At 41.5% G+C, this 144179-nt stretch overlaps 2 protein-coding genes across 2 annotated transcripts; both read right to left on the bottom strand.

Moving 5' to 3' along the window:
- Nucleotides 1–90531: 90531 nt before the first annotated feature.
- On the bottom strand, nt 90532–91539 carry MAGEB17 (MAGE family member B17). The gene has a single exon (XM_041002566.1). It carries the CDS (start codon nt 91537–91539, stop codon nt 90532–90534), a length of 1008 nt encoding a protein of 335 aa, XP_040858500.1.
- Nucleotides 91540–103895: 12356 nt separating this feature from the next.
- On the bottom strand, nt 103896–142995 carry GRPR (gastrin releasing peptide receptor). The gene is made up of 4 exons (XM_041001238.1): nt 142991–142995; nt 134588–135014; nt 106049–106400; nt 103896–104303 (listed from the first exon to the last, which is right to left on the bottom strand). Exons 2-4 carry the CDS (start codon nt 134998–135000, stop codon nt 103908–103910), a joined length of 1161 nt encoding a protein of 386 aa, XP_040857172.1. The 5' UTR covers nt 135001–135014; nt 142991–142995; the 3' UTR covers nt 103896–103907.
- Between the last annotated feature and the right edge of the window lie 1184 nt (nt 142996–144179).

Here is a 144179-nt window from a genome sequence, read left to right as displayed (position 1 = left end):
CAGTAATGAACACACTTGCTTGTAAGAAGTTTCACAATCATGCCAACCAGTTAAGAATGTTCTTTTTTCTCTCAACTACCTCTCTTAATGCTTCATTCAGTACCCTTGAAAGGCCAGAGACACTAGTTAGCAAGTTAGAGGTGACATTAGCAATCTGAAGACAAGAAGGAGAAAAGCCACCGGAGCCCCCTTTCTGACTGTGTGTGTCCTGTTGGCAATGTAACATTGAGTGAGGAGCCCAATTGGAAAGTAAGTTTGGAGCACTGACTTCTCTAGATAAATGGGCATCTCTAGTATTGCACAGGGACTGCTTGTATTGCCCGTGAGCAACTTGACGCTCATGAAGTCGCATCCAGGGCCAACGGAAAAATTATGCCACACTAAGCAAATTTACAGAGTGAGTGAAGGATTTCTCAATTTTGATCTTATTGGCCTCTACCCAGCAGATGCTGCCAGTCCCTCTCCTCCAGCCAGAGCAGGCAAAAACATCTCCAGCCATTGCCAACTATTCTTAGGGGAGTGCGGGCGGTGGCGCAAAGCTTACTCTTGGGAGCCACTGGACTCACGAGAGACAAAAACACGCCTCACTGCGTACTGTGCTGCTCGTTGCTCTGGTGAAAGCCCTACCTTCGCTCTCCTCCTGCCTGCTGATGCTGCTCCTTCACTTCCCAGGTGTGTCTGACCTGCTCGCCCCTCCCCAGCCACACCCATCACCCCCAAAGTTCTTCTAGTGATATCCTTGGAACCTCAGATTTTCTTTTGCTTTATTTTGAACAAGTCAGTTCTCTGTATTGAGAGGGCTTCTAAGAGCTTGAGGGTATGTGTGTGTAACAGAGAGAGACACAGAGGTGGGGATGTGGGATGCATGTGGTATTATCTTCAATTCACAGCACCTCCCCAATTAGTTTCCCCCAAGGGAGAGCCATAGCTGTTGGAAAGCAGTCATGCCAATGCACAAGGAGAAGGCACTGCAAAGTGCCAGTAGGCAATCCTCTTCCTCCAACAACCTCCTGCCTGCCCGCAGATACACAGAGAAAGTACAGGAGATAGGAGACTCATGCTTTGCTCATGGAGATGCTCATTGTCTATAAATGCCATTCATAAATAACACTTTCACCTCTTAATAATGAAATGGGTTTGTCAGACATGAAGGGATAAAGACTTCCTTAAGTACAAATCAATGACTTAAAGTAGCCTGTCAAATGAACTCTCAGATACACTATCATGTGCTGATGTACAGCACACAGATTTTATGACTCCACCTGATTTTGTTTTCTCCCACTAAGAAGACAAATGAGAGGCTTCAACAAGAAGGAAGCAGTAAAAATGATGAGTGTTTTTTCAATGAGGATTTTGTGATTGTTTTTAAACTTTTTTTTTTGAGAAATTGGGAGATGGTTATAGTTGCCCTTGTTGCTTTATTAGAAATTTATTTTGGGGGGCTGCTCTGGCCTAGTAGTTAAAGTGACCACTTGCAATGCCCGGATTGTAATGGGTACTGGTTCATGGCATGGATCCTCTTCTAATCAAGCTCCCCACTACTGACCTGGGAAAAGATGGCCTAAGTAGGTGGGCCCTGTGTGCCATGTGGGAGATGTGATGAAGCTCCTGCCTCCTGGCTTTGGCTTGGCCCAGCCTGGTGGTTGTGACTATCTGGGAAGTGAATCAGCAAACTGAAGTGTTTCTCTCTCTCACTTTCAAATACATAAATAAATCATAGTTTTTTTCTAAAGAAATGTCCGTATTGATAACATAAGCATCACAGAAAAATATATTGGTAAAACTGTAATAAAAACAGGAGAATATTCTGTTTTCTGGCTTCCATCTAAGGAATATACTGATTTCATTTTATCTTCTGATAGTATGAGTCACCCAGGCCTTTAAAATGTCAGAGTTTGCTGTGTAATTTTCATAGATGTTTTCCTGCTTTGATTCTTTGTCCTTTGAGGTGAAACCTGGAACAACTGTCTTTCAAACTTCAGGATAGTACACTGTGCTCAAGTTAATTTCAAATATCTTCAGTCGTAAGTCTTTCCACTTTAATCATATGATCAATCCTTTTTCTTATAACATAGGATGTTAACCATCATAAGAATGGTGTTTACTTCCTGTCTACTCATCCTGACAATGGCAGGATAACTGTACTGCATGTATATGTATGAAGGTTATTGCTGTATAACTTGTCTGCTTCGTTCTTACTTTCCCAGTCTGAAGTATAAACAGTAGTTCAGAGTCTTTTCCTACAATGTGATAGATGGGTTTATACTTCCCCGGAAGTCTAATCTAGCCCCTGTCCTTTATCCCCAAATCTCTTCAGACATGAAAGAAAATATTTCTATTAATCAAAAAATACCCTCAATAAAATGTAAGAGACAAACTCATTAACTGCCACACATATAATGAATGTAGGAGTAGGGTCCAGTGTCCATGAAGAACCTCCTTAAATCAATTTAAAAAAGACAAACAGCCCAGTGAGGAATTGGTAGCAAACACATACAGGCTTTTACAGAATAAAAAACACAAATGGCTACTAAACTTAAAGAGATTCCCAGCCTCCTTGATAATCAGACAGATACAAATTAAGAATAGTGTATTATTTTTATTTTACACATCATAAATGTGATAAAACTATGTGACTATACATATATTTGTGAGAGTGGACATATTTTACATTATGTTTCTTCAGAAAGGAAGAATTATGGAATTTGAAAAGAAGCTAGTATAGTTGTAACTTAATTTTAATATTCTAGGATTTTATTAATGAGTTCATTTGTGATTACCATTTTTCAAAATTGGTAATAGATACATATAGATACAAAGCTATGTTTAGATCAGATTTTGGTGAATTATAAATGAAAATAAGAGATCTATTTGCTGAGCATTGCCATGAGGTGGAAGGTTATTTCTCTCTGTTAAAAAAGGAAAGAAAATATTTAAGAAAGTTACTTCATGGTAAGGGTTAAAACTTTTCTTAAGAGCAATTTCAAAGTTTTGAATTGATAGAGGGCTTATAGGCCAAGGGAGTTTGTATTAGGATGGGGAAGCTTATGCTGAAAAAACAAAAAACAAACAAACAAACAAAAAAGCAAAACAAAATCTCACAGCCCCAAATCTGAGTAGTGTGTAAGGCTTCAGCAAAGCTTTATTCCTGGTTCCTAGTGTACCTACTGTGGACCTACTCAGGGACCAAGGTGTGTGGAGGTTTTGTCATTTGTACCTGCATCGTCCTAGCACTCTGACTCCTTCTTTCTCACAGGAAGGTGAGAAAGCCCTGAGACTCTCAAACCTGAAATTCGATGCTTCTATGAGAAAATGATCCAGGTGATTTATGTGCATAGCCCTTGGTCATGACTAGCTTTATGACCTTGACCAACTGCAGGGACTATAATTCACCAGTGTGCCCAGAAGGAGAGAAGAATTGTTTATGTAAGTACTAGAAGTCTTTACGACAGAGCTGTTTCCAACAGGGACACAGTGGCAAGGCCTTCGTGTACAGATGACAGACGGACGAGGGGCAGGAAGCCCTTCTCTGCTCTTGCGGATGCTGATCTCTCTCACAGAGGGCCCCGGAGAGCACGCTTTCACTGTGTGCTTCGTGGAGTTTTCAGCATTGGGTGTCTGCAACATGACTGGAAGAGAATACTAGGCATTGAATTACACTGGATGAACTTCTTGCCTTGACCTCTAGAAGCAAGAAGCAGAACAGAACCATCATTATGACTGCTGTGTGACCCGTTCACATTATGGACATGTGAAACTGTTAAACAACTGCTCCGTTCGGAACTTTACAAATCTTCTACATGCCAGGGTTTGCTCTGACTCACATTACTCGCATGTTGTCCAGGACCAAATGTTAACTGAAAGCAACATTCAAATTCACCTGGGTGTGTATGGAATCCCTGGAACTTTCAGGAAGCTAAAACACAGGGGTGCTGGGACTTCAGTCTGTAATCAGAGCACTGTGATCTTGCCCATTTTCTGTTTTTCCAAGAACCTTCTGACATTTTAGATATTGTGATACTCTCTCCTTTAAGCATTCTTGAAGGCGAACTCAAGTGATAGAGTATTCTGGCACCAGGCTGCAGCCATCTGAATCTCCTTGGGGAAAATTCTTATTTGAACTCTCTTTAAATGGACTGATGCCAAAGCCTTATTCATTAGTTCCCTCCCTGCCACTTTGGCACCTGGCTCCTGAGCAGAGCACAAGCTGTGCTGTCATGTGGGTCTACTCAGATCACAGCTGAATGGAGTCCCTGGTATTGATGACCTCATGTGAGTCTTCTCCAAAGGCTCAACTCTATTTGGAAAGACAATGACTGCACATGGCTCTGGCTATACCTCATTGTTCAAAATTCTATCCCGTGGCTTTGCCCAGCTGCCTGGAACTTGCAAGGTGGCTTCTCTACAGTTTGGATGCTCATCTGCACTCTCTTGATCTTGCTGTGTAGTCTCTTACTTCAAAGTAACAACCTCATGCAAATGTATTCTGCAGCCTCTGGTGAGCCCTCTCAAGCATCAGCAGTTGTAGAATATTTGCAAAATCCGAAGTGATCTGGCCGCTGTCACTTACTTCATCTCTTGCTTCTGTCTCTCTTACTCAGCTCCCCTTATTTGGAGACCCTCCCTGGACTGACATCCAGCCACCAGATCCAGCCTCTGCTCTTGGCATGTTGTTTCTTGTATCTGGAACCCCCTGCTTTAGCTTTCTGTAGGGTTCCATTCCATCTTTTTAGAAAGTCAGGAAGATCTTTTCAGACTCCACCTTCTCAAATGTAACCTTGTCCTGTTACTTCTGCTCCCCTTCTCTTATTTATTTTTTGTCCTGTTTACTCAGACTGAGAAATAAATTGGGCAAGAGAAGAGATTTTGCCATACCTAAAACAGTGTCTGGTACACACTAGATGCTCAGCAAATGAATGTTGAAGAAATAATCAAATGAAGAGAGACATATATTCAGCTAAGGAAGGCGACAAAACCTTCTTGTTACCTGAGAAAGACTTCAAAAAAGCAGCAGATTATCAGGAGCTGCCAGAATTGACTATAAAGCAAATGGGTGAGCTAGGAAGGGGGAAGATAATTCAAATGTATGAAGGCTTGACTGTCCCCCAGACCAAGGAAGCAGAGCTTTTTGTTAAAGGAAAGCTTACAGGTTGAAATAACTCCTTATTAGGCTTCCCTTGTTTGCCAAATCTCTCAGTGTATTTTTCTAGTACAAAATGACCATTGACAGATGAGTGGATGAAGAAAATGTAGCATATATATATATATGTAATGTAATGCAGTTTGGTCATCTAAAAAGAATGAAACTGTCATTTGAAGTATCATGTGTGGAACAGGAGGGTATTATGTTAGGTGAATTAAGTCACATAAAGACAAACACCTTGTGTTTTCATTTACACATGGAAGGTAGGAAGTAGATGTTGAAGAAGTAGAAAATGGATTAGTGGTTTCCAGCGTGTTGGAAGGATTAGGGTAAGGAGAGAGGATGGTTAGCAGGCATAGGGTGTACTAGATAAGGGTAATAATAGCTCCTAATATTCTGTAGCCAAACCATGGTTGACAATAGTTAATTGGATATTTCCAAATGGCTAGCAGAGAGGATTTTTTCTGTCCCTAACACAAGGAAACAGTATGTCCGAAGTGATAAATATGCCAGTTAATGTTGTCTAACCATTATGCATTGTATCCATGTGTGGATGCGTCACACTATCCCTCATAAATACAGATATGTTAAAATATATTCCTACATAAAAACAATGTTGATGATGTATATATGTCTGTGGTGCATGGCTGTTCTTGGATTGAACATTAATTTTGATTATGAATTTGGTCTTTCCTTTCAAATAACTCTATCCATATAACCTGGAAATTGATTTTGTAATAGAAGTCTATGTTAAAAAATGTGGATGGAGAAACTTAGATCAATACCAAGCGATTCTTTCTTGTCTTATGTTAGGAGGGTGTCCATGTGTGTTTATTGAAGAGGCCTATATTGAGAATGAGGAGAGTAAAATGTGAATCAGGCCCATAAAGTAATGCAGAAGGAAGCATACTTTCTTAGAGACAAAAGTTGCAATTTTATAAAAACGAAACCTTCCACTTTAAAATATCAGATACGTTTCCACACAGAACAGTCGGTGTGCAGGTCTATTATAGTTTATTACCAGGTTCTCAGAACTCATAAAGTGACCTGATAAGGTCAGACAGGGGATCAAAGTAATTATTAAAATAATTTCCACACACATTAGGTATCTTTTTGGAGATTTTTTTGTGTTTTGTTTGTAAAGAAATATTTTTGTTTGGCTTCTCTGCCCATCCATTTAAACATGTTTTTAAATCGATATGTTTGTATGTTAGAACAATTAAAATATGCAGTGTAGTAAAATGAAAAGCCAATTTCCGTTTTCTCAAAATTATTTAATTTGAGAGACAGAGGATTTTTAGTATGATGATTCACTCTCTAAATGCTGACAACAGCTGGCCTCTGGCTAGACTGAATAAAGTCCACCTTAATGTATCTACACACCCAGACACATGGTGTAAAACTTGGTCAAGAGAGATGTCCCACCTGTTCTGCTTTCCATCCTCTGACATGGCACTCAATGTTCTTTAAGCAGGTTCCAAATAGTGCCACAGACAACTTTTTGGTAAGCTTGCTTTAAATGGACCTCAGGCCAAAACACTTGTGAGGGATTCCTTGTTAGCCTAAACTTAAGGGCTCCTCTTGTGGGTGTTTCTTTCTGAAATATGAAGATTCCCATTGTCTTATTTGTTCATTTTGAAACTAACTGGAGCTATACAATTCAAAATTTTTCTCTTCTATTTTGTTTTTAATCTTATGGTGCAATTCCATAGGCACTGGGATTTCCCCTCCGCCCTCCCCAAATCTCTGCCTCCACACTGATTTCCCCCATATATAATATAGTCCTTCATGAACAGTCATAAGTCCATCATTCTGCTACTTAAGTGTGTCCTGACATTGCTGGTACAGACTGTTATTTAAGTGTACCCTGACATTAATGCTACAGACAATAGCAGACAATCCATCATCCTGTTGTTAAGATATATCCAACAGTCTCCTTGGGAGTCCATTTTTGTTTTGGAAGCAAATACCATATGTTCTCTCTGATACAAGGCTACTGTTATGCAAATTGTGAGATCAATAATCCTTTCATTACTGTTTATGCTGCAACCCATAGGCTTTGGTGTTTTGGTTTTTTACTTCCATTTTTTAAAAATAGTTTCTTTCCTCTTATTGGATTCTTTACTGACTTACAGATAATGCAGTAGCACCATTTTCTCTAAAGAAACTTTTGTATTTTTGTTTTAATTCTTCAGCAACACATTAGTTATTTGGTAGCATGGTATGTACATTTTTTAAACTTTATTCCTTTGATGATTTTGTTTTATGTTTTTTCTTTTTAAGTGAATGCATACTAACTGCATTATAGAGATTTGCATATCCAGATGTGAAGATATGATGCCGTATGCATCTCTGCTTCCGATATTTTTTAATATGTTAAAAATAAGGAGAGCTAGTTTAGGCGTAAGGAAATCACCAAAAGATAAAGTTGAATAGTTTTCAGAAAAGATAGTTGAGTTGGGAAAAATGAGTGAATTGAATTTTCACAGAAGCATAATGTCCTTACTTTGCATATGTATTAGATATACACACACACTCCTCTACATTCAAAGGGAAAGATGTATCAGACAGTGCAGACAATCAAAGGATAATAAGTTAGTCTGAAAATGATAGAGACAGTAAATGAAAAAAATGCACTTAAATTCATTTTAAAGAGACTACTTGTATGAATGGGAATAATATATTGAGAGAAGCTTAATTAACTTTGAAAGCTTTACAGTAGCAGAGAGGTTTAATCAATGTTTTGGCATACTGAGAGTCGACTGAGGAAGACTTCTCTATGAAAATTTCTTGGTAAATCATAGTGTGTCATTAACAAATAAATGAAATATCAAGGAAAAGAATCATGTAATAATTGAGATTTTCAGTACAATTTATTGAGTAGCACTATGGGAAGGCTCTGGGAGAAATATTATCTCTCTCTGAAAGCAAATAGGTCTTGTCCCTTCAGAAGAACTCTGGAAATGGAGTTCCTGCCCTCAGACTACTCTAAATGGAAGAAGACATGAGATGAGCAAAAAGCCAACCAAAACATTGTAGTGATTGCATTTAATTTTAAGTTACTTGTATTGATTGCAAAGGTAGCATATAACGCTGTAAATGTGGACATTAAAAGACAATTCCCTGGAAAACCATATGGATTTAATCTCCTTTTTAATTTTTTAACCTTTAAAAAAGATTTATTTTTATTGGAACAGGAGGTTTACAGAGAGAAGGAAAAAGAGAGAGAAAGATCTTTCATCCACTCCCCAAGTGGCTGCAATGGCCAGAGCTGAGCAGATCCTGTAGATTGTTAAATAAGACCAGGATGTTTTGCTTTCTAATAGATGGTGGGACGGGGGCGGGGGTGGGGAGGAAGAACCACAGGAGTTAATACTAGCGACAGATCCTTTTCTGAGCCGCTTATCTCCAGGACTCATTGCTTTGAAATGTTTCTCCAAGTTTGAAACCCTAGAGAGGTTGCTATGACATTGAAGATGCAATGTGAATGTTTGACGTGGGAAATGCCAGGGGTGATTGAGTGTCTGCCTGTCCCTCACCATTTTTTCCTTACACAAAGGCTTCTGGCCATGTTGAATGGTTAGCATACTTCAAGGATAACTGCATACTAGTTTTAAAACTGTTTTCTTTATTTATTTGATGAGGAAGTGAGTATAGAAGAAAAAACAGAAATCTTCAACAACCAGGCTTGGGTCAAGCTGAGGCTTGGAGTCAGGAGTTCCATCTGGATTTTCTCCATGGGTGACAGGAATTCAACTCCTGCTGCTTTCCAGAGTTCTCGCTAGCAAGGAGTTGCATTGAGAGCAAAGCTAGGGTTTGATCCCAGGCACTCTGATGTGAAGCAGGTGTCCCTACTGGTATCTTAGCTTTGTACCAAATGCTCGTCTCTGTAGTATATTTCCATTCCACTTTCTTCTTTTTTTAAGATTTATTTTATTTTTATTGCTAAGTCAAAGAGAGAGGAGGAGAGACAGAGGAAGATCTTCAATCTGATGGTTCACTTCCCAAATGGCCACAACAGCTGGAGCTGAGCCAATCCAAAGCCAGGAGCCAGGAGACTCTTCCCGGTCTCCCACGCGGGTGCAGGGTCCCAAGGCTTTGGGCCGTCCTTAACTGCTTTCCCAGGCCACAGGCAGGGAGCTGGATGGGAAGCAGGGCCGCCAGGATTAGAACTGGCGCCCATATGGGATCCCAGTGAGTGCAAGTTAAGGACTTTAGCTGCTAGGCCACTGCGCCAGGCCCTCATTCCACTTTCCATGAACTTCTTGGAACCCTCTAGTATATTAGACACAACTGCATTGTAAATTGTCACCTCAATATCTGTTGGTAATATTAATAATATGGTAATATTTCTATTTCAAATAATACATTATTACCTGAATTATTATTTATATTAAGCTTGCCTTCCAGAAATAGATATTCTGATTATATTTGGGCCTCAACTGTAATTTCATCATAATCCTAACAGGTGGGCAGATTAGACCAGAATTCCGATCTTTTCATTTTAGGTTCTGATTAATTTTTCTTCTCTGTGTTAAAATTTTGAAAAACATATTACGTGGCTCTGATACAGTCATCTTTCTTGACAACTGTATGGTCTGTTGACAACTCGTTATACTGAGGCTGCAGTTTGGTGGTCTAACATTTACTTTGCCTGAATTTGAGTGGGACGGATAAACAGAGATTGAAATAACGTGCCAGGAGATTGTTGATAGGTGTCATATTTCTGGCTCAGTCTTCAATTTAAATCACATATTTTGAAAAAAGTTGCAACTTGGGGTGGGATGAGCAATTTGGACTCTACAAGAGTTTCCATCAGCTGGGTATCCTGACAGGCTGACAGGCTACATTGCATGCAGATGTCATTGATGCGTATTCTGACATTGGATTGAGTTTTCTAACCACAGTATAATCTTACTTTAATCCTTAGATGTCTTCCTAGAATTTGTTGTGTCAAAAATATTTGTACCATGGATAATTTATTATTGACTGAAGCAGATGTGCATGCATGATAATTTCTCCTAAAAATGAAAGCGGAAAAATTCACTGTGTTAGAATGTTTTCTTTTAGCAGTTCTGCCTTTCAAATGGTCAATGCAGTATAGACCAGCTCAGGCAGCACGAGGGGACCTCAGGAGTTAAAGACTCACAAAAAGGAGTATCCAAAGTTGCTCTGCTCTTTACTCTGCTGTTACTACAAGTTCTCATTCACTCAAAATTCTCTGGAGTATGCAAAATATTATACTGACTGTGCCAGTGGTTTCAGAAGGAAAGCTAACCACAAGGGCAAGCAGGCCTTCAGGGATTTTATTTACTTTTTCACTTCACAGTAATGGGCCGAACCTTTAATCACACTCAGGCTCGGTATCATGGAGGCCTTCATACACATCACCCATCACCCTACCATATGCTGGGCTAGTTTTCCCTGAGCCTGAGAAGTGTGCCTTAATTCTTCTGTTTTATTCACAATACATGCTCAAATTGGATCACTCTTTATCTTGAACAAGTGAGAATTTTACTCAAGTTATGGCCAGACTAATATAAGCCTATACATTTACATTTTTGTTTTTCTAGACCTGATATCAAAATTTCTTGAAGCCTCCTGTAAGCAGAAAACATGTTAATAAAAATGTTTACTAAAATTGTTTCCTTCTGTTTTGTTGGATCTCTGACTGAATTATTACTAATTTAATCTGGTAGCTGATGTATGAATCATTTTGGCTGTCACAGAGCACTAAGTAAGCTTTCATTTTGACTCATTTTTGATATTATGAGTTAATTACATAATAAACTCACCACTACACTTTTGTTCAATCATTTAAACTTAAAAAATTAAACTAAATCTAGTAAATTAATTCTATTAAAAATGAAATATTATTTGCAATTAAAGAAAAACATGACTTTAAAGAACAGAGAAGGTAAAAGCAATCCTAGTCATTAATCTCAGATATCAATTGGATATCGTTTCAACATGTTGAAATAAAGAATGATTTCTTTCTAGAGTCCCAGCAAGTTTTATCTATGGCTGTGAAGTTTTAACTAGGGAGAGTGATAGTGATAGCAAGGGCTGCCCTTCATTCATGAGATCATGTTTTATAAAGGAATGGGAATGTGCAACATGAATCAGAGTTGACCATGCTTACCCTGAGCCTCAGGGAGCCTGAGGACAGTACTCCGACATGTTGTCCTGCAGGATGTATCTTTGTATTTGAAAGGCACACACACAGAATCCCTACATCGGCTTTCTTACTCCTCAAATGCTTGCAATAGCCATAGCTGGGACAGACTGCAGCCAGTAACCTGGAACTCAATCTGGGTCTTCCATGGAGATGACAGGGCCCCAGGCACCAAACCATGCTTTGCTGTATCCCAGGATTCAGGTCAGCAGGAAGCTGAAATAGGGCATAGAGCCAGGAGCCTGACACGGGATTCAGTGATCCCAGGGTGGATCTTATCTGCTGCTCCAGACTGCCACCCCAGAGGGCATTTCTTTTCTTTTCTTTTTTAAAAAATTTTTAAATAGTAAAAATGCCATGGACTTTTCTCTCTAAGCATTAATAATTATATATCTAATGTCTGTTATTTTAAAAATAAAGATATGTCAAAATTACCTGCAATTAAAATACATTTAATTAACATTTTTGTAACACATTTGAAAAACAGTGCTTGAAAAGATGCTATATTATTGAGCCATTCTGCATTCTGTGTCTATGGATTCATGCACCTGTCACAGTAGTTCATGACCCTTGGGTCTGTGATTACAGCTGTGGAACCAGAGCTAGGATCCATTAGTGGTTATCTCACTTCATGAAGAGCTCTTCTAATGATTTTTGTCATTCTCTAAGTCTTTGTTTCTATTGCACGAATAGGTGAGATTACTTATGGTCATATTTAACTCTTTCCCTAGTATTTCACAAGTTATAGTTGCTTACTTTTATTGAAAAACTTACTTCTGCAGTTTGGATTCAGCATATTACATTTTATTACTATTATTTTTTATTAATTATATTGCATTATGTGACACAGTTTCATAGGCTCTGGGATTTCCCCAACCCCTCCCCTGGCCCTCCCCCCATGGTGGATTCCTCCACCTTGTTGCAGTATTACATTTCAAATTCAGTCAAGATTCTTTCATTGCAGGTGTATACCAAGCATAGAGTCCAGCATCTTATTGTCCAGATAAATTCAATGGTTTCTTGGGGAGACCATCTCTGGTCTGAAGGCAGAGCTGGCAGAATATCATCCCGATCAATTTAAAGCTACAACATAACATCAACAATTTACAACATTATGGAATTAATTGACATGGTATTGAGTAATCAATATGTTAAAAAAAATGCAAGTTCTTAACCACATCCTGTGACTACTTCATTGACATTTCAATTTTAGTTTATACACAGAACTGGCGGCTATACACCTTAAAATGGTTATAGGATACTATTCAGCTGTCTCGTGTCTGTTTTCATTTTAGTATTTAGCACATATTACATTTTAAAATATTTATTTGCATCTATTTAAAAGGCAGGGAGGGAGGGAGAGAGAGAAGGTGAGAGGCCATCCATGCCCTGATTCACTCATCCAAATGCCCACAGCAGCCAAGTTTTAACAGTTAGGAAGACCCGAAGTGGAACAACTTAAATTCTGACACAGATATTCCTCAGCTATTGATACTGTTGAGATTTGTATTCCTAGCTTACTAATGGAACTCTTTTACTTTGGATATAGATTTATCATATCTTAACATGCGTTTTCGTGAAATGGAAAACAAATAGGAAATAAATTGATTAAAATCTTCACAAAAACTTATTCCACTTAAGGTCCCACTTTCAACACCGCTCCTTCTCAGAGTCATCCATGTTGCCCAGGCAACGCTGTTCTGTCACAGACATTGGGGGTCAAAGCATCATCGAAGATGTGCTCCACAAGTGCCTCTCACCTCCTAAGCTCTGGAAATACGTTTTGCTACCTGAAGGTGCTCAGCAAACATTTTAAGCAGCACAGAGGATCCAGCTTCCTCCCAAATTTGTCTTTAAATGGTTTGTTGACTGAAATGACAAAGAATTATGTTAGCCCAACCATGCCCCTAGGAATAACCCAAGCCCTGTCACCATAGGCAGGGAGTGACAACTTGTAACATGGCTTCCAGTCATCTCCACCTCCTGCATTTGCGTCCTTGTATAATAACCCTCTCCTCCAAGTATGGCTTGGACTTAGTCACTTGCTTCTAATGAATGGGATCATACTTCTGAGATTTGCTTATAAAGGAATATGACATCTTTATTTAAGATTTATTTATTTTGATTAGAAAGGCAGATACACAGAGAGGAGGAGAGACAGAGAGGGAGATCTGCCTTCCATTGATTCACTCCCAAAGTGGCCACGATGGCCAGAGCTGCACCGATCCAAACCCAGGAGCCAGGAACCTCTTTGGGTCTCCCATGCAGGTGCAGGGTCCCAAGGCTTTGGGCCATCCTTGACTGCTTTCCCAGGCCACAGGCAGGGAGCTGGCTGGGAAGTGGGGTGATGGGATTAGAACAGGTGGGCCCGGCGAGGTGGCGCAAGTGGTTAAAGTCCTCGCCTTGCATGCCCGGGATCCCATATGGGCGCCAGTTCTAATCCTGGCAGCCCCGCTTCCCTTCCAGCTCCCTGCCTGTGGCCCTGGAAGGCAGTCGAGGACGGCCCAAAGCTTTGGGACCCTGCACCCATGTGGGAGACCCAGAAGAGGCTCCTGGCTTCGGATCGGCATAGTATTGGCCCGTTGCGCTCACTTGGGGAGTGAATCATCGGACGGAAGATCTTCCTCTGTCTCTTTTCTCTCTCTCCTCTCTGTATATCTGCCTTTCCAATGAAAAAATAATAAAAATAAATCTTTAAAAAAAAAAAAAAAGAACAGGTACCCATATGGGATCCTGGGATGTGCAAGGTGAGGACTTTAGCTGCTAGGCCACCACGCTGGGGCCTGGAATGTGACAACTTTATGGCGATTTGCATTTCCCTCTCTCTCCTCTCCTTGCCTTGTTTTCTCTTGAATGAAGCCAGCTGTCACATCGTGATCTGTCTCATACATGGCCCACTAGGCCGGGAAACATGTGAGCTCTCTGGTCATCAGCACATGAGGAACCAAAGCCTGAATTCAACAGGTTTTGAAAACTGAATCCAGCTAAAACACAATTCCTTGAGTGAACTTAGAGGCAATCTCCCCCACCCCCTACAAAAACACCTTTGAGCCTTGACTGCAATCTCTGAAAGCTTTGGAGGATCCAGTTAAATTATCCTTGCATTCTTGCCCTACAGAACAGGTATTTAACAAATGTTGTCTTCAACCACCCAGTTGTGGGGTAATTTATTACACAATAGATAAGCAATGCAGGCAGAGCAACTGTATCATGAATGCCACACAGTGGAAAGCAGTTAAAAATGGCCATTGAGTGAAAGATGCATCATCTCAATTTTAGAGATACCAAATTATCTGCATTTCAGAATGAATAGGAAAACAGAGTACCTTTTTTGTCTTTCCCATTTACCTGAGAACTAGAATGAATTTTTTTTTGGTTTGAGCTTAGAGTCCATGTACTCATCAACTAAGTAAATTATGTTTGATGAATTTAAATACTCAGATAATTTCACCACTGGCAGAACATGGCCAACTGGAGGGGAATCTTAAGATAAAGGGCTTGCTCATCTCCAGGGCTTAGAGAGACACAACTCACAAATATTTCTTTCAGAAGTTCCAGTTCATATTCCTTGTCGTATAACAAAATCACTCCTTTTATTGGTTGTTCCGATACAATGATTAGCGATACCCTCTTAGATGTTGAGGGTAAGATTAAAATTGAACTTTGATGGTAATATAGCTAACTGAAAAATGAGGTGACGTACTCTTTGCATTTTGCTGACTTTGGCAATAGCACATTCAGCAAAGGAGCATTTAGCGTGGATTTTTTTTTGAGAGAGTTGAAAATTAAATGTCATACTCAGAAAAACATTGTTGAAATTAATCTGACTACAAACTGATTTCTTTGTGTTGACGGAGCTGATGTCTGTCTGCTAAATGCTGTATGCTGAAATGTTGCCTTGTAACTCAGACTAGTCAGTCAGTTTGGAGTTTGGGTTAACTCATCTATAGATCTTACTTTTCTGTACTCATGAGTTAATAATTGCATACATGCTTATTTCTCCCATAGATCCTCAGCTCTTCAAGACAAGCACTGTGATGCTCTAATCACTACAATGGGAACAAGGGGCATTTTTGAGTATTCATGATGTGTCAGGCACTGTGTTAGATCCTTTTACACGTGTGACCTCATTTATTGCTTAAAACCACCCCATGAGGAACACAATACTTGGAGTTTTATGAGTGAGCTTGGAGTTCCATGCGTGAAGCTTAGAGCTATTACATCACCTGCCAAGGTCATTCAGTTAGCAACTGGTAGAGAGCAGATTTGAACCCAGTGCTGTGTTGGTCAAGCCTGTCCCTTTGCTCACTGAGCTTTGTGGCCTCTTCTCTCGGTGGCCATTGCATTCCTCAGCTCTGAGCACATTGCACAGCACAGCAAATGTGCTCAGTTGCTTTTTGATTGATATTTGCTGAATCCCAGCCATTAAAAAAATCTACTGGATTCTCACCATGTACATACGAGTCTTAGGTAACAGCAGAACTAAAAGGATTTTTCTCAAATGTCAAGATGGATATTGATACTGAACACATATCCTTTAGATAGCAAGCTCATACAAGAAAGTAAGAAAGCACATTCTAAGAAAATGCAATAAATTATTGTGGTGAAAATATATTTGTTGCTAATTTGCTATAATCCCTTGACATTACCAGCCTAACTGTGACTGTCTTTATGCAATATTTTCCTCTTGTTTTTCAAATTAACTAATCCGTGTTGTATCACCATTTCTTGTTTTGGTTTTGAGATGCAGATATGCTTTTGAATTATTCAAAAGAAATTATACCAATGAAATTCATCTGAGAATGCTACTAACAAACTGATATTCTATTTATATGGTGTGTGGTTATAATGATGCAGTAATTTTCAAGATCTTGAATATAACACTTTTTGACAAACGATCTGTTAGAGATCTTAGTATTCAATTTAACTAGAGCTGAATTGAATAATTTATCTATCTCTGCTTAAAATTTGTAACAAAAGTAGAATAAATGGCCATAGAAACTCAAACTATGTAGTAGTATTTCTATTTTCTCAAAAAAAACAAAACAAAAAAAAAAACTCCACCAAGGAGAGAGAACTCTCAGCTTTCCTGCAGATCTGGGGCAGGAATCTCAAAGGCATTTATTTATTTGTCTGTTTGTTTATATTGGAAAGGCAGATTTACAAAGAGAAAGAAAGAAAGATCTTCCTTCTGCTGTTTCATTCCCCAAATGGCTGTTATTAGGCAGCTGGGCCAGTCCAGAGCCAGGAGCCAGGAGCTTCTTCTGGCTATCCTATGTGAGTACAGGGTGCCAAGGTGCTGAGCCATGTTCCACAGCCTTCCCAGACCATAAGCAGGGAGCTATATCAGAAGTAGAACAGCTGGGACACAAACTGGGGCCCATATGGGATGCTGGTGCTTGCAGGTGGAGGATTTGCCTGCTGAACTATGGTGCAGGCCTCCAAAGAGCTCTCTTAAGGTGACCAAATGCAGGTGGCTCATGGATAGCACAAAACACTGAGTTTTCCTCCAAGAAAAATAATTTCAGTTCTTTCACCTAGCTCTTATCCCTAATTCGAGTTTGGACTGTTGGTCTCTTCTTGGCTGGCCCAGCCACAGCCATCAGAGACATTTTAGAGTGAACCAGGTACTGTGATGTGGCTGTCTTAACTCCTAGACTCCCCACCCACTGCCTGGCCTTCTTACAGTGCATTTGCAGTCCTGCTGAATGAGGCCTGAGCACAGGGCCATCGTGCAAGGAAGAATTAGGGCTGTGCAGTCTTCAGGTCCAATTGCTGTGTATTTTTGCATGTGGGTTTATTTTTAACAAAACACAAATCATACTATTAATTGTATTTTTCCTTGCATAGCTCACTTTGCAAGAAGAAAAATGGAGCTTTCATTTTATTTATAAGTTCAAGAATTAGGTTTGTTTTTTGAAATATTCTTATTAGCTGAAGGCTAATTATCTTTTGTGTTTCATTTACGAAAAAGTAGAGCTGTACTTGCCCCTTACAATTGTGATAATCCAAAGAATAAGCTTTCATTGCATTTTAAAAATACTATTTTATTTAAAAATGTTGCCATATGACCGTAATGTTAGAACATTTTCTTTATTGTTATGAATGCATAAGGCCAAACATCTTTCCTTTCTTGATAGCTGTATGTTTGGGGGGTAAATTCAAGGAAAAACAAAGTTCATGTTTTGATATTTTATTTCTAAACATCACCTGAGGAGCACAAGAGAAGGAAAGAAATTTGTCAAGGAGAGAGACACCATGATATTTATGAACTAGAAACAACTAATGGCTGATGGAATGAACTTGAACTTGTTCCATCCGTTGCTGTGTATATGACATGCAAAACATTTTGTCCTTCTCTCCATGAGGCTCAAAGTAGGTAGTATAGACCAAGAAACAGAAAGGATAGATATTTGCTGAAGAGATTAAGACAGAGGTTGGGATACCAGCCTTCTCATGTCAGAGTAGCACAGTTCAAGTAGCACGTGCACTTGCACTTGATAGCCTCCTGCCTGTGTGCACACTGGGACCAGCAGGTGATGGCTGAGCTACTCCAGTTCCTTCACCCATGGAAGGGAGACCTGGCATGAATCATGAATTCATGCTCCTGCTTTTTGCTTGCCCCATTACTGCTTCTTGCAGGCAATTGGTAATGAAAAGGCAGGTGAAAGATCTCACTCCACCTTCCAAATGCATGTAAAGAGAGAAAGAAAAAAGTAAACATTAAAATAAATATAAAACATGTAAAGGTCCAGGATAGGGTACTTTTTTTTTTTTTACTGTATTTCATCAACTGTATGACAGATATTATATAAGCAAAATTGACCAGTTTAGTTTTCAAATTACAGTGAAATAGAATTGAATGAGAATCAAAGAGCTAGAATTTTCAGCCTGTTTGCTTTCTTTCTACATCTAGGAGAATCAAAGATTAAAAGAAAATGTTCCACAAATTTATATGGAAGCATTCAATTCTACTTTAGAAGTATCAGTTTCTAATGTTTTTGAAATAACATATAGCCAAGTGGTAATCTAAAGACCTTTACTCATGGTTCCCAGAACATTAATTTTACTGTTTTTACAGAATTTGCCAGGGCCTGGGGTTGGCCCTGTAGTACACCATAGCAAATTCTATTCTCAGCTTCAGTTTGGTTCACAATTTCCTCAGAAAATCTGCAAACCAGTGAGCAGTAGCTTCGTTACTGGAACACACAGCAGCTCTGGACTATTTGTAGATGTGGGGAAATCATGGGAGATAGTGAGAGCCAGAACCCAGAGGAGCTGGCTGAGACTGGCTGCCTGCAGATTAAGCCCCCCCACCCCCCTATTAATTCAATTCAGCCTGGCACACTGGGTTTTAATTTGCCACCTGCAGGGAATGGGGAAACTTTCTTTTGGGGTCTCAGAAAGCTTGATTGTTTTCTGTCAGCATAATGTATGCATTGTTTTCAGAAGCTGCCTGATAGTTTTACATTTTAATTGTTAAATACTTCTGTAGAAAACAATAGCCTTATGATGTTAAAAACACATGCAGGAAATAAGTTCTATTGTAACCTTTACCTTGTCCTAGTAAAATGCATGACACAAGTGCCCTTTAGTCTTTTTTATTTTTAAAAATAACTTTAGTTATGTGACATGAACACATTTCACGTATTTCCTATGTACAGATTTAGGAGCATGGCCATACCTCCCAGCCTCCCCCTCTTCCCCATGCTCGTGCCTGCTTCCTTCCTTTTTCTTCTAAGTTTCACACAGACCTATTTTCAGTATATTTCATGATCATAGGCTTGACCCTCCACTAGAAAACACCATTGTTGCTTAGAAGTATAGACAAGGGCTGGAACAGTAATCAAATCTCCGCCTGACACCAACATCCTATATGGATTAGAAGTGGGCCCCTGTGCCCACAGGGGAGATCAAAAGGAAGCTCCTGACTCCTGTGTTGGATTGGCTCAGCTTTGGTTATTGCAGCCATTTGGAGAGTGAACCAGCAAGTGGAAGATCTCTCTGTACCTCTACCTTTCTGATAAAAATAAATAAAACGTATTTTTAAAAAAGAGTAGGGATATGATTCCAAAAAAATATTCTTTAAAAAAATCCCAAAATGTCAACATCAAAAACATATTCTTTTTCTTTCTTTTTTCTTTTTTTTTTGGATCCTGTGTATTACCAAACATCAGGGAAAGCATATTTGTCTTTGGGGACTGGTTTATTTCACTAAGCATAATGGTTTTCTATTGCATCCATTGGTTACACAAGACAGGATTTCATTCTTTTTCATGGCTGAGTAGATTTCTATAATGTATACATACCACATTTGCTTTATCTAGTCATCTGTTTATATAAACATCTTGGTGATTCCATATTTTAGCTATTGCAAATTGAGCTACAATGAACATCAGGGAACTGATAACTCATATGTAGATTTCATTTCTTTTGAATAAATTCCCAGGAATGGAATAGCCGGGCTATATGGTAAATCTATTCTCATTTTTTCTGAGGAATTCCCATATTGTCTTTGTAATGGTCGTATTAGCCTACATTCCTACCTGCAATTTATTAGGGTACCTTTTCCCCCACATCCTTGCCAGCATTTATTGTTTTATGAATTCTGTATGACAGCCATTGTAAATGAGGTAAGATGAGATTTTATTATGGTTTTAATTTGCATTTCCCTGATGGCCAGTGATCCTGAGAATTTTCATGTGTCTGTTACCCGTGTATCTCCTCATTTGAAGGATGCCTATAGCCCATTTCTGGACTATTTCTTTTGTTGCTGAGTTTTTGAGATGTTTATACATTCTAAATAGTAATGCTTTGTCATTTGTATATTAGCCAATATTCTCCCATTCTATCAGTGGCCTCCTAACTTTGCTGAGTGTTTCCTTTTTAGTGAAGAAGCTTTTCAGTTTAATATAATCCCATCTTCTGTATTTTTGCTTTTATCATCTGTCCTTTGGGAATCTTCCAGCTCTGCAGGTGGAAAATTAGCTTGCTATGGTACCATACCAGCCCAAATTCTTCCATTTCTTTCTGTCTTTAATTTCTTTCTTTAATGCTTTATATATTTTCATTGTAGAGATCTTTCACCTCATTGATTAAATTTATTAAAGGCATTTAGATTGTTTTGGTAGTTATTGGGACTGGTAATGATCTTACAAACACTTTCCTATGCATCGAGATTTGTGTGTACAAAGGGAATTGATTTTTGTGTCAATTTTATATCCTGCGACTTTATCACTCTTGTGAGTTCCAATAGTCTCTTATTGCAATCTTGGTTTTGCTATGTATAGGATCATGTCATTTCCAAATAGGGATAATTTGACTTTCTCCTTTCCAATCTATTTTCCCTTCATTTTCTTCTTGCCTAATAGCTCTGATTAAAACTTCTGTAACTACACAGAATAGCAGTGGTAAGACTGAGCATCCTTATGTGGTTCTGGATCTTAGCAAAATGCCTCCAGGTTTTCACAATTCAATATGATGACTATGAGTTTGCTGTATATTGTCTTGATCATGAGAAAGAATGTTCTTTCCATGTCCAATATAGTTAGATTTTTATCATGAAGGGATGTTGTGTTTTATTAAATGATTCCTCTGCACCTTTTGAGATTATCTCTTTCATTACCTTCAGGAACTCTTCAAGACACATATATTAGGTCTTTTAATAGTGTTTGCTCCTTTAGTGGATATATGGAGGTGTGTTCTGGATGTTTCTAGGGAGCTGTGGTCACTGCTCAAACACGGAGTGAGAATCTAGCATGATGCCCATATTCAATGTATTAGATCTCTGTTGTCAGCAGGGTGGGGGATATGAGCACATCAGCTGGTGTGATTGTTGCCTCCTCTCTTCCCTGCCAAGGTGTTCCATGGCCAAGATGAACCCACAGTTGCTACCCACCTGTTCATGCATGTGCATGAATCATGCAAAGGATCTGTGTGGTCCTCAATGTGAGGTTAGATGGCTTTGCACTGATCCCCCTCCCCACCCCCACCTTCACCAGGGGCACCAGAGGGTGCCCCGCGTTTGCAGGCAGACACAACAACAGCCCAGGGCCAGCCACACTTTATGCCTTAGTGTGCCATCTCAAAATTGCCACCATTACAGTGCATGGTGCTCCTGGCTGCGACCAGGGATCCATTCTCAGCCCTGTGAGGCTGCTTTGTCCTTCGAGAGAGCTGAGGCATTCCTAGTGCCTGCTGCCCTTTGGCCTTTCCACCTGTGTGGTTTGAGCAGGAGCATAGTGCTTTGCAGGCTTAAGTGGTCACTGTATGGCCCCCTTATTTCCACCCCCCTCAAAGCCTCCAGGCCATACTGAAAGGCTTTAAGAACCAAATGCTCTGATAAAATCCCCCAGTCACACTGGCAAAAGATGCAGCAGCTTATACCTGATTTATTAAGATACCGTTTCCTCCTTTTTATTCACCGGGCCCCTTGAGTGGGGAACAGAAAACAGGCAATATGCTCTCAGTTCACAGAGTGAGGTGGCCACTGTGTCCCTCACTAGCATCCCTGGCCGGACACAGGGGCCATATGCTCTACAAGGCTCTCCCCGAGGCAGTCCTGCCTCTCCTTTCTCTTGAAGAAGATGGTGTCTCCTCCTGCTGCTGATTCTTATACTGGAGAGCACTGCCTCATTTCTCATTACCAAGTGTGGTGCACTGCAGGAATAGGGGAGGGGGAGGAATTGGGGGCTTCCCTGCTCCAAGCCCAACAGTTGCTTAGACCCCAGTCAACCCCATCCCTCGCCCCACCCCAGGCTGGGTGAAAGGTGCTGGGTGACTACGGAATTGCCTCAAAGTGAGTGACAGCGGGATACCCAACTAGTTCCTCTCTTCTTGACATGATATGATGCCAGTTCAGAATTGGCAGATGACTATGCCACATGGCAGACTGCACTAGCATCTTCTCCCATGCAGTCTTTATTATTTTTTCACTTCTTTGACAAAAATTCAGATCAATTAGGCTTGTGCAAACATGGTCCATTCTTTTTTCTTTTCATGTCCCAGAAAAGCTGAACTTCTTATGGCGACACCCTATTCAGCCATCTTGATGCTCCTGCAAGTCCCTTTTTGCAGCATTCATCATCAGCTGATGAGGGCACTGCCCAGAAGTAGATATCCCGGCACTGTGGAGTTGGGCTTGAGTTTCCAACACATAACTTGAAGGGGGACAAATTCAGACCATGGCAGTATGCAAAGAGGATCCTACATTCATGAAAATAGGTGATGAGATCTAACAAGCCATCTCTTGGATCCTTGTAGCACACATGTTCATGCCACTTAAGCAACAGCCTCTTTCTCCCAGTAGTTGTAAGTACCTGGAACTAGTTCAAAGCCACTGTAAGTCCTAATGGAATACACACTAGCTTGCTGGGCAACAGGCAGAAAAGTATGTTCACAGTTCTCTGGGGACATGATCACCTTCCCCCCTTGTGGGCAAAATGTTGGGACACATTTAAAATTTTTTATTGATGATTTGTTTTGTTTAAGAAAAAACTGTCAAGCACCATGGAGTTGGAGTGGGTGTGCTAAGCAAGCCTTCTCCTTACAGAGACTGTAATATAGCCCACAGGATTGAGACTCCTCCTGCCCGCTGCTGCCGCTTCCCTTAAGATCCCATTTCAAGGGCCACATTTAACATGCGCTGTTAGTTACAAACTCAATAACCTTCAGGGTTTCTTCAAATTCTTTGTCAGTGAAACTCTCTAAATGTAAAATGCATAGTGTTGGCTTGAGAATAGTTTGGAGAATAGAAATTGAAGTTTCAACTATACAGTTCAACCTATGTGCAAAGGGGATGTGCCATTCTCAGAAACTGTTAGGAGCAGGGCAATTGCAAAATGTGAGATGATATAAGATTCAGTGGGTTAAAAAACACTCAATGGCTGCAGTCTCCATTGGCATAGGTGGAGTCTGGGTCTGGGGAGAGCCGGGCTGGGCTAGACTCCAGCACCCACTGGTACTCGTGAGAATCGGGGTTGGTGTAGAATGGACTAGGCTAGGTCTCAGCTCTCACATGGTCTGGCCCCGGTAAAACTCAAGTTGTGGTCTGATTGCCACTGTTGCATTGTGGGGCCTTTAAGAGATCCTGAGATCATAAGGAAGGATGAGCGTTCTTGCGGGAACAACTGGCTAGGAAACGGGGCTGGCACTGTGTGTCTCAGGAGCTTGCTGGCCCTCCTACTTTTCCACCCTGAAATGAGGTACCATGAGACCCCTGCCAGATGTGGCTACTCAATCTTGGACTTCTGCCTGCAGAACTGTGAACATAAAAATATCCATTATTTCCTTTAGAGTATACCCAAGCTCTGGTATCCTACGACAACAGCTTTAAAGGGACTAGGAAAGGGCTAGTCCTGCTTCTCTCCCTGCTGCAGGAGACTAGAACCCGAGTCTGTGGAGAAGGCAAGGCACTGATATCACATTTCTGAGCTGGCTGTTCAGCTTACGCACCTGCCTTTGCTGTACCCAGGTGTAGGAAAGCCCATCACAGAACCTTCATCAAGGCCACCATCTTGAGCTCCCCATACATAGTGAAAGTCGGGTTTAGGCTATTCCCCAAGAAGATTGGTTTGAGAATCTACTCAGCAAAGTCTGCTGAGACCCTCCCGTGTCCACATGAGTCCATGTGAGGCTGATCCAGGTATGTAAGTGGTAACAATCAACCAAGCCAAGAAGCACATTTGCTAGTGAAAAAAAAAAGCCATGCCTGTTTTTTTCCTCCCTTCTCCCTATCCTCATGCCAGAGGAGAACTGGGAACATGAGAGCCATGAGAGAACAGTGAGGGAGAGCTTTAAAAGAACTAAAAGATTGAAGTTATAACAAGACTGCCTTAAAAACTGGAATGAGATGATTCTAATGACTAAAAATGATTTGTGCCAATAATAAGATTCCTTGGGGGGATGGTAGGTTTCTAGACCATAGTGGGTGGCGATTACTCTAAAATAAAAAGGCACTTAGTTACGTGAGATGAGTTAAAAATTTTGCTTGGAATCCATGCTTGAATCACCTCTCTCCTAATGCCTAGCCCATGATTACCAACATGCACCTTTTTGTCCTTCAGCGAGAACTCAGGTCCTGGGGAAGTGAGCTCAGTCAAGCAACAGTTTGAGATTATTTGGTTCCTCCTACTCCATCTTTTATTTCTCTTCCACCCATGTCTATTTTGGCAGCAATTTTTAGAGCAATTTGCATTTATTGAGTCATTCCAAAAGAATTCAAGTTCTCATAACAACAGTGTTGCTTTCTTGTGCAGTAAAATCCATTGGTGTGGGAAATGTTTGATTAAATAGCAAAAATTGGAAGGCCAGGAAAAATGGCATAAACAAGATTGGAGCCAACACACCTGACTCACGGGCAATATCCCATATCACAGCCCCTCTCACCTGCTCCTGACTGGTTCCTCTGCTTGCTTGACTCTCCACATGAGACATAGCCCTTGCTGTGCCTTTGAGAGCTGCATGGGGAAACATTGTGACCTTCATTGGATCCTTTGGGGTAACTCTGGTAAATGTAAACTGTTGAAATCATTAGGTTTCAGCATCATTCCTCTTGAGAATGCTTATCTGGTGTAACATTACTCAACCTCTGCTGATCATCAAGGTAAAATGAATAAAATTTCTCTGAATACAAGCAGTAGGAAGCAATATCATCCATCTTCAAGTGGAAGAAAACAATACTCTATCCAAAAATATCTGCTATCTCTGTTTTTAACTGCATCTTACACAGATGTCAAGTCCCAATTCAATCAACCTTATGCAGTATGCAATAATATGTTATGAGCACTTTGTGTCTACATTTATCCCCACAGTAAGAAAGCTAATATTAGCAGAGTATATTCAGAAGGACACCTATTCTTTCTAGTCCCCATCCTCATTAGAGCTATTATCTTAATTTCACCTAGAATAGCTGTTCATTGTCTCTACTAAACAGTTTTTTCCCCAGGTCCTATTTTGTGGGATACCAGAAATGTTAGCACTGTTAATTTAAAATTTCTTCTGTATCACTCTTCAGTTTTAAAACAGAAGGTTCTTGCATATTAGCAAGGGACTGCAAATGGGAAAACTTCTCTCTTGGACACCTCTATCCTGGTTCTTCCTCAAACAGTAGATCTGTTACTTGTGGCCCAGTGTTTATGATATGTGGATTTTTTTTTTTACTCCATTCTTGTCTTAGTAGGGTTTGGAGATGACACCTTACTCTGAGGGTGCTAGGCACCACTTGTCAGAATGTATCGGGATGCCTTTCCTGTTGGCCTCACCAGTGCTATTGTCTGGGCTTGTCATTCTGAGTGTTCGAGGTCCAAACTCATCACTTCTCATCTGCTTTGTTTCCTACAACACCGGTAGCTTTTTAAGTCTCTGCTGGAACTCTCATTCATGTTAAGTCACCAGTTCCATTCATGATATTCTGAAACATATTTGTTCCTAGGGTGTATGTTTTGAAATGCAAAAGTGAAGAAATGTGCCAATTTTTTTTTAGTTCTCCCTTGCCACACATCTTCCCTGAGAATGCACAGAGACCAACTATGAATGAAGTCAGAGGTAGAAGGAAGGATGGGAAATGGGGAGTGGGGTGGAGGGAGGGTTAGCAAAAAACATAAGCTAATGCCACAATGTAAACATCATTGTAACATTTCCATGCATCTCATCTGGAATTCAACACAATCATCCTGTTCCCTTCTCAACAAGGTCTTGGGCAGTGTGCAACTTTTGATACTATCGTAGCAATTACTAGATTCCTAACCCAGTCTTTAATTCCAAATTGTTATTCCATAAATTGGTGTCTATCTTTTTTGGTAGACACAGTAATGCTACCCCCACAAAGATTTGTGTTTTCTAATCTTCAGAAATTGTGATATACTAATTAAGTTTCTCTTAAAATAGGAAATTACCCAGATAGACCCATTGCAACCATATGGGTGGAAAGAGTACACAACAGAAGGTCAGAGTCAGGAGGTGTGAGGAACTTGACCTCCTGTTGAAGACTTTGAAAATGGAAGGAATTAGCCCATGAGCCAAAAAATGTGGGAAATCTCTAGAAAATGGAGAAGGCAAGAGAACAGGATTTCCCTTAGAGTTCCAGAAAGGAATGCAGCCCTGTTAGTACTTGGTTTAGTCCAGTGGGACCCATTTCAGATTTCTCATCTCAAGAACTGTAATAAATTTGTGTTGCTGTAAGCTAAGTTTGTAGGGATTTGTTAAAGTAACAACAGGAAGCAAAATTAATCTCCATCATGAGATCCAGATCTGGTCTTGAAAATTCTTGAATTGAGACTTTGGTTCCTGTCAGGGTTCTAACTCAGAGATGGTTTTTCCCAGGTACTTTCCTCTGTGTCTCCCACTTCTCTCTCTCTCTTTTTTTAACGTTTAAAATATATTTGATATATATGAAAGAGAGTGATAGAGGAAGAGGGGCAGAGAGAAAGGGGGAGATTGAGAGAGAAATGGATTTTCCATCTATTGGTTTACTCTCCCAAATGGCTCCAGTGACCAGGGCTTGTCCCAGCTAGTCAGGAGCCTAGAACTTCATCCAGTTCTCCCGTATGAGTGCAGGGGCCCAATCAATTGAGTCATCCTCTGCTTTCTTCCCAGGCACATGAACAGGGAGCTGGATCAGAAGCAGGGCAGCTAGGACTAGAACCAGTGCTCCAGCATGGGATACTGGCATTGTACATGGCAGCTCAGTTCACTGCATTGTAATGCTGGCCCCTGGATCCTCTGAATTCATGCTCCATACACGAGGCAATATCCTACTGCCCCTGGACTAATTTTTGCTACCCTTTTGCCTGTTCTCTGCTAGAAATTTACAGAGGCTGTAGATACCATGTCCCGAAAATTTATCCTTAATAATAAATCTGATAAGACATGGGTTGTTACCTTGGCATTCAACGTGTATAGTCTATACACTAGACATTGTAAATTGGCTACATAATATCAGTCAATTCGGTTTGCAGCCTTGATTGCCCTAGAAATAGGATTATCTAGTACCTCTGTCTGTTAGCCCCATGAGGTTCTAGTATTTTTTTTAATCTGAAATGATTCTCTAGGTTTTTGCATCAGCTATCACAGGAGGGAAGCACATGGAAACAAAACAGGTCCCTTCCTCTGGGTCCCTAAGCTCATTGAGGAAGGATGCTTTTAATTTTTAATTTTTGATTTTTTATCACATTATTCCTTAATTATATTTCTGTTATTAAATTTGCCTTGAGTGGATGTAACCATTGATTGATTTTTCATTTCTTATGCAACTTAGAATCTTTACTATATTAATATGTACTTTCACATAGTTTTAGTGGTTGTTTCTAATTTCATGAGGTTTTTCTTATAGCTATAGAACCTTATATTCTCCAAGTGTGTTTGATAGTGAATTCTGTAAAGCTGGCAGCAAGAAATAACCAGCACGTGCTTCTTCATCAATTACAGACATCTGCCTACACAGGCCTTCTGAAAAATGCTTTCATTAAGGACAATTTTTGGACACATGGTTTGCTTCTGAGATTCTGTTCCAGTTGAGTTTTGAACCCCGGCTTCAGACTGGCCTAAAAATGAACCAATGGATTGAATAACTCTCTTAATCTGTCTCCATCTCTCTACCATCCAAATAAACAAAATATTTTTTAAAAAATTTAAAAGAATTAAAAATAAAATAAAATAGAAGTAAGCATTATAACACATCAGGTAAGCCATTGATGGGATGCCGGCATTCCATATCATAATGCTGGGATTTGAGTCCCAGCTCTGCTTCTGATCCAGCTACCTGCTAATGTGCATGCTGCAGGCAGCAGATAATGGCTCAAATACTTGGGCTGCTGCCACCATGTGAGACCTGCATGGAGTTCTCAGCTTCACTTGTGACTTGGCTCAACCCTGGCTGTTACTGACATTTGGTATATGAACTTGTTCATAGAGGATCTTGGTTTGCCTCTTTCTCTCCCTCTCTCTGTTGCTTTGCCTTTGAAGTAGATGAAAATAAACACACAAAAAAGGCCTCAAATATTAAAATAATATTTTTTTGGTTTTGAGTTTAATTTCTAATTTTTCTTTATTAATCACTCTTCTTTAGTTGCTTAATTAAAATACCCATTTTTGTATAATCATTTATAGTTTTGAATTTCATTCTGAGCACTGATTTAGCAGTCATCTATAAGTACTACTATGTAGTGTTTTTCATTATTAAATTTATTTTAAAGATTTATTTATTTTTATTTAAGAGAAAGATTTGACAGAGAGAGAGAGAGAGAATCCTGCATCTGCTGATTCACTTCCTAAAAGACGGCAATGGCCAGAGCTGAGCCAGTCCGTAGCCAGGAGCCAGGAGTTTCTTCCAGTTGTCCCACACAGGTGTAGGGTTCCAAGGACTTGGGCCATCTTTCACTGCTTTCTTTCCCAGGCCAGAGCACTGGATGGGAAGTGGAGCAACCAGGGCACAAACTGGCACCCGTACGGGACTCCAACACTAATAAGCATAGGATCAACCTTCATGCCTCTGTGCTGGCCCCTAGGAATGTTTTTAAAAATATACTCAGAAATTTCTAACCATGATTCTATTTTTAAATTTTCATGTGAAAGGTTTTTGATTTTTTTTTTAAATTGTTAATTTCAATCTATTGAAATCTTCAGAAAGTATTTTGTCTTTTGTGAGGCATTGGATTTTTCCTGGTAGCCTAATTATGTAGTCAAAATTTCCCTAACAATTCTTTGATACTCAGATGAAGGTATATTTTCTATTTTCATTATGTGCAGCTCAATATATTTGCATATTGTATAGTTTATGTCTTCTGTGGTGTTGAGTTTGCTTTTGGCCATTTTGTTGTGTTGTGTTTTCTTTTTCATTTGTGTGTTTGGTTTTGTGAAGAGCATACATTTGTCACTCAATCTGAGGATCTTTTATGTTAAAGCATAAATTAAGACAATTTACATGTTATTAAATGACAGTTCTGTCTCGTTAACTTTCCCATTTTAGTGTTATTTTCTGATTTTAAATTGATACTAATAATTATCACAATTTCTTGGCTTTATATCATAATTCTTTGATACTTTACAAGGTTGATATTTTTGTTTTTACTGATTATTTTATTTTAAATGCTCTTACTAATATTCTAGTAGCTGTCTCTTCGAAACTTATGTTGAATTCTTTTTTAGAGATTTGTTTATTTGACAATCAGAATTACAGGGCAGGAAAGAGAGAAGGGGGAGAGAGGGAGAGAGAAATTGAGAATCATCTTCATCTCTTGGTTCACTCTCCAAATGGCCACGAGAACCAGGGCTGGGCCATCCACTGTTTTCTTCCCCAGGTGCGTGTGCTGCCTGGAGCCAGGCTATTCGGAAGCCAGAAGCTTCTTTCAAGTTTCTCACATGCTGCTTTCTAGGCACCTACGTCGGGAACTGGATAGAAAGTGGAGCAGCCTGGACTCGATCAGCTTGGATCACTGGGATCACCTTGCTGCATTGTAGAGTGCTAGCTCTCAGTTTCAAATTTACTGATCATTGTTAACTATAAAAAGGTGAGAGCTATAAGAGGTAATTATGTCAGGAAGCTCGTTCTCATGTGTGGGGTTAATGCCATTTATAAAAGGGCCAATCTGGCTCTGTTTCTTCTCTCTTGCTTTAGAACCTTCTGGCACCTGAAGATTCAGGCAGTATGCAAAGCATCATCTTGACTTCACCAGACACCAAAGCTGCTTTGTCTTTCCAGCCTCTAGACTGTAAGCTAATACCTTTTCTGTTTTTGAATTCCCCATTCTGGTATTCAGGTGTAGCAGCTCGAAAGACTGACCAGGTCTTTGACTGGGTCTCTGCAAAGTGCGTGCTGCTTTGCTTCCTCCTGGAGCGCAACAATCAAACTCTTCAGGTCTCCTTCTTCTCCAAGTGACTTTTGACTCATTCTCTGCACTGTGTGAAGCATGTTTCTGGGAAAGTATCATGTAGGGAAGTGAATAAAGTGAGATTTAAAACCACTAGTAATTGGTAGATTAAAAATCTATATTGAGCCCCTTTTATGTGGCTGCCAGGCAGGTGAAGTAGCTGATGTTGCTCTTAAACAGTGGGGGTGGGGTTGTGCCCCAGGAAACTCAAGAGGCCAAAGATGGGGGATAGGGAAGGTCACTAATTGAGAACTGGGTGGGAACACCTGTTGGTACTTGTCAGCCAGGATTCCAAGTTGCCTTTGTTGTAATACTTTCACCTGGAGATTTCAAGGCACTTTGAGAAAATCATCTGTATGGTTACTTAAGTGCCTTACATAACGAGCTCTATTAGGACATCTTCATAGCAAGACATTATTACCATAATTAGCCAGAGAATTGGCGCTGAAATTTGTCTGAGACAAAAACATATTTAATGCATGCTTTTCTCTGGCCCAGTCTTTTGAATTTTGTTAGGCAAAGAAGCTAACAAAACAAGTTGATATTCACAACACTTATAAAGCAATGGTTTATTTTTATAAAGAGTCAGCTTTGTTTTACATTCTTTCTCTGTAGTTTAGCATAAATTAAATAGATATTTTAGGGAAAATTGTGTTAGTGTACATTTTGCACATATTGTTAGCACATTCTGGATACAAAGTTCACAATGGTGACAGATAACCTAGACAAATGAATTTGGAGTGATGGTTTTAAATGAGTAGCGAGTGGTAGAACTAAGCAGTCCAGGAGTGGATGCTAATGCCTGAGATTTTCCTAGCTGCCTGTCTCAATTTTCTAATTGCTAATCACTCTTCCACACATGTAAAATGAAAGCAATGCCATGGGACCACTGTGGGGATCAAATAGACACAGCAGTCTGAAACCTGAAAAACCTTACACATAAGGTGGAGTGAGGTGTGCATTACTTAGCTGTTGCGCTCTCCCTTGCCAAAATCTAGCAGCTTCTGACAACAGTCCTTTATCTTGGAGCTTTTGAAGGTCAGGAATACAGGAGGCAGCAAGTTCGGTGCTGCTAGCACAGGGTGTGGTCAGGGTGTCAGCTGAGGGGTCAGTGAGCCTCAGGCTCAACCCTAGGAAAATCTGCTTCTGAACACACGTTGCTGTTGGCAGGCTGAGGATGCTTGCCTGCCTGTGCTGGGAGACACCCATTCCTTGCCACAGGGGCCTCTTCGTAGGGCAGATTAAAGCGTGGCAAGTGGCTTCATCAGAGCAAGAGAGTGAACTACTCAAGATGGAAGTCTGTATCACCTAGCGTTAGAAGTGCCAGCTGTCACTTTTGTCCCATTCTGTAGCAGAAGCAAGTCACCAACTCTAGCCTGCACTCCAGGGAAGGTTGCTACAGAGGAGCACGTGGGAATTATTGGTGGCATTCATCAAAGCTGCTTCCCATGAGGGGATTAAAAATATCCTTTTATTATGCAGCAGAATACCAAAGGACTGAAAGACCTCTTTTACTGAACGTAAATTGATTAATAAACCCTTTCAAAGAGGCAGCAGGTGTCACTTATTCTCAGTCACTTGTTCCATGAGTATTGTGGAGTAGCCGCTAAGGCCAAGGTACTGGGCTCAATGCAGGATATCTTTATATAGGAAAATTAGGCATGAGGCCCTTGGCATTTGCAGTCCACGGGATGACTGCACAGGCAGAATTAAACAAATTAACAACTCATTTTAGAAAATGACGACTGTTACTGCAGAGCACAAACAAAATTACCTACTTCCTCCCACCACCATCACATTGCCTTTCCACTTGCTGTGCCTACCTATTTGCCAGCCTTCTGTGCCAGCCTTCCCGCATCGTGAACAACACCCTTTACTCTCCCAAGACCAAAATATCCTTGCACACCAGATCCAGGCCTTCTTGCTTACTATGGCCCATCTGCCCTTATTCAGCATATGTATCCTCCTGGTGCTGGATTTTCATCAGCATATAAGCATACACACCTGTCTCCTGTCTTGCAGGGCAGAACGCTTCTTGCCGCCCATGGTCCCTGTGGGTCTAAATCTGTGTCTCTTGCTGAGAGTAAAACCCCTTGAAAGGGTTGCCCCTTTGGCCTGCTGTTCGTGTCAGCGCTACCCTGCTGATGAGCCTGAAGCCCGGCAGCAGCAGTGGCTCCCAGCCTCCCACTAGTCAGTGGAAGTTCTACTAGTCCCGCAGGCCTCCAAAAGTTTATGGAAAATATTAAGAAAAAAGTAAGGAATTTTTTCTTACACCAAAATAAATTTATCTTTTAATCTCATTTCTCTATCAACTCATATCTTCATATACTTAAACTGTTAACGGAGACCTATAAGAAACAGAAAAGAGGCCTTTTACTCCTGTGCTAATGGGAATTTTTAAATGGACATGTAATATTTTATAATTAAATAGAATATTAGTAAAATGTTACCATTGGGAATTGGCTATCAGTGAAAGAGAATAACTTGTCCGAAGTCAAGGTATTTTGGGTAAAATTTTCCTTCTCAATTCTTTTGTTTGTCATCATTCCTTATGATTTGGTAAGGCCCTCAGTGGATTGCATCATGTTGAACACCAACTGCAGTGATCTGAATTGATTTTACAATCTCATCAATCTATCAATCCCATTTATTCAGCAGATACAGAAGCTGGTACCTTGTGTGGGAACATTGTAACTAGATGCTGAAGAAGTATATTAACTGCTTGGGAAGAAGAGAATGTAATATTTCTCATCTTCCCTCCTTCTCCCCACTGCCTCCGCTCCTGTGTGTGTAACACAAATATACAAACACACATGTGGGAAATCTGAGCGTCCCTATGTCAGGCTCCAGGTTAGGGCTGCACCCTGAGCATCCCTATCTGGGGCTCCAGGCTGGGGCTGTATGCATCACTCAAGAATGTGATCCAAGGCGAGGGGTGGGGAGGCGTTAGGGACTCTGAGAAAGGCATCTTTTTCTCTCCCATTCAAAAAAACCACATCCCTGGATAAAACACCATAAATTTCTTAGGTATAAATCCAGTAATTTCTATGAAACACTTTCAGAATAAAAATAAAGTGTCATTGTAAGTGCCAGGATATTATCTATTAATCAAGCAGTTTTCCCTGAGTGTCTAGCACATTAAAATGTTATAAATCCACCAAATTTTAAGCTTGGTCATGGATTTTCCTTTCTCTTCTGTCCATACTAACTTCTTAAGGATTCAAAGGAGAAAGGAGACGTCAAATAATAAATTTGGGCTTTATTGTCATATAATAGTTTTTGAAGCCTTGATTCTGAATGGGCTTGGAGCATTGTCCCTGAAGGGAGATTGCACAGTGCTCAGAGACATTCTTGACTGTCGCAGCCAGGAAAGCTGTTGTCAGAATCTTGCAGGGAGAGGTGAAAGATGCTGCTACACATTCTACAATGCACAGACAACCTCCTCTCAGCAAGGAGTGATCTGGCTCAAAAGGTCAGTATCACCGATTTTGAGAAATCTGGGTGTAGGCATCTTTATTCCATCAGGTGTTTTTGTTTTGATAGCAAATAACAGAAAATGGTGGCTTAGCCACAGAAAGCACCTGCATTTTTTCTGTAAGAAGTCCAGAAGTAGCCTGCAAAAGACTAGTATCGCTTCAAAGATAGTCAGATATGAAGTCAAGTATTCCTCAGCTATAAGCCATCTTCCAGCTTCCTGCCCCATCAGTTAGTTGCATCAGGCATATTAACGTGATACAGGACTATTAAATCTCTAAACATCTTATTCAAGAATAATATGAGAGAGCAAAGGGAAAATTATACAATCCAGCAAGGATTTGTGTTACAAAAGGAATGTTTTTCCAGAATTTCCTACTTGATTACAATTTGCCTTCCCCCCTTTCTTGTTAGAATAGAGTTTCATGGGCAACTTAATATATGTACATGAGTCATGAAAGTAGATATGGTAGCTAGGTATGTCATTCATTTAAATACAGTGAAGTTCTGTTTGTAAGCGTAAGCATACATAGACTGTCCAGGCAACTAGCAGTGTCTGCCTCAGCTTTACACTTGAAAATGAACGTTAGAAGGCTAAGGAGTATTCATTTCTTGGATTAGAGAAATTAAATGAAATTCAAGGGCATACTTTAAGAAATGATAGCATGAACTAAGTTGACTAATGATGCACTACAGAGGCGATAAGAAGCTTTCAAGTGTGGTGGTATACTAGTCAGGTTAGGTTGTATCTTACTGTGCAAATCAGCAAACCCCCCAACTGGAATGGCTCACCCACATAGGGTCGGCTCACTTTCCTTCTATATGTCCTTCATATGTTCTCACAGGCTTTGTTCCATGTTGCCTTCATTTCAGAACACTGGCCAATGGAGAAGCTATTGACAGCAAAATGACTATTGGCCAACAAACAGAACCGTTGCTGCTGAAAAGTCACAATAAGTTATCCAATCACTTTTAAAGCTTCTGTTTGGTTGTGATTAATGTAATTTCCACCTGAAGTTTTAGGCCAATGTAACCCTTATAACCTCCCTGCAGTTCCCCGGAGTGAGCAGAGAGCAAACACCCACTGAGACAGGTGCTGGAAGGAGGGAAACCAGATATAACTGACCAGATGCAATTGTGTTTTTCTTGGTATGTAACACTTTATAATGACTTGCATTCACAGACTACCCCTTCTGGTGAAAATATTAACTGAAACAACACAGTAATTATTTAAAAGCTGGATTTGGGGAAAAAACCCGTGATGTACCACTTTAATCACTCATCCACCAGATATATATTGATTTTGTTCTGTACACTAGGAACTCGGTTCATTACAAAGGAAGAGACAGGCTAACTCTGAGAGAATAAGCATGAATAACTAGTGTGCCAGCAGGATACACAGGCCAAAAAGGAAACCTAACTCAGGCTGGGTCAGTTAAAGAAATATTCCCAAGTAAGGTGACACTTACACAAATTTTTCGAAAGATGAGAAAAAATTATCTAAGGAAAAAAGGAAGGAAATAGCAAACAATAGGTATCACCGAAATCTGCTTCATTGTGACTGTGGACAAAAAGGCCAGTGTGCTACTTTGCACCGTTTCTGATTAATATCGTACCATGTAATAAGACAAAATAAATAAAAGGTATGAAGCTTCAAAAAGAAGCAAAGCTGTCCTGTAGATGACATAATCATTTAGAATATGTGTTTAGATAACCAATAAAATCTGAAAAAGAAGTGATTGAAGTATGAATTGGATTACTTTGTACTACAAAAAACTTATAAAGATAAAACTTTTAAATGATCTCATATATAACAGGATGAAACCATCAGCTATCTGAGAATAAGTATATCAAGAAATTGTCAAGAACTCCATAGGAACAAATATATATATATATATAAACTGCCTGGATATATTTAAAAAGACAAAAATAAATTGCTACAAGTATCTTATTTAGGTGGCAAAGGATTCAATATCATAATAATGCCTTTCTCAAATGGATACAGAGAGTCAATGTAATACCAATTATTTTTCTTAAATGGGAACTGGAAAAACAGAGTATAAATTTGTATGAGGACATAAATTCTACAAAAGAGCCTTGAAGGAGATGATGGCGGGATAAAATTTCCTCCCTGGCCAGTAGTCAGTGGTGGCAAAGGCGAGTCTGAGGACAAGTGACGGGAATATGCCTGTGGCACAGCATTCTTAAGCCTGTTATCACTGAGCACAGTGAGATCGCTTCATTGACTTGGTGCAGAGACACATCAAAAAGAAGCTGGCTGAGAAGTAAAGGAATGGTTTGAAAGTGTGACAAGGAGTATTCTGCAGGATTCTTTTAAGAAGTGTAGTTTGTAAGAAGGAAATGGCACTGTGGAAGATGGACTGAAGAGGTTTTTGTTTCTATCAGCCAGAGTCATTTTCATGTATTTGATTCCAAAAAAAGATAACATGGAGGAAGCTTTTGAGGCAGAGAACAATGCAAATATAGAGTTAATATCCACTGAGGAGATTGAAATATATAGCGTGTAGAATATAAGCTGTCCTACAGGAGAAGGAAATTCATTTCCTCTGACATAGTAAGAAACAAGTGAAACATTGGCTTGATAGAATTTCCTCTTGATTCTCAATGAAGTAGGAGGAGGAAGTGACAGTTAATAAGTGGGAAGATAGAAAAAGTAATGTACTAAGCCTTGGGGAGAGAATTTTGGAGAACTCATTCAGGGAGCTGAGAGAGTCAGAGCTTTTCTGAGTATCGTTGAAAGCCCTGTAGCATTGTAAGGCATTGATGTGTAAGCTGAGTCTCAGATTCGCTTTTACAATAGAGTGAACATTAACATTAGGGAGTACAGTATACTAATCACTATCCTTAGCATCATATCAACCCCCACAACAATCCAATAAGTAGATACTACTGCCCTGATGTTAAGGGAACTAAGACTGTGAAGTGCCCAGGGCTGCCCAATTAGCACTGCTAGACCCGGGGCTCCATCCCAAGCAGTCTGCACCTGGAGCCCCTTCTTGAAGCACAGTCCTAAGGCTGAAATGGTTTAGACTCATGTTTTTTGTTTTCATCCTTTGGTGATTTCTCGAAATGGTCTAATGCATGGTCTAGGGCTATTTTATGTAGAGTGGATACATCAGAGACTCTAAGCTATTAGATTTTAAAAGAATTAAATAGCTTTTTTAAGAGGTAAAAGAATAGTTCCACCAATAGAAATATTCATAATGGCTGGGGCTAGCTTAGCCTGAATTCAAGCGCCTATAACTCAACCCATGTCTTCCATGTGGGCGACCTACCCCAAGCACTTAAGCCGTCACTGCTTCCTCCCAGGGCACACAGTATCAGAAGCTGAAATCAGGAGCTAGAGCCTGGAATGGAATCTAAACATTTCCATGTGGGACATGGCCATCCTTTTAAAAATTGTATAAATTTAATTTTTAATAAATTCTATGTATTTGATTAGCATTCAAAGGGTCAAGGGCTAGAAGAAAGTGAATGAGACCATTGTTTTCACATTCTCTTTTTTCCTTCCTCTCTGGGGAGGGGAGAGACAAGAGAAGCCACTCCCAGCCTCCCAACCATCCCAGGGTTCCCGATGTGGAGCACGCTCCGAGGGTCCTGCACAAGTGGTTTTGATAGTTCAATAGTTTTGTATGGCTGCTGATTTTGCCACTCCAATCATGATGAAATGTCTCCTGACTCCACTGGCTGACATTGTCCAAATTAAAGTCTCCGTTTGCCCAGGTATTCACTGCCACCTCTATGCTGTGGTACTTGATCAATTTGTTCTGTCCTGTTATGGTACCAGGTGTCCTCTGCAGGCTCCAGTGTAGTGCCATATCCTCCATGTGCATCTGGATATGCTGCCCACTGCTCCATCTAATCCACTGAGGAGGTAGAGCTCTGGCACATGCATTCCACAGTCAGACTAAGAACCTGCAATTTCCTCCATGGTTGGATTTCTGAATCCAGTGGTTCAGTTGGGGGGATTCCCAAAGCAACTTCATCTGAGGTGATCCCAGACCTGATTCTTTGTGTATGCCAATACAAGGTCTGGCATAGCCTGTCACCCAAATCGGCCTACACACACACAATTTGTTGCAATTGTTGGGACGGTTGTCTCCAGCCCTGTCTTCTACACAAACCAATAGGTGTTTCAGTCCAGCCTGATCCTAGGTCCCACACAAACTAGGTGGAGTTGTAGCCTAATCGGAACGACCCGCAATAACCGCCACCAGGCTTGCCTTTTGCCCTGGTTCCCATGCTTGTCCATATGTACAGCATACGGTTCTGTCTATCCCACATCCCATTCAGCTGTTATACATGTCAATGGGCATTGAAGCCTAGTTCAATCCAACCAGCCCCCCTATCCAGTCCACAATGTGCTGGCAGGTGCCACTCTCTGTCTAGCCATGCCTGTCCCAGTCCTGGTTGTCATGCTCACCAGTCAGAGTGGCAACCCAAGAGGGAGGTGCCCACTGTTTCCCTACTGGGCCCACTCCCACTCCCTGATCTTGCACTCTCTTGCTGGCACTGCAGTTTGACTCCACAGTTTTCCCATCATGCCAGCATTTGCTAGCTGATGTTGTGGCAGAGAAAGCCCAACCAACCCTCACCCCTTCTGGCTTATGCATGTACCAGTAGGAACAGCCTGGCCAGCCTGGCTTGCCTCCAATCCAGCTTACATGCAGGTCAACAAGTATAGTAGCCCTACCCGGTCTGGTCTGCCCCCAATCCCAGATCTCATGCTCACCAGTGGGAATAGTGGCCCAGAAGGGAGCTCCTTGCAGCCCCCTACCAGCTTTGCCCACTCTCCCCTGGGTCTCATGTGTGCTGGCTGGGCACTGAAGCCCAGTCTGGTATGGCCCGCCTCACCTTGGCATTTGCCAGAGAGTGCTATATTCTGGCCCTACCTGGCCCACCCCCAATTCCAGCTCACTGGTGGGGACTGCAGTCTAGTCAGCCCAGCCAACCCCCAGTCCTGGCCCTAATGGGAACTGGCTGATATTGAGGCCAGACCTGGCATGACCCACACACCATTCTGGTTCTTGGATTTACCAGTGGGTGATATGAACAGACCCAGCCTGGTTTGCCACAGACCTGAGCCATAGGTAAGCTAGTGGGTACTGTTACCTGGTCTGGTCTGGGCTGTTTCCTGTTGTGGTTCCTGCACCCACCTGCAGGGACTGTGTCCCAACAGAGGAGTTTCCCAAGCTTCTCCATCAGAACATCTCTCAATGCCAGATCTCACCCATGGTGGTGGGTCCATGTGCCAGCCCTACTTAGTCCACCTCCTGTCCTATCTTGAACAGTGGCCTTTTCTAACTGTCCCTTGCCCATTTTGGTTCCTACTGTTGGATACAACAGCCCAGCCAAAGCTGGTCCATGCCCGGACACAGCTCATGCATGGCTCAGCAGGGAGAGAGGGCTAGACTAGCCCATCCTACACCCATCCTGTTTCTCATGATCATCAGTAGGTGCTGGAATCTAGCTCAGTAATGCACACCTCGAATCTTAATCAGTATTGTACCACTAGGCAAATACCTGCTCATGACCTGTTGGTTTTTATCTGTTTTGAAATTAAATCTAGTAAGGATTTTTATATCTACAGATGAGAACAGCTTTTTGATATCTGAACCAATGAGCTTTATATTTCCATTTCACCCTCGACCTGTGGCTGTGATTATAGAAAGCAAGCTGTGAGCTCCTTGTGTCTGTGCCTAGGTGTCTGGAATTCAGAAAGATCTTCAGTGTGTGTGTGTGTGTGTGTGTGAAGTTCTATGAGTTTTACTAAATGAATGACATTGCCTTAAGTGAAAAATATTTCCTTATTCTCTAATGTAATAGTAGCTATTACCTTTGTTCTTTATTGTAAGTAGCATAACAATAAAGGAACATCTTTGTATATTAGCTTTTTCATAAATAATACCTGCTTCATGAATATAATAAATTTATCAAAATGAAGGTGAGTTTCTTTTTTCATTTAAATTTTTGGTGTTTATAAAACAATATAACACCTTCTTAAATTCCTGCTCAATTCTTTTTACTTTTCATTTGTGGAGTTTGTTATTTGGTGGTGCAGTAAGCCTTTGACTGTCATATACCATGTGCTCTTTACTTCTTTGTGTTTGGATGTGCCATGAGGCCTGGCTTAGGGAGTATATTAATTTAGTTATGAAGAATCTGAAAAAAAAACTTGGTTCTGAGCTTCTTAGGCTCTCAGTCTATTGATTTATAGATTATTGTGTGTAGAAAATGAACATTCCTCAAATTTCAGAAAATAAGGAAACTTTTAATACTTCAAATGTGCTAAAATATTCTTAGCAAAATGACTGAAAAGTATTAATCTGACATGTGGGACACCTGTGTCAGAGTGCCTACTTTGAATATTAGCTGCTCTGTTTTGCACCCAGCTTCGTGCTAACACGCTTTCTGGCAAACAGCAGCTATGAATCAAGGACTTGTGTCCCATCGCCTGGAGTTCTGAGCTCCTGGCTTTGCTCTTGTCCAGTCTTGGATGTTGCTCGCATTTGGAAAGTAAACCTGCAGGGGAAGATCTCTCTTTCTCTGCTGTTTTGTCTTTCAAATAAATAAATAAGATATTTTAAGAGTTCAAGCTTACATAATTTCATAAACAAAACTAATTGATTAATTTTGGTTTAATAAAAATAGCTATGTCTTCTCGCATTTGCGTGCTAAATACAGCGTAGTTCAATTTGCATATTTTGCCTCAAATATACACACACCAAATAAGCTAACATTACTTCTACTTAATGTTTAAAATTAGGAAAAATGTGAATATGTATTAATTAAGCTGTCATTACTCTGAAAAACCTTTTATTCCAGCAGCAATTACATTTTGTAATGTGTCAGGCTGAAAGATAATTTCCAAGATCTTAAGGTAGCCTAAAATATGAGATGGTAATAGATTGAGTTAATTAATGAAGCAACATTGGATAGTGAGGTCACATAATTTCCAAATATAATTATAGGCATACACGATTTTGCTGTTTTGATATGCCATAGATGTCTGTATCTTTGTGCCGCAACAGTGAAATATGTTCATTTTGACCACTTTGAGAAAGTGCATGGCTACAGAAAGCTGTGTTAAGTTTTGCTTGTCTGCTAAAATGATTGTGTAGGGCTCAAATCTTTCAGTATTCACCTCTTTCTGGTCTTCCTCAGGAAATAGGAGTTAATTACTTTTGTTAAAAGTTAGAATTAACTTAAGTGGATTGTCCATCCTGGGAGCAGGCATGCCGGGAAAGCACACCCGCGCATGCGCCTTTTTTGTCCTGCAAGAAGGATACTTTTGCCTTAATTTAGCACTCTTCAGCTGCTCCTCTTCTTTTTTGGAAGTTAATCCCCTTGACTCTCCTGGGGCTTCTTGTGGGGCCAAAGAAATTTCATATATGTGAATTAATGATCCATACTAAATCTCATTTGAAGTGAAAATAGACATGATTCATTGAAAGGTAGCAATGGTGAACACATAGAATGTTAATGTCATCTTGATATGCAATCAATTTTAATTTGCCCCAAGTTCTGTTGTAAAGTGTCAGTTTGAGATTAAGAAGGAACTAATGAATGACAGATTTTGAAATGTGAATGTTATTTGCCATGGTTTATAATATCTGAGGGTGAAAAGAAGGTTATGCAATGTGTTAAAATCTTTGCAAATTCCACTCCATTTTGATAGCCTTGCTTCTTAGGCTTACTGCTCATTGCTTTGCCTATAATAGGAAAGGCTCTTTCTTATTGTCTAGATGGCACATTCTGAGCTCCAGTAGAATTATTTCCTCTGCTGTATGTTGACTTCATTGTATGCTTAACTATGTAAGTAGCAAAAGAGCAAAAGGTTCTCATTCCTCGCTTAGGAAAGAACTTAGACTCATTACAATCATGCTATCGTCCTAGCCATTATTGTTTTATTGGCTTTTTGATCAAATAGAAACCAGAATTTTTTCTAGAGCACCCATGATGTCCAGCCCTTAATCAGATGTCCAACCCTCCTCTGGTAATTCTTTGGTTTTTTGCCATCCCATAGCATATTCTGAATTTAGAAAAGTTAGGTAAGACTTTCAGCACATCTTTTCCATCTAAGCTATCTTTGGGGTTTCTTAGAGGGCTCCCAGATAATGATAAAGAATTGTTCTGTCATACAAAAAAAGATGGGATAGACAATTCAGTTTCTTTATTAGTTATTACTGAGTTGTGTGAAGAGTGTAGTGAATTAAAAGATATTCAGCCTTTCTATGTTAATGTTGCATAATTCTTACAACCTCTTTCAGACCTTTCAAATATGAAAATTTTAGAAATTAATTTCTTTGCTCTACAGATGACTTAGGTTTTACTTTAATTCTGTACTATAAGTCTTAATTTGTGTTCAAGTTATTGATGCCTTGGAAAAAAGTAGCTTGATTGCAGTCTTCCAATGCCATTGCTCATGAGATTGTATCAGTGGACTAAGTCATGATTTTCAAAACTTTCTAGTCAAGAAGCAAATGGTATTATGATGTTACTGACCCAATGCCCATAGAAAATGAACTAATTAGATAGCACTGGATAAACTGACAAGAGAAAAGTCATTGGGGATACTTGTTTGGAATAATTTATTGGATTTATTTGGAATAAAATTATTTTTGCTTGTATTTAAGATCTTCTCTTTCTACTTAAGCTATGTATAACTCACAACATTTCAAAGCAGCTTCCCTAAGATGTAATAATTTACTCACTTGAAGTATACAGTTCAGTGATTCTTAGGAAATATACAAAGTGATCTCTGAAATTTTGATCAGAATTACATCAAATGAATATTTGTGACTTTTTCCATCACCCCAAATTAGAAATTCTGTAGTCTTCAGCAGTCACTCCCTTGGTGCTTTATCACCCCTGACACTCGGTAACTTATTTTCTTTCTGTCCTTGTTTCATTTACTCTAAACGGTGCACACCAGCAGAGTCATGCAACTTGTAGTCTTCAGTGGATGGCATCTTTCATTTAACACTGTGTAGGCAAGGTTCATGCATGTGGCAGCCATATCAGTTCTCCACTCCCTTTGATTGCTCAATATAACCTGACCATATGGGCTTGTCACTTCTTACCTCTCACCAGACGATGGGCCTTTTTGTATCTGTAACATTTAAAACCATAATCAAGTCTTACCACTTTCCTTCCTCTTTCACTGGCCTCTGAATTTAAAAGCGCTATTTTCTTTTCTGTATGTGTGTGTGACAATATAGTCCCATTTGTATAGTCTCGTGAAGAATCTATCTTCTATAACTGAAATATGACTGGAGGAAAGAGTTTTGTGGCCCAGCTCTCACCTGTAGTGTCATATTTAAGAATTACGCTTATTGAGCCAGATGGGGCCAGGCTCTTTTATTGAATTCACTTTTATTGCATTCATTTCTGGAGCTAATGTCTACAAAGTCCTTGCAAGAAAACTCAGCATACATGGAGAATCCTGCCTTCACGTGAACAGGAGCATGCCACTAGGCAGGTCAGGAACTGTAGTAAATTTTGGAGACATTGTGGAGAATTTACAGATAGCACAAATGACACTTGGTGAAGAATGTTTCCTAGGCTCAGAATAGCAAATAGCAGAGGCTTCAGAAACAGTGCGCTCGTGTAAGCTCCCAGCAAAGATGTGTAGTAAAGTCACACCAGCTGCAGCTATGTAAATCACCACACCGCATTCCATGACCTCATCTCACAGTGTGATGAACTGTGTCATCAGTTATTACACTTCTAAGGGATAATGGGGAGAAAGTGTAAGGAAAAATATAGGATTTGGGAGTAGATCCTAAAAATGATCAAATCTTTTAAAGGAATCCTGAGGCCTGTCTGGATGGTCTCAACCTATGGGGAAGTGCCTTTCTCCTTCACTAAGCTGTTCCCTGGTTCTGAAGAGAGGGATCTTGGCTGGCAGAAGACAGATAACAATGTAAGTAAGTTTTGTCTACAGAAATGCAAATTACTTGTGTCCAGTGTAAAGCAATTCATTGTTGCCTAATTTTAAATAATGACCTCAAATAAACTACTCTGTACTGGTCATTCCACTTGAAGCAGAAAGCAGAGATGTTCAATATCTAAAGCTGGCTACCCAAAGAATAGTGTAATGCTTGTTCAGCAGAGTTAGCGTGACTTGCAAGCTTGCAATGAATGCAGAATGCCAGGCACTCAGAGCTGCTCACTCATCATTGGCATTTCAATAAGATGTTAACATGGTGCATATGGACTTTAGCAGTTGAGGAAGCATTACTATAGAACATAGGCCAACATATATAAAGCATTCAGATAATAATTCAATACTAATCATGTCACACTAATTAATGCTTCCCAGGTCATGGTTGCTGAAACATTTGTAAAATATGTGAAGAAATTTAAAATGCAGACCCAGTGCCAGAGATTCCAAAAATCATCTGGGTCCCAGAAAAAAATTGTTTTTAGAGTCCCCTGTGTAATTATGGTTCATAACCAGGTTTGAGAGCAGGGAATACGGAGTGGGAGTTCTAAGAAAAGGACAGAATGAAACCAAGGAGTTGACCTTCAACTGAACTGTGAAATATGGATTTAACTTTTGGAGAATGAGATGTGTGTGTGTGTGTGTGTGTGTGTGTGTGTGTGTGTGTGTGTGTGTGTGTGTGTGTACACATGTGCAGAAACATGTGAAAGCAAGAGCAAACCGATGTTATGGTTTCTCTTCCAGAGAAAGAGAAACAAAAGTACAAAATGAAAGAAATATTGTTCCCTGGGGAATTTTGGCAGTATTTTAAAATCACAACCTTTCTTTGTTAGAAACAAGGATGATCTGATTCTGCTCATAATATGTTGGGGGCCAATGTCACATTTGATTTATGTTTGAAAACAATTTGAATAGATAGAGCATTTTTCACCTTAATTCCCACTTGGGGCTAATATATGCAGTCTTTTCTCTCACATAAAAGCAGTCTCGAACTCTGGCTTTATGTTGAGCAGAAATCTAAGCTTAGAATCAGTTCAAGAAAGTGGAAAGCATTTCTGAGCACTGGCTTTATAGTTCAACCTCACTGGGTTCATTAAAACTCTATGCGGATACTGAATGTGACTGTCACATGAGAGGGGAGGAGTGTGGGCCTTTCTCTGAGTTCCTCTGCTCTTCCCTGGACGGGGATCCCTTCTGCCTCCCCGTCCAATCCCTCCCTGTTCTAACTGCGTCTTTTGGACCCTTGATCATGTCATTGCCACTTCCAAAGCTCTTTGATCCCTTTCACCCAGTGAAATCTACACCTTGACTACATGTTCAGTGTTTCACTTTATAAAATCATAACATACATATATATATATATGCTTTCTCTATTAGAGTTGGTTCTCTTTTAAGCTAGTGATGATTTCTTATTCATATTTGAATTCATAATACAGAAGTTCACATCCAAAATGTTGGTGTAATAGAGGAAAAAATAATTTTCTTCTCTATCCTCATGGATTCTTACTTGCAACCTCTGTAGCAAAAGACAGATTAACAAGAAAATCATCAAATAAAAGTTGAATAGAATGTATACCTCAAGAATACATGGGTGACACTGAGAAAATAAGTAATTCAGTAACAGCTGGTTTTGAGTTCAGGCCATCTTCAGCTGAAATAAAGAAAGGTAGGTATTAGGGAGGCCAGTAATGGAGAGGTGGCCAGGGAAAGCATGGTAAGCAAGTTTGCCATGTGGAAGCTGAATATAAAGACATGAAGGAAACTAAAGAATAACTTAGGGGAATAGGGAAAAGACAAGAAGTTAAAGGAAGACAAACTTGGCAAAGGGACCCTGCCACCCAAAGATGGGTTTAGATACCCCTGGAGAGGGTGTGGCTGCAGCCCACCACATGCTGAAGTCTGCTGAGCTCCCCTGGCTAGAGCTGGGCCACAGTCACCAACCATTGAAGTCGAGCAGGAGCACAGTGGGAGTCAGGGTTTGTGGAACCACCACACTGGCAGCTGATACACAGCTGGTGACACAGTGACTGCGTGGAGGAGGCTATAGGAAACAGTCACTGCACTCCAATGCCAGCCTGAGGCTTTGTTAGGAGACCACTCTGCGCCTGGCCCAGGGGTGGCATCAGCAAGAGATGGTGCACCCTCAGCACATAGCTGGGGCACAGCACAGTGCAGCAGAAGCAAGGAAGCAAAGGGCATCTCCCCCTTGCAGTGTCGCACCACTGACCAAGTTCACAAATGGATATGTTCACTATAGGAAGACAGGTGGTTGAAGAGTCCAGCTTATTATTGCAGAACAGATACTGAAGGGTAAATTTGGAGTGGAGAGTTAGTAAGTTGTTAACTGGTGAGTCTTACAAGTTCCCACCAGCCCTTTTAAACTGCTAGCCTCCATGCAAAGAGCACAGTGCAGGGAGCCATTGCTTCTGCTCATACAGTCTATGATATGGAGCAGACATACACCTTCCATAGCCCCGCTGATGGCTGAAATGACAGCCAACTTACACACCCAAGACTAGGGCAGAAGTATTTTTTGTAGCAACTTATTGAGATGGTTAAGACTATTTGTCTTCCCTCCCCAACTAAAATGACTAATACATCCTGTTTTCTTCCATATCAGTTCCTAGAAATGTAAGAAGAGCTTAGTGTATCTTTTTAATTGAATTGTTATTATTCAAACATTAGGCCCATTTTCTGATTTGTCTGAAGGCTTAGCCCACAAGTTGTCTGATAGACAACAGGCTATCACCTTTTCAGACAGACAGCAGAGTGGGAATAAAATCATGACGAAAGTTATTAGATTTCAAGTCTCTTTAAAAGAATAAAAGCAAACTACTTTTGATAAAGAAAAAAAGCATGAAATCAGAAATCGGTTCTTTTAACTTTTTGAATCCACACAACTTGAGGCAGAGCCTTCATATGATGCAGCTCGGCCATGACGTTTGCCTTCCTCATCTCAACTGGTGACTTTCTGATGTGGCTTTGAGGGAAAGAGCAGAAAAACTAATCCAAAGAAGGTTGCCTTGTGTGTGAGAGGGCTATTGCTCAAAGGGTGAATTTAGGGGAGGAGAGAGAAAACAGATCATCAAAACACGGCCACTACTTGTCAGGCTACAACTCTCTTCCGTTCATTGTATGTTGCAATCTTTTCTCCCCCTTGGGGTTCACAGCACCACACCCTCAGAACTAATAGTGAAGAACTGTCTGCTTTCTGTGTTAATTATGATGCCGGTGCTACTTTCATTCACACCACCAAGGATCACCAGTTTGCTTTAACATATTCTACAGTCAGTTCAAAGTATTTTCTTCAAGAAGGTAATTCCTCTCCAGGGTATCTGATGGGAATTTGGATGCGATGTTTTGAATGTTGAGTGTTGGGCCACAGCTGCTGGCCATGGCTGTTGTTCTCAAGAGCGTGCTCCTGCTCTTTAGCGTTGAGAGCAGGCTGCCCTCTGCTTTACGACCAGTCATGTCCATGGGCTTGTAACACCTCTGTGTCTTCCCTGCAGCGCGACGCTGGAAATGAGCCGCTCTGTGTCTGTTGTCACTTCACACTGTGTTCTGTTGCCACAGTGATGGGTGCCACGTTTTCAAGGCCTCAGCACTCTGGGGAAGGCATTTGGCATAGTGCTTCAGATGCCAGTTCAGATATCTGTTTGCCAGCATGGAGTACTTGACTTTGATCGCCAGTTCTGGCTTCTGGCTTCAGCTTCCTGCCATTGCAGATCCTGAATAGCAGCAGCTACTGCTTCAAGTCATTGAGTTCCTGCCTCCCACAGGGGAGACCTGGATTCTGGTCCTGGATTTGGCCCTAGCACAGCTCTGACCATTGTGGACATTTTCAGATTGAACGTGCAAATTAAAATGCATCAAAAGTGGAGCAGCTGGCACACAGCAGGTGGAGGATTAGCTTGCCATGTCACTGTGTTGGCCCTGATTTTGTTTTTTTATGGCCGAGTACTATTCCACTGTGTGTATATATTCAGTATTCTATCTATATATGTACACTGCATACACACACAAACACACACATATATAATGTGTATAGTCATTCCACTGTATGTGGAATGCATTTGCATTCACTCCACACATATATAATGTGTGTGTATATGCAGTATACGCACACACATGCCCCGTATTTTCCCTAGTTATCAGCTGATGGCCATCTAGGTTGATTCCATATCTTGGCTATTGTGATTTGAGCTGCTATAAGCATGGGGAGGCTACTTACTCTTTCTCATGCAGATTTCATTCGCTTTGGGTAAATTCTTAGGAGTGGAATAGTTGGGTGATATGGTTGATCTATTTTCAATTTGTGAGCACTCTCCATACTGTCCTCCATAATGGTTGAACTAATTCACATTCCTACCATTTTTTTTTCTCCAGATGCTTGCCAACATTGATTCAAGCTAAGGTGAAAAAATAATTTAAAAACCACTCTGGGCCCAGTGTGGTGACCTAGTGGCTAAGGTTCTCACCATGAGTGTGCCAGGATGCCATATGAGCACCAATTCGTATCCCGGCAGCTCCACTTCCCATCCAGCTCCCTGCTTGTGGCCTGTTAAAGCAGTTGAGGATGGCCCAAAGCCTTGGGACTCTGCACCCATGTGGGAGACCTGGAAGAGGCTCCTGGCTCCTGGCTTCAGATTGGCACAGCTCTGACCGTTGTGTCACTTGGGGAGTGAACCATCAGACAGAAGATCTTCCTCTCTGTCTTCCCTCCTACAGGGGGCTCTCCTGCCCTCTGCCTCTCTAATAAAAATAATAAATAAATATTTTTTAAAGTTAAAAAAACCCCACCCCTTCACAAGGGGGTTCAATTTAGTTTCCATGGTGAGGTTTTCTGATTAGACACACAATAAATTCTTCATATGCTTATAGTGCAGTCATTTATTTCCCTTTCAAGAATATTTATTAACATACTTTCAAGATAAAATTGGACATTCTTATTGGTATTATTTTAGGTCCACAAGCTATCTATAAAGTTTCTTCTTCTTTTTTTTTTTTTTTTTTACTATCAGACTCAGCTAACAAATCTAAAATTGGCTTTCTTTTATTTGTTTACTCTCCTAATGTCTTACATGTCCATGAATGAGATTTTCCTTAGAATACAAACAATATAGTCACTTGTAAATGGAAATCACAAGCAGAATTCTGGCCATGACTTTCCGCAGTTTTTCTGTTCAGCTGACATTTGAGAGAGTGAGTGATTTTTACTTAGGTTACATGCTGATGCGGTGGGGGACTTGGGACAGTCAGTGCGCTCTCTCCGCTCCCGCCTTCCTTTCTCAGCATGCCACACCACACAATGACACAATGGGAAAGCAGGCAGGGTGTTGGAGATCACCCTTGAAGATGCCAGTGCCAGAGAATTCAGACGTCTGGCTTGACAGTGATATTCCTGGTCTTCCAAAAACATTACTTGTTCTTTTTAATCTCAAGAAGCCCTTCAAGCTGGCCATGGGCCACAGGCTTGGGCCTGACCATTCACTGGGGAGGCATGCCGCTTCACCTTTCTATGTGCTAGCAAGCTGAGCCAGTCTCTGAGTAGGCAGAAGAAAGTGAGGCCCTACAAGTATATTGCAACCCAAATGCCACCCTACGGATATCCTCACAGGAATGTTCTGGATTCTGAAGGCTTCACTCTGCCTTTCAGACTTTCCTCAGAAATTGTGCCTAATCTAGGAAAAGAATCAGTTTTCATTGTTTTTGGGCTTTTCCAGTGATCCAAGGACTTGCTAGGTGTGCTTTTGTAACAGTGGCAGGTGCCAGGAGAAAAGAAGGCTGAAAAGGTGTGTGTCTCATCCATCAGGGTGTTGGGAGAATCACGAGATTTCTCAGTCTTATTTTGCCACTGCTGATGATCCCACATTGAGGGAAGGGGAGAAATTGAAAGCAATGCTTAGATGAACTAATCTAAACCCTTGTTGATTCTATTGGCAATCTCTATCAAGGCCAAGACGTACTCCCTCACCCCCATTTTAACATTTCTGTGGTTTCTGAAATAAAGATGCTTCTAATGGTTTATGGAGCCTTAGAATAATTGGCAAGCAGGTCGTCTATTGCCATCTAATTATTGCATGGATGGGCAGCAGCTTGTTCATAGTTTTACATTGTCATTTCAATAGGCTGAAATGCATTTTTGTTACTGCACATGTTAAACTTAACTAGAATTTAATGCACCCCTGCAGGAATCATTCCATGATTTCTCATGGAAATGTTAAAACACAGTGAATGCAGAGAGTTGCAGAAACAGAGCAGCCAGGTATACAGTTGGTATTAGTCAAGCAAGTATCTGTCATTGAAAGAATGAAGACAATTTCACATTTTCTTCTGATAAAACACAACCAAGTGATTTATGATGTCTAGAAATAGGGTAGTAATCTCAAATAGATGAAATCTTGCTGTATTTTGTTATTCTTACTTGTGCAAAGGCTTTTCCCAGTCCTTGCTAAGGAAGAGTGTGCCAACATCAGCACTGGCTGAGTGAGTGCCAGCAACTTGGAACAAAATCTCAGAGCAACAGTGCCACGAGTGCTCTCCATGGCACGGAGGACAAGATCATACATACCCATAGTACGGCACAGATGCAAAACTAGAACATGCCAAGTGGCAGTCTGTGCTGAGACCTGGGGAAAGAGTTGGACAGTGGATCTGAGAAATTCCTAGAAGTTAAATCGATTTATTCCATTCATACTTTTCAATATACGCATAATAGTGAAATTGGTTAAAATATTTAAGTATAAGTATAAAAAGTTCTTTGTATAAAAAGTTATTTGAAAAAGAAATGACAGAGGGAGAAGTGGAGAGACAAAGAGATCTTCCATACACTAGTACACTCCCCAAATGGCCACAATAACCTTGACTGTGCCAGGCCAAAGCCAGGTCTCTTCTGGTCTCACACATAAGTAACAGGAGCCTAAGTGCTTGGTCTGGCCCCTGCTACCTTCCTAGGCATATTAGCAGGAAGCTGAATTTGAAGCAGATTCGCTGGGACTTGAACCAGTGCACCCATATGGGATGCTGGTATGTGGACAGCTGCATAACCCACTATACCACAGTGCCAGCCCCACAACAAAATTTCTAAGTAATTAGAGATTGTTATGCCATTTGATTTGAATCTCCTTCATTTGTGTTAAATTACCATGCATTTCATCATTGATGACATCTAAGTTGTAAATCCTGGAAAGGTCCAGACCTTCTAACTGCCCAAGAGCTCACAGGTTGTCCATCACAGACTGCATTCAGTGGATAGGAGAGAGCTGCTGATGAAGAAGAATGATGATGATTCCAAAATATGCCTGAAGTAAATTCTCAGTTAATGATAATGATAGAGAAGGAAGCCTCGAGTGCTGTGACAGTTATGACTCCAAAGTGACCACATTAGAACTGGTGTCTGAAGCTCTGCTGAAAAATTATCCGTGGCACAAGCTGGAATTATCTTGATTTAGTGTTTAGACAATGAGATAGTTATTTCTGATGATTTTAATCGTACCTGTGATGACTCTACTGGAAGCCAAGTATAGGTAAAAAGTTCACCTTGCAATTAGTTTGGTTGATGTCAAGCAGCAGTCAATCACGTAGATGTGGAGGGCAACAAGCAGGTCAGAGGCTGCAGTGCCATCAGAAACGGCAGCATGGCCTGCTGCCCTTGTTCCGTTTTGGCTCCACTTTAGGCTACGCAAAAGATGCAGTCTCCTTCACTTGTTTGGTGAGATTCAAATACTGGGATATTAAAATAAAAGATTCCAAAAGGAAGAAGAAGCCACCAGGAACTGACTCCCGCAGAAGGTATGGCTGAAACAAGCAATTGGACTTTCCCCTTAGATGTTAGATGTGAGATTGTTATTGAGAATTTTGTGCTTGCCAAATGGAAGATCATGGCATTGATGATACAACTGCTGTAGACTAGGTGCTCCATCCCACCTCTAACCTGAATTCCCATAACAATCTCATACTGTGTTTTCCTTCTGTTTTGGATGGCAGATACAGATTAAATAAGTCACCCTTAGTGTCACAGTAGAAACAACACAGCTGACCTGCTACTGCAAACTCTGCTGAATTGCAAAAGCTGGGCATGCTGCTCGGCAGGCTTTCTTCTCAAACAGGAGGAAAGACATATGTGCAGTGTTATGTTGAGAAATACAGGAATGACAAGTAGAGACGGGGCACATTCCTGGGAGGTTCTGTTTTGCTAAAAGATTTGAGGAGAAGTCATTACTTTTCTATTTAAACTAACTGGAGACTACTATATGTACATCATGTTATTTCAAAAACTAAGAATAAAAAGCAAAGAAGAAAAAAGGGAAGTAGAAGGAGGGAGGGAGGGAATATTATCATCTTCTTAGAACTACATCTGCAAACTGTACTGAATCTGTTGAAAGTTAACTAAAATTACATATATATAATATATATATGTATATATGGCATATGTATGGCATATATATATATATATATATATATATATATGCCAGGTGTTGATGTCAGGATGTGGAGCAACTAGAGTTTTGATGCACCATTGGTGGGAATGAAAATTGACAAAACCAATTTGAAAAATTATTCAGCAGTATTACCAATGTGGCTATTTTCCTACCCTAGAAATTTTCAACCTCCCCTAGCAATAGCCAATCTTTCAACAGAAATATGGTGCATCTAAGACACGAGCTTGGAGCCTGCATTGTGTCACAACCAACTAAGCTGCTCGCAACACTGTCATCTCATATAGGCACCAGTTTGTGTTGTTCTACTTCTGATCCAGCTCCCTGCTAATGCTCCTGGGAAAGCAATGAAAGATGATGCAAATGCCTGGGTCCTTGTACCCAACTGGGAGACTCATAAGAAGCAACTGGCTTTGATCTTGGCCAGTCCTGTCCATTGCAGTGACCTGGGGAGTGAAGTAGTAGATGCAAGATCTCTCTCTTTCTTTCTCTCTTGCTGTCTCCTCTTCTCTCTATAACTCCATCTTTTATTTAAAGAAATAAATCTTAATGTGGCTGCCAAAAGACATAGTACAATGTTCATGATTACAATATTATTCTAGGCACAAACTAAATATCCAAATGTTCATTAACATAGGAAAAGATAAATATGTACATGTTCACTCAACAGAATATTATTACTGTTACTACAGTATGGATGTATTTCACAGACATGGTTTACAGTCACATAACTAGAAACAAAAGTTTGTTGAATGTATTTCCATTTATTCCATAAATAGGCAAAAACGAATCTATAATCTCAGTAGTCAAGAAGGGATTACTCCTGGCATGGAGATAAGGGAGTAACTCAGGACTGGAAAAGGGTCCCATGGGTAGCTCCACTTGGGAGCAGTCCACTGTGATCCAAACTTCAGATTTGGCAGCTTCTGACATGAGTGATATTGAGTAGAATGCACAATTTTAGTGAAATTTTAGAGTGAAACAAAGTAGATTAAGGAATTAATTCTGTGGTTGTTATGGACTGTGTTCTGTTTGGAGAAACACTTTCACACTAGTGCCCAGCCCCCGCCCCCGAGCCTGGGGCTAGGATCTGGCCTCAAACCTGGAGGAGCATTCAGTCCCTTCAACTTCTGGGTGCATCAACCTTCTCAGTGCCACCTGTGACACTGAGCATGTTGAGAACAATGAAGCCCCAGTGCTCTTACTGACCTGGATGTTGCCTTGCCTTGGAAACCTGCTTGATCCCATGTGGAGTCCTCTTGCTAACCTTGTTTGCTCTCCCTGGGGTAGGTGCTAAAAAATGTCCGGAATGGCAAAGTGTGGAGCTTGAGCTGAATAGGTCTGGTGCTATTTGTGCCAGGACTCATGATTTCAGCAAATCTTTCAGAATCAAGGATCAGTGATAACTTATTTGTCCTTAGCCAGAGCAGAGTCAACATAGGCACAGATGGTATAGTTACTGAGGGGCTAAGAAAGACTCTTTTGGTGCTGGCTCTGATGCTGGGAGCCAGGAGAAAAGGCTCTTTGGACAGCAGCCAGTAGTGGATTGGGAAGGCCACTAAGATTCAAGTAGGTGACATCGCATACCCTTCAGACTGTTTTGCACAGCGTGATCCAGAACTTCATCTGCAAGGGCAAGACTAATGTGCCATGAAAATTCAGTGAGTTTATTTACAGAAAGCTACAACTTGAAGAAGCAATAGTTATTTAGGTCATGTTTTACTTAGGCTTGTAATAGGAAGAGCCTGTTTCTTATCTGCATTCTCCTCTAGACCACAAGCTTCTGATGTCAGAGAATTTATCTCATTCATGCTTGCTCTCCCAGAGCTTAGTCATTGCCTGATTCATAATGGATGCATAAAAAGTTTGTTGAATAAGCAAGTGAATGAATGAGTAAATAAATAATGGATAAACAGTGCTACAATTGTTTTCCCTGGGAAATTTTCTTTTTAATTTCTACTGCAGCATAACTAACCATTAAAGTTTTTGAAAAATGAGTAAATCTTGGTGTTTCCTAAGTCTCTACAAGTGAGAAAAACATGCTTGTAGCCTTCCCACGCACACACACGTGCATTTGCCCACACTGTTGAAGAACATGGCTAACTCATTCTATTGCGGGTTGGAAATGAATCGAGAGTGTTTGTTTTCAGTGTGCAGAACACCAGGACCGGTTACTGGTGAAGGGGCAGCTCTAGACACTTTTTGAGACTGGGTTTCTAGATCACAAAAACCAGAACTCACTTTAGAGTGAGCAGCTGTTTGGTTCTGAGTTTTTTTAAAGTGTTTTATTGTTATTAGTATTTTGCATAATGCAGTTTTGTACGTATGAAAATTCCCTCCTCCTCCTCTATTTCCCCTCCCACCATTTCCCCATATCATTGCAGTGGTATAGTCCTTTAGTAACAGTTGCAAGTTTAACATTCTGCTATTTAAATGCATCATGACATTGTAGGTAGGTTCTGTTTATTTTAATCACATGCCTAAGCTTTATTTGTTCCAATGCCATTTAGATAGTTTTCTTGCAAAGGTAAGCAGTGAAAACCATCTGGTTTTGGGATCAGATATTAATCACAACTTTCACTTTGGTGGGTGTGAGAAGGCACTGGTCTGAGGGTTTGGAGTGTAGTGATTATTGTTGCTTAACAGATGACCACTGAATCTTAGCAGTTTAATGCAGTACGTGTTTGCCATCTTTTCATTTCTGTGAGTCGGGAGTATGAGGACGCTTAGCAGGGCTTTCTGGTTTAGGAAGCATTCCATACAAAATCCTGGCTGGCACTCTGGTCATCTCAAGGATTGGTGACTTCTAAGCCATCCGCACAGGTGGCAAGATGCAGCTATTCCTGGGCTGCTGGGCTGAGGCCTCAGTTCCCCACCCCCCTCGCCCCCAGCTCTGACTAGACATGACCCTTAATGTTTTGCCAGATGGGCCTCTCCTTGGGACAACTCTGAACTAGGCAGTGACTTCATCAAATCAAGCAAACAAGAAGAGAAAGAAGGGAGAGGGAGAAAAAGATAGAAGTCAGTATTTTATCTCATAACTGAAGTGACATTGCCTTACCTTTTGCCACTTTCTACTCATTAGAAGCAAGTAACGAGATTTAGACGACACTTCCAGAAGACAGCGTTACACAGGGGGATTCATTGCAGTTGGTGAGAGTAAAAATTGTTAGCCATTTTAGCAAATGTTATCATAGGAGACTTAGATTTCAGTCAGGTGACAGTAATTTGCAGCATGCTACCAGCTGTGCTATTTTTCTGTTTAGACCTCACTTTTCTCATTTGCAAAATTAAGGTGGATTAGATAGAATTGTAAATTGCCCTTGATGATCCCAACATGTTAAGAAGTGTGTCCTGCTTTTGGCATTGACATGTTGGGCCTGAGAATAGGTGACTAGTCTTCATTATATTGAGTAAGTCTTTTGGCTTCAAGGATTCAGGCCTTTCTCAAAGCTCTTACCACAAAAAAGTGGTCATCTGTATGGTCATATTTCACATAACTGCATTTTAGGCAATGATGACCCACATATATTATGGTGGTCCTGCAAGATTATATCCCCTGCTGGCTTGGTCGCTGTCTTTGTTGTGTAAATGTACTCTCTGATGCTCCCACAATAATGAAATTGCCTACAATGTGATTTTTATAACTATCCCTGTCATTCATGAATGGGTGGCTGTAATTAGGATCCTGTGATCTAAGTCAGAGGTGAGAGAGGATTCCAGAGTTTTGGTTGCCCCAAGGAGCCTCTGTATTGACATTTTTGTATTGCCTTGAGAATCTTTTCCATTCTGCTGTGTCTTTTTGGCTTCCCTGGATGTGTCTCTTATTCACTGCGGTTCTGCATCCTCAGTATTGCTATTAGCCATGCTGCCTCATGACTTTTACTAGATGCAGCCTTGCAACAGCTCCAGGATTCCATGTCTCCAAGTACAAATCCCTGCAAAAGACAATCTCACTTTGCCAAGCCGCTTTTTTTTTTTTCATGTTACACCATCTGGGAAGAGTGAAAGATCAAAACAGAAACCCACCGCAAGTAATGATCTATTCCGTGGTTTTGAATGCCTTACTTATGGAAGAATATGTCCACAGACTACCTTTACTGGGTCCAAAACACTTACACGTCCATGTTAACTTTCTCTTTTTTTCCTTTCCTGTGTGTGTGTGTGTGTGTGTGTAGACACACATATGGCAGACAGTAAGGTAAAAACTAGAATGGAGTGCAAATACACAATCTATGTCCTACATTCTTCAGTAAACACAGGGCTCTGGGTAGTTTTTGAGTTCAAATATCTTGAATGTGAATTGTTACATTGATGTGTTTGGGGGGCTATGAATTGTTGATCCCCTCTCCATCCCGGCAACCCACCCTGAAGTATATAATGGGCAGGGTATGATCTGAATTCTGTTCCATGAGAAAGCTTCAATTGATTGAAATATCCTGATTTCAGCTAAATTGATACTTTTGCTAAGTCCTTGTTTGGTTACCAGCTTAGAGGGGCCAGTCTCAGCAGATAATCCAGGTCACTGGGAACATATTGATTCTTTAGTAATGATTGCCTGTGCTGCTAGCTGCAGCAAGCCACAACATCTAATTAGTAATCAATTGGTTTTTATATTTCCCTGCTTTTTTGCAAAATAGACGTTCTAGCTCTCAATGTAATTTCATTGATGTGCTACCCTTGTAATTGGATGACGATTCATTGATCCTTTTATTTTTCATTATTGCTTGTTGATATTTATTTTCTCTTAAAATCTCCCCAGGTTTTGCTTCTTCCAGAAAATCGTTTGCAACTTGATTCCTTAGTTGGGCCAATGACTGACTACATGTACAGGAGCCTAAAAAGAATAGACTATTTTAAATCCAGTTTCCTTGTTTCAGATTTGAGAAATCTGAGACCAGGAAAAATAAAATGGTTTATCCAACATCATGCAGCCAGCCTGTGGCAGAACTATAACTGGAATCCATGTTTTTTCATTTTAGATTGAAAGAGCTTTTATTCTGTAGCTGCTAACAAAGTGTTAATGAAGATCTCATCTCTCAGATTTATTATTGGACTAAGAGATAGTGAAGGAAATAAGAAATGAAGTTTTTCCTGTGTTCTACTTTCAGCTTTCAAATGTATGGGACACAATTTTTACAGCAAGAGCACCCTCTGTGGTAGTCATGGGTACACCGTGATAAAATTTCCAAAGTTCTGCTATGGTCCTTCAACCACATCCATTATAATGGAACCTCTTGCTGCATAAGCTAGCTCAGCATAGCCTACTCTCTAGACCATTTTCTTCACAAGACAATCCAGATTCCTTACTCCCAAATACAGCATGTTATAACCCCTTTGCACCTTTAACAGATGCGAGTGGCAAACTACGACTGTCAGGAATGTGACTGAAGATCAGATAGTCATTCTAAGCTCTTTTCACATTCTGCCTCCACTTAATTTGTCCCAAGACATGAAATCCTGATAATAACATTACAGACAAGGTGGTACGCTACAAGATGTACAGAGGCTTAATTAATCTTTTGAAATTAGAATTTGTACTCAGAAATTAAGTTAAAGTGCAAAAAAAAAAAGTCAGTTTGTGTGCCCTAGAAACTGTGGACTAAAGTATATGTCTTCTTAATACGTTAGTGTCAGATTCCCATCACACAAAATGTCCCTTTGAGACTAGTAAAAATACACATCTCTGCTCCTGAATAAAAGGAGGACTACCAATGAAACTTAGAATCTTAAATATGTCTTGACAATAGGATGCTGGACCCTCCCACTGGCTATACCTACAATGCCATGATACACTTAAATAGCAAAATGTTGAACTTGTGACTGTTACTAAAGGACTATGCTATTGTAAGAATATGGGGCAAACAGTGCGGGAGTGAAGAGTTGGGAAGGAGGAAGGGGAGGTGGAAGAGGGGAATCCTTGTACCTACAAAACCATATCATGGAAAGTGACAATTAAGAATATTTAAAAAGAAGTCTTATAGGACCTTGTGAATACAGACGTTTTAAAGTCTTATCTAAAAATGTTCCTTGTGAGGATCTGGCATTGGGTCTCCACAGCTTACGTCACAGCTTGTGATGCCAACATCACACATCACAGTGTCAATTCAAGTCCCTGTACTCTTCTTCTGATGCAGCTTCCTAATAATATACCTGAATGATGTCCAACTTCATAAGTACCCACTCCTGTATTGGAAATGCACAGAGTGCATCTAGTTTTGGCCTGTCCCAGCTGTTGTGGGCATTTGGGAAATGAACCTACAGATGGAAGATTCTCTCTCTCTCACTGCCTCTGCCTTCGAAGTAAACGTGTGTGTGTGTGTGTGTGTGTGTGTGTGTGTACATATATTCCTTTTGGACAGCCCAGATTGTTTATAAAAATTCCTTCACTAGGTAGCTGGACAATGCATAGCATGAGTAAATCTTATCCGAAACTGTAACCGCTACTTTTTTGACATTATATAGCATACTACTATACTCCAGTGTTTTGTAATGACCTCAGTGAATTTTCCTTCAAATATCATTTGAGAACTCATCACAAAAATAACCAAAAGTGAAAGCAATATGAAACCTGCAGAAAGCAAAATATGTTCTAACAATCAGACATAGAAATTTCCCAGTAAGTGGTGATAACTAGCACAGGAAGGTGAATTTCTTCAAGTTGACATGTTCATGTTTTGACTTTTGAGATGTTCTGGGGGATATTGTAGTATGGATTTTTCCCCCATAAAAATCTACTACCTTTGGACACTTTTGCAACTGCATTTTTAATTAAGCTGTTTTAAATCAGCAGTTGGCAAGATTCATTTTTGCCCACTAGCTGACTGGCAGCCTCACTACATATTCTACCAGCTGCAAGAAGGTTCATCATTATGGCCATGGCAGGGCTCCCAGAACAGAGACCTCACGTACATGGCTGCCCATCCCCCTTTCAAAGCCTGGGGCTTGGATATGATCTCATGGGAGGCAATTTGTCTTATTTTTTGCCCTCCAGCCAATCATACCAATATTGTGCTCTTCAATCAGACATCCTAAGAAAAAGTCCTATGAGTCAGCTGTTAGATAGTCAGAGGTGAACACATTTCAAAAATGTGGAAGGAAGGTTGGTTCACAGCTTATGAATGTTTCATCACCAGACCGTGTAGTATTCCATAAAAGTACCCTAGTTTATAGAATATGTCTAGAAACTGCCTTGGTTACTATCACATTGACTTTCCAAAAAGGATTTACATGGTAGTCTTGAGTGAACACTGTAATATTGGCACGATCGGCGCCATAGTGACAAGAGAAGAGAAATTTATGTTTTCAAAATCTACTTTGAAATCTCATGCATGTGGAATTTATTTTGCTCTTGGCCTTTTCTCTATGGAAAAATGAAACTTATTCAGTCTTATGTGAATACTATGGCTAGGTTACTAAAGATGAGTATTATTGTAATTTATAAGTCATAATCCTCTTTTTGGCACTTTAGTCACTCAAAAGTTTTTCTTGCTGCTCCAGCAAGACTTCTTCCTGCTTCTTCTCCCTACAATTTCACCCTCCAAACTGGTGTAATAAAAAGCAAAATATGGGCAATGATATTTGTAAAAATTTGTCTCAAAATTTGGTAATTGTTTTTGCTTCTATTACAGAAATGAGAAACTATCTTTGAATTTTGAAATGTTGATGTCTTTTATAAAAAGACAGCACTCTGCCCCCAGGCCAGACTAAGGAATCACGTGTGTGCATGTGCACACTCACAGAAATGTGACTGGCAAACATGTCATGCTGCTGCAAACCAAAGTTCCTCGTGATGAGGCTGGAGTTGGTTACCATTTTCTCACAGACTTAGCATCTTTTTACTGTGGTTACAGCTCATAAGTGTGGTTTATAACGTACTTTTCTGCAGATTTATATTAGTGAGACCAAGTGAGCAGAAAAATTAGAGTTAATTCTGGGGGCATAATCCAGTATTGGAATGTCAGTGGCATTGAAGATGTTCTAATCCTTCTAAATGGGGCCATGATATATGGGAGCTAATAAGACATCTTGAACACATCTCAAGAATCTGGTCTCTGGGCAGTGCTTTCCAAGCTAGACTGAATTCATTTGGAAAATTTCCCATCACTACTCAGGAAACAGTTATTGTGTGGGAGGAATTGTAACATTTTCGTATTCTACGGGTTTATATATTTTAACAGAATATTCTCATACTACCTGCTTATTCTCAAATATGGCTATTATACTCTTTGCTTTTGTAAAACGCTGAAGTATGCAATAAATAGAACTAATTATACACATATAACTTAGTGAATTTTCATGAACCAAGATGAAGATACAGAACATTTCCAGCTGGAAGGCTGCCTCATGCCCCTTCCCAGTCAGTGCACCCTCTCTAGAGATAATTAGTATCAACACCACTATTAGCATTGTTGAACTTTATGCATGAACTTCACATAAAAGAAATTATACAATGTGTGTTATTTAAGTCTAGCTTCCTCAGTCATCGTTTAATCTTTGAAAGCTCTTTGTGTCACTGCATGTTGTTTTTGTTCCTTCTCTTTAATGTTGTGATAATCTGTTTTATAAACACACCACAGTTTGTCTCTCTCTTCTTTGTAGCATTTAGTTATGTCCAGTTTGGGCTAAAATGGATAAAGCTGCTATGAAAGGTTTATACATGCCTCGGGAAAAGAGATGTGCTTATTTTTCTTGGTTATACATTTAGGAGTTGAACAGTTGGCTCATGTGTAGCTTAAGCAGATGCTTGTTTAGACTAACTACTCACTGTTAGTATTTCAAAGGCGTTTGACCAGTTTACACTCTCATCATTTAATGTATATAGAATCTCAATTTTTCTACATCTTTGCCATTACTAGGTAGTATAAGTTTAACTATAGCTATTCTATTCAGTGTGATTTATATAATTGTGATTTAAGTTTTCATGATTAAAGTATTGTTCACATGCTAAAGGATTATTTAGATAATTAATTAATTTATTTATTTTAAAAAGGTTTATTTATTCATTTATTTGAAAGATGGCCTGGCATGGTAGCCTAATGACTAACGTCTTTGCCTTGCATGTGCTGGGATCCCATATGGGTCCCAGTTCTAATCCCAGTTGCTCCACTTCCCTTCCAGCTTCCTGCTTGTGTTCTGGGAAAGCAGTGGAGGACAATCCAAGGTCTTGGGACCCTGCACCTGAGTGGGAGACCCGGAAGAAGCTCCTGGCTCATAGCTTCAGATTGGCTCAGCTCTGGCCGTTACGGCCACTTTGGGAGTGAACCAGCAGATGGAAGATCTTCCTCTCTGTCTCACCTTCTCACTGTAAAATCTGCCTTTCCAATAAAAATAAATAGATCTTTTAAAAAAAAGACACAGTGAAAGAAAAAAAGGAAGAGGGAGAGAGATTTTTGATCTGCTGATTTGCTTTCCGAATAAACAGCTGAGTCTAGGCCAGGCCAAAGCCATAAGCCAGGAATTCCATCTGGATCTCCCATGTGGGTTGCAAGAAGCGAAGTGCTTGGACTTCCTGGGTGCATTAGCTGGAAGCTGCATCAGAAGCACAGAGTAGCTGAGACTCATCAGACACTTCATATGCAGGCTTCCTAAGTGGCAGTTTTTCCTGCTATATCGTAATACCAATCCTAATAGATATTTTTAAGTGCCTGTTCAATTATTTTTCTATTCATAAATTTAGTCACTTGTCTTTTTGATATTCATTTGTGGGAATTCTTTATGTATTCTGGGTATAGATTATTTTCCATTTCCACAAATATTTTTGTTTGTGGCTTGACTTTTTACTATATTGGAACTATCTTTTGATTAATTAAAGCTCTAAAATTTAACTTATCAATCTTTTTAAAAATTAATGATTTTTATTTGAAAGGCACATTACAGAGAGAAGGAAAGACAGAGAGAGACAGAGAGATCTTCCATCTGCTGATTTTATTCCCCAAATGGTCCCAATGGCTGGAGAAGTGCCAGTCCAAAGCCAGCAGCCAGGAACTTCCTCCAGGTCTCTCATGTGGGTGCAGGGTCCCAAGGCTTTGGGCTGTCCTCGACTGTTTTCCCAGGCCACCTGCAAAGAGCTGAGTGGGAAGTGGAGCAACTGGGACACGAACTGGTGCACATGTGGGAATTTAGTGCTGGCAAGTGGAGGATTAACCTTATCAATCGTTTAAAAAATACGTATTTAGTACTATGTGTATCATCTAAAAAATTGCACATTTTCTAGCTATACGCCCTGACCAAAAAATGCCTAAATTTTAGTATTTTCACTATGTGGCTGATCCAAATTTTAGACTACTATAAAGCCCAATGAAGTATCAGAATCATAAAGAATCTATTATAAAATGTTGATGAGAATATGGAGCAACCAGGAGTCACATTCCTGGTTGAAGTGCAAAATAATATCATCAGTTTGGAAGCCCATCTGTCAGTTTCTTATGAACTTTAACACATAATCACTCTGACTCCCAATGCCAGGATCTGAGCTGATCTGAAGCCAGGAGCCTGGAGCCTCTTCTGACCTCCGAATTTCTAATTCTATATAAATACTTAAGAAAAATGAAAAACTGTCCACAAAAAAAGCCTTGGATAAGACTTTATAACAGCATTATCTCTAACAGCCCCAAATAAAAAGTAACCCAGCTCATGCCGCAATAGAGCACGGCCAGCCTGCACTTACTCTGGCTCATGCATGCACCAGTGGATATGGTCACTTAGGTCAGCCTGGCTCTCCCCCTAACTCAGCTCACATGCAAACCAATGGGCTGTGTAGCCTTGCCCAACCTGATCCCCCAGTCCCTGCTCTCATGCTCACCAGTGGAGCAGTGGGCCTGCAGGGGAATCCCTGCCTGGGTCTTACGTGTGCTGGTGTGTGCTGTGGCTCAGACTGGCATGGTTCACCTCACTTCGGCATTTACCGGTGGATGCTTCAGCCTGGCTCGGCCCAGCATCCACCCAGTTCTAGCTCATGCTGGTAGGTGCTGCAGCCCAGCCCAGCCCAGTCCAGCCCAGCCCAGTCAGCCAGCCATCAGTCCTGGCCCTAATGTGAACTGGCTGGTTTTGCAGTTCAACACAACCTGTCCCACACCCTGTCCTGGTTCGCACATTTCCCAGTGGGTGCTGTGAGCTGGTCCAGCCCAGACCGTCCCCAGACCTGTGCCACACGTATGCCTGGTACTGTGACCTGGTCTGTCTGGGCTGCTTAGTTCTTGTGCTCACCAGCAGGAACTACATCCTGACAGAGGAGTTCCCCAAGCTTCATTATCAGGTCACCTGCCATTGCTAGGATGACATCAAGTGGCTGTCTCCTTTCCCTGGGTACTGGTGCAGTTAGGCTGCTGGGAGCAGCCCTCTCCCCTTTCCTGCCCACTTCATGCAGATACAGGAAGAAAAAAAAAACAGAAGCAATTGTCTCATCCATTTTACCCCATTCTTTGACCCTTCCCACCCTTATCATTGGCCCATATAAGTATATATCCTTCTCAGCTATGTAAACATCAAAACTAAAATAAATAGTTTTTTTTAAATAACTCAAATATTCATTAACAGATTAGGTGAATAAATTCATCCAATAATATCCATTAGTAAAAATAACAAACTACTTATCCAAGAAATAATGTAGGTGAACCTCACAACATTATGCATAATCATATCAGACAGGGTTTTCATTGCCTAAAGCCACCTATACGAAGTTATGAAACTTATAAATTTAAGTGTGGTAAGAGAAATATGAATAAACTGACAATTTCCAGTTCTAGCAAAATATTTTTGTTACAAAGAAAACATTCTACAGGCCTGATGAACAATGCAGGGAGAAAAATTGTTATTATTTGAAAGGCAAACCCAGATCTTACTGGAGGGAGGTAGTTTCTATTTGAGGGCCTCAAGCTGACAACTCTTATAATTGACTGCCCCAGAACCTCAATATTTGGCTTGTGTCTGTGTTAGGATGTTTGCAAACTTTGGGCTCCTAGAAAGTTCATCATCAGTGGGGCTATTAGGAAGATGACAGGCCAGGGAGGGACAGAGCTGGAGAATAGGGAATGCACAAGATGAAAGGGAGGGGAGCCATCCCTCCTTTAACCAAGGGAGAAGCCCATGTAAAGGGCTTCCCAAGCCAGCGTGGAAATGCTGAGCATGGTCTTAAGCAGTTTTCCACACTCTCCCTTACCACTTAGCTAGCTCACTGCAATGCAATAGATTAATCTGCACTTTACTGATTACTGTGTGACTTTGGACCATTGCATTTCAGCTAACACTGATGCTTGTTTCTTATTGCTTGATTAGGTCACAGGGCAGCATCTTTTGGCCTATTGTAGATACTGCTATAAATGGAATTATTTCTGTTGTGAGTCCATGGAAAACTTGTTTTTAAATACAATGTGGAAGATCTGTTGGAAGGGCTAAGATGCACTATTAGCATTTTGAAGCCACTTGGTCTTTCTGTATGAGGTAATTCACATGGAGGAGGAGTCAGCTTCTATACCTGCTCCTCCAGGAGGAAACCTCTGCTGACATAGCTGCTGAAGCCAGTTTGTGTGCCAGCTGCACCACTTCCAATCCAGCTCCCTACTCACAGCCTGAGATTATCAGCAGAGATGGCTCACATGTTTGGGACCCTTCCTTCCACGCAGCCCAGTGCTGGCTGTTGTGGCAAGCTGAGGCATGAGTCAGCACATGGGAGATCTCTCTGTTTTTCCTGCGCTCTCTAATGCTTTCAAACTAAGTAAATAAATATTTAAACAAAAATCTCATAGAGCATCACCATCAGAAAAAGCCAGTCTGTGATCATTATGGATTAAACATAAAATCAGACCACCCCATAATCATCATGAACAAAAACATGAACATTGCTCATAGCACAAAAATGACCAAACAGTCCCCAACTTTGCCTAATATGAATGACTTCTGCTGCTTCATCAGGGACAGCTTTAGCCTCATGCTATTCTTCCCTCCTCTGTTTTTTGTTTGTTTGCTAAGGTTTATTTTTATTGGAAAGATGGATTTACAGAGTGAATGAGAGACAGAAAAAATCTTCCATCTGCTGGTTCACTTCCCAGGTGGCCATAACAGCTGTAGCTAAGCTGATCTGAAGCTAGGAGCCAGGAGCTTCATTCAGGTATCTTATGCAGGTGCAGGATCCCAACAGCTTTAGGCTGTCCTCCTCTGCTTTTCCAGGCCACAGGTAGGGAGATGGATGGGAAGTGAAGTAGCTGGGACAGGAACTGGTGGTACCCATGTCAGATGCTAACACCTACAGGCAGAGGATTAGTCAATTGAACTGCCACACTGCCCCCTACTTTTATTTATTAAGATATCCAATCATAGAATTATTCTCATTTTCTGTTGCTGTCTCAGAACAGTCTCTCTTCCTCAAGCCTCCCTTTAATTACCTACAAATCTAACTACTACTCCAGCAATTTGCTTCTGACACTCTATCAGTGCCCATTGCGTTCATTCTCTGTCATCACAAGTCAGTCGAGTCAACTTTGTTTTCATTATAGGCATGTTCTTAGTGTCTTTATCTGCAGGACACCAAGAGTAGCATAGAGTGAACTTCTCAAGCCACATGTGTACCAAGAAAAACTATACCTTTGTACATAAAGACTCAGTTACACACCACTTAGTGAGACTTCTAACAGCTCATTTTAGCCTAGCATCCTTACTGCCAGCAGAAATAAATGTTATATGTCTCATATGAAAAAATTATACAGGGCCCGGTGTGGTGGCTTCGTGGCTAAAGCTCTTGCCTTGCATGCGCCAGGATCCCATATGGGTGCTGATTCATGTCCTTGTGGCCCTGTTTCCCATCCAGCTCCCTGCTTGTGGCCTAGGAAAGCAGTCTAGGACGGCTCAGAGCCTTGGGACCCTGCACTCGTGTGGGAGACCCAGAAGAAGCTCCGGGCTCCTGGGTTCGGATCAGCTCAGTTCCAGCCATTGCAGTCATTTGGGGAGTGAATCAGTGGGTGGAAGATCTTCCTCTCTTTCCTCTTCTCTGTATGTCTGAGTTTCCAATAACAATAAATAAATCTTTAAAAAAAGAAAGAAAAATTATAAGACTATGTGCCTGTTTTGGATGAAGAAGTCTGGAGTGAAATAAAATGTTTCAATATTTTGTGAGCCTGAGAAATGGAGGTTCATGTGATCCAGAAAAGGCTAAGTAGATCACACTTGGTGGGGAAAGCTGGTGGGGAGGAGACTAAGGGGGAAAAGTGAGAGAGAATGGATGTGGTTGAGTCTCAGTTGTTCACTAATATTTACACCAGGAGCCACACAGCACTTTGCTACAGTGACTATTGGTGGGCAGATGCATTCTTGAGCCTTGCTTTGTTGCACAGTTGTGCTTCTAACTGGGCGTTCATGCCTGGAGTGACCGTGTGGTATCTAAAAGTCAGGATCTGAGATCACATATGCTGAAGTTTATATTCCAGTTCCATCAATTTTAAAGCTTTCCATCTTGAGCAAGCCCAATCATCTCTTTCACTTGCTTCATTCAAACAACACAGATCATAAGTGATCTGCTTCGTAAGGCTTTGTATATTTAAAGTGCTTGCATGTAGTAACACAATGGTAGCCATTGCTTATGTACTTGCTCTATATTTGGAATCAGATGATTCCTAGTATTTGCATGTTTCTTTAAGGAAAGAGTTACATAGGTGCCAAACATACATACATCATGCTCTTACATACATAATCAAGTATGTACACATAGGCTTTTCATGGTTATTGTTACTATGATGGGTACATGTTATCAAATGAAGAGGTTTGGCTAGCTCAGAAGACATTAGCTCAGAAAGGGCTAATCAAATTATAAGTATAAATTTTCCCATCTTAGTGATGCTAAATTGTACTTGGATTCTTTTGAGCTCTTTGCATTATTAGTTTAGTTATTCCTTAATTAATTAATCGGTCCCTTTTATCATTTTCCATTTCCTGCTTCATTCTAGAACCAGAATGATCATGAGTACAAATACTAGCCCTTCCCAGTAATGCTTTGATCACAGGGGCACCACCAAGCCATAGTAAATAGTCATTCATCTGTTGGTCATTCTTGCCATTCAAAAGGAGATAACTCCCACCACCACACAGCGATTGTGCTTTCAGTACAGATGCCTTGGAATGACTGCTGACCACAGTGCTTTTCGAAGGCAGGGCTTGAGGGGCAGGACGAGCAGGGCAATCCCCTATCATAGGGGAAACTGAGGGAGAAGGACCTTGACCTAATCAATTATGACTCACATTGCTGGCATTTGTGGATTCAATACTCTCAGTAGTGGCAGGGCCCCTTGCAGGGTCTTATAAGGCCCCAGGGCAGCTGTGATCTCTCCCATAAGGCTGCCTGTCCCCTGGGCCCAGCTCTCGCGAGCACTGAGAGTTGCAGTTGCAATTGCAGTCATGACTTGTCGATCCAGTGACACAAACTGCTGAATGAACAGATTTTGACTTCCCTAGCCAGGTTCTGGGTGTGGACTGTGTCTGTCTTAGCACTGAGTTCCTACAGCCAGCACCATGCCCCTCACAAAAGAAGTGCTCAGTGAACAAGTGCTGGACAAAGGAGGAGACTATGAATTCTAAGTCTAGCAGCAGTCAACTCCAATGGCTTATCGAGTGAGCCACAGATGATGCCGGGGATGTCCCAGCACTACAATTTAGAACAGCCTTTTGTATATAGAATAGAGTAGCAAACCAGAGCTCGAGGATTGATTGATCAAACCTAGTCTGCCACATCATTCTGTAAATCAGGTTTTACTGGAATACAGCCATACTCACTTATTTACATAATGTCTAGACTGGCTTTCCACTACAATAGCAGAGGTGAATCACTGTGACAAATACCACATGGCTTGCAAAACCTGAGACGTTTACTATCTGACCTTTTTTAGCAGAAGTTTGATGACTCCTGCTGTATATATTGTTATATTTTGGGCTTTAGCCTCATTTTTGTTTCTGTGATGAAAAGAAGTCAGGTTTTGCTATTTTCACAGATGAAAAGCACTGAGACTCTCAGTTCAAATGCCTTTGTCTGGTTGCTTATCAAGTAGAGAGCTGAAGTGGAACCTAAGGGCTGGGACTAAATCAGGTGTACCACAGCGTGGATTGCTCACTCTGTCTAAATGACTTCATGTTACGAGACTCTAGACATGAGAAGTTCATCTCAGAGATGGACTTAGTGAATGAAGCAAGCCTTGCTGTGCACCCTAGGGCTTTTGGCAAGGGTGGTTGGAGGCCCATGTGTCTCCCAAGCCTTACGACTTGAGTCTCCTCTCAGCTGCTACTGTGTTGCTTTGAGTGGCAGTCTGCTCTGTTCGCATATACGGCACACTGGAATTTCTGGAAAATCATACCTCCTCAAAGAGGCCGATGACTGACAATTCCCTTTGCTCCTTGGGTTGAGCTTAGGCTCCAGATGCCCACAGCATAGGCTGACTGGGTGCATCCTCAGTTGGCTGTCTTCTCTATTGTCACACTTCTCCACTGTTGTCATCATGTTAGCTACACCTCCCAAATAAACTACTTACACTCATGTCTTGCTCTCATTTTCTGCTTCTGGTAGAATAATAAACAAAGAATACTGAACAAATCTCAAGTACTCTTGGAGGGGAATACCCATGCTAACCCACACAGTCTCAAAAGAAAGGTGTGGTCATTAGGATAAGAGTTAATCTCCTGTGTTCATTGTGCTACCCCAACTACTAGTTAGCTGATAGGGACTCTCTTTTCCTGTGGTCACTGGTTCTAGAATAACCTCACCTGCGGAGTGGGGAGGGAAGTGCATCAGCCAAGATACACGTGGCTGCCACTGTGAGCTGGGAACTATTGTAGTGTCATCGATCAATGCCTTCCACGTGCTCCTGGCTGAAGCGCAATTAGTGTTACTCAAAATGAAAACTAATCCAAGGCTGGAGATGAATGGGGTATTGAAGGGACTCTCGAATCAGCCTCACTGTCAGAAATGGCAAGCAGCACAGAAGTGCTCCTGCTCTGTGCTGAGCCCAGTGCCTGTGGGCAGCCTCCAGCCCGGGCTTGGGCGGGTCTCCTCTCACAGCAGGAAGACTGATTTCTTTTACCACTTCCTCCCTTCCTCCTCAACAGATTCAGCAAATGAGGTACCTCTGTACATGTGGGTGTGGCCATGTTTTCTGTCTTAAAAACAGGCAACTTAAATCCCTTCAGTGTAGTCAGTTTTTATTGGCAAAGCTTTTTCCTTTTAGATCTTCCTTGCACTGCAACATGCTCTGCATTTGTGCCCATCGTGTTTTCTGCCCTCATTGCACCCCCTCTCCAGGTCAGCTTAGCCTCTCTTCCTTTGCTCTCTGCCAGCCCCCACTGCCTTACCGAGTTTTCCAGTGTGCTTGCTCTGTGTCTCTCCTAGTTTCTCTCCCTGTGCCCCTTACTCTGTTCCACCTCATTCTTTGGTCCTTAGGATCTTTTTGCATGTTGAGACATTCTTAACGGTAGGCTCATTTGTGGAATCTTTGATATAACCCTCAAAGAGAGGATACTTAGTTAAGAGTTAAAATCCATGTATATTGTTTGTAGCCAGATAATCTAGTAAAAATCAGTTCAATTCATTTTCAAGTAAAATTCCCTCTTGGGTGTTAGAAGCCCACTCCTAAAGTTTCCCAGCTGGGTAGGCTGTCTACTCTTCATTTACTGAAATCCCACTGTATCTGCTAAACATTTCTCTAAACATACCACGCTGTGGGACAGCACAAAGCTCACTTAGCTCTTAGAAATGGATGCCAAGTTCTGGATCCTGCTGTTTCCCCAGAGAAGCTGGAGAAAACCAGTGAAGGATGAAAGACAGTTGTGTAACTCTACCTTTTGTTGCTGCCCTTGCTTCCTGGCTGGAGTTCAAGGGGTCCTCTTAGAAAAGGGAGGACATGGAGCCCTTTTATAGAAGAAAGCAGCCATGATGTCCAACTGAGTTGGGGATATCCCTGATGACAACAGAAGACTGAGAATTGCAAGCTCCAAATAACTCCTGGCTGAAGAACTAAGAAACCTCACTGTTGCTCTTGGGCTTAAAATGATCCTGCAAACTAAAGTCTCAAACAAGTGAAGAAAGGGGCTTGGTACAATGACTCAGTGACTAAACCCTTGCGCCGCATGAGCCCGGATCCCATATGGGCGCATGTTTGTGTCCTGGCTGCTGCATTTTCCACCCAGCTCCCTGCTTGTGGCCTGGGAAAGCAATAGAGGACGGCCCAAAGCCTTGGGACCCTGTGCCCATGTGGGAGACCTGGAAGAAGTTCCTGGCTCCTGGCTTCAAATTGGCTCAGCTCTGGCCATTGCAGCCACTTGGGGAATGAACCAGCAGACTGAAGATCTTTCTCTGTCTGTCCTTAACATATGTAAAACTGCCTTTCAAGCAAAAATAAATCTTTTTTAAAAGTGAAGAAACACAGTTCACAAAAATCATCAATCAAAACACAAATTCACTCTAGATTAAATTAGTAATGATAAAGTTTAAAAAATATCTGCCTGTAAGATGATAGGTTGAAAAATAAATTTTCAATAAAAGTGTAAGAAATTATAAAACAATTAGACCTGAAAAATTAAGGGTAGGTAGATATGAAACGAAACAAAACAGAATGAGAAAATATGATTATTGGAGCTAAAAATTCAAATAATAGAATAAACTGAAATCTAAACATTTTCACAGAGAATTCATGGATTAGAAAATGATTTTGGAGAAGTCATAATCTAGGACATAGACAACAACAAATATAAAAGAACAGTTATCGTAACAATGGTTGAGAAATACATAGCATAATGTGAATTTCATAAGGAAAAAAGGGAGGGGGATTTGAAAAGGCAATATTTAAGGAAACATTCATTAAAAATTTCCATTAGTTGACAAGAGACGTTTGTGTTCAAACCAAAATATACTTGAAGACTGAGCAGAGTAATAAAATTATGCCTCTTTTTAGACCTATTGCAACAGAAATGAAGAAAAACAAAGAGAAATATCTGAAAAGCTTACAATCAGAGAACAGACTTTTCATTAGCAACAATAGAGGACTGTGTAAGCAGGAAATTTATGTGCATATAAATTATTATTTAAGAGTAGAGGAAATTAAAATATTTTCAGATTTACAAAGACCAAATTCATGGACTCACAGACTCTTGTTGAAAGAAATATTAAACCACGCACTCCATCAGGAAGATAAGTGAACACAGAGGGAATAGTTAAGGTATGTGAAATAACACCAAATACATTGATAAATTTTGCCAGTCAGTTTAATTAATGACTGAAAATAGTAAGCACTTTATATAAGCAAGAATGAGACAATCTCAAAGCAACAGAAAAATGACAGTGGCCATTCAATGCCAAGTTTAACGTGCTGAAGTATTTGCCATTGGAAGGAACAAGAGTGTAACTGAGTAATTGCATGGCTTAGAAACTTTTTATATTCAGCTTCCTCTCTGTCTCGCCTCTGTGTATATCTGAGTTTCCAATAAAATCATAAATCTTTAATAAATAAAGGTAAAAATAAACCTTTATATTTAAATATGGTTTTAAAAGGTGGTGAACAACCTTAAAATAGAAAAATGTAACTCCAAAGATAAAATAATAAAAATAAACATAATTATTTAAGTTCACACAGTAGAAGATAGACCACCAAATTAATCAAAACAAATAAGCTACCTTAATACATAAGAGACACTCATAAAACAAAACCACACATAAAAGATTAAAATTAAGGTTTGGCAGAAAATACATCACACTAACATTAATCAAATTAGTGGCTAAATCCTCACCTTGCAAATCCTGAGATCCCATGTAGGCGGCAGTTCCTGTCCCGGCAGCCCCACTTCCCATCCAGCTCCCTGCCTGTGGCTTGGGAAAGCAGTCGAGGACGGCCCAAATCCTTGGGACCCTGCACCTGTGTGGGAGACCCAGAAGATGCTCCTGGCTCCTGGCTTCGGAGCAGCTCAGCTCCAGCCGTTGTGGATAACGTTTGGGTAATGTTTCTGTTTCTCCTTCTCTTCTTAAATCTGTGTCTCCAATAAAGATAAATTTTAAAAAGGGGGGGGGGTTAATAGATGGAGAATCGGCTGAGCTGTCTGCCTCTTCCTGGAGGGGCATTGGGACATCCCTAGGTCACATTGGCTCCTGACCCCTGGGCTGTATGACCCTGAACCTATAGCTCCCACAGCTGCCCTTGGCTCCCACTAGCACGGCCCCTACTCTAAATTGTGCGACTGGTCCCGATTCCCATTAAAAAAATTTGGATGGAATTGTAATTTAAAATGGAATTTAATTAAAGTCATTACTAGAAATAAAAATAAATGGTTTAATGAAAGTTAAAATCTGCCATAAATAATAGGAAAGAAAATTCCTAAGTTGATTTTTTAAAAAAGTTGGATCAGAAGAAGAGGCCACGGGGTGCACAGACCTCCAATCAGGGTTGACCAAAAGTGATCTTCACCATGAAACATGATAATCAAGCTCTCTTCAACTGAACATAAGGAAAAGATCCTTAAGTGTGCACATGAAAAAAAAAATCAATTGATATATAAAGGAATGCCAATTAAACTCACAGGAGACCCCTCACAGGAAACTCAACAGGCCAGAAGAGAATGGAGCGACATATTCCAGATTCTAAAAGCAAAAAAAAAAAAAAAAAAAAAAAGAAGTCAGCCCAGGATAACATATCCAGCAAAGCTTTCTTTTGTCTTTGAAAATGAAGTAGAATTCTTCCACAGTAAAGTTAAAAGAATATACGTCTACCAAACCTGCCCTACAAATGATACTTCAAGATGTCCTCTTGATAGAGAAGAGGAATAGCACCTACCAAAACCAAAGGCAAATGTGAACATCCCAGTAAAATGACAACAGAAGACTAAATCAATGAACAACCCATTCCTAAAATGACAGGACCAAAGTACCACCCATACATATTAACCCTGAATGTAAATGGCTTAAGCTCAATCAAACGTCTTAGATTAGTAGATTGGATTAAAAGACAAAACCCATCTGTTTGTTGCCTACAGGAAACCTATTTCACCAACACAAACCAGCGGAAACTATCTCATGGAATTTTGATGTTTTTGTTTGTTTCTTCTCTTCAAAGCAGTTTGTTGTGATTAAATTCTTCAATGACTCGTAGATCATGCAGTAGCATCATTTTCTTCAAGAAGATTCTTGATTTTCTTTTTCATTTCTTCAGTGACACATTAGTCATTTAGTAGCATGTTATTTAACGTCATGGTGTTGTTAATTTCTTTTTTCTTCCTGTTGCTGATTTTATTTTGTGTCTTCATTTAGGGGGATGTATAGTAGCTGTGTAATGGAGACTGTCATATCTAGTAACATGTCATTTAACTTCATGGGATTGTAAATTTCTATTTTTCTTTCTATTGTTGATTTTGTATTACGACTTTTTATTTAAGGGGATGTACAGTAGCTGTAAAATGGAGACCAACATCCAGATGTAAGGATGCAGTGTAGTATGCATTTCTGTTTCCAGACAAAGATGGACTTACAATGATACTGTTCACTATATCTTGACAATAGGATGCTGGACTTTCTGCCATTGTCCATGCCCGCAATGATGGACATATGACTGTGTATGAAGAACTATATTTTAGTAATGATATAGAGGAACTAGGTGGGGGAGAGGGAATTGGGGAGGGGATAAGGGAATATGGAACTGTATCATAAAATGATAATAATAATAAGTTAAAAAGATTTTAAAAAGAGGCTCCATTAAAAGCCAACAATAAACACCACATCTACGGATTTTATTATTATGTAACATGATACACAAAACTTATATAAAAATCATGTAGAACCCACTTTCATACTGGAGTGCCTAGTTAATGTCTTGATGCCTTTGCTTTCTATAAGCTGTTGTAAGCATTTGGAGAATGAACTTCTGGACAAATCACTCTCTCCTAGTTTCTCTGTCTTTCCATTCCCCTCATTTCCTTCTTCCTGCTCTCCTTCTTCTTCCCCCTTTCCCCATCTTCCTCTTCTACTCTGCCTTTCAAAAATAATAAAGCAATTTAAATATGTACACACATATATACATATATATATATTTTTTTTTTAATTGGAAAGATATAGAGAGGAGGAGAGAGAGAGAAAACGCCATCTGCTGGTTTACTCCGCAAGCAGCCCCAGCAGCTAGAGCTGAGCCTATCCAAAGCCAGGAACTTGTGGATCTGGGTCTCCCATGTGGGTGCAGGGTCCCAAGGCTTTGGGCCACCCTCTATTGCTTTCCCAAGATACAAGCAGGGAGTTTGATGGGAAGTGGAGCAGTTGGGACAAGAATTAACACCCATATGAGATCCTGGCACCTGCAAGAGGAGGACTTTAGCCACTAGTCTACTGTGCTGGGCCCTAAAGAATAAGAATCTATCGGGCCCAGCACGGTGGCGCAAGTGGTTAAAGGTCCTCACCTTGCACGCCCCGGGATCCCATATGGGCGCCGGTTCTAATCCCGGCAGCCCCGCTTCCCTTCCAGCTCCCTGCCTGTGGCCTGGGAAAGCAGTCGAGGACGACCCAAAGCTTTGGGACCCTGCACCCGCGTGAGAGACCCAGAAGCGGCATAGCATCGGCCCGTTGCGCTCACTTGGGGAGTGAATCATCGGATGGAAGATCTTCCTCTCTGTCTCTCCTCTCTGTATATCCGCCTTTCCAATAAAAAAAAAATAATAAAAATAAATCTTTAAAAAAAGAATAAGAATCTATCTATCTATCCATCTATCTATCTAGAGATATAGATATCAATAATATATATTATAATATACATGTTATATATATTTTTTTAAGGATTCAGCATCGTTCTTTAGCATAGTCTTGCTGAAGTCATACATCCTGTGTATATGGTTACTTAATGCACTGTACTTCAGGGAAGTGTTTGTCTGTTGATAAGGTGTTTGATTTTCGTGAAACCCTAAACACAGCTGACAATTTGTTGAAGGAGACCTGGGCTGAACTTTTTGACTTCATGAATTTCAGCACTGTATTCTTTCCTAATGACTTTGTATTAGTGAATGACTTCTCAAACTATTTTTAAATTACTTTTATTTTATAGGTTATTACTTATTTACACAAATAGTAGTGACTTTTTTGAGCTGAAAAGACCACATCAAAAAAATAAGTGAGGGGCTGAATAGAAGAGTTTTATAACATCAAAAACTAGAGTCAAGGAATCAATACCTACAACATACAAGAAAATCCTGTCAATCTATAGAAATAGAGGGGGCCAAAGAAGTGGAAAAATGAGCAATTTAATGAGAAGCAAGTAACAGAATAAGAACTCCAAATGGGCAAACAAGAACAAGAAAGATGAGGTGGGCATTTGGTGTGGCTAAATAGCTTGCATCCTACATCAGAGTACCTGGATTTAGTTCACAGCTCCAGCCCCTGAGTCCAGTCTCCTGCTAAGGCAGTAGTCAGGGTTCAAGTAGTTCAATTCCTGCCACCCAGAGGGTAGACAGGGCCAAAACCGCTTGCATCTGGCGTTGGGCTGGCTTAGTTCTGGTTGTTTGGGGGCATTTGGGGAGTGAATCAACTCCCAGTGGATAGAAGTTCTGTCTGTCTGTTGCTGTCTCTCTTTGTGTCTCAATGCCTTTTAAGGCTGAGATAGTGAAAGCAAAAAAGAGAGATTCACCCTCCCTTACTTCTTGTAAGCTTTCCTCTTCGTCCCACCTCTTCTACACAGATAGCCAGTATTATTGTTTTTGTGCTTAGTTTTCCTTAGTGTTTCGTTTCAACACATACATGTTAGAGGCTTTAACATAAATATATATTTTTGCTCACACTGAACTTAATGAGAGGCTATTTACTTTATTTGATCCATATAGAACAAATTAGACAGAGCTGTGACTCAGCCACCTTCACTGTGGTTGAATATTCCCCTTGTGTGAAATGTAGCATCAGTTTACCCATTGTCCAGAAAAATTGAGCATTTCTATTGTTTCAACTATTTTTTGCTATTTTGGACAATGCTACTACAAATATTTTATTTCCATATGGCTTGTTTTCACTGGGTGTATGCTTAGGAGTAGAATTGCTGGTCCTAGAGTTGGAAAGCATTCAAGTCTATGACATTATTTTCCAAAGTACTTGAACCAATAATACATAATCTAGAAGAGATGCATCACCTGAAAGATTTATTGTTTTATATCTTTTCTACACTTGATATTGTCAGGCTTCCTATTTTTTCTGATCATGTGGAAGTGAAATGTTTCTGTGCGGTCTAGTTTTTCAATTTATAATTACTACGTAAGTCATGCATCTCTTCATTGTTATTTATAATTCTCATGACAGCTCTAAGTTAGGGATTATTATTACAATGCTACAGATATTGAACAAGTGACACTGACATGTTAAACATTGTATTCAAGATCACTCAGCTGGTCATCCAAATATTTGCCTAAGTGAAACGAGTTGCTGTATGTGTTCTTGTGGATTTGTAAAGTGGTCACAGTATTCTACTTGCCCGGTGATGAACTCTGGGACTAATCCTTGAACTAATCTGAATGTAAACTGCTGTTGATGAAATAGAAGATTTAGAGTTCAGAAAAGGTTTTAACTTCATGTTGTAAATTCTATTTTTCCCCCTATTATTAATTTTGTTTTATGGTTTTTCACTTAAAGGGATGTATAATAGCTGTGTAACTGAGACTACAATATCCAGATGTGAAGATATAATCCAGTCATCATCTCTACTACCAAATAAAAGATGGACTCCCAATTAAACTTAAATATATTAAACAACAGGATGCTGGACTCTGCCATTGTCCATATGTACAATGTCAGGATACACTTAAATAGCAGAATAATGGGCTTTGACTGTTTATGAAGGATTATACTTTTGTAATAATATAGGGGGATTTAGAGAGAAGGGAAGGGAAATCCTAGAGTCCATGGAACTGTATATAGAATAATAAAATAAGAAAGAGAAAACTGAAAAAGCAATTTACAGTCATCCATAAGAGCCCTTATTAAAATTTTCATAAGAAATACATACTACAAAATTCTAAACATATTTTATGAAGATTTTACACCAAAAAAATAATTTTAAGTTAAAAAAAAATCATTCTGGGAGTCATCCCTCTGGTAGGAAATAGAAGAAGGCACCATATTTTATTACATAGTTGCCCAGTATATACAGCTAATCTAATCATTTCAGTCATCACTATTATGTTTTAAAGTCAGGGCCTCCTCAGTCCTGGGCTCAGGTGACTTTCCTCCAGCCCCAAGAATGACGTTGGTAGAGAGTGAGGTTGAGTCCACAGTGCTGTCTGCTTTTTCCTGGTGATTCTCTCCAGGAGCCCAAGCCCAGCCGCTTGGTAAGACAGCTGGAAAGAGAACTGTTGTGGACTGGACAATTTATATCCGTTTCTCTGTCACAGGTACAGAACAAACACCTGCTACAGATACCTTGCCCTGGACATTGATTGTTGAAGAAGAAATGAAAACAACATCCATCAGGTAATGTTGAATGAAAAACTGTCTTTGCTGGAAGGTTCCAGGCAGCTGATTTCATTAGCTAGCCAAGGGGAAAAACAAGGGCACCTCTATGGGAAGCTGGGAAATCAAGACAAACTGGCTCTGGGCACCTGAAAGACACAGAGGAAAGCCCACTTCATTTTTTAAGTAACAATTTTATGAAAGTATTGAATATATCTTGACAACAAAATACAAAACTCTCTACCATTGCTTATACCTGTAATCTTATGACACACATAAAGAGCAGCAGAACCCTGGCGTCAAGCTGAAGGACTGTAGTGTAAAACACAGGGAAGAATGGGGAGGGGAGAAGGAGAAGGGAAAGGGGGAAGCTCTGTACCAATGAAACTGTGCAATGGGATACAAGAATAAAATAGAAAACTCATATGCTAGAAAGTTCACCTCGTAAAACTATACAAGTATTTTTCACTATATCCACAAACTTGGGTATCTTCATTACCTAATTACAATTTGTACTTTTTTTTTTTAAATTTGGAAGTTAGAACAATGGAAATAGATAGGCACGCAGTCACATTAGTTAGAGATCTTTGATCAGCTGGTTCACTTCCCCAACATCCAGCCTGAAGCCAACAGACCAGACCTCAAGCTGAGTCTCCCAAGTGTGACAGGGGTTCAGCTACCTGTACCGTTACCTGACACTGCCTGGGGTAAGCATTGACAAAAAAGTGGATCAGAAGCAAGGCTCAACGTCAGGCATTCTGATATAGACTGTGGGCATTGCAAGCAGCCTCTTAACTCCTGTGCCCAATACCCCACTATCAATTAAAAATTTCAAAAAGAGACCATATAAACAACATGACACAGTTATATTCATCAATATATTATATATAATATATATTATATTCATCAATATATTGTATTCAACATATATTCAACATATTGTGTATTCTGGATAGAAGTCCCTTGTGAGATACATGATTTATCCATTTTTCCCCAGCCTGTCGCTTGTCTTTGCACTATTTAGATGTTGTATTTGAGGCACAAAAGTTTAGGATTTCAGTGAAGTCAATTTTATATAGTTCTTTTGTTATTTATGCATTAGGTATCATAAGTAAGAAACCATCATCTAATTCAAAGTCATAAATGCTTACTTGTGTGCTTTCTCTTGTAATAGTTTTACAATTTTATCTTTTATATTTAGAGATACAGTCTCTTTGGATGAGCTTTTTATATTTGGTCTGAGATAGAGTTGCCTGTGGAGATCCAGTTGATCTAGTAGGAAACACTTTCCACCCCTCCTCTAGTTTTCTTAGCAACCTTTTTGCAAATGAATTGGTCACAAATGTAATGGTCAATTTTGGGACAGTAAATTCTGTTTCATTGATTTATATTTCTGTGCATGTGCTATTATCACATTGTCTTGATGGTATTCTTGCCAAACAATACCCCAAATTGGTTGGAGACCTTGCTGTAGAACTCCCAAACTGGGTCTGCTAATCCTATACTCAGAAAACTATTTACTGAGGTGGTGGAAAAAAGCAGTTATTTGTTCCAAAGTGCAGAGCACCTGATGGGCAGCTGTTGGTTAATCCCCAGGCTGCCTGAAGAGTTAAGCCTAGTAGTTTTTATATAAAGGTTAAAACTGAGGCTGAGAGAGATGTGATCAGCTCATGTCCAAGTTCTTGGTTAACCACTGGAGTGGTGACTTTTCTTTTTTAATTAGTCAGTTATGTTGTGCTTTTAGGGAATTTCGGCAGGCAAGGACTCCTTGGGCGAAAATAAACAGACAAGACGCTGGGTCCTGCTTCTACATTATGGAGTTTCATTTCAGTAAGGCTTTGTAGTAGGTTTAAAATCAGGATGTGTGATTTCTTTAACATTTTAAAAATACCTTTTGTTATTTATTGTGCAGCTGGAGAGTCACCTTGCTGATTTTGATTTTTAGATCACTTTGAAGAGTGTTGCATTCATAACCAAAGCCTCTAAGTCCATAGGCAATACTGTCCATTTTAGTTAGGTCTTTAACTTCTTTCAATGATGTTTTGTAGTTTTTGATTACAACTCTTTCTTTTATTCAAGCAATTCTCAAATACTTTATTCTTTGTGATGCTATTGTAAATGAAATTATCTTACTAATTTCATTTTTTGATCATTGCTAGTATGGAGACATGCACTCAGTTTTTTTGCATATTGGTTTTAGATCTTGCAAACTTACTGAATTCATTTCATTATTTTAATAGTTTTCTTGTGTATTTATTAGGATGTTCTACAGGCAAGATTATGTCTTCTAACAGAGACAGTTTAAAGTCTTCTTTTAAATTCTCATCTTGGGCCTGACATGACAGCCTAGTGGCTAAATCTTTGTCTTACAATTGCTAGGATTCCAAATGGGTGCTGGTTCAGTCTTGGCTGCTATAATTTTCATCCAACTTGTGGCCTGGGAAAGCAGGGAGGACGGCCCAAAGCCTTGGGACACTGCACCCTCAATTTATACTGGTCAAATTTCTAATTTTTTGACTTTCTAATGGTAGGGGAGTGATGCTCACTCAGTGGAAACTGAAATTCAAGTTCAGAATGTTCAGAATGTTCCCCCTGGCTAGCAATATGCTATAAGATACTGGGTGGTGTCAGCGTGCTGTACTCAGTGGCAGCTGGTCACAAGGACTAAACTGACATTCTACACTGCGTCTTGTTGCTAAGCTAAGATGTTCACTAGGTTCAGTGGATTTGATGTACTTTAGGCTTGCAGTATTGTCAACGTTGGATAGGTTATAGCAGCATAAGTCCTTTGTAATTTTAGAAGCTTTTATACTTCTTTTTATTTCTGTGAAATTGGTGATTATGTTCCCTCATTCATTACTGATTTTATTTGACTGCTCTCTTTTTTCCTCTAGTTAGCATAGCCAAAGATTGATCAGATTTAATTTTCTTTTAGAATTTTAGAAAAAAATGTTATTATTTTCCATAATACACTTTTAGAGGTATAAACATTCCCCCCTCCACATCCCCTTCCTCCATCCCACTTGCTCCAGTATCTTTCATTGATTGACCCATGAGGCCCACACAAATTTGAGATGCTATCTTGAACAAATACTAAATCTGTTATTGTGCTTGTAGTTACTTCTGGACTTCCTCTTACGTTTGACGGATCTCTGCATCCATGTGCTACTTGTAATGACTAGACTTCTTTAGGATGTTAATTTTAACAAGTCTGGTTCACTTTTTTTTAAAGATTTTTTTTTTATTGCAAAGTCAGATATACATAGAGGAGGAGAGACAGACAGGAAGATTTTACGTCCGATGATTCACTCTCCAAGTGACTGCAACGACCAGTGCTGTGCAGATCCAAAGCCAGGAGCCAGGAACCCCTTCTGGGTCTCCCACACGGGTGCAGGGTCCCAAAGCTTTGGGCCGTCCTCGACTGCTTTCCCAGGCCACAGGCAGGGAGCTGGATGGGAAGCGGGGCTGCCAGGATTAGAACCAGCACCCATATGGGATCCTGGCACATTCAATGTGAGAACTTAAGCCACTAGGCCACGCTGCTAGGCCACAGTATAAAAGTCCTTGTAAGAACTATAGCTCTTTAAGAGCTATAAACTTTTATAGTTCTTACAAGTGGGTAATACCTTTAAAAATGTATTTTTGCTGTTTATCTCATACGCATGAGTATAAATATACAGGGATGCATATATTCAAATATAACATGAAACAAATATAAACAGCATGCAACATGCAAATATAAAGAAATATAAATATGCACTAAATTTTAAAATGCAAATCTCGGTATGATGCTAGTGCCAGAAAAACATAGAAGCTTTCCAAAAATATTACCATGCATAAAGTTCTAGCTTTTAGATTTTCTGGCTTGTTAATTTTTCCTATAAGAACTTTATATTCAGCTTATATATTTTTCTCAAAAGCACATGGAATTTTTATTTAGGATTTTATTAAATTTGTAGATCAATTTAAGGAGAACTAGCATTTTATTTGTTGGTATGTGTTCCTTTAGTCCCTCAGTATGCTCTAAAATTTGCACATTTTTAAAATTAAGTTTCTTTTTAGGCATTTCATGCTGAAGACGGTGAGGGGTCATTGTAGCTTTTATAAGCAGGTCTTCTCCAGTATATCTAAAAAAAAAGAAAGAAAGAAAGAAAAAGATTTATATATTTGAAAGTCAGAATTACAGAGAGATGTGATCTTCCACCTGCCGATTCACTCTCTAGATGGTTGCAACAGCTAGGCCAAGTCGGTAGCTGGAGCGAGGAGCTTCATCTAGGTCTCCCTTGTGGATAGCAAGAGCCCAGACACTTGGCTCATCTCCACTGCTTTTCACAGTCAGGAGTGGGGAACAGTCATGCAGGAACCAATGGCATCCATATGGGATTCCTGTATCACAGATGATGGACTTTACCCACCATGCTACAACACACCAGCCCCCTTAGGCATATCTTGTAATTGACTACTTTTTGTTTGGGGAAAGCTGTTATTTATGTTCATTTTATATCCAGAAATGGGGCCTGCTGCAGTGGCTTAGCGGCTAAAGCCCTTGCCTTGCATGCGCCTTGGATCCCATATAGAACTGGTTCTAATCCCAGTAGCTCCACTTCCCATCCAGCTCCCTGCTTGTGGCCTGGGAAAGCAGTCGAGGATGGCCCAAAGCTTTGGGACCCTGCCCCTGCGTGGGAGATCTGGAGGAAGTTCCTGCCTCCTGGCTTCAGATTGGCTCAACTTAGGCCATTGCGCTCACTTGGGGAATGAATTATGGGATGCAAGATCTTCCTCTCTGTCTCTCCTCCTCTCTGTATATCTGACTTTGTAATAAAAATAATCTTATGTCCAGAAATGCACTAAAATTCCCTATCATTTGTAATAGAATTTTGACTTATGCTGATGGTTTTTCTAGCAAAAAAAAAGAAAAATCAGGCATGAATAATGACAATTTAACCCCCTTTCCAATTTTTATGCCTTTTAAGTTATAAGTTGAATAAGTGAAATACTAAACAAACAAGCAAACAAACAAAAAGCTATCATTGTCTTGTCCTAGTTTTAATGAGGATGCTTCTAGAGCTTTCCTATAAATAATAATGCTTTTTGTTTACATCTTCTCATGACAAGGTAAATTAATCAGTGTTTTAATTAGCAATAATTCACTTACAGCAATGAATGGGGGCTAGTATTGTGTGCAGCAAATTGGACTGCCACCTGAGTTACCAACACCACATATGAGTGTTTGTTTAAGTCCCAAATGCTCAGTTCTGACCTAGTGCCCAAGTAATGTGCCTGGGAGGACGGCACAGCAGGAGATGCAGCAGTGCTTGGGCTCTGCCATCCCTGTGGGAAAGCTCACTGGAGCTCCAGGTTCTTGGCTCTGGCTTTGCTTAGAGCTGGTTGTCGAGGCCACTGAACAGTAAACCAGCAAGTGGAAAATGTGTCTCTCCACTGCTGTCTTTTAACTCTGTCTTTCAAATAAATCAATGTTTTTGAAAAATTAAAATCATCAATGAATGTACACTTTAACTGAAGGCCTTATCAGATATTATAGAATGTTTTACATGTCTTTTCCTTTTGTTATTCTTTCAAATTCCTGCTTAGTCTTTCAAACAAGGTTTTAGTCTCACAATTATAAGGAAAAATCAGACACTTCAATGTCTAAAGAATGAGCTTCTATCCCTTATTTCTGCCAGCTTCCCTCACGGGATAGCTGCCAGATTACAGAGGATGCCCGCGGTCTGCCCCACAATGCACTTCGTCTTGCCTGGAGAGTCCCCTGAAGAAGATTCTGTGCATTTGTATCTTCCGGGATCATCTTCTGGGATTCTGTTCTTTGACACAATCTCCAGGCTATTGCAGGTTGGAGAAAATCTTGTCCATAAATGTTTATTTGTCCTTCCTTTGGAAAACAGGATGGTTGTGGTGGCTTTCCACTATGCTTCCCATAATTCCCTTTCCTTTGTGGTTCCAGGTTAGGATAGGCTGCAAGAGAAAGTTATGTGAGATTTGGACATCAAAAGTGAAGCATCAGCCATATTTACACCCTGCTGTGAAGTGCCAGGCAGGCTGTCCGTGAGCTGCTTCCCCTTGTCAACACGGGGCAATACCTGGACACACAGCTCATCTCGCTCTGGACAAATTTCCTGTTTCAGAGTTCTCTGGGGCACATGTATGTGCAGTGCATGGCAAAGCCAGCTTCTCCTGAAGGCAACTCTTGCAATTGAGACTTAAGATACAGACAGGTAGCAATTAGTGTGTGCTTACATCCCTCCCTGATTCACCTTGAACTCAGTTGGGTGGTCTCTAGTTACTTCTGACTCAGTTCTGGACACATGGACATGGCAGCCTTGCACGGCCTGCTAGACTATAGCCTCTATCCCCATCCCCACTCCATTCCCGCCAACTACAGAAGGTCCAACCCCTGTAGGAAACCCCCGTTTAACCTTGTACATTATGTTTTGGCATCTCCAATTGCATCCTGACTCTTCAGATTTTCTCCCCATGCCAATCTCACTTTTCCTCTTCAGGAACACCAGGAATAATGCTGGCACGATATTGCCTGGTTCAGAATCACTGAAACCTTACATAGTTTAAATATCACTCTTAGCATAGCTGAATAATCTTGAGGAATATCTCTTTGTTTCCCAAGTGCTAGTGAATTATTTTTCCCAAGGAAAAGTGGTCTCCTGAATGAAAACCCCTGCAATTGCTGGTGATGTACATTGATTCAGTAGCCCAAATAATCAGATTTCTGGTAAATTACTGCATGGCTGTCCAGGGAGACCTTGGGTGAAACTCCCTCTTGTGGGAGCTTAAATTGTACTGAATTACCTTGACTTGTCTTAACACTCCATATACAATTGGTGATTTTCCCACTGCCTTGGGAAACAAATGAGGCTGGAATGTGAGATGCTTTTCTCTTGTTCTTAACTAAGTATCTCAGAGTATATGTCCCCAAAGACAGTTTAGAGGGATTGCAATAAAAGAAATATGCTGTGCTTAAATATTCCTGGGAAAGGTTTCTCTCAGTTCAGAGAGGGTGCCAGCTGGACATCATGATGTTGTTTGCATATTAGAGAAAGGCCTAACAATTAGATTTTCCTCCTAAGACGCAGCAGTCTCCCATGTGGCTAGTGACATAGCCCATGTTTCCTGCCACCTACACCATTTGAGAATGTTATTCTCTTTTGGCCCAAACCTCTGAGTTCATCACTTCACAGCATAGCTTCATCCTAGCCGTAGGCATGTTTAAGGTGAGCTATTTCTTCGTTATGGGACCTAGTTTACAACATCAGAGGCCTTTGCCCTCTGGGTATCAGTAGCACCTCTCCTGCTGGTGTGACAATCCAAAATGTCTCCTGACATGGCCACATGTGCTGAGTTAGTGTGGTGAGGGTTGGGAGAATTTTGCCCAGTTGATAACCACTGAGAATTTTCTTTCTGATAGTGAGAAAATAAAAATAAAAATTCAGCTACACTTGGTTTGAGAGAGCAGAAATGCCACAATAAGAAGGCCCCGGGCATGGTGAGCACAAGCTGAACACTGCTTACACGGCTGGGGGGAGCCGGAGGCAGCAGGCTTTCTTCCGGGACCAGGCCTGTCTCAAGGGCTGTGTGACTGCCATGTGTGGTGGACCAGGAGGGAGCAGGAAGCCACCTTCCCAATCACGCCCCATCCTTGTCTTATAGTGCAAATGATTCTGCTTCCTTCTCAGTTTTTCCAGGGAAATAAATAAGCTTGAGCCCAAAGTGTTGCTACTTATATTCATTGAATATATGATCAGTATTAGAAAAATAATCAGTTAAACAAAAAGGATACAAAAAAAAGCCTGAAAAACTTAATTTGTAGCAACAAAGTATGGAAAGTTTCCACACTGATCCTTGTACTAAAAATAATTTAAAATATAGGATACAAAAATTTAAAAGGACTGATTTCTGGTAATCAAAAATAGAGAAACATATTGTTAAGAAAGTAAGATGGTAACTTAGCAAGTGTGAAGAACAATGCAGACTTTGGCACTTAAACATCTGGCCTAACTTGATATGAAATGGAACTTCAGAACAAGTCATGACAGTGTGACCTAGATTCTGGAGAATCAATCAAGCATCTAAGAACGTTTCACTCATACGTGAGGATCCCGCAGAGGTGCCATCTCAGGAGATTGCAGTTGCTCGGGGAGCCTCTGCCCTGAGAGAGAAGAACTGCCCTCAGGAAGTCAAGAGCACGCAGCGCGTCGGTGAGCCCAAGACCCGGGGCCAGTCATCTCGTGCTTTTACACAGGCTGAGTAAGGGGCCAATCCTCTCTACACTTGCAACTGTACCCCCAGTCTTCAAAGACTCCAGCAAATAAGAATTTTAAGGAACATAAGCAGTAGGCAAAAGAGATAGTATAAATTGCAAGAAAACATGGTACCATGAGTGAGAACTGGCAGAAAAAAGTAAAAGCTAGGAAAAATAGAGCTACAAAGACTTCATTTTAATCACAGAATCTAAAATAGCTAATGATTACTCCATTTAAAGAGACAATGGATAATTTAAAAGTGTATATATGGGACAAAAACATGAAAACATGATCAAACAGATTTCAGATAGAACTTCTAAAACTTCAATCACAAGCAGAGTTATGCAGACATTAGGTTCATGGGAAGGAAACAGCGACTAGATTATCTCAGGAATTTAGCCAGAATGCATCAAAGACAGACAAATACTGGGACATGCAGAAGAGCAGCTCCAACACATGCAGAATTGCATGCGACAGTTGACACACACCTAATTCAAGCTAGAGATGCCAAGGAGACAGTAGGACGGGCACAGGTAATATTTGAGCACACAGTATCAGAAGGCTAAAAATCAGAATTACTTCATCCCAGACATAGATACAAAAAAAAAGTTGAGTCTGAACTTGATACTGAAGCACAAGATTGTTTTAATATTTAGAAATTAATTATTATATTCTAATAGCAAGTAAATATCAAGATATTCTTTGTTGGGACACACCTTTGGTGCAGTGTTTAAGACACAGCTTGAGGCACTTGCATCAGTGTGCCAGGCGCCTCGCTTGGCTCCAGCTTCCTGCTCATGAATACCTGGGAGACAGCAGTGTTAACTCAAGCACCCATTGACCTCAGTTCTAGGCTTCTGGCTTCAGCCTGGCCTAGCCCTGGCTATTATAGATATTTGGCGAGGGTCAAAGTACATAGAATATTTTTCTCTTCCTCTCTTTCTCAAATAAAATGAAAATAATTGAATGAAAATTTAAAACATTAACTAAGGAAAGAATTCCACATAGTTCATAATTTTTAAAAATATTCCCAAACCTTACAAAAAATCAAAATGGGAGAGAGCTATTTAAACCTTATAAAATAGCTGCTAGGTTAAAACATCTTTTTTTAAAAAAATCTTAATTTGCTGCCTTTCCAAATGAAAAATGACCAGATGTCACCGGCTTCCATTTTGTCATTCTTACTTGTGTCCACATTGATCAAGTTCACTTCTCTTTGCTCTTTTTTCTTTCTACGGGGTTTATTTAAAGTGATGAATTCTGACTCACTAGAAGACATTTCATCGTGCTCTTCGTTCCCTGCATGAGGATGGCAGCGGGGTCATCCTGGCCTGGCAGGAACTTGTCCTAGTTTCATCTTGGCTCTTGACACCTTTATAACATGCTCTGTGTGAAACATACTGAGAGCAGCAGTGATGAGCGGAGCCCTCTAGGACTCGTAGTGAGTGCTGTGAGAACTGGCACTGTATTGGGAAAGCACCCCTAAAACTAGCAGAGAATGAGTACAGGGATTCTTCTGCTGCTGCTGCTGTGGTGGCCTAAGATCCCTCTAGAATCTGGAACTCATCTTAGACCTGGCAGCATTTCTCATAGGCATGGAGCTTACTGTTGACTGCTGACTGCCTGGGGAGAGCAGGAAGGACCCTGGCTGGAAGGCACTTGGGAGAGGAGCCTGGGACATTGTGAACCCCTGTGGCACAGAGATCAACTTGACTTGCAGAAGGCCTCCTGCACTTAGCCTTGGGCACTGCCTTAGGACCCTGCAGGTTCCAGAGCTCCTGTCTCCTCTCCAGCCTGTGCCTGGTGGAAAATGTCACAATGTGTCACCCCCAGGGTTGACAAAAGGAGTTGGCAGTGGGGGCTCTCTCTGCTGGCCTTGTTAGGGGGCTCAGTGCACACTCAGCATGTCAGGCCTGGGCCCCTGGCCTCTGCTGATGCCTCAGCTGAGCCTCACTGCCTTCGAATCCCCTGAAAGGAATGAAAGGGACACCACAGGTCACAGCTCTGGCCAGGAGAGGGGCACACATAATGCCAACAGCTTGGAACTGACCTGAGTCCAAAAGCAGTCAAATAAGGCTCTCTCACCCTCTGCCACCTCAGAGGGGAAATCTGGGGCATTATCACATCTGGCTATCCGAGCCTGGAGCTCCCAGTATTGACAGGAGCACAGTTCTCCTTTTGAAAAGATACTGTGGTAAACACTTGGGCTCATTTAAAAAAAAGATTTATTTTATTTTTATTGGAAAGTCAGATATATAGAGAGGAGGAGAGACAGAGAGGAAGATCTTGCATCCCATAATTCACTCCCCAAGCAGCAGCAATGGCTGGAGCTGAGTTGATCCAAAGCCCAGGAGCCTCTTCCAGGTCTCCCATGTGGGTGCAGGGTCCCAAGGCTTTGGGCTGTCCTTGACTGCTTTCCCAGGCCACAAGCAGGGAGCTGGATGGGAAGTGGGGCTGCCGGGACACAAACTTGTGTCCATATGGGATCCTGGCGAGTGCAAGGCGAGGACTTTAGCTGCCACTAGGCTACCATGCCAGGCCATTTTTAAGCAAATTATTTTCATTGATTTGAAATGAAGACACACACACACAGATTCCTATCTATTGGTTTATGCCCCAAATACTGCCATACCTTGAGCTGGGTTCAGGTCAAAGCCCAATCCAGGCCCCTGATGTGGGTGACAGGAACCCAAGTACTTGGAAGTGACTCAATGACAGCCTAGCCTTGCCTTGCAAGGTGCACATTAGCAGGAAGCTGGAGTGGAGGTTGAGTGAATTAGGACTTAACCAGGCACTATGATACACGATGCTGGCATCCCAAGCAACACAACTGCCGTGCTAAATGCGAATTCCTCTTTTCCAGCCCATTTGGCATTCATATTGCTCTGGCTCCCAATCCCAAACCAGTAGTCTATGCAGTTGTTGTTGTTGTTGTTGTTGTTGTGTGTGTGTGTGGTTTTCATTGCATGAGCTACGTCTCAGCATAGTGAACAGAAAGGTTAATTACTACACATGTGCTGTGTCTCTGGTTAAGAGGAATTGGGTGATGCGATTTCTTGAAGGATTCAGGGTCAGGGTCGAGTAGCAGTTGCATTGTTTACCAACAGTGCGGACTCAGACACATGAGCCAATGATGAGCTTCGGGTTTGTCATGTGATAAACAGGCAAGGCATGCTAAGTCCCATCTACATGGCCTGGTGGCCTGGTGGCTGAGCAGAACAGATACCATGAGCATAGCACAGTGCCTGGCAAGTCTGGAATTTGTAAAATGGCTCTTGTGGTCATGGCTATTTAAATCCCAGTCATGCACCACTGAGGCTTTTTTTTTTTTTTTAAGCCAGATGTCAGAAAATATGCAACATTCTAAAGCAAAACGAAACAATTTGGTCAAAATCCTGCTTAGTAAATAAGACTAGGTAGTATTCTCCATTAGCTGCTCTTGTGATTCGGTTGTTACCTGGCCTGCCCTAGTTGCAAGCACCGTAAAGCTTCTGGGTGTTGTGTGATGGATCGGAGAGTTGCTACCTCCTGGTTACCTTTGCATTTACCCCGTCTCTATTTTCATTCATTCACCATCATCAAAAGTCAAGTCCACACTTAGACTTTGCTGTGTTAGGCTTTGCCTAACTCAGCTCCCCAAGCCAGGACAAAGAGAGCTGACCTGGTGGCTCCCCAAGTCCCATTACACAGCAGAGTTGTGCTTGTTCTTAGACACCTCTGTGTGTGCCTGTGCTGCCAGAGCCCAGGAGCTCTTCCAATCCTGCCCCAGATGGGGCTTCTCTCCTCTGTCACATTCCGTAACCACTTGCACCACCGCGCCGGGCCCTGTCACATTCCTAAGGAACTGTTAGGAAGCAGCAAGTGTCCATTGCGGATGTAACCTCTTCTCTGAGACCACCCCCCGCCACCCAGGGTCTGGCCCCTGTTCACACTTCTGATACCCTTCTGACAGCCTCACCTAGGCCCCAAGACAGGTGGTCTTGAAATCCTCTGCCACAAAGTGGCTTGTCACTTCCCAAGGTCCCAACCAGCTTTTCCTGGTCATCGCACAGGGTGTCCCCCACCAGGAATCCTCTCTGTCCTCAGCCCTTCCTTGCATTGCCCCCAAGGCTGTTTACCTGATGGCTGCTGGGACTCTCCAGTGTTCCTGGCAGGGACCAGGTCTCTACTAAGCCCTAGAAGTAGCATAGAGCCCTTCAGACAGCAGATACTCAGTTCATGATTAGGGAACAAAAGAGCCAATGAGCACAAGTTCTCATTTATGTTGATTTAATTTCACCTACATCTTTGAACAAGCTAATAAGCAAACTGGGATATATTCTAAGGACATGACTTTTATTTTTACTGACTGACTAACAGTAATAAGAAAAACCAAAGACCAAAAACATTTTTTCTTTTTTCTACTGTTTCTTCACCATCTTTTGACTCTATTTTACCACAAATTATTGTACATTTTTCAATTAATCACTTTTCCCAAAGCTATGTACATGCACTGCATTCCAGTAAAAGATGCAAGGTTTTGCAACTTGTTTTACAAAGCACTAAACTTGACAAACATCAACTGTATGGACATAACAGCAAAAAATCAGATTAAATCTAAATAAACTTTTAAAAGAACATACTGGCAAAACAAGAGAAAATGTAAAGCTGTAACTTAGTTGTGAATAACAGAACACAACATGACACTTTAGGCTTCTTCTACCTGAACCCTCGCTGCTCAGAAGGTCAGCAGCCCTTCTGTGCCCCCAAGATGAAGACTGCCTCTGATCCTCCTAGGGCTGGGGTGCACGGCGGGCCGGGACACTAGCTGGGGTAGCAGCACCATGTTTGCCCGATTTTTTGGCTCGGGCTCGCGCTTCCTCCTCTTTCAAAGCCACCTCATACCGGGACTGGAAGTTACTGGGAGCAGTACCTTTGACCTTGGCCAAAAACTCCATGATTTTGAACTTGTTGACCTCAAGATGGGCCTTCGGACCCCACGAAAACTCATAACGTGGAGGATCACTATTGGGCACCTGGACGTACTCCAGGTACTTCTCCTTAACCAGATCATTGGTGATGAGCTTCCTGGGCTCCCCAAAGATGAAGTGCGGCTTACCATCATGCACTCCCAGCATGTTCAGGAATGCCCAGGTGTCTTCCTCACTGACATGCTGGCCATTCACGAAGATCATGCCCAGAAGAGGCAGCAGGATCCCAGTCTTGGGAAAACCTCGGCCGTCGTCCAGACACTCTTTGCTAGAAAGCTCCAGCTTGCAGACAAGATCATAGGACTCGTCACCGCGGTTGGATTCGTTGAGCTCAAGGCCAAAGACCAGCTCCATGCGCTCCCTGGTTCTCCGCAGAATGTCGGGGAAGTGCTTCCTGTACTTCTTGCCCACGATGCTCAGCACATCCGCCTTGAGGATAGACTCTTTCATCTTGTATTTGTGCAGTAGCAGCTGCATCAGCACATCCACCTTCTTGGTCTTGGGGTCTCTCTTTGGGCCCTGGGAGAGGGCCTGCACCCGTGTGCACCTGCCGTCTCCCTTCTCCCGATTCTTGCCACCTTTACCAGCACTGGAGCACGCAGCAGCCGGACTGGCCTCTCTGGTTCCCTGAGACCCCTGGGGGATGCCCGCAGTGCTGGGGGCCGCCTGCCTAGCAACAGGGGAGGAACAGGATGGCGACTTGCCTTCCTCAGCTGTCATGGCTTCAGCATCCTTGGGATCCTGACTGTGGTCCCGAGCCTGGCGGCGTTTCTCACGGTTGCGAAGTTTACTCTTCTGACCACGAGGCATGACGACTGGCTGGAGACACGGCCCACAGACACCTGGAAGAGGATGACAGGTGAAGGTGAGCCCCCTCCACCCACCAGGCGACCCCCGTGCTCCTGAAGAGCCTGTAAAGGAGCTGGCCGGCGAGTAGGCCTTGCAGTTGGCTGGCCCTGCCCAGGCCCTGGTGTCTGTGCTGTGGAGGAAATGAGTGAGGCTCTCCTGCAGCCTCAGCCTGCGGCCCCCAAGGCAGGATGCTGAGACCAGAGGTGGCTCCCACCCTTCCTGTATTCCCTGTGGCCCTTGAGCTGCCCACCAACACTGGAGCCCCAAGAGCTCATCTCAGGCCCTTCCGGCTGGGCTCCGCCCTTTCCTCCCTGAGAGCATGCCGGAAGCAGACAGACTGTGATTGCCCTCTAGCCAATCCTGTAGGGCTGGGTCTCCGGTGCTCTGACGAACCAGGGATACCGTCTTAGATGGCACTCTCCCCTTACCAGAACCCTCTAGGCTGAAGGCCACCATTGCTCCACAGGGACAGTCAGCCAGGGTTGAAAGGGGCAGCTAGACGGGGCGGGGATGCTCCATCCCTCCATCATATGCCGCTGATCAGTTCACTTCAGTGCCCATTCAGGGTCCTAACCAGTGTCGTACTGAAATTCCACCTTCTTCTGGTCTCTTCCGCTCTGCCATCTCCCCCTTCCTGAAGCTTGCAAAGCCACTTCCAGTGGGGCTGAGAACAGACTCAGGCAGCCTCCCTCACCCCTGCCCCTTTAGTGAGAAAAACAGCATTTGGGGACACCTATTTGGCCAGCCGCCTACCTATCAGCCCCTACCCCAGACCCCTCTGAGAAACTTCCAGGAAGAAGCCAGCGCCATGATTCTTCCAGGGCTGAAAGCTGGGCCGGAATGAAAACATTTGACGAGTGCCTTTTTTGCACAGGGCGGGGGTGGGGGGGGGCGGAGAAGCGGAAGGCACTGGGGCTCCCTGAAGCTCAAATTCAGGTTGCTTACCTGACTCCTGACCAGTTGTGGAACTATATCCTCCACAGACTTCAGACGGCACCCCTCTACCCTCACCTTCCAGAAACTTCTGAGGCGGAAGTCAGGGGAAGCCACATCCGCTCAAGGGGGTGGGAGCAGAGCTGAGCGGAAGGGGCAGGATGCTGGTGCCCCCACCTGCTTCGGGGATAAATCCAAGCACTTACATGCAGGGTCTCACTTGTGATAGGGCTACAGAGTCAGGGATGCCCTCCCCCGAGGCCAAGCCTTGGTTTTACAGAATCTTCCCTAACTCTGCTGGGGCCTCCAGGACTGGGAGATGGGCTGGGAGACAGGAGATCGAGGTGAGGGAGATGGCCGCACGATCGCCTTTCAGTTCACATTCAGGGCTCTTACCTTGCTTTGTAACTAGTGTTGGGAGTCCACCCTCCACTGACAACACTGTGCCACCTTCATAATGTTACTGTCCCTTCTAGAAGCTCCTGAGCTAGCAGTCAGAGGCAGCCATATGTGCCCAAGGGGGAGCAGAACCCCGGAACACCACCTCCTTTGGGACTACCCACTTGCATCTGGCAGGTCACTCCTGCTCGGACCCGGGTAGTGCCTACTTAGGAAAGCATTCCGTTTGGAGCTATTTAGGCAGAAGTTTGCAGCATACCGGTGCCGAGGCCTTCCATGTTGGAAAGGGCAGAGGGCAGTGAGGGTGCGGAATACCAGGCAGTGGTAGTACTGTGTGGCTGCATTTGTTATGTGAGGCTGCTCCACGCACATTAAGGGCCTCACCTTAACCAATGCTGGACTTGGCCCAGCACTGAGAGGAGATGGCAACTCTTCTGTCCCTGTGTGTCTGGAAGCCCCTGATGCTTTCACGTGATCAGACATTGCATGTGCAGCTACCGATGCAGACACTGAATATTCAGTTTCTCTCCTTTATGTCTCACTTGTTTTGATATTCTCATTACTCTGCTGTATATTCCAGACCAGTAGTTTGTAAGGCCGTTTCTTTCTTCTTATCGCCTAAAATACAATCTGGAATACGGAGAAGAAATGTGAAGTAGAGACATCAGGCCTGTCTCGGTTTGGGATGAATGGAGCAGCATGAGGATGATTTTATTTTAAATAAGCAAAGAAACTTTGTTTTGTTTTTCCATGGTTTTCCTCAGGAAATTTGCTAATTGAAACAAACCTCTTTGCCACATGTGCCCACTTACAGTGATGTACAAGAAGAAGTTTTCGATGGGCCTGAGAAGTACAGCTCCATTCCCTGTCGTCTGGAACAGGCAGCATTGGCAGGAATGGGGAATTCTGTTACCATTGGTTGCTGCTACTAATCAGGGTGCTTTCGTATAGTTTGATTTGGCAGATTGGACTGCTGTGTCTTAACAAATGCTGATCCCTGATCAGAAACTCAACCTCATTAAGCTTCCCAAAGTGCTCACCAGCCCACAGCACAGGAGAAGGGAATTCATGGAGAGCCAGCCAGTTTGTCCTGGAGTGGGAACAGGTTTTCACTGTTGGAAGTGACTCTGTGTACCAAAAATGACAGTTGTTTGGCAATTCTACTGGGAATGACGTGTAGGATAACTAGGAATATTTTGCTAAGAGGCAGCATTGATAAACTTGGCCTGCTCTTGATTTACTTTGCCTATTAATGACCTGGGTTGTGGTTGTGAGAAACTGACCAGAAAGGGAGTTCCATGTGCTTCCTCAATTGGCTCAGTCATTGTAATAGATCTAGGAATGACTAAAAAAAGTGAGGATAGTAGAAGGATATATTTTTTTAAAGATTTATTTTATTTTTATTGGAAAGGCAGATATACAGAGAGGAGAGACAGAGAGGAAGATCTTCCGTCCGATGATTCACTCCCCAAGTGAGCACAACGGGCCGATGCTATGCCGGTCCAAAGCCAGGAGCCTCTTCTGGGTCTCCCACGCGGGTGCAGGGTCCCAAAGCTTTGGGCCGTCCTTGACTACTTTCCCGGGCCACAGGCAGGGAGCTGGAAGGGAAGTGGGGCTGCCGGGATTAGAACCAGCGCCCATATGGGATCCCGGGCATGCAAGGCGAGGACTTTAACTACTGCGCCACCGCGCCGGGCCCAAAGGATATTTTTTTAAGTTTTTTTTTTTTTTAATTTGAAAGAGTTGGGGCGGGTAGCAAGAACAAGAGATATCTTTTCCATTAACCAGTTCACTCCGAAAATGACCACATGGCTGGACCAGTCCAAAGCCAGGAGCCAGGAGCTTCCTCTGGGTCTCCCACATGGGTACAGGGACCAAGGGCTTGGCCCTCTGCTGCTTTCCCAGGCACATTAGTAGGGAGCTTGATCAGAAGTGGAGCAGTTAGAACACAAACTGGCATCCACATGGAATGCCAGGACTGTAGCGAAACATTCCCAGAGTGCCAGGATTTTTTTTTAAGGCTTTGTTTATTTGTTTCAGATGCAAGAGTTAAGAGTTATATTTTATTGTCTTCTTGATGGTTTCATTCATCAAGATTGAACATTTTCATTGTATAGTTTTTTCACTTCTTTGGATAAATTTATTTTATATACTTTTTATGGCTATTGTAAATGGAATTTTTTTCTTGATTTCTCTTTGTGAATTCATTATTGGCATACAAAAAACCTTACTGTTTTTATATTTATTTTGTAAGCTGTAGCTTTACTGAAATGATTGAGCAATTCTAACAGCTTTTTAGTAGAGCCTTTACATGTTTCTGTGTGTAACATCATTTCATCTGAAAACAGAAGCAGTTTGCCGCCTTCTTTTCCAATTTTGATGCCCTTTGTTTCTTTCTCCTCTCTAATTGCTCTCCCTACAGCTTCCAGTGCTATGTTGGATAAGAGTGGCGGAAATGGACGGACGCCTTGTCTTGTTTCTGAGATGAATTTTGGCTGTTGAATTGTGATACATAGCCTTATCTTTTTGAGGAATGTTGCTTCTATACATCATTTGTGGAGGATTTTATTGTGAAAGGATGCTGAATCTTATCAATGGCTTACTCTGTGTCTATTGAGATCTTTTCTCTGAAAAGGAAAGACATCTGCTCGTGTGTTACCACCTTGTGTGGATTGGATTTGTCTTGTCTAGCAGAGAGACTGCTGCATCTCTGCTCACTTCATCCACACCTCGAGTACCTGAGTGGAGGCACAAATCATGACATTTGTGACATTTTTCTTTAACTTCCTCATTTGTGAGATGCAGGAATGCAGCTGGGAATGGAGCATATAATAACTCCAATAATTCATATTTCTAAGAGAATACTGAGTTCTCTATAATAGAATCTATACTTCAATAATACTTTCTTTTCTGACATGTTATGCAGCATGCTTACAATGAGTGTAGATTTTCTAATAAGAAAAGTCACCTGGGTTTTTGGTGGCGATCTGAGCAATTAACCATGGGCCAAATTTAAATGTCAAATAGGCCTTTTATGTCTGAGTCTCTCAAAGGTTTCTCTCTGTCCACCTCCTCACCTAATCCAGGAAAACTAGATATATAGTTTATATAAGGCACCATTAGGACTGATCATCTTTGGTGTTTTAAAGGACTGACACATCAACAAGGCGAATGCCAGATCTGGGGAAGGGAAGGAAGGCCCTCTCTCCAGATGATGGCTGCATCAGGAGTCCCTTGACCAAGCCTCTCAATATGTCCTGCAAGGAATTTGCTGACTACATCTCGCAGCACCCCTCTTCTGACCAGGCTTACAGGGAGGCTGAACAGCCCCAATTGGCATCTGCTGTAATTCTGTCAGTTACTGTTCATTTCCCTGATGTACAGCTTAGTGATGTTTCTCGTGCTGCTTTAACTTTTAAATGGCCAAAAGGACTTGATCATTGCCTAAATTATTGCACAAACTGCAGGAAAGTGGGATTGGCAACAAAGAGAGAAAGAATTTGCTTCCAGATCATTGACACTACATGAGTAGATAGAACAGCTCATGAACTAAATGCCAACTGTCCTCTCTCTCTCTGAAAATTCTACCTTAGAATCCATTACTCAATGTAAGCAGCCTCCTAAATGAGAACAAAGTAGGCTTTACATAGCCTACAGACTATACTTCTAGAAGCTTAAGCTGGATTTCCTTGTTTGATTCCTAATTTTTTAGCAGCTTTCCTCCTCTGTGATACCTAAGATAATCCTAGAAAGTAAAGGCTCTCAAGCTTTAGCATGCAAGTCCCAAAGACTTCAACTTACAATGGTCATCAGATTTATAATGGCAGAGCTTGTCGCCTAGGGTAAGTCTCCTGTGTCCCATTCAGAGCAGGTGGATTCCACAGATTCTCAACTCTGGCTCCTGCTTAGCTTCCTGTTAATGTGGACCATGGGAGGCAGTGACAACTCATTCACATAGTGCCATTTCCAGCACTCATGTGGAAGATGCACTGTCCTCACCCTGCTGCTGTAGGCATTTGGAGAGTAAATTCCTAGGATGGGAGCTTTCTAGCCACCCTTCTTTCTCCCTCAAATAAGTAATTTAAAAAAAATTATAAAGGCATATACTCTTTGTGTCTATTCCATGTTTAATAACTTTCCCCTTAGCACTACTTGCTCATGAGTGGAATTTATGTTGTTTAATGTGACTTGGGTGACAATAGCAAATTGTTGGAAACAACATAAATGTTTATCAAAGAGGCACTGGGTAAGCAAGTTACAGGCCAGTGTAGAAGTATAAGAAAGAATTAAGGAGTACTTTATATATTGAGATGGAAAGATCTCCAAATACAATACCTAGTGAAGGAAATAAGAGGGAAAACTGCATGTGTGATCATTCTGTAAAAGGGTGCTGAGATGCAATCCACGTGTGTGTGTGTGTGTAAATGTTGAATGGGGCAGTATACACACATAAGAAAGTCATAGCAGTATAACAATGGTCACTCACTGGAAGCTGATGGTGGTTGGTTCTGACAGACATTTTAGTGCGTTTGATTTAAACTGCAACATTGTCTTATTTGAAAGGTAAATACATGCATGCTTTTAAAGTTTCTAAGAGAGCAAAACTAATTCCGAAGCATCGCCTGGGCACTTATTTTAAAGTGCAGACCTTTAGGCCACACACAACTCCAGATGTTCCAAGTCAATGGAGAATCTGCATTCTGCACCAAGCAGCCTGGCTGGGTTTGTTGTAGATGATTCAGAGTCAAGGGTCTGAGAGCACACGGCAATGGAGTGTGTTCATGCAACAGTTGTTTTTATTGAACATTGGATACATGCATCTGCCCGTTTAATAAATTATGCTTTACTATATCAAGGAATGAAACATTTCTTCTATGACTTGAGCATTTACCTTATTACACTGGATTTGACTTAATGTCATACAGAAAATATACAACGTGTTAAAAGCAGTAAAAACAGTTCTTGAAAAAAATAAAAATTCAAAGAACACACTTTGTACAGCTCCATAAAGTAACACAGTTAAGTTTGGACTTTTAAGAGGATCTAAATCATTCATATTTATATTGTGAATTTCTTGTAAATAATTCATTTGTCCAAGGAGTCTAGGCAAAGTCAAGGCGTGACATTATTTACTCTAAATTCCAAACCTGGAATTTGTTCTGAGTTATTTAACACAGAGTACATTTTTCAATACAATAAATATTTATAGTTAACAGTAACAAGTACAATTACAATTTACAAAATATGAGTCTGGCATTTAAAACAAAACAGAAAATGACATGAAAGAAGTTTGTACCATGTATTTTCTTTTTTACAACTCACTGAATTGACTGTTTTGACAAATTTCGTTACCCAAAGTCTGCTGACCCCAATGCAAAAATATCATGTTTGAGTCAGTAAAGTCCAGATTAAGAAAATAACTTTTTAAAAGAAAAAGCAGTCTTCTTTTCTTAATGTTACACATGTATCATTGTCAGTAGCTAAAATCCAAGCAAGGTAATAAGAAATTTAAATTCACAACAGTTCCAAATTATATAACATGTCTTAAATTTTGAAGTCTCAAAATTGCAAGCTTGTCTGGGGGGTTAATGAGGTCTTGAATTGATGAGGTTTTGCTGTGTGTTAAAAGGATTGTCTTAAAAGACCTTAAAATTATGGGAGTCCTTTCTTGCTATTCTAGGACTCAAAGTGAATTTCAAATTGGGGTGTGGGGTGGGAAGGGATTAAACCCTATTTTCTAGAAACATGTGAGCTTAGAGAAGGTAGAGAGAGATGGCAGTGTCTGTATTTATAGCAGAATACCTAGGACCACATTCTCCAATCACAGAGTCCACATGTGACTGGCCTCTTTCCCTGACCCCATAGTCCAGGAGGGTTTTTCCACTGCATCCCAGGACTCCAGAAAGTCATCATCATCATATCATACATTTCTTGAGAGAATTGGGAGGTGTGCGTGGCTCAATCCGTTTCTGACACCTTTTCCCCTAATTCATCTCGATTGAAAGAAGGATGATTGTTCTCACATGAGTCATCTCCCTGACTAGGGCCTGTATCAAGTTTTGTGTCTTCACTGAGTTGCAGAACCAGATAGGAAATTCTTCTCAGGGATTCCAGTTGCAGCTGAATTGTGTCTCTGGATGTGAGTTGGAACGAGGGACTTCAATGCCCATTCTGCGCTTTCTGTTAGCCCCTGTGCTACCCTGTTAGCAGGTCCTTGACTCATGTGCTTTGGTGCTCTTTTGGCAAATTATTGGACTCCATCACCAAGTTCAGGTTTTCAGACAAAATTTGGAGAAAGAAATGGAGCTTTCTATTACATTCTTTGAACTTAGTTTGTCACAGAAGTTGGATTTAGGAAGTCATGCTATACCAAAAAATGCATATATACTTAAGAGAGCTCCAGGTTCCTATTTATATTCTGCCATTCAACTATCTTATGTGATCTTGGCATTATTAAATCATCTTGCCTAGGCAGCACTACTAGGGCTGCAAGACTACATTTGGCTCTTAGACAAACGTAATGTACTTCACAGCCTACCATTTGCTCCCCAGGATCCTGCTCGCTGCAGTTTTAGCCTTCCACTTCACTGTGACATAGAATATTGTTCTTGCTAATATGCCTTTCCTGGGACTCATCGATTCTGTTTACTTCCTTGTGCCAAGTTAAGCTCTCACTTTAAGGGATGACAGGATATCCTGTAAACTGGGGAAGTGGAGATCAGCATCGTTCTTCAGTGTCACAGAGCAGGCCATGAGAATGAACTATCAGAACAAAATGAAGTCAGATGAACACGACAGATGAAAGTGCCTTTATGGTGGTCAAATATGAGCCAATGTTGACAGTTTCAGATTTCAGCCTCATCATGCCATGGGCCTTTTAAGCTAATGGTAAGTGATCACTAGTTAAGCGAAGGCAGTATTTTTAAATTTCCATAATGAAGGATATAAAGCAGCTCTTTGGCCAACAGGATAGGCTTGGATTAGATGAGGTAATGAGTATAAAAGTGCTTTATTGACCATGAACACTACATAAATGTAAAGTACTTTTAAAATTAATTGTGGCCATGCAATACTGTAACTCAGAGGTTCTTACATTTAATATATGTGCAACAGTGAGGTGTTTTTTAATGTAGTTGAATCCCACTGAATGCCTTTCTACTGTGAGGCTTCACAGAAGTCTTGTCAGCAGGCTATTTGTTGCCTTCTTATCCCCACCCCCAGCCCCCACTCGCTGAATAAAGGATGTCTTTGCAGGTCAAAATTATAGTAAGAGAATACTCAATCTCAAAGTCCCTGGGTTGTCTGTGTGGAAGGAGGATCCCACGTAGGGTTGAGAGGAATAGTCATCTGGGTACAGAAGAGTTGAGCTTGGGAAGGCTTCCCTTCTTTGATTAGTGCATCCAGAGCTTGATTCCATGAGAGTTAAGAATTCCTTTGTTTTCAGCTGTTAATCCACTTCATAAAAACACAACCCCAAATTAGATAAATTTGTAATATGAGCCTCATTCCTCCCAGAAGCCCAGAACTAATCATAATCTACTCTCTAACAACATTTCCCTCCTGGAGTGTGATTGAAGGGTACAAATGGAAAGAAAGTTTACAGCCCCGCCATCTCGCCAGGCTGCAAATGGATCCAATTCACTCAACTCTCCTATAGTCAGGTTCCCAGGGCAACTGTTTCCTTCTAGACTCTGGATCGAGTGATTTAGTCAGCCTTTAGTCCACAGAGAAAGGTGTTCTTCACTGGAAGAGTCCCCAATCAAACCTAATCTCTATTGCCACAGGCCATTTGAGGTGTGAAGAGACTCTGAGACCAATAACCAACTGCTGCTTTTGGCACAAAGGAGGACTTTACAACCCAAGTATGTCCATGCTACTGTCAAGTTCATTTATTTCTATTCAGTGTGCATTTTCATAAGAGCTGGGTTCATGTGCAGTTGCCTTTGAACAGTTTGTTTACCTAAGGGTTTTCCATCCCCTGAGATGAAACTGAATTGTTTGCAGGGTGAAGAGGGGACCCTAGGGCTTGTTAATGATGCAGAAGGCCAGGTTTGGTGGGAGAGAGAGCAGCCAGAGGGACAGGGTTTGCCCTCCGCATTTATGGGGAATCGTAAAATCTACAAGAGGGAGGGAACTTGTGCTTCACAGGGAGGTTCATCTTGGCGTGAGAATTACTCCCAACAGCAGCTGCACCTTGCCTGCCAGCAGCAGCCGCTGGTGGGAAGACCGCTCTGTTTATTGCTTAATCTATCACTGTTGAGCTGCTTACCTCAGGGAGGCTCAATTTAAGATAGATTGAAAGGTAGTGTCTGTCAATTGAATAAACACAGATGGTTTTCCACTGCAAAAATGGATTTTTTCCCCCTTGCCAATGACATAAGCACTAAATGTGATTATCTTTAGAAGCCAGGCGTGAAATGTCTCAGTTCCAAGCCCTCTGTGCTCTGCCCTGGCAAAGAGGTATCCCCAGGAGGGAGCTTGTGTCTTTCTCAACATTTGATATCTAAAGAAAGGCTCCACTAAGGCCTTCCTAGTAAGAAGGTCTGGGTTAGCCCATTACTTGATCTGCAAAATAGGCTCACTAATGCTCGGTCAGTGGATGGCAAAGGCCTCCTCCAACTCTTTATGTAGAATCTCAAAGGGCCAGTAAGAACACATAGCTCTGCCTAGACCTTGGTCTCACTCTTTGTGCAGAAGCTAGGAAGGCAACCATGTACCATTTATGCCATGATATCAACTGAAACAGACATTAAAAGTCCCTATTTTCAGGCTGCCTAAGGAAATGGGTAGATCAGGCATGCTGGAGCAGATACCCAGAATTCTATATACCAGAACTCTAAGTACCCACATGTCTATACGTTTTAGCAACTAACTAGACGCATAGTAATTTACAATCAGTGGCTTTGAAGAAAGCCAAAGGGACATTTGTGGAACAGCAGCTCAAGATAACAGGTGCCTGGAGGTTTAGGGAGGGTAAAAAGAAAGAGCACTGTTTATATAATAAGAAAAGTGAGCAATTATGTTTTCTGTTTCTTGTAGCTATAATTCCCAAACATCACAAGCTCCTGGAACAGCATTCATGTAAATTATTCCAAGGAGCCCTAGAAGCAATAGAACAGTTAGCTTCATTTCATGCTGCTAATGGGAACATGAGTATAGAAGAGTGGGTGAGGATTTTCAAAGGCAGTGGAAGTTGCTGCAAAGGTGGCAGAAGTGGGCCACTGTGAGAAAATGGGCTACATAAACGCTTCAGGGATGGAACTAAAGATGATGCAGAAACTAAGGGAATTTTAGCAATAGAGGGATGTCAGTGCTGTTCTTCTTATTGTGCAGATGGAAAACAAAAGTACAGAGAAGGGAGATTGATAGCCAAAGTCCTAGAGTGAAACTCAGAGTTGGAATGTCAAGCCAGGAACCTTGGTCCTCTTTGCGACCTGACTTCTCAGGTTGTGCAGCGTAATTAATTATCATGAAATCAGGTGTGCACTGGACATGCGTGTGTAGCAAACAGACATGAAGAGGTTAAGTACTCAGCTAACACAAGCATAAACACAGGTCTTTACAACTGCTTTGGTCCTACCTCCTGAAGCTCTGTCAACAACACTTGGAGTCAGGGGACAGAAATCTTTGCATATGTGCCATGTGCTAGCTTGTTCTGTCTGACCCAGATACAGACAACCTGAACCACGATGCTCTTAGGCTGTGAGGTATATGCGTCAGGGCACAACTGCAGCCTTCAATGTTATTCAAGTGGGTGCACAGGGTTGCAGTTTTCAGCATTATTGGTTTTCGAGTCAAGAAAAACTCCATTCGGGATTTTTTTAAGCAAGACACTCAAATCTTTTCAGAGCCAATTTTACTCATTTGTGGGCAAGGAGACAATTTCAGTTCCATCTTTTTCTATATGTGGCCATTTCATAAATTCTCTGTGGCTGTGCTTGTATTGGTTCATAAACTTAAGCTCTTTGTAAATTTCCTGTGCATATGAGCATTTGGGACAGAAATATGTGTTACTGAAATGGTATTCATTTCCTCCCACACACTGTAAGGGACGCACATAGGAAATGTAAACATGCTTTTATTTTCACTCAGATATGATTCCTTCCTCCTTGCAGTAATACTATGCTCCAGTGTAGACAGACAGCCAACTGCACAAGTAAAAATACTTGCTACAAAATCAATATCCCAGAAATAACTACCTTATGCTTATAAATATTCATAAATGCTTATATTTTTATTGTGCATTTATAAATATTTCATGAATTGATGGTATGACTGTTACCCAAAGGGAGTTCTCTATGGTAAAATTGTAACATGGATGATTAAAATTGGATAACAATAATCAGGACATCCATCCAGTGAGAATTCAGAGTGAGGTACTCCACAGCCACAGCCACAGCCACAAAAGGATCTTAATTTCTAGTAGTGTTTGACTTTAAAATTGTGCATCAAATGTTTTATATTTCCTCAGTAACATCTTTTAAAAAATAATTTGGGGAAATTATTTTATTTTAAAGTAGCTTTCAATGTTATCAGTTTGGAGAGTATCCTTCATACAGGGTCTCTTTCATAGGATCAATTTTCCGTGATAGGAGTATCAATAAAACTTGTTCCTTAGGTTGTGTATTTCCTGCTCTCCCCCGCAAGAAAGGGAGTCAAGCCATATTTTAAAGTGCTAGTTCCTGCTTAAAGGAAGGACAAGGTAAACTTTTTTGTAAAGTAGACATTTAGTGTATGACTTCTGTGCTATATAAATCTTCATATAGTTCCTATGGCTTAATTGGTCACGCCTGTATATCAGGGCATAATGCTTAAAATAATATTCCTGTTTGTCACCTTTTCTAGTAAAGGAAGTGTTTTGTTTGTATCACAAGAAGCACTCACAGGCTGAAATGAATGCCCACCTACCTCCACCACTCATATGCTTTGTTAAGGGTCTTTGGAAGGTACAGACACTAAGTCAAAACTGAGGATTCCTGACTGACCATCGGGCAAAATCAGGAGTAAACATACCTTTCATGGCAGATGTTTCCATTGATGAGGCTGAAGGTAGCCACCGAGGGGTTGGTACTCTTGAAGGAGGTCATGCAGGTGGTGCTTCTGCCAGTGCTGTGGGCTCGGGTCATCAGGCCAGGCCGGCAGCAGAGGAGTTGGGTATTGAATTGCTTCCTGAAACTCTTGCTTAGTAGGTAGAGGGCAAAGGGGTTCACACAAGAATTGGTAAAGGCCAGGAGACGGGCACAGATACTGGTGACATAGTGCAGCATGGACGTGTCCACCTTGGAATAATGGTAGGAGCGATACAGGTAGATGACGTGGTTGGGGAGCCAGCAGAAGGCAAAGAGCCCTACAAACACCAGGACTGTCTTGGCAAGTCGCTTCCGGGATTCCATCTAGGAAGAGAGGAACATGGAGTGAGATAGAGGACCAAGGAATGACATGATAGAAGGCAGAGAGAGAAAGAGTCAGACTGAAAAACCAATTAGGAAAATAGTTGAGTTCACAACACCATAGAAAAGGTTCAATAAGAAAGGACAGGATATGGTAGTAAAATGAGAGAGAAGCAATGGAACCAGACAGAAAAAGACAAAAGAAAAAAAAAGAGTGAAGAACACGAAGGTGAATGACCAGGAAGGAAAAACCTATGGGGTAAAATAGAGTTAGAATATGCTGCTGAGGGCCCGGCGCAGTGGCGCAGTGGTTAAGGTCCTCGCCTTGCACGCCCGGGATCCCATATGGACGCTGGTTCTATCCCAGCAGCCCCACTTCCCTTCCAGCTCCCTGCCTGTGGCCTGGGAAAGCAGTGGAGGACGGCCCAAAGCTTTGGGACCCTGCACCCACATGGGAGACCTGGAAGAGGCTCCTGGCTTTGGACCGGCATAGCATCGGCCCGTTGTGCTCACTTGGGGAGTGAATCATCGGACGGAAGATCTTCCTCTCCGTCTCTCCTCTCTGTATATCTGCCTTTCCAATAAAATATAATAAAAATAAATCTTCAGAAAAAAAAGAATATGCTGCTGAGAACAGGTCTTTAAACAAAGCTGATTACATGCTTGAATGGATTGCACAAGGAAATTCCAGCAAGTAAACTCTTTCCTCGGGAGAGTATGGGTGCAGTTTATCAGCCAGGCAACTTCAAGGCTTTCTCTGTTGCACAGTTAAGACTTGCTCATTCCACTGTAATACTGCAGTAAGGTGGAGCAATCCACCATGGGGGAAGGGTACAGGGGGGGGATGGGGAAACATCAGAGCCTATGAAATGATGCTATAAAATGAAATGCAATAAAAAAAAAAGACTTGCTCATTCCCACTATTACTCAACATAGCAGCCAGCTTGGTTTTACTTCATTGGCCAAAGTAGGACAACTTATTATTAATATTATTATTATTACATTTTCATCAAAAGTTACTTCTAGGCTGTATTATGTAGAAAGGTTCTTAGAAGAAACAGGCTAAGCATCTTCTTCGGCTCCCAATTCCTTCTGTTAGCTGAAGGGGAGACATGTCTCTCCTTAAACAGAGTCCTTCAACGAGGGAGGCAGTATTGCTGAGAAGTGCCACTCTTCGCCAATGATGGAGGTTGAAAAGAAGAACTCAAGTTTTTAAGTTCTCATTGGACGGGTTCCAGAGAAGTGGAGGCTTCACCGCAACGGAGAGTCCTGCTGCCTTTCCCATCATACCACATATTCTAATCTGGGCTAGACAACAAGAACTAGCGAAGATGTGATTAGCTGAAGCTGCCAGTTTCTGCCATTTGTATGTCCAGGATGAAATTGTGGGGGACTTACAGGGAGTTGAAGAAGGGAACCAGGGGGCCTGACATTTATAGAGAGCATTCTACATGCTGGCAACTCCAGACCTTACACCTTCCTCTCTCTCTTTCTCTCTCTCTCTCTCTCTCTCTCTCTCACTCACTCATTCACTCTCACACCCGAGAGTAAGATTATAAAGAACATCTGAATGCCCAGGCTGCCATAGCTAGGTGTTTCCAGTTAGTACACGGCCATGGTTCCCCTCCCCTCTTCACTTGCAGAATCAAGTAGTGGAGCACCTAAATACTGAACTTGCCAGTGGAATCCAACAGAAATGCAAGGCACCAAATCCTGAGGAAGGAAATTATTCAACCCTAAGCACCCACCTGCTTCTTGACATGGATATTCCCTTCCACGGGAAGATTGTAAGCACTCTGGATCAAATTTTTGGCAATGAAGTAGTAGTAGATGGAGATGATTGAAAGTGGGATGATGTAGAAGACCAGGAAAGAAGCCATGGAGTGGATTTTGGGGTGCAGTTGATTAGAGTGTGGGTACGGGGCACAGCTAATGAAGGTCTGGTTGGTGCTTTCCTCATGGAACGGATGAAGGTCAGAAAACACAGCCTCCGGGATGGCCAGCAGCATGGACACCACCCATATGAAGGCGGCTTTGAGACAGATCTTCATCAGGGCATGAGGTGCCTGGATGTCCATTGGCCGGACGATGGCTTTGTACCTGGAGAAGGAAAGAAGGAATATTCTGCATAAGTCCTAATATGATTATGGAAATCAGGACTAGGACTAGAATGAGGCAGGTCAGCCAAGTGGGGAGTAGCATTCGGAAGTGCTCACTCTCAGGTTCCTGAAAGCACAGACCTGTGCTCAAACTGTCCTGCGAGAGGGCCTCCTCCCATTGTGCGCAGGTGCACGCTGCTGCTCTCACGCAGCTGAGGCTCCGGGGTACCTGCCCGTCTCCAACAGCATTCTGCTCATGCTCACTTGTCTTTCCTCAACAGTTCAGAGGTTTTTAAGTGTGTTCTTTGAATCGACAAAAATTATATGTATTGTTCGCAACATGATGCTTTCAAATAGGTATATACTGTAGAATGGCTAGATTGGGTTAATCAGCATATGCACTACCTTACATACAAAGTTACTATTTTTTGTGTGGTGAGAACACTTAAAAATCCTCTCAGTAACTTTCAAGAATGTAATACATTGTTATTAACCATAGTCACCATGTTGTTTAATTCACAATATCTTTTGATTTTAAGAACGCTTCTCAGAAAAGCTAAAGCTGCTTTAATTTTTCTTCTTAAATTATGGAAATTAATAGCAAAACATATGTTGCTGTTTAAAGAGGGAAATGGACAAGAAAATTTGGGCTTTTTGTGGAAAAATCTTTATCTTAAGCATTCAGATATAATTCAGTTCCGTATATTTTGCTGCCAGTGTCAGGATTTAATTTTTAGGAATATTTCTTTCTTTATTTGAAGGGCAGAGCTACAGATAGAGAGGAAGAGACACACAGATCTTCCATCTGCAGGTTCACTTCCCAGATGACAACAGCCAGCACTGGGCCAGGCCAAAGCCGGAAGGCAGGAGCTTCTTCCCGGCTGCTCAAGTTGGTAGCATGTGCTAATCGCGTGGGCCATACACTGCTGCTTTACACAGGTAGGCAGATAGCCTAGGTGCGTGTGCGGGGGCGGGGGTGGTGCACAGGTGTGTATAGTCACTATGTTTCTAGAATAGTGATTGTAAGGGTAGGGAGGGGAAAGGGATGCGGGAGGTTGGATGGTGGGAGCCAAACAGCTGAGTGAAGGGAAGTGGCACAGCAGGGGAGCCACAACCCGCGACTCAGGAAATGAAAAAGCTAATTGCCTGTATAACTGACCTATGCTGTGTTTCTGTTGAAGTATTTCATTGCAACCCAGAAAAATCTGCAAGTATTTACTGTTAATACAAATTTTTAAAAAATACAAATACAGTACAGGAAGCCTAAGTCATCCAGTCCTTTTAATATACCTCTTATCTCTTTGGGAGAATGCAAAACAAATGGTCCACTGAAAAGTTCTACCCAGCAGGAGCCCTGTAATTGTCACTCTCTCATTTAGGTCCCAGCATTCTCTCAATCTTGGCTCCTCTTGAAATATTAGGGCCCTTCTTGTTTTGTGAACTGCCTGTGTCCCTGTCTTGGGCTGTGTGCTCTGCTGGTGAAGGAAGAAAGGCCAGGAAGCAGGATCAGCCAGAGGCAGCTCTCCAGATTCCGTGCAGACTTGCCAAGCCATACAATCACCTGGATCACCAGCCACCCTAGTTTGCCTGGAAATGCTCAGATTTTAGCAGTGAAAGCTCTGAATCCCCAGAAAACCCTCACTCTCAGCAATGAAGGACAGCTGGTCCCTCTACACCAGCCCAGTGGGAAGAGCAAAGATGGGCCAATGGAACAGAAATCCCTTGGGTGCACAAGATCGTATCATGCCACCTGACTTAGTTTTTGGCTAGTGCTGCGTCAACAATAGTGTGACTGAGTCACTCCCTGGCTGACTCGGTGGGCAGGAACTGCCCAAGAGAGAATGCCCACAGCTTCAAAGCTGAACTGGGCCCTGAGAGTCATTCTCTTTGTTGCCATAATTTCTTTCATGTACTTGCTGTTCTGAGGCAGAGAAGAGGTTATTCCTTATTGACCACTCCTGAACAACACTACAGTCCTACTTAAGTGTATTTGGGTTTGCTTTCTCTTGAAGCAATTAGGAAAATCATAAGAATTTCCAGGAAAGTTCTATTTTCCTCTACTTTTTTCTCTATTAGTCATTTCAAAAAGTTCTTGAAGTACAGATTCACAGAGAGAAGAGGAGAGACAGAGAGATTTCTTCCATTCACTGGCCCTCTTCACAAAAGGTCACAGTGCACAGAGCTGGGCCAATCCGAAGCCAGGCCCTGCAGTTTCCTCTGGGTCTTCCACATGGGTGCAGGGGCCTAAGGACCTGGGTAATTCTCCATTGCCCATGTCCCCTCTACGCTCCAGGCACATCAGCATGGAAATGGATCATCAGCAGAGCAGCTGGGACTCGAACAGATATCTATACAGCATGCCAGCATGGCAGGCAGAGGCTCAACCCACTATGCCACAGCATCAGCCCCTCAATCATTTTTATTCCTAGCTTGGAATGAAGCTGGGGGCGAGGGGGACACAGTGTCACAGCAAGGTAATCCTCTGCCCTGTTGTGCCAGCAACACATATGGGCAATCGTTCAAGCCCGAACTATTCTACTTCCTATTCAGCTCTCTGCTTATGGCATGAGAAAACGGTCAAGGGCTGCCCAAAGCCTTGGGACCCTGCACCCATGTGGGAGACCTGGAAGAGCTCCTGCTGCTGGCTTCGGATCAGCTCAGCTCCAGCTCTTGTGGCCATTTTGGCGGTGAGCCAGTGGATACAGGACCTTCTCTAGCACTCTTCCTCTCTGCAAAACCTGACTTTCAAATTAAAAAAAAAAAAGTAATAAATCTTAGACGAATGAAGGCAACAAATTGATGTTTTTAATTCAAAGTATTCTTTTAAAGATTTATTTTTTTATTGGAAAGTCAGATAGAGAGGAGAGACAGAAAGATCTTCCATCCAATGATTCACTGCCTGATTGACAACAATGGCCAGTGCTGCAGTGATCCGAAAGCAGGAGCCAGCAACTTCCTCCAGGTCTCCCACGCAGGTGCAGGGTCCCAAGGCTTTGGGCCGTCCTCGACTGCTTTCCCAGGCCACCTGCAGTGAGCCTGATGGGAAACAGGGCTGGCGGGACACGAACTGGTGCCCATATGGGATGCTGGTGAGTGCAAAGTGAGGACTTTAACCACTAGGCTACCATGCTGGGCCCTAATTGAAAGTATTTTTAAATGAACACCTTGACAAAAGATGCATACAACTAAAAATACTGCTAGTACATTGTTACAGATAAATGGTAATTATGATTTCTATCTGCATTTCTTGGCAGATAACAGTTATAAGTACCATAAAGTCTCCACATAAAGGATTAACTCCTTCGTTGGTCAAAAACTGAAGTAAATGGCTTACTTCCATCCTTTGGGGATTCTTGTGTTCCGGTGTATAAAATGTCATTAAGGCATAGCATTTAAATCATGGAAGATAGTATGAGAACTTCAGTTTGAGTGGCTGCTGTTCTTTGTCAACAAAAGAACCCTATCTATTAAATTAGATGTGATAATCATTTAGTTATCACCAGATTTAGTTCCAGGGTCGCTGTCTTCTGGAAGAATGGGCTGTCACCTCTTACTTGCGCCCCCTTCCGGAATTCCCTGCTCCTTTCCTGCCTCCCTCCTTTCTTGATGCCTCTTGCCAAACTCTCCATTCATCTGATTCCAGGCCTTCCAAATTCCACCCTAACTATGACAATCTAAGTCCTACCTATTCCTGTTTTCTTCCAACCTTTCTGACAGTGAGAGTTCTTCTTGTTTCATGTTTCCAATCGATAATTTTTGCCAGATTTATAAGGGCATATTTTTTCTATGCCCCATTCTTACAAGTTTTTTTTTGAGCTCAGATGCTTAGATGTTCCTTTTCTGTTCTTTTGGTATCACTAAAATTGGCCAAAGTCCCTTGTTCTGCATACCCCTCATCTGAAAGCGGAGGCTCAGCAAATACTAATTGATTCTTGACAAGCATGAATCGTCCTTGCAAAGCCTGACAAATGGACTTCTCCGGTGGTACTGGGTTCAAGTTAGTTACTTCGCACTTCTGAAGAGCAAATGTACTTCATGTTTCTTATGCATCTATTGGAAAAGTAAAAAAAAAAAAATCCTTTAACAACCTTAATGTTTCCAAGAGATCTTGGTAAGTAGAAGTAGCTGGCACACTCAGAGTGGGAAGCCTTTGGCCACAAAAAGTTATATCTATTCAAATATGGGCAGTTTTTTTATTTTTAATAATTCAGCATTTAACTTTTATTTATCCAAGATCACCTACTGAAGTCCATAGGAAATATTGGAAAACAGTATTGCTAAACCTCCATTACAAGACAAATGCTAACTAAATGGAGAAGACTGAGGTGCGGCCACACTCACTGAACTGAATGCCATATTGTCCGCATTCACATTAGCATCCTACCTAGTAAGGTTTGACCGTACTCTTGACCATCGGTTTTATTTCCCTGAGAATAACAGCAAGCATTTTTCTGAAGAAATGCAAGGCAGCTATTAGCTGGTGTGACATGACTACTCTCCCAAGGAGTGGAATCTTTGAGTTACTGCTCCGAAAATGGGAACTTAGGACACTCTTATATCTAAGTATATAGCAAGCAACTGCCATCTTTTCTGTTCATGCCAGTGTTCTCTTTTGCCTCTTACTCATACGCTCTAGTTTCCTTTGAACTCAAATGTGGTCTTGGGGTCAAAGAGATTGCCAAGGGAGAACCCAAGTGGAAGGGGGCAAAGTCCCTGTAGAAGCAGTGGGATGGAGGAATGGGTGGAGAGAAAGAGAAACAAAATTGGAGGAGAGGAGAGATGAGAAGAGAGGAGAAGGAAGCAGGGAGAAGAGAGGGGAGGAGAGCAAAAAAAGGACAGAGGGTTGAGGAGGAGTGGACAGAAGCAGAAGTCTCATTTAGCAGCGTGACTGTATTGTAAATGGGCTCTGCCCAGGAGACATAGTCATCTGTCAGCGTCTAAGCCGGGGAAGCTGGAGTAAGGCTGGTGGTGGCTCGGGGGAGAGGGGAAGGAGTAGCACATTTAGGGAAGTGCTCTGTGCCCTTTATTTATTAGCAAGTAAAAATAGCAGAGATTCATTTTATTAGCAAATCATATTTGCACAGATGATTTCTCATGGATTATGGTTGCAGTGTGCATTTGGCAGGAGAGATGGGATCATAGGTTTCTTCTTGCTCCACCATCAGTCGTGTTACTGTTATCGACTGTGGCTCTCTACATTTTCTCTTCCTCTTCACCAGGCTTATTCTTTCCAACTGCTTCTGACACACCTTCTCCAAGCTGACTATAAACATCCACTATTAAGTGCAGACAGATTCATTCAAATATAAATTCTTCATTCACTGTCTCCTTTTCTTCAAGGATACTTCACAAACAGGGTTTTAAGAAAGAAATGGCTGTCTTGGAGAAAGATGGACTCCCTATGCAGTGAGCATGCTCTTCAGGTGCCAGGAGCAGAACAGACATAGAGTGGCTGGACACAGACAGGACTGGCAACACTGTGGCCTTTATTTCCCTGTCCAGATCCTGTGCAGTGAAACTGACATGAATAAGAGCAAGTATATATCAGGTTAAGTGTGGTAAAGTTGGTAAACAAGGAGTTGAATTCAGTGTCTCTCCTCTGTTGTAACTGCTTTGATCCCTATTGTAACAGACCTGAGTAAAAACTATTGAAAAACAATAATGAAAAATTATGATGAGCAAAATGATCCCAAGAAGCTGTTTACCAACCTGAAGCATGGGGCAAAGACACCCCCTGATTCCACTCACATGGCACATGTTGCACTAAATTTGTGGTCCCACTTTACTGTAGACGTACCACTCAGTAAAAAGAATGAACATATGCCTATATTGTCTGTATGTCAATTAATACATTATATACACTACTACTGTATTAATATGTACATTGAAAAGCATCCTAAATTTCTCACTACAAGAACATAAGGAGGTTGGTACTTAGCGGAGACCCAGATGGAGCTTTGGGTTTCTGGCTTTGGCCTGCCCCAGTCCTGGCAGTTCTGGGAGTCAATCAGCCATCAGCTGGAGGACCAAACCCTCCGCTGTTGTTCCCTTCCCCTCATGCCTATAAAATAATAAAAAGAAGAGATGACAAGGGCCTTGGAAAAATAGTTCACCTTTTATCTGGAATAGGAAATGTTCAAAATGAACCTTGAACATCTTATTGTGCCAGAGAGAAGCATTATGCTTAGTATATAAGGGATTCATAGCAAAAACAAACAAACAAACAAACAAACAAACAAAAAAAACAAAAAAGAAGAAATTATATTGAAGGATCTTTGTAAAATTTAAGATAATTAAGCATTTAAATTACAATAGTTATAATAGATAAATCATTGGCTTAATCCATAAATACGTTGAATCTTTAAAAAAACAGCTAATTAATGCAGAAATCTTAGAATTATAAGCTCTCCACTTGTAAATTTCAATGTAATAGCTAATTGATAAAAATGATAAAGTCATTGAAGGACAGGTTTTGGCAAATAGGATATTCACAAAAGAGCCTCATCACACATTACAATCTAAATACAAAAAAGAGAATATACTTGTGTGATACAAACATCTGGAGTTTACACCTGGATTAAGTGATTAAACCCAGTGCCAACTTCTTCATTGGTTAGACTAAGCTAAGCACAAGGCCTGGGCCATAAAATAGTCTTAGGGGCCCAGAAAAAAAATCTTCTAAAAGTCAAAACCAAAAATAATATAGTTCATATTTATACCAGTGCAGTCATTAAATATGCTTAGTATTTTGTAATAGAGAAAGGTCCCATGACAACCAAAGTGATAAGCGCTCATGAAATTCACGTTTCCCTAGTCAAACTCAGCATCACCAAGATGGGGACAATCCTGATATAATGCAATGACAATAACATAGCGTACTGTAGGCAATGTTCTTGCCAAAAACCTTTAACCTGAAACCAAGCCGAGCAAACAGAAAGCCTGCATTCAGACACATTCTGAAAGAGGACTGGCTGCGATTTACCAACAATATCATCCCTTTAGTGTAGGGAACTATTGCTCTACTTTGAAGGAGATTTAGAACTGTAACACCGGATACAACATATATGCTCTCATATAACCCTGAATTTTTAAAAGAGATTACAGAAGACATTTTTGGGACAATGGGGAAAATTTGATTGTGCATTAGGTATTAGATTATATTGAAGAATTGTTCAATGTGATAGTGACATTGGATTATGCAGAAAACTATTCTTGTTCTTAGAAATATAGATTGAAACACTGGGTCTGACATGGTAGCCTAGCAGCTAAAGTCCTCACCTAAAACACACTGGGATCCCATATGGGTACCAGTTCTAATCCCAGTGGCCCCGATTCCCATCCAGCTCTCTGCTTGTGGTCCGGGAAAGCAGTTGAGGACGGCCCAAAGCCTTGGGACCCTGCACCCGCCTGGGAGACCTGGAGGAAGCAGGCTTTTGGCTCCTGGCTCCTGGCTGCGGATCAATGTAGCACAGGCCGTTGCGGTCACTTGGGGAGTGAATCATTGGATGAAGATCTTCCTCTCTGTCTCTCCTCCTCTCTGTACATCTGCATTTCCAATAAAAATAAAGAAATGTTTTAAAAAACTGTGATTGAAAGATAATGCAGGGCCTGGTGGCATGGCCTAGTGGCTAAACTCCTCGCCTTGAACTCACCAGGATCCCATATGGGCGCCAGTTCTAATCCCGGCAGCCCCGCTTCCCTTCCAGCTCCCTGCCTGTGGCCTGGGAAAGCAGTCGAGGACGGCCCAAAGCTTTGGGACCCTGCACCCGCGTGGGAGACCCGGAAGAGGCTCCTGGCTTCGGATCGGCATAGCATCGGCCGTTGCGCTCACTTGGGGAGTGAATCATCGGACGGAAGATCTTCCTCTCTGTCTCTCCTCTCTGTATATCTGCCTTCCCAATCAAAATAAGTAAATCGTTTTTTTTTAAGAGATATAGATTGGAACAGTTAAGGTTAAAAAGTCAGAATATGGGCACCTTTTCAAAGTTCAGCAAAACAAAACAACCCTCCCCACACACGTATGCACACACACACACACACACACACACACACACACACACACAAAGGAAATGATCACTGTAGCATCTGGGTTTGTGAAACTTAAAATTTTAAATAGTTGAAAGGAAAATAAGCATTTTAAATCATTTTGCACATTTACTCTATTAATAGCAAACACTTCTGTCGTACGAAATATGTTATTTTTATTTGATTTCACGTGTCCTTTCTTATTGGTGTGTATGCCAGGAAAGAGCGGTGTGTCTTCTGATATATTCCTATTGTTCTCTCAAGCTTGTGCTTTCAGTATCATCTACAGTCTTTATGCTCTGTTTTGTTTCAGCAGGAATCTTTTTAAGCCACTTTGATTATTTTGGAGGTTAGTTTAATTAAAACTAGATTATGTGCAAACATAAAATGGTCCACAAAATTCTTCCATAAGCTGCAAGTATGGTGAAGAGGTTTCGGGGGGCTGGCCTGGAGGACACTATTCAGAAACCATAGGCAAGGTTTGCAGAGGCTTTGCAGGGTCCTGCGGCAGGAGGAAGGCAGTGGTAAGCTTCGGGCCACAGACGTAGACCATGAGCCCTGATGGGGAGGTGGTCATGCTTTCTCTTTTCCACCTTTTTTTCAGAGAAGTCAAGAAGCAGATTGTGGATCCAGGATTTTCAATAAGCTTTGGAAAGTCAATTGCCTGCATCCTGATCTTTTACCTGTGAGTATTCCAGTGTTTTTCTAAGAACCAGGCCCCTTTTCCGCATGGGCTGCTGTCACATCTGCTTGCTGCTCCTAGAGAAGTGAGGGGTGTTACATTCACAATTTCATGCAGTCTGCAACCTGCAGCCACACTTCCCCCATCTGATGTGCCAGGGACCACTGTGTCCTCCCAACAATATTCTGTGGAACTACTAGCGTTGCTCTTTTACACGTAAGAGAAGTGAGCCAGGTAACTTACGTAAGGTCATCAGTGCTAACCCCTGGGGATGGAACTGTGTCCGTGCCATACAGCTTCCTAGCATGATGGTCTCTTAATTAAACAGGCTACCTGCACTTCCTGGTATTAGAATTAAAGAAAACCAAGAAGATTATCAGAATGTCTGTTCTCCACTTGTTTCAGCTATAGCAAAAACAGTGTTCCAAGACAGGTATAAATTCCTGTTCTTGCTTGAATCTGTCACAGTGACTCTCCTATCCCTTAGCCCCTACCTTCCCCCCTCCGCACGTGCACGTACACACACACACACACACACACACACACACACTGCAGGTCCCTGGGGCCTGGGGCCTGGAGTGAGGTCTGAGTTCTTGTGTTTTCAGAGGCCTCAGGCCCAGAAGCATCCTTGAGAGGGAGACTTTTGAAACAAAGGTGAACAGTGGCATCGGGGATCACAGGCCGGAATGAGAAGCTAGGCTATATGACTCTTTCAGTGACGTTGGCAAGGTTTCAGAAGTGAAGTTACCAGTTCTGAGAACTGCTGGGTGCAGGAGCTGAGCAGTGAAATGGCAACAGAGCTGGGATCTATCACTGAGCACTGGCTGCTGCTTTCACAGGAGGGTAGCCCAGAATGAGTTTCAAAAGAATGATGTCATTCCGACGCTCAATGCTACTGCTTTAACTTGGAGCCTGTCAGAAGTGGGTAAAAGCAGGAAGAGGTGTCACACTTGCCAGCAGTTATGCTTCAAATGACTTAAGAGAGCAGGAATCTGGTGCCGTCAGTGGACGTGCAAACATCCTGGCCCAAGTCAACTGCAGGTCATTCTTCACAATGTGATGGAGGCAAGTGTGTGTATTTATATCTTAGTAAACCTTTTCAGCAATTTATAAGTCAAAACTTCAAGAACATTTGTAATACCTATTTTTAAATTGCAGTAAAACATGACATGCCACTATTGTACTGCGTAGCATAGAAGATACCCATAGAATGAGGAAAAAATGATGACTAAGAAAAATAGTTTATGTTCTAGGGTGAAAGCTGTCACAGAAAAGCAGGGGCACAAGTTAGCTTCTGAAAATGTCACTCACTTCCAAATGGGTCCTCATTTCGGTGCAATTCCCTTATTTGAGAGGGAATCCCCAAAAGCACAGGGAGGGAAAGGAATTGAAGTTGTCACTGTAGGAAATGGGGCATATCCTGCTGGGAAATCCACAGACTATGGTGAGCACGTTGAAGAACCTGGGCAACCAAGAGATGAGGAAGTTGGGCAATTTACCACATTTCAGACATCTTTGGTTGAAAACCTTCCTGAGATGTTTGCTTTGGTGTACTCCATCCTTGTGCTAGTCTTCTCCTAGCCAGAGAAACAGGGAAGCCCAGGTCTGCAAGTGGCTTCCAGGACACACCAGAGGACACTGACACTGCTTGACATCTGAATTCTTGTCCTATTTTATTATATATACCATAACGTGTGTGTGAATATACATATATATATATATACATATAGTCAGAAACGGTTTTTTATTTAAACATACTTCAAATTGTATTTCAAATTATTGGGGATAAAAATAGAATCTCTAAATTATTTTAGCAAAATTTAATGAAATACATTATTTGTAGGGGAAAATAAAATGCATTATTTTTCCCTAAAACATTAGTTATTGCAGCTTAAAAATATCGTTATGGTTTTATAAGTGGTAAAATGGTGATCCAGCTTTGTAGCTGATTGGGTCCCCTAGCCCAGGATGCTGACCCCGGCAGTTCTGGGAGGGATCACCTTGGGATAAAGGAGCCCGAGGCAAGGAGAGGGGGCTGGATGAATACTGGGGAGCCCAGCCTCTTCTGTAGTTAGGTGTTTTTGTGAAAACATGTTGTCTTGGGGGTTTTGTTGTTGTTGTCATTGTTGTTACTGCTGCTGCTGCTGCTGTTGTTTAACCAAAATTAAACTAAAACTTGAGAAGATAGATAATGCTTGTCCTGAGTTGAATATTACACACATATGTTGAAATAAATCTCATGTGCTATTACATACATCAAGGCACAACTTTTACCGGTCAACTTTTTAAATTTATTGAAAAGAGATACAGAGAGGAGGAAGAAACAGAAAGAGAAAGATCTTCCATCTGCTAGTTCACTCCTCAGATGGCCACAATGGCCTGGGCTGAGCCAATCCAAAGCCAGGAACCTAGAGCTGCTTCGGGTCTTGCACATGCTCAGTGCTCAGTGGCCCTAGCATGTGAGCTATCTGCCACTGCTTTCTCAGGTACATTAGCAGGAGGCTGGAGCAGAAGTGGAGCAGCTGGGTTCCAAACTCCAAAGTATGTTTTATTTTAAAAATGAAGCATGCAGTGCTTGCTATGCCCCTGGCACAGTTCTCAATACTTTTAAAGATTTAACGTGGAAACCTTAAAACAATACAAAAACGTAGGTATTGTCATGCCTCTTTGTCTGTTTGCAGATAACGAAATTGGGGCACTGAGAGGATAAATAACTCCCAAGGTTCATACAGCTAGCAGGTAGAAGAGATGAGAGTGAACAAAGACCATCTGGCTCTGAATCCAGGCATCAAATAAGATTATAATACCTCCATTGTCTTCACATGTGAAATAAAACTAGTGATACCAAGTTTATCTTTCCTGATGAGTAGTTCATTCAGATTATTCTAAAGCATTTTGAAAAATAGGAAGCATTATATTTCCTGAAACGAAAGAACTGTCCACTGGAGTGTCAGCTGGCTGAGGTTCTGACAACAGCCTTTGGCTTCCAAATGAGCAGAACTAGTCACGCTAATGGTGCCCTTACTCGTTTGACCAGGAAGTGTATATTCGACAGAATGTCAGCATGTGTTTTTTTTTAAGATTTATTTATTTATTTTTATTGAAAAGGCAGAGTTATAGAGAGAAGGAGAGAGGGAAAGATCTTCCATCTACTAATTCACTGCCCAAATAGGCCATGATGGCCGGAACTGAGTGGATCCGAAGCCAGGAACCAGGAGCTTCTTAGTTTCCCACATAGATACTGTGTCCCAAGCACTTGGGCCATCCTCTACTGCTTTCCCTGGCCACATGAGAAGTGAAACAGCTGGGACATAAACTGGTGTCTATATGGGATTCTGGTGCTTGCAAGGGGAGCATTAGCCTATTGAGCCTGCATTGTAGGCCCAGCATGTGTTATTTCATGATTCAACAATCACTACTGTCCCATGATATAATCTTATACCTACTTTAATGATTATGAAACTGAAGCTTATGGCAAGACACGGCCAAGTTACAGAGTAGATGATTAGAAAATCCAGGGTTCAAATCTAGACACGTCTTCAAATTTGAAGCTTTTGAATTTATCCCTGCTATGAACAATGTTGTACTGTGATCACCCCCATCCAAATCTCCCTCTAACAAATAAAACAAGCCTTAGACATAATATTGCAATGAAAGAAAAGAGTGGAATCACACTTAGGAAGCTGAATGGCATTCTGGGGCTGGCTGGTGGTGGTGCACAGACTGTGGGTGTACTCAGCGCTGTGAAATGGTCACAGCTATCAACATTGTTATGTGTCTTTACCTCAATAAAAGTGAAGAGGAAGAAAGTGGGGAGACAGGAGAGGGGATGCTAAAGGAAGAGGAGGGGAAGACGGAAGAAGGCAGAAATAGTTTATCAGCCTGTCATCGAGTAGTTCTGGGGGTACATTAAGCAAGCAAGAGCCCGGCATGATGGCTCAGGGGCTAAATCCTTGCCTTGCACACACCAGCATCTCATATAGGCACTGGTTTGTGTCCTGGCTATTCTATGTCCCCTCCAGCTCCCTACTTGTGGTCTGGGAAAATAGTAGAGGATGGTCCAAACCCTTGGGACCCTGCACCCATGTGGGAGACCTGGAAGAAGCTCCTGGTTCCTGGTTTCAGATCAGCTCAACTCAAGCCATTGCAGCCACTTAAGGGAGTGAACCAATCTTTCTTTCAGGATCTTCTTCTCTCTGTATATCTGCGTTTTTGATAAAAAATTTTATTTTATTTTATTTTTTTAAAGATGTATTTATTTATTGGAAAGTCAGATATACAGAGAAGAGGAGAGACAGAGAGGAAGGTCTTCCGTCCGATGATTCACTCCCCAAGTGAACACAACGGCTGGTGCTGTGCCGATACAAAGCTGGGAACCAGAAACTTCTTCCGAGTCTCCCACGTGGATACAGGGTCCCAAAGCTTTGGGCTGTCCTCTACTGCTTTCCCAGGCTACAAGCAGGGAGCTGGATCGGAAGTGGAGCTGCTGGGACTAGAACCGGTGCTCATATGGGATCCCGGTGCGTTCAAGGCGAGGACTTTAGCCGCTAGGCCACGCCGCCAGGCCCTTTGATAAAAATTTTAAAAGAAGAAACAAAAAATGGGTTTGAGTCAGCAAAGAGAAAATAATTGAGAGATCGCTGGCTAATTTGAAGGATTTTTTTAAGTTAAAAAGATTATTGTAGAAATCTAAGTTTTTATCATTGTAAAAACTTAGTGGAGAATTCCAAAAAGGAAAAAAAAATCACCTGTAAGTCTTGCATGTAATGTTCTGATGTATTTCCTTCCTTTTTTCCCCATAGTCTTTCGGATAGAATTGAGAGCATACACTCATCCATAGTATATTACATAAGCTCCCCTCCCCCAGTCTCTCTCTCTCTTTCTCTCTCTCTCTCACACACACACACACACACGGCTGTGACCCCTTTAGCCAACAGGTGGTATTCTGCAGATGCCAGCATGCCAGTGAGACTCTCTGGCGCCTGGTGGTCACTGGAGGGCAAAGTCCCTGCTTTCACAGGTTCTTCCTATCGTTAGCTCCAGGGCAACACATAATGCTTAAAACTCATCCTGCTCCCTTCCCCCAAAGTGGTACATATCACAATGCAAGGCATAACTTAAGCATTTACTCTTGCTTGGTCATGTGCCAAAGTCTAAAAAATAAAATGAAAAAAAAAAGTGTAAGCGCTGGACACTTAGTGACATTTTTGTTCATTCCATTCTGGAAAGAAAGAAGATTGAATTGCCTTAAGTGACAGGAACAGGAGTTTCCTCATGGTAAGGTGTATGTTTTGCTCACTTTACACCTGTTTTATGCATCAGATTCATTTAAAACACTATGATCCCAGTGTCTGGAACTCTGCTTTGGCCTGTGAGGAAACAGATTCCAGATGTTCACAATGACCCATCCCCCTCTTGTGTATCCCTTTTACCACAAGTCACTCTGTATTCCATCTTAACAGTATTTTTCTAAGAGATCTCCAGCCAAAACACTTACAGGTGTGTAACCCTTTAAAATCTAGAAGAATCACTGGGGTAACTGAGGGGGTGATTTCTCTTCAAACCCAATTCCTTTCTTAAAACATTTGAGGGCAACTTGCCCGATGAACCTAGGATGAAAAGACCTTAGAGAAAACAGGTGATGCATGACGACACACATTGGAGGAGGTGGGGAGATGTTCAGGATGTTCCCATGTTTGTGTACTCAGTTGTTGTAGAGCTGGTCCTGCATTCAGATCTGCCACGCATGGAAGTTGGACCACAGCTAAGCCTCGCTTCGAGTGGTCTCGTTTTCTTCATGGAAACAACTGCTGTTACCACACGAGGCGCTCTAACTGACGCTTGACTTTGGATTTGGATTGAGTATGGCTTCAGTGTTTTCTAATGGTGTGACGCACGACCTTGACTTCTTCCTCTGAGAGTAGGGATCATGAGATGGAATCCTGATGATGCAAAAGTCCGGTGTGAGGTTCTTGTTGATGGTAGCCCCAGGGAGACTGGCCTGGTGAAGTAGAAAAGGGTCCTGGCTTGCCCAGGCCTCGTTCCATTTAGAAAAGAAATTCTCACTCTAGCACCACCTCACGAAACTCATGCTCATTTGACTCTCAGCAGCAGCAAATGCAGACCCATGGCCTAAATCTGGTTGTCTACCAGTTTCTGTGTGGCCACAACGTAAGAACACTGTTGACATTTTAAATGATTGGGGGGGGGGGGAAGGAAGGGGGATGAGGAATCAAAGAAGAACAGTATTTTGTGACATGAAAATTACACAAACTTCTAACTCCAGAGTCCAGACAGCAAGCTTCATGTGCACACAGAGTCCATATATTAACCATCATTTGCTTACATGTTGTTAGTGGCTGCTCTCATGCCGCCAGGACAGCAGTAAGTGGTTGCAAAAGGGACCTTGTGACCACACAGGCTGCAGTGCTTGCTGTGTGGTCATTTGCAGAAGTTTGCCATGCCCTGGTGCATGTGCACGGAATACGTGAACATGCCTCATGATTCTGTTGTTCACCACCAAGACTCTTGGTGCAACCTCTGAATGGAGGCTAGCTCAATTTGTGTCTTAAGCAGCATGCCTGTAGTAGCTTTTACTGTGATAATGAAGGCAGCAGGTAGCTCAGTGAGTCCTGCCAGTGCACTCACTGCTCAGCACATGTAAGGACAATGGGCTAGTTCAGGCTCTGCTTGGCACTATGAATCCCTGGCCACTGAGGATTCCAAATTTGGTTAGAGAGGCAAGATATGCCCAGGAAAATTTCCAAATGAATAATACAGTGACATTTGCATTGCTTTGTGAAGAATTGCCAGCTCAGCATGCACAGTGCTGTACCCGCTGCAGTCAAATGTGCACATGCTTAATTACAGCCTTGTTTTACATGTAACCATGGAGTCTGGAGAGGTCACCTAGCACCATTTCTTTAGAGGGAACTGGAGACCAGAGAGTTTTCCCATTTGCTTAGCAGGGAAGCAGGCCAGAGCCCAGGCCTTCAGAGCCTAAAATTAACAGTCTTTTTTATATTTGATGATGATGGGTCTTTTTCAAATACAAATAAAAAATGTTTAATGGCCCGGCATGGTAGCCTAATGGCTAAAGTCCTTGCCTTGCATGTGCCATGATCCCATATGGGTACCAGTTCATATCCCAACTGCTCCACTTCCATTTCTGCTCCCTACCTGTGGCCTGGGAAAACAGTGGAGGACAGCCCAAAGCCTTGGGACCCTGCACGCATTTGGGAGACCTGGAAGAGGCTCTTGGCTCCTGGCTTTGGATTGGCTCCGCTTTGGCTGTTTTGGCCACTTAGGGAGTGAACCAGCAGATAGAAGATCTTTCTCTCTGTATCTTCTTCTCTCTGTAAATCTGCCTTTCCAATAAAAATTTAAATACATAAATAAATCTTTTTTAAAAAACATTTGAAATTAAATATTAACTATGCTTATCTTCATCTTGGAGTGCAGGTATGTTATTGCTTAGGCTAACAATTTTAACTTTTAATTCTGTTCCTGTTGACAAGCTAGGAAATAAATTATGGCAAAATCTGGTTTTTCTGCTTTTCTGTGATGCTACTTATTTAAAGTAGAAGGGAAGGCAAAAAGGAAAGGATGAAATTTGTAAACAAACAACAACAAAAATGTCCAGTCTGGTTGCCATTTCTGGAGAAAGCAATGAATTTTTTTTTCACACTCATTTTCTACTGTCTTACAAGTTGTAGTTAAAGTGCTTCTAGTAGCTGAGACCTGGCTCTGGTATGAAAGTGCCAACTGAGTTAAAAATACAGCAACCACCAAAGGGGGAAAAAAGAAGTCTGGAGAAGCTTAAGGTTGACCTGTAGCTGTAGTGTTTCTAGGTGGGAAGGATGAAGTTACATGGGCATTCTCAAGAGGTGCGCTGGTTCTTTCCTCACCTTCATATTACTTTCACAGTAAATTCTACTCACTGCAAATTCTTACATGTGCTTAAAATATGCATCTTTCTCCTATTTCTTTCCTTTGTAAGCATTACTTGTCACCACTGGTCAACTGACCCCAGTGCAATCCAATAGGAAAAGGAGCGGGTGAGGGAAATTTACCTGGTGCAGTAGCTTAGCAGCTAAAGTCCTCGCCTTGAACATGCCTGAATCCCATGTGGGTGCCTGTTCTAATCCCAGCAGCCCCACTTCCCATCCAGCTCCCTGCTTGTGGCCAGGGAAAGCAGTTGAGAACGGCCCAAAGCCTTGGGACCCTGCACCCGCCTGGGAGACCTGGAAAAGCTCCTGGCTCCTGATTTTAGACCGGCACAGTTCTGGCTGTTGTTTAAATATCTTTTTAAAAAGAAGAAGAAAGGAAGGAAAGGAATTTTTAAAAAAAGGAAAAGTAACAAAGAAATTAATTTCAAAGAAATGTACCTTAGGAATATCTGGACTCATGCCAGCCCATGAAGTAACAACAGTTATCAATCACTGCCTAATTTGGGGTAATGAGCCAAGAGGCTTTGGTGTCGGGCCCTCCTGGCTGTAGCATCAGCTGATTCTGTGCACTTTCTTGCTTTGAGGTTAACCAGAGCTCACACTCCATATTGGAACTGCTGCAATGGTCTGTAACTCTGAATGCTGCTCCCAAAGGCCTACAAAGAGACTTCTGAACTCTTTTGAAAAGAACTGGGGTGTGTGTGTGTGTGTGTGTGTGTGTGTGTTTGGAGGGCAGTAGATGAGATATTTAGGAGAACTGGCACAGGATTTTCCCTTCCTAATAACAGTAGGCTAGCTTGTGGCTGACCTACTCTCTAGAAATGAAAAGGTAGAAAACTCCCTTTCAACACATCAGAGAAGTACCCGGGCAGTAAGAATTGGAGAGGCAAAATCCTGGAGAGAAAGTGCAAAAAGCTAGAGCTCTTACTGTCTCATTTTCCTTTCAAGGCATTTGCCAAATTTCAAGCAGCCGCTGAGAAACCCAGAGCTAAATAGAACTAGGAGACTTAAGATGAGGGTAACAGTAACTGGGTCCAGGGCCCCCCAAAAGAGTTCCCCAGGTAACAACCCAGGCTTTTAGGTGAGATGCCTAAAGGGACAAGCGCTAACGAGAGAGGAGGGGTAGAACATCTCACGGAGACCAGAGCCCAGCTTCCAACCCGCACTCCCCGTAACGGGGCCCAGCTGCCCTCAAGCAGCCAGTGATGAGCTGTTCTGGAAGACCATTGCTCATTTCTTCAGGCTTCTATAATTTTTCATATATGAAGTTGGTACTCAAATAAAAATTGCTTGGTATATAAACTAAATAGTGTGGCAAAAATACAACAGCAAAAAAAAAATAATAATAATAACATAATAGGTTTGTAGAAGTAACACATGCTAGAGTTCCCACAGAAGATTTATTTTTTTCAAATATATTGACCCCAGCTGTGGGCAGCTGCCTAGATTGTCTTGTATCTATGCAAGTCTTATATTACTGGAAGAAAAACAGCTAATAGCTGGCAGGCATCCTGGGCCTAGTTAATGCTAACTTTGTGTTAACTATACCAGTATGCCATCATAGCTGCCTATTTTTTTCTTTCTTTTTCTTTTTTTAAGATAAGTAGAGAAAGCAGGAAACTCCAGGCTTGGGCATGCCCTCCTGGCCCCTGACTGGGGCGGCTTCAGGCTGCCTGGTGAAGGAGGTCTGGGGACATGTTGCAGTGGGAATGCTTGAGGGAATGTTTGACAAGGGAGGAGTGACTTCTGGGGTCTTCCGTGGACTGGGCCACTGCACTTTCATGTGAGCGAGCGAGCTGAGACACAGTGGCTTAGAGCAGAGGAAATCAAAGGGCACATCTGGGTCAAGACAGTGCAACAGACATCTGGGAGACCTGGGTTGGGCTGAAATGGTGTTGCCTGTTGCCTGCTGGCACACACAGAGGCTGGGGGCCATGTCTGGCTGGGCTTGGGCCGCAGTTCCCATCTGCTAGTGTTGAAGCAGAGGTGGGCTTTGTTAAGGCTGGGCTGCAATGCCCACCAGAATGCAAGAGAAGCAGATCTGGGGCCAGATTCTGTAGGGGACTTGTGGGTTCACCTCTGTGGGACTGCAACACCAAGTAGTTTACATGGAGAACTGGGGTGGTGGCTGGCTGAGCCAAACTGGACAACAGAACTCACCTGACAGGAACCTATGTGAAATTCTGGGGCTGGGAGGAGGCTGGGCACTGCCAGGCTACAGCAAAAGTCAACACATGCAAAGGCTGAGACTGAGGGCAGAGCATGCCAAGTAGGGACACTACACCTGATGGCATGCATGCTTGAGGTCTAGGGCTGGAAGCAGACCTGGTAATTGAACTTGGGGAACTTTCCTACTAGGTCACAGCTCCTGCTAGGAATCAAGAGAGCAAAGGTTGTAGATGGGAGAGGCGAGGCTGGGCCAGGCCTTAGCACCTACTGGCATGCACAAGAGCTAGACAGGTTGTAGGTCGCATCTGGGTAGGCTAGGCTGCAACATCCACTAACAAGAGCTGAAATTATAAGTGGGCTATAATAGGCTAAGTAGAAGCACCCGCCAGCACACATAGGCTACACAAGACCCAGGGCCTGATAGGGGAACTCTGGGGATTCCCCTACTGGGCTGCAGCTCCTACTGATGAGTATGGGAGCAGGGGCTGTGGATGGATCAGGCTAGGCAAGACTGAGCACCTTTGGGAAGTATACTGGCTGAGTCTACGGGCAGACCAGACTGGACTAGACTCTGTTATCCTTGTGGGAATCCTGGTTGAGTCCTAGCTCAGCCAGACCCAGCTCTAGATGTTGTACCCATCTTGGGAGTGAAATGTGGATGGAAGATATCTCTATCTCTCCCTTTCTCTACTTTTCTCTATCCCTTTCTGCCTTTCAAATTATATATATATATATATAAAACTTACAATTTCAATTTAAAAAATTAAATGTGAGGTCAAATTTGAGAAATTTGGTTACAACTACTGAACGTACAACTACTGAAATTAAGAATTAAATTGGGAGAATCAAGATGACGGAAGAGGGTAAGGACACGTTTAAACAGACGGAGAAACATTAGCCAGTGTGAAGCAGAGAGGGCACATTCCAGGAAATAGGAGAGGACAGAACAACAGCAGAGGGGTCCCCTGCAAAGCAGCAAAAGCCTTTGCCAGTTCCAAAGTTAACAGAAGAATACATTGAGAAAATGGGGGATATGGAATTCAAAACACTTCTATAAAGCTTCTTATCAACAACGAGAATCATGTAAAGCAGGCATTCAAGGGATTTAAGGAATATGTTACACAGAAAATGAATCAAATAAAAGCTGATATATCAGAAATTAAGAATATAGTAGAGCAAATTAAAAGTTCAGTGGAGAGACTTCAAAATAAAATGAAGGGAACAGAAGAAAGAACCTCAGAATTGGAAGATACTTTCTGTCACCAGCTGGAAGCAGAGCTGGGTCAAGCTGAAAAAAAAAAGTATTCAAGAATTTAAAGACACTATCATAAAGCCAAATATAAGAGTTATGGGAGTTCCAGAAGGAAAAGAAAGAGAAGCTGGGTTTACAAATGTATTTAATGAAATAATAAGGGGAAACTTCCCTAATCAAGAGAAAGAATTGGGAAACAACCTCCAGGAGGGGCACAAAACTCTCAACAGGGTTGACCAAATGTGCTCTTCACCACAACACATGATCATCAAACTCTTTTCAATTGAACATAAGGAAGAAAATCCTTAAATGTGCACGTGAAAAAAATCAATTGACATATAAAGGAATGCCAATTAAACTCACAGGAGATCTCTCACAGGAAACTACAGGCCAGAAGAAAATGGAGTGACATAATCTAGATTCTAAAAGCAAAAAATTGTCAGCCCAGGATAGTGTACCCAGCAAAGCTTTCCTTTGTCTTTGAAAATGAAATACAATACTTCCACGGTAAAGAATAGTTAAAAGAATATGCTACTCCAAACTTGCCCTACAAATGATACTTAAAGATGTTCTCTTGACAGAGAAGAAAAGTACCTACGAAAACCAAAGGCAAATGTGAAGAACATCCCAGTGAAATGACAACAGAAGACTAAATCAATGAACAACTCATTGCTAAAATGACAGGGCTAAATTACCACTGATTCATATTCATAATCCTGAATATAAATGGCTTAAACTCATCAATGAAACATCATAGATTAGCAGACTGGATTAAAAAGCAAAACCCATCTATTTGTTGCCTGCAGGAGACATATTTAACCAACAAAGATCAGTGAAAACTGTATCTCGTGGATTTTGATTTTTTTTTTAGTTTCAACTCTTCAGAACACTTTCTCATTAAATTCTTCACTGACTCATTGATCATATAGTAGCATCATTTTCTTCAAGAAGTGTTCTTGATTTGCTTTTCTTCATCAACACGTTTGTCATTCAGTAGCATGGTATTTAAATTCATGGCATTGCAAATTTCTATTTTTCTTCCTGTTGTTGATTTTGTTTTGTGGCTTTTCATTTAAGGGATGTATAGTAACTGTGTAATGGAGATTATCATATCCAGATGTGAGGATACAATGCAATATGCATCTCTACTTCCAGACAAAGTTGGACTCCCAATGAAACTGTTTACTATATCTTGACAATAGGATGCTGGACTCCCTGCCATTGTCCATCCCTGCAATGATGGACATATGATTGTTTGTATTAAGAACTATACTTTTGTAATGATATGGAGGAACTCAGTGAGGGGGGAGGGATTTGAGGAGGGGCAAGGGAAATCCCAGGGCCTATGGAACTATATCATAAAATGGTAATAATAATAATAAAAAAGATGTTAAATTTAAAACTGCTTCCTAAATTTAAAAAAAAAGAATCAAATTGAAGATCTAGAATTTTAGATAAAGCTAAAGACAGGATTAATGAGCACAGAATAGCCTGGCTGGAATATTGTGAAAAATACAAAAATGGGAATAGGAAATTTATAGAACATGGTGAGATGGTGAAATGAAATTGTGCTTAACACAGTTCTTTATTTAGTAGAGCTACTAAGCTTTTGATTATAATGTAAATTAAATTATTACATCAAAAGTAATAAAATATTAATTTGAAAAAATAATTCTGAGCAACATGAGCCTAAGCTCAGTGTGAAATGGCCTGCCTTAATTAAAGCAATACCCCCTTAAGGATGCAGAAACTATCTGAGCTCACATTTAACCTGCAGTTAGGCTATGTATGGACAGCATAAAGGAGGAGAGACAAAAATGGAATGAAAACAATATTTGCTATTGTGATGGCTGAGAACTGTACAAAACTGATTAAAATCTTTAGGCTACTGATTTAACAAATGTTGTGAATCCCAAATAGGAAAAATACCAAGGAAGCAATACCTACACACCTAAGGTGCATCTGAACAGTGCTGTTGAAAACCAGAGAGAAAAATCTTAAAATCAATGCTTGAGAAAAAATAAATTGATATTGTTAAGGGAGCAAGAATGAAATTGACATCTGACTTCACAGCTTGGACAATGAATGGAGGAAACTTCATAGTATTCAAAGATAAGAATTGTCAGCCTAAAATTCTTCATTTGTGCTGAAAATATCCTCTAAGAATTACATGAAGTAAAGATATTTTCAGACTAATAAGAACTGAGAAAAATCTATCATCATTAGGTTTTTGCTAAATAAATCCTGAAGCAAGTGCTTAGGGCAGCAGTAGGGTGATCTCAGATGAAGCTACGGGAGAGAGTGAGGAACAAAGAACAACAACAGCAGCAAAAAAACTCGGTGGGTGAATCTTAATGTAAAGCTCAAGGCAACTGTGTGAGTAAAAGTAGAATCTGTATAAACAATAAAAGTAATGTCTTGTGAGTTTTAAAATAATAGAGACAAAATATACTGGAGAATCATAGTAACCAGAAAAATATGGATTTATTACTTTCTTTTGCAAAAATAAGTTTGTCTTTTAAATCCATTCATTTGTCTACAGACTCAAGTTTTCTTATAGAATAGCTTTTGAATAAAGATTTGTTTTTCATGGAAAGGCAGATTTACAGAGAGAAGGAGAAAGATCTTCCATCTGCTGGTTCACTCCCCAAGTTGCTGTGTTTTGATGGTTTGTAAAGAAAAGCTGGCAGTTCCCCTGTGTAGAAACACATGGGATGTCTTGATTGTGATGCTGATGGCTAATAACACTGTACAAATTTTTCAAGTAACAGAAATGTCTAGTTAAAACAGTAGAGTAAATTATACTTCAATAAATAAGAGAAACGAAAGTGGACTTTGAGATAGTGTTAGTCATTAAATTAGACTCAGTGATCAAGGAGCAGTTCTCATATGAGGTTACATTTAATATATAAAACAAGCCTCTTCACAATCCCTTGTTCTGTTACTTGGAAATTAAAGAGAGGAATGGAGACAATTTTTTTTATTCTATTCTGAAAAGCATGTGTTTTAATTAGGAGAGAATTTATGCAACCCCACACATCAAGAGGATTTATCAGTGCAAAAATGCAAATTGAGTCCGTTTGTAAAGGATATTATTGACAGGCACAGTTCTGAAAACCTCACCAGGGAGCCCTTTCAGCCCTTGCTGTGTGTTTCATGATCAAGGCTGGGCTTTTTTTGCATATTAAGTTGCCAGAAAATATGCTTAATTAATCACAGAAGAGCCTGACACTTTAAAAGATAAGGTGTGAGAACCAAGGTCTTTGTTCTTTGTTGTCCTTCTTGCCCGTGGCACTCCGAGAGCAGCTTTCTGGGAAAGCCCACTTCCACAACAGCTGCCCTGTGATCGTTGCCAGGTCTGCCCGCGTTCCGTTCACGGAGACAGCAGGTATGACCTGCTGCCGCAGAGACTTTCTGAAGGCTACCTTAGAAGAATCTAAACTATGCCTTCTTGTGCAAGAAAGGAGCCGTTATACTTATTCTAGAAGTGGAATGACTTTGGATTCCTTTACGGGGCCCACTATGGACCCGGGTTTGTAAGTCACTCATGGTCACTGAGCAAAAAGAAATCGCCTCAGGCTCTGTGTTTTGATGGTTTGTAAAGAAAAGCTGGCAGTTCCCCTGTGTAGAAACTGGGGTTTTTGGAATGAGCAGGCTCCACTCTGACCACTCTGAATCTGTTGTGACCAATTACCTCCTTTCAATCTTTGTTCTCTGAGTCAAACAGGGTTGGAATTTTAAGGTGATGTCCGCATTTGGCTTTTTTTGCTTTTTTTTTTTTTTTTTTTGGTCTCTAACTAGAAGTAGCGTGGGCTTCAGTGTCATAGATGACATGGACCCCGTGGAGCTTCCCATACCATCAGGGAGGTAGACGATGCACCTGTTAAAGGACTCAGCAGTGCAAGGCTGGGTAGACACAGTATTTAATGAATTAGTATCTTAATTTATTCAGTATTTAATGAAAAACATCCTAGGAAAGGAAAAAATAGTGAAAGCAAAAGATGAGTGAGTGCTTCCTAGAAGAGAAAGCACTTGCACTGTGCCAGGGATGATGGATAGGATCTGAGTAGCTGCAGCCATCAGGGAGAGCAGACGAAGTCCGAGAGGAGAGAATGTGCTGGTGCCTGGCGGGATCAATGAGATGAGTGTGTGTAAAGCAATGTTTGTCTTGAAGCATTATGAGACAAACCTATATGAAGACCAACTCATAGATGGAAGAGGGCTTGTAAAAGATGATGCAAAGAGTAGATGGTTCATAATATAAACTTAGGAAGAAAGGCTCTTCCTCAGGATGCCTAAATTCCCCAAACCTGTGACTAGAGATCATGCTGCATCGCCTCATCTTTCCCCTATTCACAATCAGATGTCTTCCAATGGAAGGTATTTCACAGACAGAAAGAGCCTATGCAGCTGGGAGATGCTGGATATTTGAGGAATTTCTGATGTGTGAGAACAGCAAACTTGCATCCTGGGAGAGAGATTTGGACTCCAAGGCACAGAGCTCTCTTGCACTGTGCAACATAATTTTCTGCAGTGATGGAAATACTGTGCATCGGTACTCCAACAGAGGAGCCACTAGCCTTATGTGGCTATTGAGCAATCAATATGTGGCTACTTGGACCAGGCAATGGAGTTAGCCAACAAAATACAGGAGAAATCTCTATCTTGAATGTTCTTTGTAAGCTATCTAAAAATTTTAAAAATTAAAATTAAATGACTATACGTGAGGCTAGAAAAAAGAAAAACAAGTGACATATTTGAAAGCAGTGTGATATATGAAACACGAGATAAGTCTCATGTTTAGAAGAGAATCAGGAAATTTGGAATAGAATGATCCCTACTTAGGGATTTGGGGAAGATGCTTGAGCCAGATTCTGAATGCTAATCAATTTAGCAGATAATAATCCTAAGGTTTTAAAATTTGAAGGCATCACTGAGATAATCTAGCTCAATTCCATCATTTTAGCAATAATTACTGTAAGGTCTTAGAATTATGTGATTCAATTCCTATGGATAGTAATGACAGAAAACAATGTCTCAACTCAAGGTCTGTTGTTGCTCTTCTCGAGGCCATGCACCAGCAGGGATGAGAGTACAGTCCAGTCTTATCCCTAGGAAAGGAAAAAGGTGATCCAGAAGGTGAGACACAGCATGAGCAAGAAGAGCCAACAATGGGTCAGCATAACCACTGCATGTGAGGACTCCAGTTTGTGCAGAAGGGCAGAAATTAGGGAAGCAGAGGGATGGCAGGACCAATATGGAAGAGGCTAGAATTTAAACCTCCCATTGGTCAGCAGTGTGAATCTCAGAATTCTGCTTTCTGGGACTGTCTTGAAGATTCCAATTGATACAAGGAAGACAGTGGTCCAAATTTTTCTCAGATTTTTTTTTTGTCTTGACAAACATTCAAGTCTACCTGGGGAAGGGGAAGACTGGTGTGAGTGATGGCATTGGTGGCCAACTTCAGGGGGAGGGATGAAATTGCACTCACAGGTCAGAAACCCAGATTCAGCTGGTTGAGGCTGGAGCCTTGGAATCTGCATATTTTTAAAGCTCATCTCTGATTCCTCTGCTCATCCAATTTGGAGGGCCTTCTGGTTCATCTTTTTACCAATCCATCTAGTTCAGTCTACCAACTTGGAAAACTGTTTGGCAATATTTACTAACTATATGCCCTCTGATACAATGATTCTACCCCCAGATATATACTTGGGAAAGGAAAAAACATTTATATTGGGCACAAATAACAATATAATCACACCCAAAATGGAAACAAATCAGTGTCCATAGGTATTGGCTGAGGTATATTAATAAAATAGAACTCTATAATCAAGTAAGAACAAGTCATTTTTATATATGCACCAACATGGATGAATGTCATAGAAGTTAAGGATAAACATAAGATGGCAGATAAAAAGGAGGACTCACTGGATGAGTTCCTGTATATGAAATTATGGAATTGGCAACTAACGCATGATGATTGAAATTAAATAGCAATAGCCTCTGGGAATAAGAGGGATAAAAATACTCAGCTGGAATTGTGTTCTAGATCATCATCTGACATGTGAAAATGCATTGAACTGTTTTTCAATTTGCTGTAAAAACAGATCATATCTTGCAAAGAAGGAAAATGTATTTGCACTGCCAACCTCATGAGGTTGTCATAAGAATTCCAGAACTTTAAAAACTGAGGGAAGCAGAGCATGCCATCTACATTTAACTAGTTTAATACCTATTTTTCCTCGCTGAAATTGTTTGGATGTGCTACCTGTGATGCAGGTGACCCATCAGCTCAGTGAAGCCTTGGCAAATCCCAGAAACTCAGTTCCATAGGAGATCATGGTTAATTGTGAGCCTGGGCAGCACACCACGGTGACTGAACTTGCCCAGGACACTGCAGAGCTGGGATGGGGTGCAGCCTTCATTTGTAAAGAGATTTCCCTTTCCACTGCAGGGAACATGGTCATTTTGAAACTCTACAAAAGAATTCCCTGCAGCTGCATCTTTACATCCTGTGACCTCACTGCCCTCTCTGTTTCTCTACCCCCAAAACAGCCAACACCATCTAGAACACAGGTTGCACTCGCCACACCAGAAACGTCTCTTCTCACCATCAAGGAAAACTATTCATTCCTGGAGTGCCCTCAGCCATTAAAAACAAGCCACATGTTTCTGCCAGCTTCGCAGGACATTGCACCTGACGCAGCTCTGGAACCACCTGTGGTCATTAGGACGTTGAGGGCAATGTGCCGGTAAGAGCAAGCCCAAGGGAAGGAGAGAGAATCAAGAGATCTTCACCCTGGTTCATGGCACAGAGCTCCTTTCCAGGCCATTGCTTTTCTATCTCTGAAAATAACATCTGTGCCAAACAGTGTACTTCAGGCAGCTAAGTCCAAACGTGTGTCTACCAATACTGATAGCACTATCTTTATTTGCCCATTATTTGACAAACCAGGTCACCTGAGAACTGTTTGTTCCTCTAGAACATAAGAATCCAGCACCACATATATTCGAATGGGGGGCATTTTCTTGAGTGTTAACTTTCAAGAGCTGCTTCTACACTCTTTCCGACACACTCTCAAGGCCTAGGCACCTGCAACACATGCCATACAGGTTGCTTCTAAGATAGGAAGTTATAGTTCGTACACCAATTTTTCTTAATCTAACTACTTGGTTTGTGCAATATCAGAGGGTATGACCATTATTGAGTCCAATTTTCAGAATCAGCAGCACACACATGTGCTCCGCAACTTGTATGAGCAGCCAGCAGCTACTTCCTGGCTGGCTAGGTTAACCAAAGTGTTTTCACATGATAGATGCTTGACAAATGTTCAAAAGATTAATAAGAGTGGTTAATAAGAATGAAAATCTATGCAACATATTCCTGTAGGAAATGCAATTGATATTATGTATATTTCCCAGAATCAAATCCTGTGGTGGGTTCCCGCAACATCTCCCCCAAAACTCTGAAAGGCATTTAGATGGAAGTGCGTCAGCAAAGGTAAGGAAGCTAAAAGACAATCTTGAATGGAGCTTTCTCCTGAAAAAAAAATGCAGACAGTGTTTGATTTCATTTACACAAGGCTTTGCAAAACAGCTCACAACTGTTTAGCCACAAAGTTTCACTGAGGAACATGGATTTCAAAGAAAGGAACCTATCTTCTCTCCTGGCTGTTTCAGGAAGAAGCGTGGCAGAAAGGCAGTAGGAGTTGTATGGCATCCGAAGGTTTCAGATCGCTTCTAAGAAACCTTTGCCTGAGAGTGACACTCATTCAGTGTCATTGTCTCTCTCACCAGGCAATTCATTTTACACGGAAGAGGAAGTTAGGAAAGGGCAATGTTAAATCCATTTCACCTCCAGAAAATGCAGCTCAGAGTTTTTTTTTCTCATTTGTGTCCTTCCGTCCTCACATTCACTCACTTTTCCCCATGTAAACCAATCTATTAAACTCAAGAAGTAATCCCCAGAACGAAAAGGCATGCCTGGAAGAGACCCTGAGTTTGAGAACAAATTGCCTCTGTGCAAACAACTCTAGCTGCTACAGCATAGTGGCTTATTTCCGAGGTGTCTAGCACCTTCAGACGAAGTACGACTGTGAGCCAGTACTCACCTGTCGGCTGACAGCGCCGTGAGTGTGAAGACAGACACCCCCACTGAGGTAAGCTGGATGAAGGGGATCAGCTTGCAGCCAATCCTGCCGAATAGCCATCTGTCGGCCAGGTACCTGCTGGCATCCACGGGAGCACAGGTTACCAGGAGGAGCAGGTCTCCCAAGGCCAGACTGGAGATGAACAAATTGGGCACATTTCGCATGGACTTGACCGTGCAGAAGATCTTGATCAGAGTAATGTTGCCAACGAGGCCTATCAGAGTGATCACCCCATAAATTGCAGGGATGACATAGAGGATAGCAGGGTAGAACCAGTCTTCATTCATGGGAAGATCCACACTGTGACTGGAGACGTTGTGGTGTGTGCAGTGGTCCACTTCCAAGTTCAGAGTAAAACAGTCATTTAGAGCCATCTTGAGGTTTGTTTCTGCACTTTTGAGTTTGCAGTTGAGTGAAGACGAAGATAAGATCTATGCTGGACTCTCTTCTTTACTAACATACGTACTCTGTACTCTCTCTTTTTTCTGTTAAGACTCTCACGACTTTGATGCTCAGGCTGCCCTGGCTTTCACGTGACAAGCACAGTCCATCTCTTAACTGAATGACTTAACAACGAAAATTCAGTCCCCCAAAAGGCTTAAAGATGAGCCGACTCTCCAGCAGCTTCTTCATCCTCTATCCCAGGCTGAGCCTCCCTACCTGCAGTCTCCTAAGAACTTTGGATCTTCTGGCTTCACACAGCATTTCCTGTCTTTCTGATTTTTAGAACCTGAAGGTTTAAAGTGGGCAGGAAAAAAACTGCACTGAGAAAGCCTCCAATCCTATAGGCAGGATGCTTTGTGCGTCACTGGCTTCCCCAGCAAACAGCTGCTCTGCTGAGCAGAGGCTCTGAAGAGGAATTGGCTACATATAGACAGAGGATGCTAGCCCCCTACTGGACGCTTCAGTCACTGCCCGGTCACTGGCTCTCACCACAGAAGACTCAGTCCCCTGACTGCAGTTCTTACGTGGCTTAGCAGATTAACTTTGGCTTCTCATTTCTGCACGCAAGTACCTGTGATAGGTATTTAATAAATGGTGCTCGCATTTTACAAAGGCAGTTAGGGATATTTCTGAAACCATCCACGTGAATCCAGAGGGGACTCAAAATCCCATTTTCTCCCCTTACTGTGAAATGAGGTCAGTCTACATCAGATGCATAGGTGCTCGGCGTATCCGTGTGTGAGCTGTTCTTTTGATCGAGGACTGCTACTGAGAAATGCATGCAGAGGACTCATCTCACCTTCAGCATCTGATATCTGGAAAAGCCAGAAGCAGTGCACATATGTTCTGTCCTATAGATCTACCCATCCTTCCTGTTCCCTTTACAAGGGAGAAATGGAGTCAGCAGCCAGCTGGTAATCTTCTCTCTCAAAAGTCAATAGGCTTCTTCCAGAAAAATGGGTCTTTCTCATCTGGGCTAAATAAAAATTAGAAATTGACACATTGATGGGGCTATTTGCAATCTTTTAATCAAATGCATGTTGTGTTTTATAAGCAAATTTCCTCTTCAGCCCTCAGTGGAAAATAATGAGCTATGACAGAGCTACAGGTAGAATATCAAGGAACTGGGTGGGAGGTGGGGGCTGGGAAAAATATTACAGGTGAGAGACTGCTAGCAAAGGCTTTAGTTAGGAAATACTAGTAGAATCAGGCACCAAATTAGGCACCTTTTAAGCCAAAAACTTAAAAATACATTGTGAGAATATATCTTTAAGACTTACATGGAATCAGCTCTTCCAGGGATGTTCCAAAAGCCAGTTATCAATAGGCATTACTATTGAAGATCTTGTATTTCAGGATCCATAAGGAATAAGGAGAGTTGCACTTATCAACATGCCAGGACCCATCAAGAAAGCCTTCCACTGTGGGGTTCAGGAAATGTCCAGGATGCTGTGCTCCTCTCAGCCAGGGGTAGGGAGACTGAGGCAGAAGAGCTTCTCAGTGATTATCAGCCTCAGTAATAACCTGACAATCACAAGCCTAGTGGTGTCGATTGGTTGCTAAGAGTACAGCTTAATGATATGATGTGAGCTCTGTATCTCAGTCCTAGCTCCCTCATTTGCTTGCTTGGCAGAGTACTTAGTGTCTTGGGCTTCAGGTTCCTGATCTACAGAACAGGAATAATTTGTGAAGTTAAATCAAATGATCTCTGTTAAGATTATGTAGTCTCTGGCCCATGTTAAGTGCTCAATTAGTATTAGCTTGTCATTACTGTTATTATTTTGAAATTAAGAGGAAATACTAACTTTAGAAATGCTCTCCCCCCACTAAAGATTAGAAAAAAGATTGATCTCAGATCAGCAGGCAACGGGTTCCACTCAGGAGCGACTCAGAAGCCCCTCTGTTCACTTGAAGGAAATGTATGAGCACCCGCAGCACCAGAGGCTGAGGGAAATGTGAGGACGCACAGGCTCTCAGACCCTTGAGTTCCATGCCCTTTCCACACTGCAGAAGCTGCCCTTTTCTCCAGAAAAAGTGAGATTTGATCTTCAAGGTTGAGAAAGTGTTTGGCAAGACCTCAAAAATAGAGAAAATAATATGAGGGTACAATAAAAAAGTTTGTAAAAAATCAGAATTAAGAGATGCTTATTTTTGGTACCAAAAAAATGTTAAAATCCATGCATAGTTTTTCATATAATACTCATTTTCTATGACCTTTTTGAAGACAGGAAATGTATACACAGACTTAAAAAAATCTGTGCACCAAGCTAAACATCTTTTAATTCCATTTCCATGACCTTTTCAAAGTACCCTCATACATACCTACAACAGAGGGACAAAGGGAAAGGGCATGTTGATCAGTGGCCCATGACAAGTCCAGAAACATCACCGAAATGTTGAGGAGAGATGGGAAGAGAGCACTGTGAAGTGCAGCCTGAGGCAACCCTGGGTAAGATTGTGGTGAATGTTTTATGTTCATTAAGGAGTTTAGTGTGGCACTTGGGTTTACAAACAAGACTTTTAGATGTTGCTTTCCTTTATTTCTTTAGATTACCCCTATGTGCTGAAACTACCTGGCTTAAACTCAATTTGGCCCTCTGAGTTTCTTCTCATGTAAGTTAAGTGAATGCTGATACATGTTAATTTCTCATAGCAGGTGTTAACCTTATGCAGTACACACTGATAGACAATATCCTAATGGGGTCTTAGTGGTGAAGGTATAGGGGTGTTTTATAACTATCATTTTTCAGCACCAAGGGTATCTTAAAAGGCTCATTTGAGAATTTTGATGTTATCTCAACTAATTAGCTATTAACAATTCTTCCTATCCTTGCCATATGGATCACCTACCAGTAGAACATGAAATAAACCCAGACATTTGCTTAGCTTTTTATTTAGTAGTGAGCATGAGATGCTTTTGACTTAGGAAAATGACATGGAACAAATAGGACAGAATCCCCATGCGCAGGTTCCTAGTCTGAATAGAATTAGAGTGTGACTCGGCATCCTTTCTTACCTGTTGGGGCAGAGATGTTGCTTCTATTTCAGTAGGTAAAGTCACACTTCTCTTTCTATGAGCAAAGTTTTCTGTAGGACTTTCACATGTGAGGAGCAGGGATTTGGGATGGTTTACGAGGGTGAGAGATTCGATGGGACCAAAGCAAGAAAGAGAAGTATCTCTTCCTTTCAGCTATATGCATGGTATGTGTCTTCAGCCGTTGCCATATCTAGTGGAGCAGTGATGCTTCTACGCCAGTAGGTTAGGTCAGCTATAGATGCACAGAACTTGTAGATGGAGCCAGAGTAAACAGAAGGGGATTCTCTGGGTCTATTTGAAAGGCAATCTGCCTGGAACAGATTGGTGGAGAGAAAATGAGACAAAAGATCTGATGGGGAGGATTTTGTACTTAAGATTTCACGTTGGACTTTGTAAGACACTGATTTTTTAAAAATCATCAAGGTCTCTTGTAGTGCTTATTAAAATTACATGCTCTGGGGCTCTGTTTCAGGCCTATTGAATTGAAATCTTCAGGGAGAGAACCCAGAAAATCGGTGTTATTCATGAGATCCCCAGGAGATTCGGCATTCTGCTGTGACGCTGGAAGTGTTCTTAGCAGAGATCATGCTGACCTGACAGCGATTGTTCATGCCTTGTTCTGAGAGAGATGGTAAGCAAGGAAACACTTTTAGGAGATCGTTGGTATGGGCCCTCACCATTCAAAATGTGATCCTTGAGCCAATAACCTGGGCATGGTCTGAAAGCTGGTTAAAAAATGCATGTGATTTAACAAGATTCTTGGGGTGTGTGTGTGCACATTCAAGTCTGAAGTGTGTTGGTCTAGGCACTAAGAGATCAGAACAGGAACTGAGAACAAATGGGAGATTGGAATGTCAAGCTTAGGAATGAACTAGTGACTGAACAGGCTTTGAACTAAAGTGACAGTCACTGAGTTGGGCTTTTTCAGATCCTTGCCAATAGCTGAGAATTGTCCCAAACTACATGACAGCTAAGCTGTCCATGCCACAATGTGTGGAGAATAACCCCATTAAAATAGAACAATATGAGTGTTAAAGACTCCAAAGTGATGTGTTCCTGTTAGACTCATGGCTGAGAAAATAAAGAGCAAGAACCAGAGGAAAGCCCTCCTGGAAGGAAACATTAAATTTGGTTTTTGGCATATTGAGTTTAATATGCGAACAAGGGAATGAAAGGAGGTTAACAGAAATAAGAGAGGCTGTCTGAAGGCAGAGATGAGTAATTAAGAGGAACAGGGCCCTGAGTGCCCGGCAGAAGGGAGAATACAGAGATCCATAAAGAATCGAGTGAGTTTAGGGTTTGAGGAGGACATATAGTGAAAACCAGTGGGTACTGAGCATGATTTTAATGTTAATTTTGTAACGGCACCATGAATAAGCTGCCAACAAGCCTGTAGCAAGCCTTGCTTGAGAAGAATCAGAGATGGTGAATTTTAGTGTTGCAGCAAGAACAGAGAGGCAGATTCTGATGTTCACATCCAGAAATGCTGGGATCATTTCAACTCCCCTCATTTTCTGTCAACATTTTGTGCCTTTTTGTGGGACTTGGAGACTTAAGGGGCATCTGAGGGATCTTCTGGAAGAAAGAGTCAGGGCACATTTTGAGTACATGAACCTGTGACTGTACAAGAGGGATTTGAAAATTTAAAATTTAGTGGACTAGGGTGGTGCCTGGCACAGTGTATGGCTGAGATGTCACCTGGGGTACTTGCATCCCTTATCGGTGTGCCTAGTTCAAACCCTGGCTCTGCTTCATATCCAACTTGCTGTTAATGAACACCCTGGAAAGCAGGCAGGTGATGGGTCTAGTTCCCAGGTCCCTACCACATACATAGGAGACTCAAAAGGAGTGCTGGCATCGTGGCTTCAGCCTGGCTGTTGAAGGCATTTGTGGTATGAACCAGCAGAAAGCAGATTTTTGACTCTGTGTGTCTATGTGCCTTTTAAATAGATTAAAAAATAAACCTGGGCAAGGGGACTAAAAAGATACATGAATTTTCCATGAACTTTTTGAAGCCCCTTTCTAGAATATTTAGGGTCTCAGTTAGACCCGAGACAGAGAACATCTGGTGTGCTGCTTGGAAAATACAGTCGCAGGTTCTCAGTGTTCTTTTCTTCAAGTGATGGATATTAGTTTCCCGCCCCTCGGGTGTGAGCTGTGCTTGGTGACTCACGGCTAAGAAAATGAGGTAGCAGAGGCAGGTAGAGCTTCAGAGACCAGCTGGGAAAGGGTATGCCAACCTCATCCATGCACAGTTTCTTGGGCTCATTTGCTTTGAAGAAAATCAGCTGCCTTGTTTCCAGGATACTCAAGTGGCCCTCTGGTCAAATCCATGTGATAAGAAACTGGGATCTCTCCTGCACAGCTCTGTGAGTCCTTTGAGAAGCAGGCCCTCCTGCCCCGGCCAAGCCTTTGGCTGGTACAGCCATAGCTGCCCCCCCGAACCAAAACTAACAGCTGAGCCCCCTTCAAATTTTCATCCTACAGAGACTGTGAGCTAATGCTTGCTATTATTCAGTATTCCCTGCATTATATTTATCTTTTAAACTGTTTTATTAGTAGCCTACAATACAAGTAGTTTTTATGGGGTGCTGTGTAATATCTAAACCTGTGTGCACAGCATAAGGTGATCAGATCAGCGCATTAGCATTTTAATGTCCTTTCCTGCCTTTGTGTCTGAGAGCCTACCAGTTCCTCTCTCCCTGTGCTTCCTAGAGGACAGAATGCATCCATGTGTACTACAGTCACCCCTCTGTGCCATGCATCACTACAACCTTCTGCTTCTGTCGGACTGTGTTTGATGTCCCCTATCTAAGCTGTCTCTAGTTCCCTTTCCTCTCACTATTCCCAGCTTCCAGTAACCACTGCTCCATGTTCAAATCAACTTCTTTCAAACTTGAACAAATGAGAAAGAACTTGTGGCATTTGTACTTCTGTGTCTGACTTATTTCACTGAACGTGATGATCTACAGGTCCATTCATTTTGCTACAAATTTCAGAATTTCATTTTTGTTAGTCAATGAGTAATATTGCATTGTGGATAACAACACCTTTTCTTTATCCATGCATCCATCAATGGATATGATTCTCTATCTTGAAGATTGTGAATAGTGATGCCATGAACATGGGAGTGCAAGTATGTCTTTAATGTGCACAATTCAATTTCGTATATACATCTAGAAGTGGGCTGGCTAGGTTATTTGCAGATTTATTTTTAGTTCTTTGAGGACAATGCTTATTGTTCTCCATAATGACTATCCTAATTTGCATTCCCACCAACAGTGTGAAAGAGTTCTTTCCTCCACATCCTTGCTGGCATTTGTTATTTTCTGTCTTTTTTATAATACTCTTTCGAATTGGAATTGAATGATACCTCACTGTGGTTTTAATAGATGTTTGGTATTTTTAACCCATCGTCTTATGGTAACCTATTTTGCAGCAACAGATCATACCTGGCCAGTAGAATGGATGCAGAAGAGAAAGAAACGAAAGCCACCAAAAGTCAAATGAAAGAAGACAAGCATTCTGAACCTGCGCTGAACCGTAAGTGGTCAGACCCAGTGTGCGGGAACTGAGAACACAGGAAAGCTCAAAAGGTTATGCAGACTGAGCAGCATTTGTCATCCAGGAGGACCAGATACGTTTCTTATCTGGACAAACCATATGTATTTTTCAAATATAAATAAGCTGAAGTTTCCGGCTCAGCCATCATACACCTGGCAATGAGATCATTTATATTCCATTGCTGTATCTGCTCAGTGAACACAGACAAGTCAGATCATTTGGCAAGTATTGTTTGTTACTGATCTGTTTTCGGCCAGAAAACACAGGGACATTTTGCCCTGGCCTGTACCCCAGGCCAACTTGAGCTCTCAGAACTCCCCAGTAGCACAGACAGTAGGTCAAAGTGTACGCTCTGTCCCCACTCTCCCTTTCCAGTTCTGTTCCTCTCTCCACAGCCCAAGGTGCATGACCAGGTGACATGTGCCAAGATGAATTCCCCTTTAATCATTTATTTGGAGATAACTTTATGTTTATAAGAAGAGTTGCAAGCAGCTCTCACATACCCTCGCCCCAACTTCCACTATTGTTAGTATCTGAAAACAACTAAGAAATTAGTGTTGGTTTAGTACTCTTATCTGAGCAAAGCACTCTATTCAGACTTTGTCTTTACACTGCTGTCCTTTTCTGCCCCAGGTCAAATCCAAGATCCTACCTTTAGTTTAATCATCATGGTTCCTTAGTTTCTCCCTTACTGTGCTAGGTTCTTAGATTCTTATAATTTATGGCCTTGACACTTTTTTTAAAGATTACTGTTTAGACATTCTTAAACATATCTTACAAGAAAATTCAGATTACTTGCTATAACAACAACTTATTACAAACGTAAGGCTTCGGATAATAGCAATGTATCTCCTTTATAACTCCATAGACCAGCAATTGGAATGAGCCTTACAGGGCAGGTGTCTTCTGGAGATGCTGATCTGATCCTTGTTTCCTAGCATTCCTTGCTGGTGGCCCTGTCATACCAGTTGCTGCTTCTGCCACGACATTGGCTTTTCACTTTTGTGGTCCATTCTCTCTCTGCTTTCCCTTACAAGGGTCCTTGAGTCACTCGGGGTCCACCCAGATGGTCTAAGACAATCTTCCCATCCCAAGATGGCCAATCGAATTGTGTCCATAAATCCCTTTGGCCGTACAGGGCACCCTATGGACAGGCCCGCAGAGACTGAGCTCCAGCGGGATGCACAGTAACCTTAGGGTCTCTCAGTGGTTATACTCACCTGTACCACCTCTTTAAAGTGATATATGCTGCAGCCCTGTCCTGCAAAATTATATATTAGGCTGGTAGGTTCCTTTTAATTACAAGAATAGGAATTTACTCACACCTAAATAAATAATGCTGATGACATTAGGTAGCCAATCAATACCACTTATATTAAATTCTGCTCCCTGTCAGATCCAGTTCAGGTCCTGGCGATAGAAAAATTAGTGAGCAATGCTGCCTGTTTTCAAGGAGCTAATTGTCTATCTAGGCCAACAGTTTTTAGTTTCTTTAAAGACAGTGATTTTGTAAGCATAAAATGTATTCCTTTTAAATAGGCCATGTTTTTTCTTACATGGAGTCCCAAGTCATAGCAACATGAAGCCTGCTCTGCAAGTTTCTGAAGTGTCACTGCATGTTCTGTGACTGTTTTGTTCTTTCATGTGCTCTCTTGGATTCTCTTCCCGAAGGTGGAGTGTTATCTCATGGGAGAACCCATAAAAATGCCATTCGATTTCTCATAAGAATGTCTGGTTTTTATTTTTGTGTTTCCAGCCAGATTTTTAGGACAAAATAGCTAGGATGTACCTCTAGCCCCTTGGTGCTCATGTACCTAACTTGACTCCAAACCTCACATTTCACCATTTTTCTTTGGCCTGTAAGATAACACTCTGTATTTGTCTGTAAGGAAGATTCCAGAAAACAAGTGTACCCACAGATTTTTTTCCAAAAGGCACTACAACCCTTCAAACATAGAGTGGCTCCATGGGAACTCTCACTTGATATAAGAACTCTGTTATTTTTACTGCTTGAAGGAGGCTCAACTTTAAATTAACTCCAAGTCACGTCTGAGATATATATCCCATACCAGCTTCTTCAAGTCAAAGACTCTGGAAATGACTAGCTGCGAAATACAGAGGGAATTTATCACTGGCATACTGTAGAATTCAAACTTCCGCTTTCCCTGCCACATATATCTGAGGCAGAATCCTGTCCAACTGTCTGTTAGCTATCTGCCTGTAATGAAGTCACCTTTAACCATGAATGCTTGCATAATTTCATAAAGAGATGTAAAAGGCATTACAGTTTTCCCTTCCTACCTCAGAGTTATTGCAGTATTCAAATGAAAGAGCAAATATGAAGGCATTTAAAAAGATGTTAAAGCACTAAACCATTTTGAACGATGATATAGTAAATTATTATTATTAGGTATAATAATGCTACTGTAGGTATGTTTGTAGGAAGGCTTATCCTTTGGGACAGGTGTTTAGTATAGTGGTTAAGATGACCCTCGGAATGCCCACAGC

Source organism: Ochotona curzoniae, unplaced genomic scaffold, assembly GCF_017591425.1.
Source record: "Ochotona curzoniae isolate NIBS_2020 unplaced genomic scaffold, NIBS_Ocur_1.0 contig_1274, whole genome shotgun sequence".
Classification (NCBI taxonomy): Eukaryota; Metazoa; Chordata; class Mammalia; order Lagomorpha; family Ochotonidae; genus Ochotona; species Ochotona curzoniae.
This window is presented reverse-complemented; position numbering and strand designations above follow the sequence as displayed.

Excerpts from the sequence above, each read along its gene's own strand:
- MAGEB17 (XM_041002566.1), bottom strand. The coding sequence starts at position 91,539 with ATGCCTCGTGGTCAGAAGAGTAAACTTCGCAACCGTGAGAAACGCCGC.
- GRPR (XM_041001238.1), bottom strand. The coding sequence starts at position 135,000 with ATGGCTCTAAATGACTGTTTTACTCTGAACTTGGAAGTGGACCACTGC. Across the intron at positions 106,401-134,587 it reads ACGGCGCTGTCAGCCGACAG|GTACAAAGCCATCGTCCGGC; the intron begins GTGAGTACTGGC and ends TTCCTTCTCCAG. Across the intron at positions 104,304-106,048 it reads ATATCCATGTCAAGAAGCAG|ATGGAATCCCGGAAGCGACT; the intron begins GTGGGTGCTTAG and ends CTCTCTTCCTAG.